The sequence below is a fragment of the Miniopterus schreibersii genome, assembly GCF_964146895.1.
Source record: "Miniopterus schreibersii genome assembly, chromosome: 10".
Taxonomy (NCBI): domain Eukaryota; kingdom Metazoa; phylum Chordata; class Mammalia; order Chiroptera; family Miniopteridae; genus Miniopterus; species Miniopterus schreibersii.
The window spans coordinates 13407132-13551310 of NC_138110.1; the positions used below are offsets into that span (position 1 = coordinate 13407132).

General features: G+C 40.4%; 1 pseudogene across 1 annotated transcript; it reads left to right on the forward strand.

The window, feature by feature from the left end:
- Positions 1–7990: 7990 nt before the first annotated feature.
- Positions 7991–112156, forward strand: LOC308562836 (riboflavin kinase pseudogene; annotated as a pseudogene). Its single transcript has 2 exons — positions 7991–8052; positions 111554–112156. The product of its transcript is annotated as a riboflavin kinase pseudogene (transcript).
- Positions 112157–144179: the final 32023 nt, after the last annotated feature.

The following is a 144179-nucleotide window of genomic DNA, read 5'->3' on the forward strand; positions in this document are numbered from 1 at the left end:
TAGAATTAGATTCTTTTCAATAAAGCTCATGGAAGAAATTGTAACAAACACCAAAGTTTTATGTTTAAAATAAATACATACACCTTGGCTAACATGTATTTTTAGAAATGTCCATTGGTCTCAGCTGGCCAAGGACACTGCTCTCGTTGGACTAAATTTTAGATGGGTTTCTTCTTGACTATAGGCCCCTGCCCTCTCTTTTCTTAGAGCATTTATTTAAGTAATTTGTAGTCCCAAATTCTTTCTCTGCTCCCTTTTAAATGAATAAATCTTAAAAACCTCTTGCCAATGGATGTCTTTCTCAGGGATCTGGGAACCATTATTTTGAAATGTAATCTTGCCATGCTCCTAAGAGTAGTAAAAATAAGTGAACTAGACATACGTGTATCAACATGGACATATCTCCCTAAACTAATATTCAGTAGGAAATAATTAGCATAAGAGTAAATGAAATATCATATTATTTACAGAAAGTTTAAAAACATGCAAATCTGGGCTGCGTGTATCACTTAGGAATGCAAACATATATAGTAAAAGTATATTTAAGAAAGAATACATGGCATAATAAACTTCAAATTTTGGGTAGTGAAAACGGAGGAGAACAGGATGGAGAAAAAGAATTCTTGGAGCTTCAACTAATTGTTAATGTTTTATATCTTGAGCTGTAGAGTGCAAATAAGGATACTCACTGTATTGTACTTTAAACCTTTTTTATATGTATTGAACTTGTCAGGATACTTCTTTAAAAGATTCTTACCCTCACTCACAATTACAGAAATGCAAATATTATAGAGGTTTAATTACCTAGCAAAGTATTTATGAGGCTCTCCTTCTCTGAGGCATTTCTTCTCCAGCCTGCTGAAGTAAATCAATGTTTGTACTTCACAAAGCTTGTGACACACAGTACCTTAATTTGCAAAAATTAATTTAGCATAAATGAAAAAAGAACAATTAATTCTGTTCATGAAGGTAATTATTCAAATACAATGGGCTTTGCTCGCCTAGGTTGAGCACACAGCATGAATGTGAACAAATTTCCCAGGAAATTTGCAAGTGTATTTTTAATGTAATAATGATACATTCAACTGAGACACTAAAACGTAGTTTTGGATATGCTAAAATGCAGTAAACTTTTCACAAATCAGTATTTCAGTACTTACATTGTAGCCTACGTATTTGAGTTCAACCTTACCAGATATTATGCACCATGTATTTTTTAAAAGATTATTCTAATGGAATATTTTAAAACAACAACAACAAAAAACTTAGGCTAAACCAAGAGAACAAAGTAGACTTATTCATATGAGTAAATCATTTGTTTTCCAGTAGTTAAAGGATAGCAAAAGGAAGGTAAACCAACATTTCTGGGTACAGAGTAGGCATAAGAAATAGGTCTTAATTTTCCCACTTTATAAATAAGGTGGGGGATTAAAGAGATCAGATAATTTACAGACTGCCAAACAGGCAGAATGTAGAAAAAACTAGTATGTGAATTACATTCTTCATTCTAAATCACATCCCATCCTGCCTGGGAAACAGTTAGCTAACAAGCAGAAAATTATGTAAATAATAGTTTCTTTTGCCCACATTCATGGCCTTTTCCAGACTAGATACTAGAGAAGACTGTTTTTTCGCGCATGTCTACTCAAGACTATACAATTATAAAACTGATTGAAACAAAGATGATAATATCCGTCTTAAAAGGTTATTGGTGGAGCAGTAAATGTATGCAAGACTTTTAAAGGTGGGCACTTCCAAGCACACATTTGAGAAAGCATTGGCTTGAGTTAGAGAAGACCCATCCATTCTGAACTCCGCTGAGAGTCCCACAGTCCTGTCTGAGTCTCAGATTACTAGAAGTTTCTTGGGCCAGGGGGAGAAGGAGAAGTGGGAAGGGGCCAACAGCCACTACTCAGAATATTTATGAAACGTGAAACAAATCAGTGCATGTATATTGAAGTACTCTGTAGGTGCAATCACTATCTCTAAATGAAATGATGTCCCTTTACATAGCATTTTAGAGTTTACCAAAAATTCTACTGTTGTAGATACAGTAGGCTAGTTCCTTTTGGAACTCAGACATCAGCTATTTGGAGGTCTGTTTGTTTTAGGATTACATATAGACGCTGAACTTGAAAATGCTTGTGTTTACAAGCAATTTATTATCTCTGAATTTCAGTTCTACTTTGTCTTTGGTACTGCTATGCTTCCCTGTTATTTTGCCAAGAGGCTGGAAACGAGGGCTGAATGCAAGAGACATTAAATATGTAATTAAAACCTTTAGGACCTTATCCACTGATGAAGAAACAAAAATGGAAAAGAAAATACCCAGCACGATCTCCAGGGTTGTAGCTTGTCTGCCCGACTGAACGCTTCTGCCATTAACCAGGATGGGGAGTGGGCGATAGAATCAGATGTTATGGAAAACAGGACAAATTAAGTTTTGGAAGTGTTGAATTGGAAGCACCTCTGGATAAAATTGAGGTCCCTTGGATGTTCATTTCTCTAGACCTCAGTAGAGGTTGGAGGCTGGACACCGAAGAGCCTCCATCGTTCATAAGCCAACATCTGCCTTATCTGTCAGGCACAGAGTTAGATTCTTGTGACTCCAAGATAAATAAAACAGAGCTCTACCCTCGCAGGCTGGCGTACAGGAGAAGTTGTAAAGACCAGTGATAATACTTTGATACGTGCCATCATATGGGCACATCCAAGGCATGTGGAAGCTAAGAGAAGCTTAAATCTTCCTGGGCACATCAAGGGACTTTCACAAATATAATGGCTGATCTCTGTCTCGAAATGAGTGTTAAAACTTTCAAACCACAGATTTTAAAGGTTTCTTCTTGGACTGGTAACATTATTTATAGGCTTGCCAGGTTTAGCAAATAAAAATGCTGTACTTCCAGTTTGATTTTAGTTTCAGATAAATAATGAATAATTTTATAGTATAGGTATGATTATTTATTGTTAATCTGAATTCAAACCGAATGGGCATCTGTTTTTTTTCTGGTGACCCTAATTAGTCATCACTATCATCCAAAAGGTAGTGTGGAGAGAGACACAGTTAGTTAAAAAGCAAATGAAACAGTATTGTTAGAAACTAGACAATTAAAAAGAATTTTAAAAGAAAGACAACACATATCATAAATATTCTCTTTTAAAATGTTTCTTATAACAGAAAATATGACCACTTATTAATGCTTTCCAAAATAACTCTAAAGTGTTTTAAGGGGGGGAAAAAACATAAATTGGGCTTTTGACATTCGCTCTACTGACACTAACAGATAAGAATCTCCTTGACCTTAGTAACATTTTCAAACAATACTACTGTTACACTCTCAAACGACTTCAGCACCTTAACAATGACAACAGCTGGTTCTCCAGCATCAGGAAGACTTGCTGTGACTTCTTAACTAGAAAATGTCGTTGCTAATTTCATGTGAGTCATGTTGGTAAATCTGCTTATAAAACTATGTAGAGCCCAACAGTATTGGTGGTAATGAGCAACAGAGGTTACAGAAATCCTGACATCCACCATGGTAGCGTTTATCAATTTTTTAAATCCTCACCCACGGACATGCTTAGAGAGAAGAAGGGAGAGAGAGAAAAACATTGACTGGGGATCAGACCTACGTGCCCTGACCAGGAATGGAACCCGCAACCATTTGGTGCATGGGATGACCCTCAACCAACTGAGCCACTCTGGCAGGGCTACCCTGGTAATGTTTAAAGTCACATTTTAACCATTAATTTTAACACCTTTCACCTTCAGATATTTCCAGAGTGGGCAACAAGTCAATTAATCACCTCGTTACCCTAACTATGAAATGTAATTTTTGAAAGAAGTTATCTCTAAATTCTGAAAACTTACACTTTTCTGAATTTTTTTTAATATAAGCTTGAAGTCATTTAGCAACAAAAATAGTAAATAAAATAAACAAATAAAGAACAGTACTAAAATAACAATGAAAGTAAAATTATTTCCATAAAACCTTCTTAGTTCAGTTAATAACTTTTATTGCTAAGACATATCAAACACATGATTACCCATAATCTAGTCAGTAGTTTGTTTTAATATTATCTGTCATCTCATTATTGAAAAATTAGTAAAAATTTCTCAAAGATCTTGGAAGTTTATGTCTAATTCAATCAGTACAAAGTAGATTCTATAGAAGTAAATAAGCAAATATATTTGATTTTAACAAATATTCATAGAGTACTTAGTACGTGTCAGGAACTACTATATTCTTAATGTTATATTTTTAACACTAACTCGTTTACTCTTTTTATTTATTTATTTACTCTTCATTTATAATACCGATGGGGAAGCAGTGGCCCAGAGAGATCCCTCGTGATCAAATAAACTAGAGTATGGGAGGACCAGAATTAGAACCAAGGCAGGCTGACTCGGGAACAGGGCCCTTGAGCATACTGGTAGGCTGGCTCTCCCACACCAGCACGTTGATGGTAGCGATTTACAGTTGTATGCAAACAGGTCTAGGCAACTATGAAGTGCCTACCACATACCAGCCACTTTACCTAAGTTATCATAAATCATTGGCACATCACAGGAAGGCAATTTTTATTATACCCAAGAAGCTGAGACTTGAAGGTCACCCCCCCTCCCCAGCACACAAAATCAGGTACAGTTTGGTCTGTAAGAGGTTTTTTGACAGGAGGAATTATAGCAGGCTCACCCTTGTGTTCTCAGAGCGTGAGACAGTGTTTGGAATAAAGCTGGTGCTCAGTAAATGCTGGATAAAATAATAAATGAAGACATCCCCGCATTCCTTCATTTTAGGACACTTTAGTAGAGCTAAAATTCAGGAAACACATGAATAGAATCTGCTACATAGCTGTTCCCAGAACTAGGGAACTGCTGATAACTTAGTTACTAAATTCAGGTTCTGATAAATAAAAACTACAGCTCCCACCACAACCTTCTCCCAACCCCCAAAATCAAGCTATATCTGTTCAAATCTATCAGTTAATAAATCCATCTTTGAACAACAGCAAACTAAGTTATCATTAGAAAAGGCTGCTACCTATATGAGACTTACTCTTAACTCTGAGCTAACGATCCTCTTATCACTGCTCTAAAGTTTACCCTTTTCATGTTGTTGCAGATGATAGAATAAATGCATTTCCTAAAGGAACCCAAGAAAATTAAAAATATGAGTGGTAAAGTAAAAAAATCAAAAAAATATTTTAATTTGGGTAGACCCAGTTACTAAGCACTAAGTGTTTTGCTTCATATCTTTGCCAAGATGAATACATGAATATAGACAGTTTATGAATAATACATTTTATTTGTAAAAATAGAATACAAATATGCTTGTATTTATATATTTATATAGAATGCATGTTGGCCACATTGTGGCATGCCATGCATGTGTGTGCAAGTGTGTGTCTGTGTGCACGTGTGTGTGCATGTGTGCATGTGCATGTGTGTATATACACATATGCTAAGAGGCCCTTAGCTTAAAAATGGTTTGTTCTATACACTTGTTTTCAGGTCAACTTTTAGAGTTTGGATGATAAATTTCTTTGAAATTAAATTAATAAGTCAGTATTGTAGGGATGAAAATAGATGAGGCAGTTTCTGTCCTTATATGGTGGAAAAGACAAATGTATATCCACATTATTTGGAGGAATTCAGAGAGGGAAAGGAAGGCAGCTTCTTAATGTGTGCTGGACATGGAATAATACAGAACCCTTTTAAATTGGTTACTGCTCTTATAGTTCAATGGATCAGTTTAAAGCCCCATTGCAGTGCTGCAATCAATATCCCAGACTCCTCTGAGAGATGGAAAATGAGAGAAATTCACACAGCAGCGCCTCTCAAACCCAGCTCAGGGCAGCTGTGCATTAAGCAGACATCTCACCAAAGCACATTCCCCTTCTCTTTCAAAAAAAAAAACCCCAAACCGCCAGAATTTAAATAATCAAAGTAACCTAACCATTCTAAAAGTAAATAATGAAGCACTTGAAATTCCTATACCATCTTATCTTACTAAGCACAGCACTGTTTATCTTCCTTCTAAACAAGGTCAGTTTGTGGCACGTGCTTAACAGAGTAGTCTTCAGTTCAAGTTCATCTTCCCAAAAGCCACATCATGTCACCAGTTTGAAAGAAGCATGGTGGGAAAATGTGTGCGTCTGTGGGGTGGACGCATGTGCGTACACCAGGCAGGTATGTGATCTTTGAGAAGAATCAAAGCTGAAATGTCTTTAAGTTACATTTTCATAGAGATGATTCATTTTCTGCACCTTTTCATCAAAATTGCCTACCCACAGCAATTGGTAGCAAAAAAGCAATTTGTGCACTTTTAAGGCTGGCTTTAAAGGATTTCCGTTTGTATAAAGTATTTATAATCTATTTCAAGGAGTTACATGCAACATCTCTGTTTTCCATTTGGATCTCTTCCACAATATGCAGTATGGTTAATATTATGATAGCAGGTCATCAATACCATTAACAGAATCACAATGTGTCCAACTGTTGTCTGCAGGTGGGGTTCTCTTGGAGGCTACGCAGAAGGGGAAAACATTACTTCTGAGAATCATCTAAAATAGGTAACATTATAATTGCAACTTGGGTGTGATGCGCAGAAGTGAGGGAATAGAAATTAAGAAATTTATATTTTAGTATCAACCTTGTAACTAAGTTTGAACCACGGAAAATGCCCCTTTTTCTCTGCCTTGGTTTCTCTGAGGAAGGGAAGATTGATCCGGGGGGGTGGACATCATATATCATGGCATGGGAAAAACAATCCCCGTACTTCTGTGCCAAAAGCATCAATCCTTTGCCTCAACGTATCATATAGATCTTGCAGGCGGCGGTGCAAGCACTTCATGTAATTGTTCGGCAGCGAGCCAACTTAAAAGCCGGCGCGTCTCATCTGTCACCCCTTTAGGCACTTAATGTTCCAGTTGTGAGCAGCACAGTGTACAGCAAATCGCCTCCCTTCCTATAGAGACCTTTCACTCCCAACGCTCAAATAATCTTTTGAAAGGAATTATCCGGCTTCCAGTGACCCTGCGATTCCCTTGAATGCCTCAGCCTCCTGACCTACTTTGAGCGCTGTCTGCGCCGCGCTGATCCCGGTGCCCGGCAGGCCGTTGGCGTTTCCCTCGCTTAGTGATTTAGTTATTTCCCTTCACCCTTCAGGTCTCAGCTCCAGCGTTACTTTCTCGGGGAAACTGCCGGCACCGTCTGTCTCCGCCGGTACCCACAGCCTGGCACAGTGGGCGTGAGCGCCTCTCCCGGGTGACAGGTGTCACAAACACCGTGTTAAAGGAATGCTGCTCCTCTCCAGAGGCCGTCAGCACTAGAAAGCAGAGACTGGGCCTGGTTATGATTATCAGCACCTCCTACGGTGGCTGTCAAAGAGCAGACCCTCAATAAGCATTTTTTTGAATGGACGAATTATTATCTTTCTTATTACTATTGTAATAACACAATAACAAATCTCATATTATAATCCTATTGTTGTTTGTTTTCTCTCTCCCCACAAAATCTTCCTAAAGCTTAGAAATAGACTAAAACAAAGTCTTAAAACTTACTTTTAGGAACTATATGAACCCATGAATTGGCTAAGGCTACCACTTGTACGGATACACTAAAGATTCAATGGTACAAGAAAGCATCTGAACCTCGGGGAGGCGGTCCTTGCCCTTCGCTCCTACGGGAAGGGTAAAGAGCAGATGCACGGGCCTGGCCAGCGTGCGCTGGTCACCAGCTGAACACGGCATCGCTAGACGTTGTTTCAAAAATACTCGTGAAAGACAAAATGTCAGGTGCAAGTATGAAAGATCTTCTGCAGGGCTGTTTTGAAAGAGGCAATGAGAAGAAGTACTTCCTCTGGACCTAAAATAAAATGCTTCTTACAAACTACCAAGTCCAGCCTATAGCTTTTTATCTACTTGTCATGTTTCCTGCCACCGCAGACTAGATGTCAGGGCGCCCAGGCCTGTCGCCCCACACGCGATGCGCACACCTGGGACCTGGCCCCTGGCCACAGTGCCCGTGGTCCGCGATGAGGGACAGAGGTGAATGTCAGTGACCTGAAGGGCACAAACATCTTCTGTGTCCCTGCTTTTTTCATTATAAAGAATAGCTTTGTTTTCCTTTCTAAAAAGCTGTTTCCCCTTGAAAGACTGAGAAAATGCCAGGAAGGGGTGACTAAGGAGACAGGAAAACCAGATGCGACCGAATGCCTGGCATCTCGGCTCGGATCCTGGAATGGAAAAGGGCCTTCACGGAATCCTGCAGAGAGCTGTGGTTTACAGCACAAGGTTTAATTTCGTAGTTTTGACCAGTTTACAGCGCCTGCCCAAGATGGGAACATTAGGGGCCGCTGGGTGACAGTAGGCAGGAATCCTCGGTACTATTTCTGCTCTCTTCTGTAAATGTAGAATTCCTGCAAAAGTGAAAGTTGTCATAATGTGAAAACAATAAAGTGTAGAACTCAAGAAAAGAAAAGGAAAGCTGTTTCCCTTTTTATTTTCTTTCTCGGAAGTTTAATGAGGTAAAGAGGCTTCAGAGGCCGTAGTCTAGGTTACGGAACGTTTTCTTCATCTAAAAACACAGCATTGCTTTGTGAAAACAAGAGACCGGAATTGCAGAGGGATGGGTAATTTATTTTACCATATCTTCCCTCACCTCTAAGTCTTGGTCTCAAGTACAACATTTATAATGTAACCTAAATAATGAGGCTGCCCATTACCTCAGGGTGCTTATTGTTAATAACTCCATAAAAATGAAACTAAAACAAATATAAAACTGTTTTTATACACTGAAGAGAGAAAATATATAAAAGATTTACTTTAGGAAACAATCTTTGAGGAGTAGGAAACTTTCTGCAATTGGAATTTTATTATTTTTCTAATAAGATTTTTCACATTTCTGTAGAAAATTGTTCTGTAGGCCATATAGTTCAGATGAAGGTTGCTAATCATAATAACCAACTCCTGAGCCACAGAGGAAAATACATGATTAAAGGTGAACCAATCACACACTGCCAACCCTGTCACAGAGATTAGGCCAGATATCACAGTAATACAATAGTAATAAAAATTCTCAAATGCTATGATGGGTCCAGCACTGTTTTAACATGTATTAACTGATATTAACCTTAACACTTTGGAGTCTCAGGCAAGAATAAAAATGGAGGCTACATTTTTTATATCGAATTTTAAGGTTATAAATAAAGCCTATGCCCAAGGTGTAAGGACTCACCCAAACCCAAGTTAGTGACAGAGCAGGTCTCCAGGGAACAGGGTACACAGGTTCTCCTCTCCTATACTCACATTTCCAGGTGATTCTGTCAGCCTCTCATAACCATATGACCTTAGCAGAAGGGGAGGGAGAGGCAACCCTTTCATCTGGGGAGCCCCATCAGTCCAGCCACCCCCTTTGGGGCACCCAATGCTAAGCAAAAGCAGCCACTCTGACTGCTTTGCCACATCCCCTGGTGTTGAGGGTCTTCTCCCAGAATTCCCAATTGTCCAGTTGGTTATTGATGTTTCAAAAACTTTTGTATGAGACGAAAGAAGGGAAAAAAAACTTGAAGTATTTTCAAGTTTGCACATGCAAAGCCCTTGTATTAGTTTGCTAGGACTGCCATCACAAAATATCACAGACTGAGGGACTTTAGACTAGATCTGGAGGCCAGAAGTCTGAGATCAAGGTGTCAACAGGTTGAGTATTTTTCTGAGGCTTCTCTCCTTGGCTTATAGATGGTCTCCTCCTTGCTGTGTCCTCATATGATCTTTCCTCTGCATGCTTGAACCTCTGGTATCTCTTTGTATGTCCAAATGTCCTCCTCTTATAGTCAGATTGGATTAGGGCCCATCTTATTGGCCTCATTTCAACTCAAGCATCTCCTTAAGACCCTATCACCAAATACAGTCACATTCTGAATAGGGGGGTTAGAGCTTCAACATATGGATTTGAAGGGCATACGATTCAGCTTATAACAGCCCTTTTCAGTATGAGATCCAGCCAAGGACTTCTCTTACCCAGGCCTATAGATGATACACATCTCATTTTAAAAGCTTATGATTATCCCCATTTTACAGATGAGGAAATTGAGGTGCAGAGTAGTTAAGTACCATTTCCCAGATCACAGAGGGAGTAGGCAGGCGGGCCAGCTCCAGAGCCTGTGCCTTAGGCACAACCCTCCAAGATCTCTCTATAAAAGAGCATCACATGACCCCAGCTAAGCCAGCGTTTCTTCCCAGGAGTCTTTGACTCTGAGATAAGAAAGTCCTTTCCTTTCTGATCCCAGAGTCCTACACTAATGAGCCTGCTCTTGACTGTTTCCACTACCCCCTGAAAAAACTTGCTTAAAAGAACCAAATCCTCATACACAGACAGAAGACATGGCAAATCACGAAGGTGTTGGAGGCATGGTCTTGGCTGGTCCTGCCCCTTTCGAAGCTTGACCAGTCCTCCTTTTGAATGCACATGCTAACCAACATTCTTCTGGCAAATCTTTTTGTTTGTCTGTTTATGCTTTTGTTTTTTTAGGCAGAGTCAGTATTTGTTGCCTAGAACCAAAATAATCTTGACTAACACCCAGGCAACTCAAAGAACCAGTATATCAACTTCAATTTCCTTTGGTGATGACCCCTCTTCATTCTTAGATCCAACAGACATACTTAAAACAAATCAGCTTTAAAAATGTCTCATTTAAATTAGTTGTTTTATTGTAAAAACCCTGTTTTCCTGGTCTCCCCTTAGGATTTTCAGTTAAAGAAGAGGAAGCCTATTTTAATGACTAGTGTGGAGCATTTTGGAAATCAGCTCTGTTCAAATGCTCACTTTTACTATTATTTTCTTTTGTCGTTACAGTGTGACACTTGGAGGCTTTAAGGAGGGATCATTAAGCTGTAATATGTCACTTGGCAAGAAAGAGTGAAAAACGTTCTATGAAATTCAGCGGTGCTACAAATGACTTGTAACACATACTGAGCAAAGCAAACGGCAGACTGCAGGTAGTTTACTTTTAAGATCCCCATGATCTGCTGGGGAAGAAGACATGATAGCAGTAAAAAGCAATAAGTAATTGGAATATGTCTTGGCGAGACATCATTCAAATTCTAGAAAATAATTCTAAATTAAAATGCCACCAACTGTGGCTACACATTATTAACTAGAATCAGTTGATTTAGGCGGAATGATCCACCTGGCTGGAGTGAGGACACGGCTTTAATGAAAATGCTTCAATGTGGCTGAAAACTCATTTTCATAGTCACAGATGGCTGGAAACTTAAAAAGCTAATCGTTTGATTTCTGTTTATTTTAGCTCTTTGTTAGAATCAATGTATTACTGTATGTGCAGTGTATTTCCGACACTGTGTTCTCCATCCGCAGAAGACACTATTCCTGCTCTCAGAGAGGGAGGGAAACTGTGTGGGCAAAAGACAAGCAGAGAAAAATTTTTGCAGCTCCCACCAAAACTGAGAATCTTTTACCCTCCTCAGTATCTTGAGTAGTTATAAATACATATTAGGTTCCCAATAAATGAAGGTTGATTGATCAATGTGTGAGAATATATGTAACAGAGCAAAATTTCCTGAAATCATTTGTCTGTAGTACCTGGTAAAAATCTCAGTATGCTGAACCAAAAACAGTTCATGAGAGTAGATGGGGGGAAGCTTAATTTTAAAAAGCACTAACTTAATTTACAGGACAATATACCTAACATTAATAAGCATTATCAAATATAGGAATAAAGCATCTCAAAGGTTATACACTCAACACAGTCTCTGCATCGATTCCCAGCTTCAAACCTAACATCATTCATTCATACTTGGCCAGTTGATTTCACAAACTGCTTGCTGGGATTTGGGGGTCGGGGGAGACTTGCCACTTCTTAAAGGAAGGTGGATAATCGTGATGCTACAACAGTAATCAAGAAAACTAATTTTTAAAATACATTTTAGAAGAATATCTCTGCGGTCACGAATTTTTCTCCAGCAACCCCCTATGAACACTTCATAGACACATAATGGCTACCTGAGCTTGGACAAGTGAGGTGATACCTCTGGGCTTAAACAGCTTCCGATAGTGATAATAATGGTGATAAATGGTAATAAAGCCAATACTGATACCTACCTCACGGGGTTCTTTCAGGGATTAGGTGAAATAATCTACTAGTGCTGGAACAATGCCCAGCCTACTGTAAGAGCTCAACAAATGAAACACCGTTTTGAGGGTGGAAATATAAAGAGTAACTACAGTGATATAACTCAGAGGGTGGAACTATAGTTGTGAGCTGATGTGGGGGCTTAAGCTCAGCCTTGAAGGAGATGGGTGGGTCCTGCCATGTGACCTCAGCTTCTATTTAAACTGTGCCTATCATGCCTTGTGCATAGTAAACATTTAACAAGTGTAGAATTAATGACAAAAGGATGCAGTATTGACCAAATTTGGAGCATTAAAATTACCTCAAAACAGAAGATGGGCAAGTTCTGGAGATTCTAGGCCAGTGGGCAGACTCCCCAGCAGCAGACCAACGCCCTCTCTCAGTACCCCGCTCTGACAAAAAGGCAGGTTATCAAGAAAGTCCCGATTGCCCTCTGTTGTAACCTGATAGATTGAAACCCTGATTTCTTCCCATCTACACTCATTTGATTCTGATCTTTCTACAGTAAATCCCCAAAGCAGCCTGTGTGGCCTCCGCCTCCACGGCCTCCGCCTCCACAATTCTGCTGCCACCCAGCCGCCCCGGCCACACAGACAGGTAGATGCACAGCTACGCTGACCTTCCTGAAAGCCACTCCTTGAAGGAAAGCGATGTTCCTTTCTGTTAGCGCATTTTTCTGTTCATCTGAAGCATTTGGGAAAGGCTTATGTTGCTGTTTCTGGTGAGGTTTGCGCATTTCTCTTGCTTTAAAGTATCAAGCCTCTTTCTGAACCGGTGCAGGAAAAAATCACCCAGGGTCCTGGCCAGTCTGGAAGTTTCTCACAAGGAGGATGGCCCCCCAGACAGAATATGCCCCAAGGTTTGCTTTCTAGAAGCCGCAAATTCACATAACACGGGCCTTGTCTATGCCACTCCCATGGAAAATTAGAGACCTCTAGAGTGAAAGCTGCTCCAGGAAAGGGCCAAATAGGTTCACTCACCCTAAGGAACAGCAGCTAACAAAGCCCATCTTACCGTCAGGCCAAGGGTGTCATAGGCTTGACAGGTATCAGGGAAGGAAAGTACATGAGTCCTATGCATGTTCAAGGCTGGAGAGTGAGAGAATAGTCCTTCTTATGGTAATTATAAACTTATATATGCTTATATGTATGATATATAAATAATATATAGCATATGATATAAAATGTTATATAAGATAATATATTATAAATAATATATAACTATTATAAGTGACACATTCACAGGCTAATCTTAGGGATAAAGGTGCTAATATTAATCATAATATTCAAGTAACCTCTGTCTAAGGACCATGTAGACAAGTCCTTCCCAACCAGATGTCAAAACATGCCAGGCCATTAAAACGAGCTGCTCATAATTAGACTTTGCCCTACAGCTTAGGATATAATTCTTCACCTTTCTGCTGCCCCTATGACATTTCCTCCTATGTTCTCAGTCCTTCAACACATCCTCCGTCTTTCATTAGTGAGACATTCTCAGCCTTACCTCATTTCAAGTTATAAAAGGATATTCCTGCTGCTACCTAGCTTTGTATTACTTCGGCAGCCAAATCAAAACAAATCACACATCTAATATTACAAAATTTACATGACTTGCCTTGGGAAGAAAAAAAAAAGATGCATAATTTAGGAATTCTATCTGCAAGAAAACTTACAGAGTCAAAATTGGGGTGGGGACACAAGACTATAAACATGATATAAAACCTAGAGCTAATTCATCAGATGACAAGCATGAAAATTCAAAAGCACATTGATGAGTTGATGGTTAGAAACACAAACAAACAAGTAAAAAACAAACACACAAAAAAACTATAGGGTTCTATTCCTTCTAAAGGTCAGAATCTCAAATCAATGATAAGGGATACCTCTTAGCACAGATGCTTGCCAAATTTCTTAAAATAGAGGCAATGGGCATGACTGGTGGACTAAAGCATTGAGTGATCATCAAATTCTATTTGTTGCAAAAAGTGATTGTATTTCTAGTCTACATTAATAGTGGTACAAGATTCAAATAAGGGACCTAAGAAAATAACTTTATGTTGCACCAAAACACTTGGAGTATTTTTGGTAGTTGTTTTGTGTGTATTTCACCTGTATTTTATAGTTTAGAAAAAAACAGCAAAGTAAACCATAAGATGCTGGAAGGAATTTAGCAGTGTGTTGATGATTCTTAGCCACGTTTGTTACAACTTCCACCTCTGAGGCATTTGTGGAAATGATTTATGCCTTCGATAGGAGTTACATTAGATATATTCTAAGTGCCTTATGTGTCTTTGGAATTTAATAACTGTAGTGCTGAAGATAAATATTTGAAAAATCCCAATGGAAAGGAGACTTGAACTAAATAGAGTGGCGGAAAGCCACAACTGGAAAAGCACAGAGCATCCAAGTATGAATCCAGCCAAATAACTGGTACCCTTTTTTCTCTCCCTCTTCTGTATTATGATGAAGTGATTCATCTGAGCACTTCTCAATCCAACATACTATGCTTACACTAGATAAAACTCTCTGGGTCAAAACTGTTTAAGTGTATTTCTATTTAGAAACAAAAAAAAAGTGTGTAAATTAAATATGCCACTTGCACAAAGGCAGCCCAAATAGCTCTTTTTCTGGAGTACTAATTCACTTGCCATAAGTATCTATCCGAGGCCCCCAAAGTGGCATGCATGTATTCACAGCAGGATTTGCCAAGATGATCCATCCGGGTAGTGAGAGAACTAGTGCTTTATTAGTATACTTTTCTAAAATTAAGAAAACATCATGGATAGGCATATGTCATATAGTCCAGCTTCAAAACAGAATCTAAGACAGAGTGGGAGTTTTACCAAAAGGGGGCACTAGAGGTGAGGCCTTAACTCCCTGTTTGTCATCAGTATTATAGGTGGGCTTCTGGTTAAATGTGTCTATAAAATGCCTTATTTCAACTATTTTAACTCAACCAATACAATATGGGAACATAGCTTAAAAATATGCCTACAAAGGAGCCACGGGTGACCTATAATATTTTTAATGAAAGTGCATGAGAACAATAAATGTCAGAACTGACTCTTTTCCTGCTGCTAAAACAAGCTCTTTCTTACCTACATTTGAGGCAAAAATATAATGAGATCAGACAAGATCACAACATGGCTCTTTAAAGTATGGATTTGCATCCACTGTAACTAATAATACACCTCACACAAGTGCATATTCTGCCTTCAAATAATGGCCTATGGTAGTTTAAGGTCATTACTATGAGCAAGAAATTTAAAAAGGAAGCCACGAGAGCAGCATGAATAAGGTTTAGTGGGAGACAAATAATGTTATACCACAAATGAAGAAAAAAGAAGTTAAATATTAGTTTTTTATTTTAGCCTAAATTTTTGAAATATCTACATTTATATTGTATAAAAACATACACATTAAAATATACACATTATAGATAATATAATATATATTGTATATACATACTAAAGATAGATCGAAATTGAAATAGTTATGTTAGGGGTTCAAAACATCAGCTGATAATATATATCACATACATACATATAAAATATATATTTGTGTGTGTGTGTGTGATAAACATTTACTTAGAAACTTGTGGTTTATCTACAAATGCTCGGTCATTACAGGGCTCTGAAACCCTAGTTAGCTTTGGAGCATTTAGATTTTTTCTTATTTATTTATGCAAGAGTCAGGTTTTCAGTTTATCATTTCAAATTTCATGGTGACGCTGCCTGGGTTTTATAAAATAGTAAAAAAAGAAACACATTTTTTCCACAAACTCGCTTTTTAAATAATGCCTTTTTTCTGCCATAGCTGATATTTACAAATATTTGAAAAGTAAACCAGACAATTTGTATTCTCAACTCTCAATGATTATGCTGCTATCAATCAAGTCTGAAACGCCCCAATGGCATTTTCTACCATATAAATACATCTAGGCCAAAGCGACAATCTCCTCTGTATTCATTATTGTTCTAAATTACAGATATTAAAGATACATAAACCATGAAGCCACATGGTGATGCTTCTATGTAGCACACTTCCCAACTGACTCAAATAAGTTGTGTTTATACATCTGATTAGAGAATTGGAAAAATAAACTAGCAGCTGATGCCAAAAAAGAGATGATACAATTGTATGCTTATGTATCATTATTTACTCATATTTCAAGTTTAGACAGGTACAAGTAGGTCAAACTTGAAAATAAAAGCTGTCAGTGTCTTTGGGGGGGGTGGGGTAAAGTAATCAATGAAACAACTTTTGTTAATTCCTGCACAGCTGAGTTGAAAGCATTTTCCAAATAATTAGACAACATTTAGTTGGCCTTGATGTTTTTGTTTTGAGTATTGTATTTGTTTGATTTTTTACTATATCACATTCCGTACCTATACTATGTACTTTTTAAATAGACTTGATTTTTTAAAGCAGTTTTAGGTTCACAACAAAATGGAGCAGAAAGTAGAGAGATTTCCTGTTTCTTTTTTTTAATCCAGAAATTTATTATGTATAACTGTCAGAAAAATTATTTCAAATTGAAATAGCCAAGAAAAATTATTGGTATTTTTTCAGTGCAGTGCTGGTCTTGACTACCCATTGACTAGGCAATTTTCAGTTCTGGAAGGACAAGAGGTTACCTTGTCTTTTGTCAAGACAAGAAGCAACTAACATCTGTCCAGAAGAACAAATAACACTAAAGATTATCATCTCTGGACCTGTTAGATATAAGCACTTTTACATGTAACACAGAAATCTTTTCCTAACCTTTATACTCCTAGCTTCTTTTTTAAAAAAAAATTATCTTTATTATTGAAAGTATTAGAGATCCCTAGGGCAAGGGAAGCAATGGAGAAATAAACAAATGGGACTGCATCAAAATAAAAAGCTTCTGTGCAGCAAAAGAAACCATCAACAAAATGGAAAGGGAGCCCACTGTATGGGAGAACATATATGCCAATGACACATCAGATAAAGGGTTAATATCCAAAATATACGACTTAACAAAAGGAAGACAAACAATCCAATTTAAAAATGGGCAGAATAGATCCAGAAATATAGAAGCATGGAACAGATTGACGAATCTCAGAGGGAAGGTGGGGGTCGGGGAGTGGGTGGGATGAGATTGGTCAAAGAACTTCTACCCATAAATGCAGAACTGGGGACACAGACAATAGTGTGGCAAAGGCGGGGGTGGGGGGATGCGGGTGGAGGAGGTCAATGGGGGGGGAAGGGGACATCTGCAGCACTTCCAACAATAACAATTTCCTGTTTCTTACCTCCCCTTACCTTCCACACACATAATCTCCCCCATTATCAACCTCCTCCGCCAGAGTGGTACATTTGTTACAACTGACGAACCTACGTTGACGAATCATAATCATCCAAGTCCATAGCTGACTTTATGGTTTACTCTTTGGGTTGTACATTTTATGGGTTTGAACAAATGTATAATGACATGGGCCCCCTTCACCTATGCGGGTGTCCTTGTTTGTGCCAGCGACTTCTGGGCATCGGTGCCATTCCCAGCTCCTCACACTCCCCATTCCAAGAGCTTGACTTCTCACGCCTTTGAATCCCTCGAGCTGAACGGCGGGTCCGAAAAGGTCTATGAGGCCTTCAAGCGTTCATCATCTCACATCAAGGTTCCCTGGGAGACAGAAAACTAGCACCTGTTGAGCGAGGATTTTCTACCTCCCCACTTTCCCTTGTTCCAAGCCAAGTCAAACTTATTTCCTAGATGTAGGTCATGCCCTTTGCCCCTCAGCTGCAGCTTTGAGGGAGGGAAGGAGAGAAAGGGAGAGAGAGAAAGGGAGAGAGAAAGGGAGAGAAAGGGAGAGAGAGAAACATCAAAGTGAGAGAGACACATTGGTTGGTTGCCTGCTGCAGGGATTGAACCTACAACCCAAATACGTGCCCTTGACTGGGCATCAAACCCTCCACCCTTTGGTGTGCAGGCCAACGCTCTAACCACTGAGCAACACTAGCTGGGGGAGGGTGCTGCTTTCTTTACTAAACCTGAAGAACTGTTTTATGTTGATTGCATAGTGCATTGGAGGACCCTAGAGTTGGCCACACCCTGTTCTGTGTTGTGCTTTAATGAGGATTCTGGCTCCATCTCCAGTTTCTGCATCCAAAAAGCAAGAGAAATTGCAGTTTTGATTTATCTCTAGCCCTGTTTTCTTGCTGACTAAAGCCCGTTTTTTTATTGTTGACATGAAGCCACTTTTGAAAACGGTGTTGGTGTTTCTGACTATAAAAACATAAAAAATGTGCAATATGCTGGGAAACTTATGGTGAACATTAAAAGCATTAAAGATAACCACTGCTAAAGTTTGATGCATGTCTTTTCAGTTTTTATCTAAGTAAAAATGCACAAGACTGTGCATGTGTGTGGATAGGGTGGTTTAGTTTGGAATCAGACTGAACACACTATTTTACATACCTGATTTATTGTCACTTAACAATATGTCTCCAGAAGCTACTTTTTATGACTTTTAACTAATAGAGCTGCAGTTATATAAGACAAAGCTATAGAACTTTCTGTAGAAGGAAGGTATGTTAAATTACTAAAGTATATTTTCTCTTGAAAAGCAGTCCCAGATTACTTTGGAGTTACAACTGGCCTCAGGAAGAGGAGTGGCTGATACAGACCTAAGAAAGGCAAAGTAAGCTGTGAGTCTCTCTCTTATTTGGCATGCGGCCTTGCGGAAGAAATGCCTGGCTGTGTGTTTATTCAAGGTCAACAAAGAGAAGCTGCACAAATTATGGAAATCATGGAAAGATAATTGGGGGCCCTTTTAGTTATCTTATGCCCATTGGCACAACATCTGTTCATCTATTAAACATTAGTGGAAAATTCTCTCTTAAGCCTTGTGCTGTGCTTTAGGGATGTAGAGGTGAACAAAAGAGACAAAGTACCTGCTTGAAGGAGCTTGTGTTCTGTAAAATTCTCTTTTACATATGCTTACTGTTCATGATCAGTCAGTGCAATTCACCTTTTGCCCTGAATAATGAGATTTTTGTTGCTCCTCCGGGGTATTTGATCAATAGTTTATGTTCAATAAATCATATTTGCTGACCCGATAGTAGCAAACCTGCTGAAGATGACTTCTGACTGCTACTGTTGTAGTGAGCCCAGTTATTAAGAACTAGAAAGGAGCAAGGGCAAGCCAAAGAGTCTATAAGATTGTTGTTAGTGCAGCTTTGCCAGGAAGCTGCAGTTTAACACTCCCCAGGTCTGTTGCCCACAGATCCCTGAGGGAAGGGACTAAATAGGGTGGAGAATAGATACATGCCTAGTAAAGTCTGGGTGACACAGGGAAGGCACTTGCCTGTCAATCACACCCGGGAACAGGTCACTGGCCAGATTAGGGGTGGCCACTGCAAACTTGGGAAGATTTGAGATGCTTAATCTCCTAAACAAAGGCATTAGTTCTCTTGCTGGTTCCTGCTCTTGGCTCTCTCCTGCCTCTTGGTTTGTGCTCCTGGTTTGCAGGCCTCTCAGTCTCCTGCATTTGCCACCAGCCTAATGCTAACCCGGACCCAGCTCCACCGTGGAACGGAAACCTTGGATACTGGCTTTGGGACTGGCTTTAGAAACTGAGGGATGTAATTTCATGAAAATAAAGCTTTCTACCACATCTCACCTTCCCGTGGGGGCCTCCAGAAATGCTTATGCCAACAGCACCCCATGAACCCCACTCCCACTAGCAACAGAGAAAGGCCATCCACACATTTCTCCAATAACATGATGTCTAAAAATAATTGTATAAATATATTTTTCTAATAAAATGTTTTTCCTCTCATCATTCCCTCTGACCAAGATAGAATTAACAAAGCTCATTATTTTTGTTCAACTCATTTTTTTAAAATATGTTTGTTATTAATCATTTTCCTCAGGATATTTCATCCAGCTTCTGGTCACCACCAACCAGTCTATTGCCTCTCAATACATCTTCCAACTCCAAGACCTTTGAACTTTGGGAGCACTAACAGACTTCCTAAATATTTTCAAAGAAATACTTTAAGAAATAGAACCTGAGACAGCTCACTATCAATCAGCAGACAATATAACATGTTAAAAAAAACACCAAGCTGAGAAGACAATTAATGGAATCAGGCAATCGCCCATGACATGCATCAACCAAACACATGCTCTGGGCAAGTTCACCTTCTGAATCCCTGTCTGTCTTCCAGTCACCTTATAAATATTTCAAATAAAGGACTGCCCACTCCTTCTAAGATAACCTAGTTTTTCTCAATTGCCTTTTATTCTTTTTTTTTTTTTTAATTATTAAGCCTAAATTATTTAGTGCAACACTCCTAGTGAGGAGCCTGGTGTAACATCTCTCAGCCGCTTTTATGTAAGTAATAGATTAATAACACAGGCCTCCTTGGGAAGCCCAGAGAGAGAAACGCTCTGCCCCAAAGTGGCCAAGAGAATGGTCCATAGAGAAGGGCAGGCATGTGTGCAGACAGATCAGGCTGGCACCCCCATGAAAACTAACTTGAAAACCGCTGGGACTACAGATAGTGGTGTGAGTTTCTGAGGTGTTAGTGGCAAATTTAAGCCATTAGTAGCAAGTAAGAGAAGAAAAGTAAGCTTTTGATTTTTCTTACTGGGGGACCTTGTCTATCCCTGTCTTCTGCCAGCGTGTGTTGGAAAGAGGGGAGGAGACGGGTTGGAATTAGAAATGTCAATGCGTACTTCACAGGTCCGATTGCTAGGGTAGGTCAGGCCTTGAGATCACAGTGGAGACAGGAGTCTTGTCCAGCACTCAAGGCTTTTCTGTTTGGGGTTCCCTTCAGCCCAGAACTGGTACTGAAGTTTAGTTCAGTGTCTACTGCCTAGTGTCATTCTGAGAAAGACATGGTCTCCATTTTCATAAACAAAATCTGGTAAGAAGGACATATTTGTAAACAAATAAAATGATGCTGCGTAATGCACACAAAAAGCAAAGTCTGTATAAGATATACAAGTGACACATTGGAGAAAGCAATGAACACAGTCTGGGGATGGGAGGGGAGCACTTCCTACAAAAAGCAATGCTGAAACAGGGTTTTACAACCAACAAGGTTTTCCAAGAAGACAAGAAGGAGCTCTGCATTCTAGGAAGAGGTCAGAATGTGTGCGACTGCATGGTGCATGGTGAGAATCACAAAGATTGTGGAGATGGCTCCAACATTGGCATGGAAGAGAGAGCGAGGCTCCAGGCAGGGCCCAGGGCCCAGAGGGCTTGAGAAGCACATGAAAGAACTTTGGCTTCATCTTGCAGGCAAGAGGAATCTGCAAGATGAATTACTTAGAAATTGTACTTAGAAATTTAAACTTGAGAAAAATTAATCATAGTATGAAATATAGATTTGAAGGAATAAGACTGGGAATTATGAAATGAATAAAGCGGTTATTAAAATAAAAAAGCAAGGGAAGCAGGGGGTTGAGAACTGCAGGAGCTAATCAGTGAGAGCATAAGATAGGAATTCAGAAGCAAATGTGCTATCAGAGAGGTAAAATCCACAGCAGACCAACAGAGTGGCCAAGAGCATGTCGGTAAAAACTGGTTTCAGGTTCAGTGTGCAGTAAGGACGCCTGTGTCCCTTCCCTGATGTATGATTAAGTGATTTCCATTTACCTTGGGGTCATTTCTTAAGGAATATAACTGCCCATGGCTCTGGCAGCCACCAGGCTCTACAGGCAAGTCCAGGACAGCAGCTGAGGCAGTGACAAGGACACTCTGCATGTATACGTGAGCGAAAAACACTTGGAGAGCGCCTCACATCATTGCAAAGTACATAAAGACATACGTATTAACATTTGTTATGAATTAATAAAAAGAATGGGAAGGGATAGGTAAGATACAAACACATGGTTCTTTCAAGCCACGGAACCAAACGTTCTGGCACAGCCTGGGACTGAAGCCTTGCTCTGTGCTTAGCCGGCACATCTGTCACTTGATCACAGGCCCCTCTTGCTCAACATCACGGCCACCACGTGTTCCCTTCTCTTCTCCTGGGGCTATGGTGCAGGGGTCTCGCACTCCTTACCAGGCAAACCTGATGGGATCTGTATCACGGGGGATTTATTTATTTCTGCTGGCTTTCCCTCTCTTCTGTATTTGGGTAGAAGCATCAGTTTAATGCACCAAAAGATGCTTCCTCTTGTTTGAGAATCAGTTCAGGTTCGTATGGCCAGGCATGTTGCGGAAAAGAAAAGCCTGAGGCCAAAAGAGAGACATGAAAAGTGTTAAAAAACAAAATCACAAAATTCACTCTGCACATTTTTACATACAGATAAAAAATATGTATCTTTTGCCAGGGTAATTTGCTTTATTGATTCATTGACATACAGTATTAATATTGAAATGGCAATTTACTTAATGTTAATTAATTAATCATTTTTCCCTTGCATTCCCATTCGTTTCAAGGTTTTTCATTTCTTGTGTCTAGTCTCTAGAAACGCTTGGATTGTTTTTTTTAAGTCTAAGTCCTTTGGAGAGGAGAGGGGTCGCCTGTGAAGCACTGGGAGAAGTAAATTGATGCTCCTGAGGGCTCCAAAGGAACCCAAGCCCGAGGCTCCAAAGGGCGTCCGCAGAGCAGTGCAGGCCTGTCCTGTCTCCCACTGCGTCTCCCCTGGGTGCTCAAACCTCAGTGGGGGCTTCTCTGGAGCACCTATGGAGAGTCAGCCCTGGGCACCTAGGTTCCTAGACATGCCAAAGATGACAGTGTGTCCCAAAACAGGCAGGGCCACAAAACTTAAAGAATAAAACTCAACAGGCGGGAAAATGGGGTGAATCATCAATGATCAGTAGGGCCCCAAGACCCCTCCCTGGAGCTGTGGCCCTTCCCAAGCCCCAGGACCTCAGGGTGGCCTTGCAAAAAGGAACCTTTGCCAGTGGGGCCCAACATCAGAATTAGGCTTATTTCAAGAACATTTTTTTTTTTAATAAAAATATATCTTTATTGACTTCAGAGAGAGGAAAGGAGGGGGAGAGAGAGATAGAAACATCAATGATGAGAGAGTCATTGATCGGCTGCAGCCCGCAACCCGGGCATGTGCCCTGACCGGGAATCGAACCCTGATCACCTGGATCCTAGGCCGACGCTTAACAGCTGAGCCACACCCGGCCGGGCTCAAGAACATTTTAATGTGCGCTTTGCTAACTGAGCTTGTGGATTGAGATTTATATCCACTAGAACTCTATTAGTATGGATTCCAAATTGCTTTTCTAGAGTTTCATCTTATAGTAATAAAAATATTTTTAACTCTTAGCTAAAAAAAAAAAAATCTTAGAAGCTGAAGCAAAACTTCAATTTTAAAAAATAATAATAAAGTATATATACTTGTCAAGAGAAAGTCAAAACTCTCTTTTATATGACTCCTATCTCTTTTCTTCCTAATCTCATTAATTTTTATTTTAATAAAATTTAGCTTAAATATGTGGTTGAGTTCTTCAAAATAATAAAGGGTTAAGAAATGTAAACACTATCACTTGATACAAGACATAAACAAACTGTGAGTGTTTTATACAGTTAAGGGCACCATGAACTAAAATAATAATAAACAGTCCACAGCTGCTACATGGTCAGTGCCTAGAAAAAGAATTTATTGCTCAGAATTATTCATTCTAAAAAATTTATTGCAACTGCTCAAGGAAAAAGTTTATGTTGGATCATTCCAGATCACATGGAAAATAACGAATGTTTGCTAATCCTATGATTTGAAAACAGTTTACATCAATAAATATCAGACCTCTGCAAACATTCCTGGTTATACCATCCCCAGGTGTCAGATCAATGGTGTCAGTGCCCTTTAGTATGGAAAAAATGGGCAAAATAAGAACACTTGCCATATAAGAATTTATTCTTATTAACATTTTCTCTTTATTAAGACACTCCCTTTACCAAGGAGCTAAACATTAAAGGGAGGGCAGAAATTAATTATTACATTACTTTATCACAGCAGCAGCTTTTTTTAAAAGGAAAAGCGATGAATTAAATAGCATCTTGCCAGGTCAATAGTTACCCTACCCTGATAATTGTTTTGAAGAATTCTGCTTTTCCTTTGTCTTTTTACCCTGTTTTATTTCTTCCCCAGTTTTAAATTAGGGGAGTGCCAGCCCATATTCTAATTGCCATGTTGCTATGCAAAAGCACAGTCAAGTTTGGGCTTGGCTTTTCCACTTGACCTTAACAACACTTAAATAAGTCAATCACCTTTGCAGCTCCCAACAGCCCTGCAGGTCCTCATTCCTGCCCTTGCAAATTAACCCCTTAGGAAGACACCAACATTTGGACTTGGAAATGGTAGTGGAAAACTACTCAGACTCTTAGAGGTAAGTCAAACAAGGTTTCTAGAGGGAGAATTATATTCATGCACTCATTTGAAAATGAATTCCCTTACGTGTAGGGCCTATGGGTTTATGAACCCACTGGTAGGTCTTTGAGGGCTCAAGGAAAGCTAGGATAGCAACATATAAATGAAATGTATGTCTGCTGTTAAATTGGTTCAAGCATATTTAGTTTTGTTTCAGTAACCCTCTCATACATATGAGTACAGACTGAAAACAAATCCAGGGTGAATTAATGATTTGCATATGAATATGTACTGTTTAAACAGTTGAGTAAATGTGTGTGTACCTATGCACAGGCATGTTTACTCACACACACCGAAAAATCTCTCTCGGGCTGAAAGTGAATGGTGGTTCAGATCAATCACGTACAAACTAATGCTGATCCGGGACAACCTATTACATCCTGCAATCAATCCCTGAAACAGCAAAAGGCAGGGAGCAGAGAGAGGTAACATCCAATTGGATGATTTCATTGCAAGAATTCCTACCAAGGGGACAGCAGCGAGCCCCCCAGGACAGATGTGGTGTCACACTTACATGTGCATCCTTATATCTTGCCAGTGCCTAGTACACCATCGTCACTTAACATCTGTTACAGTGAGTAAATCCAGAGACATTTGGGGAGGAGGGGGGAGAAAACAAGAGCATTCAATGGCTTATTTAACATAAAGTCTTAAATGAAGGATTCTCAAATTTTTGAAATGTAAAAATTGAAAAGTAGAGTTGGTTCCAGGAGAAAATGTGTTGATATCTGCAATGGTCATTTTTATGTGTCAACCTGGCTAGTCCATAGTACCCACTGACTCAAACAGGAATCTAGGTTTTGCTGTAAAAGTCTTTTGTAGAGGTGGTTAACTTCACTGTTTTTTTTTTTAAATATTGCTACTATGATAAAATAATGTAACAATGAATTACTGCCCTCCCTTTAAGTATGTAGCTCCTTGGTAATATAGACTGCCTTCATCAAGAGAAAATGTTAATAAAAAATAAAGTTTTACAAGGCAGATGTTGTTAATATAGATATTAGCATAGTCGCTCAGGCATAAGTAACCCAAAAATCTTTTAAAATGGTAATATGGCTAATTTTAATTTTCAAATGTAGCCTAGACTCAAGCCACTGAAGTATTTATAACCAAGTCGCAGCGGTCAGCTTTATATATTTAAGGCATTCACACTTCCACTGCTTTATGGAACAGTCTGAAGACCAAAGAAAGACCACCTCATTATAAAGTGATGTTTGCTTGAAAATGTCAACTTCCAAAAGGACATTGTCACAGGAATTCTCACTATGACACTGCATCAGTCAAGTCTTCCAGAACCTCCTTAATCTGACCAGCTTGGGGCGTGTTGATTTTGGCACCATCTGTTGGAGGTTGCTGTAGGCTTTGCATGTTCCAGGACTGAGCTGAGAGTTAGACAGCAGGGCTAATGACATCTAGGAATAGGTCTGGGAATTATTAACAGGATGATGATATTTGAAACGAGGAAAAGAGAATGCATTTCTGAAAGTGAAAGTGGCAGTGATCAAGCCAGTGTGGAATCAGTCTGACCCAGAGTGGCATCTGTCTGGGGAAAACTGGGATGTGTTTAGTGAGCGGGAGGCAGGGGACATTCTGAAAGTAGCTTCAATGTTTTCTGAGCTACTGAGAGAGAAAGAGAGAGAATAAGAGGAATTTTAAGTTTTTCTATATGTATTTTGAAAGGAATCTCTCATTCTTGTGCTACACAAAGACCAATATTTTTTCGACATAGGACTAATGATTCTTCTTATTTTAATGCCATGCCGAAATAGGTCACAAAAAGAGGTGACTGCTTTCAAGTACCACTGTTTTCAAATTTTGGGTTGTTTCCCAAGATATGTGATTTTCACAAAGCTATTTCAATCTCAGACACTAAAATTCTACTCATCAGTAATGATCTAACTTAAATGTCACCTCCTCCACCAAGCACCCCCCATATTCCTATTAAGATACAATTCTCCTTTCTTTGTTGTAGTCATTAGAGATAATCACAAATATTCTGGTTCTTTGTTTATAGGCACATGATACAATCACACTGGCTCATCCCCTTGAAGTCAGGCCGGTCACGTAACTGATTTTGACCCAACAAAATGCAGGCCGAAGGCATGATTTTCTCATGCTCAATCTTTAACCTGCCACACACCAGTAACTTTCCTGATGGTAGAACCTCCCTAAGACTGGGTCCAACAGTGAGAGCACATGGAGCAGAGAGTTCAGTAGACACATGAGGAGCACATTAATGTGTATGAAAAATAAACATGTCATTATAGGCCATTAAGATATGGGGCGTGTTTGTTACCCTAGCATAACCTAGCATTTCCTGACAGATAGACCATTCCTGTGAAGCTCTCTAACAGAACTCGTCATTTTCTGCTTTATAGCTAAACTTATTGGAAAACATTTCTTATACTCAAGTGTATAAGAACTTTGAGGGCTGTAGTATTTCATATATGTCTTATTATTTCTCATTGTGGTGAGCACATCATATGGGTAAAAATTAGTGAATGGAGAAATACATAGTAAAGATATTATTTATAATACTTATTATAGCTATTTATTATTACTCTGACAACAAAATTACAGTGAGTTAAAACTCTACATAAAGTGTTTTCTTAATGTCTTGAGTCTTTCTAACTGAGGCTCTGTAACTATGAACCCCCATGATCTTTATTTAAAAGTAGTTGCTGAAGTTACCCACTGAGGCAACCTTGCAGAGATGATTATATGACTGTCCTAGCACCCATGCAAGCAATCAAGGAAAAGCCATTTGAAAGTAAATCTCAATAAACGTGAGAAATGCTTACTAAAGGAGGGATCTGTAAGAATCTCCAAAGAGTACCTAAAAAGCAAGCTTTAAAAGAAAACATGAATGTAATAAAGTTCACCCAATATTTCACTGGTTTTGAGCTTATGACTCAAACATCAGATTTACAAATTAAGACTGAGCTTTTGGTAAATAAAATAAAATTGGTAAATTGAAACCTATCTTGATCATTTTATTACAAAAATAAATGTTTGGTGATGAATGCCATGCATCAGCTAAATAAGTTTTCCTTTTCTTTTCTTTTTTTTAATCCTCAACTGAGTGTACGTTTTTATTGATTTTGGAGGAGAGAGGGAGAGAAACATCAATGTGAGAGAGCAACCTCAGTCCGTTGCCTCTTGTACTCCCCCGAACCGGGGATCGAACCTGCAACCTGGGCATGTGCCCTGACGGGGAATCAAATCTGCAATCTTTCTGTGTACGTTCGATGCTCCAACCAACTGAGCCAATTGAGTTGCTGAACAACTCAGTTAATACCAAACTTGTAGAAAATCACAAAATAGCTTCAAGTCAAAAGGTAAAACTTCTACTTTAATTTAGTCTGTTTCATCAACAACGCTCATAAAGACAAAAGTTCCTCAGATTAAAGGCGAAACCTAGAGGACAGACAAAAACAATGTGGGAAACAATCACTTGTTATCTATAATTAAATAGTCCCAGAGCCACTCTTTCCTTTTCTGAAACAGAAATAGATTAATATTGCCACCAACAGTCTGTACTTTGAAAATTTTTCCTTCAATTATTAAAGTCAAGTTTTTAGTGTTTTATAACTTATAATAAATAGGAGAAATTATCTTGTTACTGAAATATTTTTTTAAAAACTGACCAGCCCTGGCTGGTGTGGCTTAGTTGGTTGAATCACTGTCCTGTACACTGAAAAGTTTTGGGTTCGATTGCTGGCCTGGTCACATAGCCAGGCTTCAGGTTCGATCCCTAGTTGGGGCAAGTGCATCAGAGGCAAATGACTGATGTTTCACTCTCACATCAATATTTCTCTCTCTCTCTCCCTCTCCTTTCCCTCTCTCTAAAATTCATAAAATCATGTCCTCAAGTGAGGAATAAAAAGTAAATAAATAAATAAATAAATAAATAAATAAATAAATAAATAAAAAGATGACCAGACACCATTCTCTAAAAATATGCCTTGTTCTAAATTAGATTTCTCTTGAAGTCCGCACATGTTTGTATTAGGTCTCACTGCATCTAGCAACCCGTTTTTGTACCTGGCAGATGCCATGCCAGAAATGATCCTCTCCAACCACACACCTGTCGGCATCTCTTGGGTTTCATTTGGTAAACTGATGAAGTGACGATCCTGGGAGATGACCCGACAGCATTCACTGGAGCCGGCCTCAACTCTTCCATCAAGACGCTGGCCAGGCCCACAAGCCGGGTGTTTCCACCAAAACCTCCCCAGCAGCAGGCCGTTCCTCTGCCGTCCAGACTATTCAGCAGGAAAAAGAAAGCAAAGTAAATTAGGAAGAAAACAAAGAGTCGGGGAATGACATGGGCCTGGAGTTTGGGCCACGTGTTTTACCCAGGATGTTCAGTAGAGCTGGCTCTGCTAAATCGTTGATGTTGGGTGCCTGACGATTGAATACTTGGTTACCCAAAACTGCATGGAGCAAAAAAAGGAGATGTCCTGATGCAGGTGGTGTGTGTGGACTCAAACCCAAAACAGCACCAGCTATAGATTTTCATTATTTCCTAATCCCAAGACATTGCTCATGAGCAATTCTTAAACCTTGAATAACTTATGGAACTGGGGAAGAATGCCAGGGATAGCAGCAGTTTTTTTTAAAGGCAGAATTTCAAAAGAAATGGAATTAGCACAATAATATCTCAATTGTGCTCAGTGACTTTTTTTAAACCCTTTATAGATTTTTTACAATATGGAGAAATACGTAAGAGTAATCATTCCCCGTGCGCTGCAGTAAATAACCGGCTCTGTGAATACCTCTGGGCTGTTTTCTTAGCAAAAGGTTCAAGTACACACACATACACATATACACACACACTTTTTTTTTTAAAACCAGAGTGTGGGTGTGCTGTTTATGTTGTTAGGCAGGTAGGTGAATCTTTTATTCTAAGATAACATTTAATGAATATCTTCCCAAGTCAAAGAAAAAAAGTCAAGGTAAAAAAGATATCTTTTTTTTTTTTTTAGTTTCAATTTTCTTATGAGTCATGGGCAGCCCAAATGCTTCCTGTTTTTCTTCCATTACCCTTGATTAATTTCAAGCAGCCCCCTCAGAACTATGAGTTAAAAAACACTTTTTCTTATTCTTTCTTAAAGCTCCAAACAAAAAAGGCTTGAAAACAGTGGTCATTCCTAGCAGAATGAATTGAGGTTCATTAGTATCTTTTCTAGTTGTCCCTCTTTTTCTGTAGCAGCCAAACCTAGTCCCTCGTGGCAGGATCCTTCCACCACAGGTCAGAGGCCCAGTCATGCTGGGCCTGCTGTGGCGTCGCTGGCCCCCTTTACTCAGGAAGGGCTCTGGTAATCAGGTTTCCTTGTGTCCAGTAATGAAGTTAAAAACATATGGCTGTTTTGACTTTGTAAGCAACAAATAAATCTCTAAAGACATCTATTCACCGCGAAGGAAAAAACTATAAATTCAGTAGCGCAAATTACTTTTTATTTCTTTAAAATCAAATTTCTAAATGCCCTATAGTGATTTTTATCCTCAGCACTTGTGCTCTGAGAAATTTTTCTTTAAATCCCAAAGTTAAAAGATTGTTTGAGGTGCGGAGGTTATATCAAAATTTCTTTTCATTTTTAATGGGAAATCTTTCTCGTAAAATACATATTGTAAAAAGAGTGAATAGTTTCCTAGGTACATATTGTTACAATAGATGGCCCCTTTTCTTTCTTCTGCAAAATCAAAGATGATATATAAAGCTGAAAGCTCTAAGCAACAAATCTGGAACAACCATGAATCTAAATTGTATGAATCAAAACAGTTACTACCATCAGAATATATTTCAAATCAGTGTGTTACACATTAGGAATAAAATCTTAAACCCTAGAAAATTCCCCTCTGTAGACTTGAAAGTTATACTAGAAGACTGATAGAAGACACTTCTTTCTATACATCAGTGCTTATAGTACTCACAGTATATAAATACTTATGCATATAAAACAGGACAACAATGCATCTGGGCTGCCTGTCACCACTTGAGCCAATTAAGCAGAGACAGGGTTGACTCCTATATGAGAGTTTATTACAATATTGGCAACATGGGAGAGCAGTAAGGGTCATCCATGAAAATCTGCTCTGCCACCCCCATAAGCCAGCTACTTCTATGGGGTAGAAAGACAAAGATCACATGGGAAAGTAGGAATTACAGGCCTGGGGAAGTAGGCAAGGTATGGTGGTTACAGGTTACAAGCAAGGTGGGCTGGGGGTCGCAAAGGGCGGGTGCCTCCAGGATTCCATTGTTTCGGGAACAAGATTGTTAATCTTTCCATGATGACTGGCAGTTCTCAGAAAAGGAGAATGGACCACATTCCAAGGGTAATTCCCACGTCCCAGGGCGCACAACTCCCAGCCAGGTTAGAAAGTGCTTCTTCTAATTAGAACAGAACAATCACACTTAACAGAATATGATTCATATTTCTTATAACGATAGCTAACAATCATGGTCAACAGAGCACGATCAATATCTCTGCCCCTAACACATATAAGTACTTCTTTATAGAAATACTCCAGCCAATAAATGAAGAAAGAATGATAGAATTGGAATATCGTTATTTTGCAATATCTAATGATTGATAGATCTAGTTAATAATCATCAACGACTGCTAACATCACATTAAGATTCAACCAGATATCATGTACCACCAATTTAAGAAAACACTGGAAAAAGAACTATGCTGAGTAACGCTGTAGAGATAGTATCAGAAAAACCCAGAATATAAAAAATTCTACATCAAATAACATTTTCAATAAAGAAATTGAGAGAAAAGAAATGGAAGCTTTTATAGGTTAAAAACAATTAAGGTATAGCCACCAAATTACAAACCTAATCCACCTAATTACAAACCCTAAGTCAAACAAATAAACAGGAAAAAAGTCACAGAAAAACACTTTAATGTGGCAGCTCAAGCAAAGTAATACAAGGATTGAAGTAGTCATTACGTATAAAACACTTAGAACAGTATCTTGCACATCGCAAGTATTTATTAAATGTTAACTACTGTTATTATACAGGGTGTCCCAAAAAATGTATACACAATTTAACAGCTGATAGCTCAATTTTGAAAACAAAATGTATTTTTACAAACACTCCCTTTATAATTACTCAAAGTGTGTATACATTTTGGGGGGACACCCTATATTAAATTGAAATATTTCATTTGTGTTATTTGCATGACTCCACATAGCACCAATAACCATAATAAATGGGAAAAATGAAACTATAATTAGGAAGTTGGTACATTTTACCAAGATTAAATGATTTCTCTAGTTTTAAGGAGCTATCATAAAATTATGATATAAATTATGATAAAACATTTCATAAAATGATTACTTAGTTATAAAATATGCCATTTGCTTGCATGTATTTTTAAATGAAAGCATGATAAACTGAATTGCATTCAGTTACCAAAAGATTAATGTGTAAATTAACAGAAGAGCCTCAAGATAACTCTCAGAGTCTTATTTATAGTAGTTGATTTATGCCCTGAAGAACTTCAGTCTCTTATAAACTAACTTACATCACCTCATTATATTTAGCTCTGGCATTCGGTTATTTTATTTATTTTTTACAAAATTATAATTCTGATCCTCTTTTCTCTATACTTGAAAATAAAACCACAGAGTGTGTTAGGAGCTTTACGAGGAACTGAAGTTACCCTTGACTTACACCATTATTTCTCTAGAGTAAAAGGACTTTGAATATTTTACCACTTTTTCCATTTCACCTGTTTTTGGCTATTAGCTAATATTTTAAACATTAAAATTAGGCACATGGAACAAAGTGAAAATTTTAGCACTCTATGAAATCTTGCCATTTATAATGAGATTTTCAAAAGTGAATATTAGTTTAGGACAGAATAATGTTTACTTACGAGAATGAAAGCCCTAGAAAAGGTGTTACAATCATAAGCATTTTTTATTTTTTTTATTTTTTAAATATGTCTTTATTGATTTCAGAGAGAGGAAAAGAGAGGGAGAGAGATAGAAACAGTGATGAGAGAATCATTGATCAGCAGCTTCCTGCATGCCCTCTACTGCCCCCAACTGGGGATGGAGCCCGCAACCCGGGCATGTGCCCTGACCGGGAATCGAACCATGATCTCCTGGAACCTAGGTCGATGCTCAACCACTGAGCCATACCGATCAGGTGTCATATACACTTTTTTAAAAGATTTTTCTAACATTGTTTTAAAAGCTGACTATAAAAGCTTTTACTTTTCTGTCTTTCTTTTTCTTTTCCTCCTTCCTTCTTTCCTTCCTTCCTTCCTTCCTTCCTTCCTTCCTTCCTTCCTTCCTTCCTTCCTTCCTTCCTTCCCTTTTTCCCTCTCTCTGTTGCTATCTCATTTCAGTGGCTTCAAATACATATATAACAAAACTAGAGCTGCAAATGCCAAAAAGCCCATCATTTAAGAGTTGGTTTGGCCACCCACAATGGCCTGATATAGCTCATAAACATTTTCCGATCAGGAATAAAATTTAATCTAGTAAAATGCAAAAAAAAAAGAGTTGGTTTGCCTGCACCATAGAAACAAAAGAACTTGTTAAGTGAGTGCTTATTTTGACCTTGTAAAGACAGAACCCGAATCTCAAACCACAATCTCACAATCATTATGCAAAGAATACCTCAATGAGTTGGAAGAGCAGCTGTTATAATTTTACACTAAATTATTCAAAACTCAAATGTTTAATCCAAGAACAAAAGGTCCCCCCAAATGTCAGCTAACACTACAGGCAGAGCACAGTGATATTCATCTTTGACAAATCAGGGACAAAAAATTACCTTGAAACCAATTCAAATGTGTTAAGATTTAAATAAATATTCAGGCACAGTGCGGCTCTTCCTCCCTTTTTTAATGAGGAAGACCCATAAAGTCAGGTCTGTGAGAACCTATAACAATATCAGAAGAGTGCTGTATAATAGATGCCATTTGTGTAAAGGTCGCGTATTTGCTCTAATGTACACTGACACCTACAGAGGGTTGCCCAAGACTCTGAGGACGGGAATTGAATGACCAAGAGCCAGTGTGAGGCCAGAGAATACCTCCTGGAAGACACCTTCCTGTAATTTTTATATTTTTACAATGTGCCTGATTATCTAATCAAAGGATATATGAGGTAAAATAATTTTAAAGTTACTTTCAGGGCAGCATGGTTATCTTGATAACTCAAACATAAGAAACAGCCTCACACTTCCCAGCGCTGAATCTGCAAATGGTGTAGCAAAGTTTCAGGTTCCTCCCATAGACCAGGGAAAATTCTCCTAAAACAAACATAAATTTCCCTCCCACCACATAGCTTCTGAAAATATTTTTTTCATGAAATTCACAAGAAAGAGCAGTGGAGATCCTGACTATAATTTAGCAAGAGGGGATTTTTACAAAGTGGAACATCAGATCTGAATCTCCTACATTCAATTAATGAAGATCTAATAATTTCTTCATTTGCAGGTCAATGGATCCCGGATCCTCTTAAAATTTGGACTACCAATAAATGAAATAAGCAGAACTTGAATAAATGAGATTTATGCACAAATTTTGCACAAAAATGAAATCAGAGGGTTTTTTTAAATATGTTTTTATTGATTTCAGAGAGAGGAAGGGAGAGAGAGAGAGAGAAACATCAAGAATGAGAGACTCATTGATCGGCTGCCTCCTACACACCCCCTACTGGGGATCGAGCCTGAAACCCGGGCATGTGCCCTAACCAGGAATCAAACCTCCATCTAGATCATATGTCAATGCTCAACTGCTGAGCCATGCTGGCTGGACTCATTTTATTTTTTTAATTTTTATTCACATAACATAAAACTCACCATTTTAACCATCGTAAAGTGTTAAATTGTGTGGCATTCACTACATTCATAATCTTGTGCAACTATCACTACTGTCCATTTCCAGGACATTTTTATCCCCGAAAGGAAAAGCATTAAGCAATTGCCCCCATTCCTTCTTTCCCTTCAGCTCCTGACAACCACCAATCTGCTTTCCATCTTTATGTATTCACCTACTCTCAATATTTCATATACCATTTTAAAGTATGCAGTTCAGTAGCTTTGCGGTACATTCACAATGTTGCACCATCACCTCCTGACAATTTTATCACCTCCAAAAGAAACCCTTACATCTATAGCAGTCACCATATATACCCCTCCTCCCAACCCCCGGTCAACTACTAATCTGCTTTTTGTACCTATGGATTTACTTTTCATGCCTATTTCATATAAACAGATTCAGACAGCATGTGGCCTTTGTGTCTGGGTTCTTTCACTTAGCATAATGTTGTCAAGGTTCATCCATGTTGTAACATGTATCAGTATTTCATTCCCTTTATGGCTGATAAGCATTCCATTGAAGGAATATACCACATTTTGCTTATCCATTCACTGCCTGATGGTTTTCCACCTTTTAGCTATTGTGAATTAGAGCTGCTATAAACATTCATGTATAAATTTTTGGTTGAACAGAACATCTCTTTTTAATTCTTTGGGGTATATACCTAGAAGAGGAATTGCTGGGTCTTTGGTAATTCTGTTTAGCATTTTGAAGAACTACTAATCTGTTTTCCATGCTGGCTGAACCATTTACATTCCCACCATTAACATACAAGGTTCCGATTTCCCCACATCCTCGCTAACCCTCATTTTCCCATTTTCGGTTATCGACACCCGAGAGGCATGGTTTTGATGTGCATTTCCCTAATGACTAATGATGTTGAGTGTCTTTTCATGTCATTTGTACATGTTCTTCGCAGAAATGTCTATTCAAGCACTTGGCCATTTTTGAATTAGGTTTTCTTTTTGTTATTGAGTTGTAGTTCTTTATATCATCTAGATACCAGAGCCTTATCAGATATATTACTTGAAAATATTTTCTCCACTTCCGTGGATTGTTTTTATTTTTTACTTTTGTGATCATGTCCTTCGATGCACAGATGTTTTTAATTTTGATGAAGTCTAGTTGGTAAGCCATGTTTGCCCTACTCAACGGGAAATTTTTTTGACACTATCATTGAGAAAGTGATCTGCATGGAATTGGTGCCTTTGGGAATCTTCTCTCCACTCTTGATATATGAGCCGACTGCTGAGAGACAGTCGAATCCTGGTGAAAAAGAAGCCTTGCATCCCATCCTTTCCTAGCCAAAGATGACAGTTTGCAAGGCATGAAAAAAGAAGACGGCTAGAATCCTTCTCTCTAGTATGGATGAGTTTTCCAAGAAATGGGAATGAATTGGTACTTCTTAGGCAGAGAAGAAGAGAGAAAAATTGAAGCTTTAATGTTGGGGAGTGAAGGTGCATCCACGCAGAGCACCTCAGAAGGCCTAACCATATACCACACGTCTTCACATTTATTGATCCTTCAGGTGCTTAAATCATCATCCATACTCATTCACCACGAGTTCAGTTGGCAGCGATTCTAGATGGTTCTTAGGAAAATCAGTAATCACTTCCTGATCACCTAGCAGCTCATCCAGTTGAGATAGGGCTGCTAGGGCCCCACTGATCACTAGTAGAAGACACTACAGATCTGCATGCTTGAATTCACCAGCGCTAAGACCCTCGGGCTCTTATCTTTGATGGCTCCCCTCCCCCACCAGGTAGCAAGAGTACCTTCCCTTTAATGGGACAGAGAGAAAGGGTGTAGCCATACCTAGATAAACATTTTCTCTCTCCTTCGGGATTATTTGGAATAATAACTTATGTGACTGCATTATTTTGGAAACCCTTGTTTCTCTTGGTGCATCTGGGATCTCACAAAAGCTAACAGGGACCAGGTCAGGGGTTCGGCTCAAAACAGATAACTGGCAGCTCAGGGCTGGCTCTAGGTCTATATTTTCCAGGAGTGAGGTCAAGGGAAATGAATGTTTTCCTCTTATCCTGCCAACAGAGTGGAAATTCAGGCTGGGACTAAGATGTACGCCTGCTTAAGAGAAGGTTCACCAACCGCAGCATTCCCCATGAGGTCCCAGGACCCAAGCATGGCACTCTAAGATGTGACAGAGTAGGATACAACAAGCACAATATTTACAGATTATAGTTGAAAATCAGTCCTCCTCAGGCCCATCTGCCAGGATATCAAACTCCTGTATCACTGTGTTACATAAGACTCTACTTCCTAATTTTTTTCTTTTTATTGAATTTATTGGGATGACACTGGTTAACAAAATTATACAGGTTTCAATTCTACGGCACAATTCTACAATATATCATCTGCTTCCTATTTTTAATAATGAAGAAATGTATCCTTCTCATCATTAAAAAAAATTAAATTTATTTTCGTTGTGTTTATTGTGCCAATTTTTAAAATACAGATCATCACATAGTATTAATGATTCAATTTCCTGTGATATCATGTCTTTCCCTTTATTGCTTCTGGGACCGTTTGAGTCTTTTCACTTTCTTATAACAAACTAGTCTTTAGGTATCTCGATCTACTGATTATTATAGATAATGTTCTCCTGAAACAAATGAGGATATCAGGCAGGTATTTTAAATGTGGGTTTTTTTTCTTGTCAGGTAGTAATCCTTTTTGGTGAGGAGGGTGCTCTACTGGGCACTTAGAAGAAATGCGCTCTTGGGCTGCAAACAGTTTTTATGAGCTTTGATCTAGTTTTCTCAGTTGACTCATCCTTGAGCAGAATGCAATTTCAGCAGGCCAGTATTAGGTCCAGCAAGAGTTCACAAATTTCCCTGCTTGCAGACAAGCTTACCTCCCAGATCAGATGCTAGAGAATGTACTGTAACTTCAAATGCCTACCACATTCCCTGCAAAACAGACCTTAGAAAAAAATCAGTTTTCTTCTGGTTGTGTGGTCTCATCCTTACACTCTAAGTAGAAAAGGAGTCCCACCGAAGTCCCATATGGTGAAAAAATCTTTCATTGCTCTCCAATTTGGAGAACACAGGTGTGTGTGTCAGAGACCCCAATTTTTCAGTTTTGCTTTGAGAGGGTGGCTCACTAACTCTCCTCTCCTGCCCTCCAGAAATTTGTCCAGGCATTACGAATTCTGTGCATTTGGGATAGGTGATCATCCTTGACATCTAATTAGAAAATGACAAAGGTCCAAACCCTGTATGCACATTGGAAACACCTAAGGAGCTTTAAAAATATATCGATGGCCCAGTTCCACCTCAAAGGTTCTGACATCAGTATTTTTAAATGCTCCCCAAGTGACTCTAACAAGCAAACAAAGCTGAGAACAACTGCCCTTGGGTTGCTCCCTAATGTCCCTTCATTTCAGCTCAGCTGCCACCCAGAAATACAGTTGTTCTCAAAACTTAGCCCCTACTCCAGTAGCATCAGCATCAGCTGGGAACTTGTTAGGTGCCAGTTCTCAGGCCTTCCCCCACTGAATCAGAAACTCTGGGAGGACCCAGAAATCTGTGTTGTAACGTGCCCCCAGGTGACTCCGATGCATGCAATGATTCAGTAACCACTACTGTCGTGTATCGAGGCTTCATCACACTTTTAAAGTCCCACAGCACAAAGTGACACATGACATCAGAGCTGTGCCACCTCATTCTGGTTCAGGAGCTTCAGGAAACAGGCTGATGCTGTTTCTTAATACTCTGATTTCTAGACTGTTGCCCTTAAAATCTCCGATCTGAGTCTCACATCTGCTCCATTTTAAATGTACGTTTCTGGTGCTGCTGTGAGGTTACTTTCCCCCATTCAGGTATTTTAATGGGCAACATAGTAGGAAGTTGAACCAAGGGGTTTGGGCCCTCAAACTCACGCACCCTCTTCCCCAGAATTTTTTAAGACTTATTCTTTACTCATTTACTAAACTAGTAAAAATGGCTCCGAATGGAACAGTTCTTTCTCTAAAAGTTTAAAGCTTAGATTGGCAGCCCAGACATGACTTGGCGGTTGGGAACTCAATAAAACGGCACTAGGGCAGGCTAACTGTGAATCAATCATCCTGGGGTTTCTTTTTCTTTTCTTTTTTTTTCAAAAAGGAAGGAAAAGAAGCTGATAGAAAGCTTTTCTTTTAAATGTATGCCTGATTCCTTTGATTACTTTTTCTCCTCTCCCTCCCTGCTCTCAAGGTAATCAACTAATGGCAGAAAGGCTTTTTAAGGGTCAGTAGGAGGTGGGTGGTTCATTCTCAATTTCTTTTAAATGGCAAAAAAAAAAAAAAAAAAATAGGTCTAAAAAATAACTTCTTGAAATGGTTTTGAATCAAGAGGAAAAGTGAGTAGATGCCATGGACTGAATCATGTCCCCTCCCACACACACGCATATGTGGGAGCCCTAACCCCACCCCACCCACGTGACTGTACCTGGAGGTGGGGTCTTTAGGATACAATCAAGGTTAAATGAGGTCGTAAGGCTGGGGCCCTAGTCTATCAGATTCTAGCCTCATCAGAAAAGAAAGAGATCTCGCTCTCTTCCTCTCCCCACCCTCTTTTCCTCTCTGCACCACAAGAAAGCAAGAAGGCAGACATCTGCAAGCCAAAAACTGACCCTACTGACTCCTGAATTTGTGACTTCTAGCCACCGGCACTGAGAGAAAGTAAGTTTCTGTTGTCTAAGCCTCCCAGTCCGTGGTGTCTTTTTATGGCAGTCTAAGCTGACGAACACATCAGAAAACTACAAAAGCATACCTACAATGCACATTTACGGAACACCGATCTCATGTTTTCACAAAAGAGGTGGACAACTGAAAGGCTTCCCAGTTTTACAGTTGCTTTTTTATGCAATAATTTTATATCGTATGTGCAAGCTGCCTTCCTTAAAATAATCTCAACATACAAAATGTCTTGAACAAGCATGTGGGCATTGAGAGAAGGTATAAAAAGGATCCAAAAGGCAGTAGAAAAAATAGGAGCTGTGTAACTTACATTTAAAAAAATAGAAATCAAAGATGATATTCATAAAAGGAAGCCAGTAAAAATTCACCCCAAGTAAACCTCATGACAAACTTGGCTGCACTCTGTGTGACGGCTGCTTCTGAAGACCTGCCTGCGATTCCAATTTGCTTTTATCAAAATTGGGAGCTGATGGGTTGACAAGCATCTCATCTCTTCTATGTGAGACCACACGTAAGGAGTAGACCAGGCATTATGGTCCACTGTCGGGTCAGGAGGCCACACCAAGTCCACTCAGGAAGCTGTCCTGGGGTAGAGCACGGCCTGGACTGCTTCTCTGAGCAGGAAACTCTTCTAGGGACATTCGCACCAGGAAGGAAAGTGGGGAAGGCAGGGAAGTTTATCCACGTGACCCTTAGAATAACTTTGCTGACCCCTGGCAGAGCCGTGCTTGGAATTCAGACCACCTTCAACCAAGACATTTTCCAAAATTACATCCAAAAATGTAATTTCCGTTCAACTATAAGGTAAGATGATATCGTAAAGACAAGAAAACAGCATAAACATAATTGCCTGTTTTTTTACATTAGCATAGTTCAGGGTGTGTTTCATGAAACACAGGTATTTTGAGAGGGGCTAATAGAAATTTCTTGAAAAAATTAATGCTGGGAATATTTATAAATATAATTTAAATACTTATATCTATTTATTAGTACATGTGATGTATGTGTTAAAAATACTGGACATGTATGTATGGGTAGGGCAATTACTAGACACATGTATTCAATGGTTCTTTTTGTTATATGCCAGTCTGCCTTCAGGAAGTGGCCAGGCATGTAACCAAGCACCTGAAAATTACAGCGGCTCACGATGTTTGATCTAAGTAATGACTCATCAGCACTCACCAAACAAAACAGAAACAGGGATATGAAGTAGAGCACAGGGAATATAGTCAATAATATTGTAATAACTATGTATGGGGCCAGGTGGGTGCTAGGCTTATGGGAAGAGGGGTGACTTTATAAATTATATGTGTCTAAACACTATGCTGCACCCCTGAAACTAGTATAAAATATTATTGAATATCAACTGTAATTGAAAAATAAAATTAAAGCTTTAAAAAAACAAGAGTCCTTCATTTTGCAAGGCATTCATATAATTACATTTGGCAAATGTGTTCTTTATTTCGCATTTTATATAGAGCTGTAACATTATTTGCTATTTCTTGCACTGGACCTCTCTGCCAGTGTGCATTTACAGCTCAGCAGCTTCTTCTGAGGGTCTCTTGATCCGTTATAGCTTACCAAGTGCTCCCAGGTCAGAGGTCCTGGGGAAATGTCACCCTCCGTGATACTTCTAGCTCGGAGGGAGAGGAATACAGGGAGCTTGTTACAACCATCAAGCTAAGTAAGTAATCTGATAAATAATGTAAAGAGAGCAAGAGCTCCCTGACGTTTCTGTGTGTGCTTCACCTCCGGGAGGCAGGGCTCAGCTATCCTGCCAGCTCCACGGGCCTGTGCTCTTGTCCCTGGGGAGACACTCAGTCAGTCCCGCTCTCCCAAGAACTTGACTGCTATCTGCTTCCGGTCACCTACCCCCCCCCCCCCCCCCCGTCACCACTCAGCTAACACTGCTTCCCCACCCCCTCCTCATTACGAGGGGAGCTTGCCGAAAGGTTCACTATTTAAAAAACATAGATATTTAAAACCTGCTATACTTTGGATAAATGCTCTACTTAAAAAAAAATTTTTATTAAATTTTTTACTGATTTTAGAGAGAGAGGAAGGGATAGAGAGAGAGAAACACTGATTTGTTGTTCTACCTATTTATGCATTCACCTGTTGATTCTTGCATGTTCCCTGACCGGGTATCAAACCCACAACCTTGGGGCACCACAATCTTGGGGCTCCAGCCAACTGAGCTACCAGGCCAGGACATAAATATGCTATTTTAAAATGAATTTAATAGCATCTATAAAATAAGAAAAATTCCAAAGGTATTTTGTTTTTAGTCCAAACATTTGGACAAATTTCTAAACATAAATACAGGCACCCAGTCTTAAATGAAATTTCTTACCAATGACACTTAAAACTAATTTCACCCAACAGGGAGGGTTCGAAATGGTGTTATACTTGGCAGTGTCGTGGATTCATAGCTTGTTCAAACTGGAGGAAAACCACAGGGTTAGCCCAATCCTCTCACGTCACACATTTCTATACTTTTTGGCTTTATGTAACATTACTAAAAATAACAATTTAAGGCAATTGTTAATTATTGTTTATTTAAGATAATTATTAAGATGATTTTATAGTACATTTAGAAGAGTCAATTTTATTGTTTTAAAATGATTCCTAGTCTATTAATTTCCCTTCACTCACATCAAAATTATTCTCCAACATTGAAGGAAATTTTTAAATTATTGAAGTGTCAGTCTAGAGACCAATACAGATAAACACAGATGTAAACACAAATTATAGACACAGATCATTTCCAGGCAGCAACTCTGCAAGCTCCTCTCGGCAGGTTTCAAGGCCGCAACTGCCGAGGAGCTTTTGGTTACTTCTTTCCTCCCTCCTTGTGCCAGCCCCTCAGGAAGGTGCCGAGAACACCCCAACACCCCGAGGGATGAGCTCTGACTTCAGGTTTCTTTGCAACTAACCCACAAAGTGTGTGCTGCAGTCATATGACAGTTTGAACCTGTTTCTTCTTACAGCTAACCTTTATGTCAAGAAATAAATTCTTGCCTCCAAGAATTTTCTTCTCTGAGGAAATAATGATAATTCTAGTCCCAGGATTGGTTTGTTTTGTTCTATTGTTTAAAAAAGAAAAGAATTAGCAATGTTTATTTTAAATGCTGGTGAATTAATAGGTTTCCTGAGTTCTTTAACTAGTAGGTAACTAATAGACTTCACTGACCAAGGTCATTACAGCCTGAGAGGATGGTAAATGAGTCCCTTGGAGTTGGCTTATTGCTATCCCTCTCATGCACCAAGACTGTTACGAAAGCCTGTATGTGTTGGTTATTAATTTTTGCAAATATATATATACATATATATGCTACAGGAATAATATTTTGAAACACATCAATGTAATTATTTTCCCCTATCTGGTGAGAGCCACCTGGAGAAGAATTGGAACCTTTTTTAAAAATTTTTATTATGTTTATTGGGGTGACATTCGTTAATAAAATTATATAGGTTTCAAGTGTACAACTCTGTGATACATCATCTGTATATTGCGTTGTGTGCTTACCACCCAAAGCCATCTCCTTCCGTCACCATGTATTTGACCCCCTCAACCCTTCTCTACCCCACCCCCCTTCCCTCTGGGAACCACCATACCTGCTGTCTGTGTCTATGAGTTTTTGTTTGTTTGTTTTGTTTTATCATTTGTTGCTTTCAGCTTTATATCTCACATATGAGTGAAATCATGTGGTTCTTCACTGTTTCTGTCGGACTTATTTCGCTTAGCATCATATTCTCAAGGTCCATCCATGTTGTAGCAAATGGCAGCATTTCATCCCCTTTTCATCATGAATCTTAACTCCTGATTCACACAAGGAAGTTTTTATCATTTAAAAACCTCTTTTTCCTTATAGCAAAGTCTATTTTTCAAGACTGTGGCGTGACTTTGTGCCTAAGGGTATTACATTGTAAGTGGAGAGCTGTAAATGACTCATCCTATGGGCATTATTTCAACAGCATGGTGGTTGGGGGTAAAGGGGGGGTGGGGGCAGTAAAGGGTAGAGAGGGTTGAGTGTATGGTGGCCAAAGGGGATTTGACTTTGGTTGTGGGCACATAATGCAACACACAGATGATGTATCATAGAATTGTACTCTTGAAACCTATATGATTTTATTAACCAATGTCACCCCAATAAATTTAATTTAAAAATATGTAAATTTTTTAAAAAATTAATGAGTGAACCAGGAGGTCCATTTCCCATTTAGATCTTCTGGTGAGACTCCTGGGGTGCTGGTGCCAACCCAGGGAAGTCACTCGTGGTAGACTGGAAATGATGATGATGTGGCATCTTTAGGCAAGGAGGCAACTCGAGACAGCACTGTCTAGCTCCTCACAGCCTGTGTGAATGGTGTAGAAGGGATCATGGACATCTCTAGTGTCTCTCCCCATGTTAAACTCAAGAAAAAGTTGAAGGTCCTGGCTATGTGCTTGTCAAAGGGTTGTTAAGAACTGAGAAAGTTCTGAGAGTCTGAGTCTGAGGCTTTACCTTACTTACAAGCTAATAAATCAGACTCCTACTGTTTCATAGATCCTGGAAGAAAACACCAGACTCCTGGGACAGAGCTGACGACCAGTTTATGAATCACAGTAATAGCAGCAACCTGAGTTTCAGTATTCCTTGTGCCAGTTCTCTAAGCCCCAGTCCCATAGGACAACACAAAGGATACCTAATGATAACTGCACAAAGCTGAAGGAAGTCACCTTTTTCATAGTGGAAAGTCAACAGGCCTGCTCTTTGCTCCAGAAGGAGATAGTAGCTCTATCTTCCAAGGCCATTCAGTATACAAATACCCTTGAATGAAAGTCCAGAACAAAGGACTATCAGCACCTTGTCCACAAGATGTGCAGAAATGCCAGAGATCCATGGAGACCTGTCCCCCAACAGAGTGAAGTGAGCCACTAACTGGGTAATGTAGTGAAGGTCAGCCAACCTGGGAGCCACAGTCAGACTTAGATGGGTCTGGAAATTGCTCAGAGCTGAGGGGGTCAGAGGAGCTGATTTAAATCCCCGGAACAATCCCCATGAATTAACTATGTTCTGAGAATATAACACAAGACACAGCCACCTCCGTGGTGAGGTCACAGGCCTCTCTCTGTACAGAGACAAGCAGGAAAGACAATGCCACTGGAATAGACCACTCATTCTCAGGAATGCTGTGAGGACACTTGTCATCTCTTTGCACTGGGATGCCATCTCGAGAAGTATGAGGAAATAGAGAGGGGAGAAACTTACCTGGCAGAGAATTAAACTCTGACTTGCCTATTTACTCAAATGGTACTGAAGTTATCTGAAAGGGACTGTCAGAACTGGAAGAAGAATTGGGTTACCTTTAACTGACATGTTAATTCCACTGCTGGACACCCCCATTCTTGCTTCAATATAAATTGAGACTCCTGAGCAAGGTGAGATGAGTCATAAGTAGACAGAAAAATTTTTGCTTGACTATAGTGTATATATTTTGACCCAACACTTCTGTGTGAAGCTTGTACTTTATAATCTAGCATGCCACAATGATAATTTTTTTTTATCCAATCATTAAACTTTTAAAAGATATTTTAGGAGATATAAAAATAATACTTATATAGTATATTTATGAAATTCAAAGATACTGCAGACCCAAAAATGACAAAAAGTAGGTCTTTTGAAGTTTAGTTAAATTCACAGATGATTCCACAAATCAACTAACGGAAGCTGGAATTTTTTTTCCAGCTACAGCCATAACCTTTTGAAGTTAATGTCATGGAACACAAACATGTCCTTTCACAAAATGTGCCTCAGAGCCACTGTCAGAGGTGGAATCATAGCTCAGCAGACTATTAATCTGACCCCATCTTCTAGTCTCCACGGATTCCAATATCCAATAGTTACAAGCTCATCTGACCTTTCTGTAAAATATCCTTAATTGAAGCCAACTCCTCAGACTCTGCAATGAGTCTACAATTTCCAATTATCACCTTGGGGTTCTTATATGCAGCTTTCTTGTTTATGTACATCAACATCAATTAGTGGATTGAACATATTCTGGTATAGAAATCCAAAGACCTGTCACTAAAGCCTGGTTCTGCCGCTGAGAGCTTTGTGATTTTATTTAATGACAATTTTCATGTCCTTCAACTTTCTCATCTATAAAATCCAGACAATATATCGTTAAAACTTCAACAATAAGGAGAATTTAGAGCTTCTTCCAACAGCTTGAGAGAGAGAGAGAGATGAGGGGATTGGAGAAAAAAGGAGGAGACCAGCAAGATGGCCAGAAACTGGGGCTCTACATAGCAAGGTGGTCAGGGGAAATGGCCAAGAGGCTTCTTTATGTGGGCTTCTATCATTCAGTTTTAACTTATTTGTTGCATGATGCTCTGAGTGATACATCACCTACCTTAGCCTTAAATTTAATTAAAAACCACTACAGAGTCTAGTGCTTGTGTGATCTTTTGGATGACAAAAGACCCTGGGTGACGGTCAATGTTGGGTGATGGCCAAGGTTGGGTGATGGCCAAGGTTGGGTGATGGTCAATGCTGGATGGTACCAAGGAGGAAATGCCTGTGACAGGCAAGGCCTCAGGCAAAGGAAAAGCATGGCCAGTGGCGAGAAAGGAAAAGTAACACTTCCAAAGCCCCCAGCTCCTTTGGAGGAGATCTTATGTTTCTGCTTTTTGTAGAATAAGAGTGGAGTCATTTTATTTAAGTAAAAAAAGACACAGAGACTTGGGACATCCTGGCTGTTAACACCTGACTTTCCTCCTATTACCACAAAAACAGCATGAAAATACTTAAGAAAAAGTAGGAAAAAATAATACACTGGCCACCAGATACTTTACCAGCATTTCTAATCTACATTCCCCAAGTTCACATTTATAAAAATTGACTTTTATAGATGTTCCAATTTCCATAATTATTGTTATGAATAATTTCCCAAGAGGCTCATTTCACCCAAATTGGAAAGTTGTTGACTTCTAAGGCTTGGGAACATGCCATCATAAAAACTTTTAACTTTTTTCCCATGGAAATTGCTGAAGCCTAGAAAAATAACGCATATTCATTCATTGTCATTGATTGTCTATTTTCCTTTTATTTTGCAGAGTAATCACTCGCCAAGTGGCAGTAATAAAGCTGTGCTCCTGGGACGTGGATTTGCTGCATGCCTGTGAGGAGACAGGCAGTGGAGGACTTCTGATGACCCTGCTTGGTGAGTCTGTGATTTATTTTTCCCAGACTGTTGCTATAGTAACTAAGGAAGATGAAGTGAGTTACAAAATCTCCAGTGCTTTTTTGCAAAGCATTTCTTAAACTTCTTATTTGTGATAATGTGTACCAAAGCTTACCTTAACTTTAATGTTGAGATTTTATAATCCCTGCTTCTTTGTATTTCTATGAACATTCCATCTACAAGAGGGACAATTGCTCACATGATCCGAAAAACTTAGTGTATTCAAAAGTTCCAAAGAAAGGAGGGAATCATTACCATTTAGAAGAAAAAGAAAAAGAGGAGGGGAAAAGGTAAGAAAAGGTGGTATTATTCAGAATTCACAGTTCTAATTAGAGCCCAATTCAAGGCAAATTCTCTATAGTTTACAAAATCAAAAGCATTAGCATTTTTCACCCTCCTGAACTACACTTCAAGATTGGGTCAGTTGTAAACAGTGAAGATGCATGACTTTCCCACACGCCTAAGTGTTTCTGTAGAGCTCTGCTCACGCTATGGCCATTGCAATCTCTGTGCTTATTCATTGGCTTTCAGAAATTCCACTTTAGCTCTTTTCTTCACATCCCTAGATGATAATAAGAAGGTTAACACTTTGATAGGATTCAATATGTGCTAATATTTATTCTAAGCTATTTACATATATTAACGCATTTAATCCTTGTAACAATCAGGAAGGAATTCTATAAAATGGAATACCTGCGTACCAGGCTGGATCTCTAACTTGAAGACAAATTTGAGGTGAGCAAGACCAACCTCCCAAGTAATATTGTAATACATTTTATATATTAGGAAACTAAGGCAACGAGGGTCTGTGTGATTTGACAACGTGTTTTAGTCAAGGTAACATTAGCCACTATAAAAACTAATTGCAGCCCAGCCGAGCATGGCTCAGCGGTTGAGCATCAACCTAAGATCCAGGCAATCGGGGTTCTATTCTTGGTCAGGGCACATGCTCGGATTGCAGGTTCAATCCCCAGCAAGGGGGGTGTGCAGGAGGCAGCCGATCAATGACTCTCTCGTTGATGTTTCTATCTCTCTCTCCCTCTCCCTTCCTCTCTCTGAAATCAATAAAGATATATTAAAAAAAAAAAAAAAAAAGAACCTGGATATAAACTTTAAAAAATAAAAAAATAAAAAAATAATTGCAAAAAGTGTCAAGGCTCAAACAATAGAAGTTTCTTGTTCATGTAAGATCCAAAGCAACTGTTTGGCTGGCTGGGGCTCTCTTCCAAGAGCTCTGCAAGGACCCAGACTCCCTCCACCTGGTGTCTCTGCCTTCTTCAACATGTGGCTTTCAGTGATAGGTGTGTGTTAATTTCCTATTACTGTTTTACCAAATTACCACAGATTTAGTGGCTTAGAACAACATAAATATATTATCTTACAGGTCTGTACATCAGATATCAGACACAGGTCTCTCTGGGCTATGATGAAAGTATTGGCAGGTCTGCATTGCTTTCTAGGTTCTAAGGAAGAACTTATTTCTTTGCCTTTTGCAGCTTTTAGAAGCCACCTCCTTTCCTTGGCTAACGGCCTCCTCACATCTTCAGAGCTAACAACTTCAGGCCAACCTCTTGACGTGCTGCCATCTCTCTGGTTCTCTGTCTTCTGTCTCACTCCTCTGCTTGCAAAGACCCTGTAGTTGTGCCTGGCTGGCCTGGCTCATCAGTTGAGCATTGACCCAAGATCCAGGAGATTGAGGTTTGATTCCCGGTTAGGGCACATGCCTGGGTTGCAGGCTCAATTCCCAACAGGAATCATGCAGGAGGCAGCCGATCAGTGGCTCTCCCATCACTGATATTTCTCTCTCTCTCTCTCTCTCCCTCTCCCTTCCTCTCTCTGAAATCAATAAAGACATAAAAAAATTTTTTTAAAAAGACCCTGTGATTGCATTGGGCCCACTCAGGTAATTCAGGTCAGCTGATTAACAACCTAATTCCATCTGCCACCCTTTGCCAAGTAACCTAACATACTTGCTCACAGGTTCTGGGGAACAGGACATGGACATCTTTGGAGGGGCCATTATTCTGCTTACCATACAGTGCTTATCTTCCTAAACTGGCATATGGGGAAAGAACATGGGGGCTCAGACAGGTGTTTATAAACCAGGTCTGGAAGTCATCACTCCTGTTCATAGTCTATTGGCTGGAACTCAGATATTTGGCCACATTTACGTAGTTGGCTTATGTGCCCAGGAAGAAGAGGAAACGGGCTTAGGGAACAGTCAGTCAGGGAGTGAGAGTTAGGGTTTAATCCTGGCCATCTGGCTCCAGAATTCCAACTCTTGTTCAGTTTATACAAAATTCCACTTCTACTCTTCCTGGTCCCCTTCCAAATCTAGAATTTCCTCCTTAAGTAAATACCATTTCCATCCAGTTAACACCAAGAAACTTACTCATATCTACCCAACCTCAAACTAAGAATAGTGTTTTCTCTTTTTCCCCTAGCTTTATTGAGGTATGATTGATTGACAAATAAAAATTATGTAATTTAGTATATAGTATTTAGCACTGTAACTCCATTTAAAAAGTGACCTCAGAAAGAAGTAGGCCAAATTGGTAGGTGTCCAGGTGTTTTGTTGTTTCCCTAAGAAGAACGCTCTAATATTTTTTTAAAAATCTGTCAAATCCATGTTTCATAACCTTTGGTACTGGGAATATGTTAAGAAGAAATTCAGCCCTGCCTTTTAAAAATTTACAAATGTGCACAGACCAATCACTTGACAGTTTCAGGTGTGTCATAGCTCATTCTCACCTCCTGCATTGAGATCCATGATGCCTTGTTAAGAGCCTCTGATTAATAGGAAATATTAGATGTTGCGGAAGAGAGCCTGGCAGATCATTATGCCATGGTCCAGAGTATAGATTTTTATCTCACAGCAGTAAAGAATTTCATCTCCCAGGACTCACACTCCTCTCTTCCAGGCACAATTTTCCTTTTTACTTTTTGCACCTATACTCTGGTTCTGTTATCCTATCCTAATTTTTCTCTTACTATATCCTGGACTCTACTGCGCAAACTAAGCTTAATGACAGTCCCCAGACCCAGCATTTTAATTTGCAACGTTCTCTGAATAGACATTGCTGATTCATTCAGTCACTTATGCAGCTATGAGCTCAGGTATAGAATACAGTCAGGCAATAAAATAAAATTTTAATCTTGTACTTTGAATTTTTAGAAGAAAAACTTATTTGTGAAAAATAATTTGGACAGAACACTTTGAATGTCTTTCCTCTGGATTTACATAGTTAATTTGCTTCCCTGCCTATTCAGATAACTGAGCCCTAAAGAATTTGGGGGAACATTTAATTGACATACAACCTCCTAGGTCATACCTCTTATCCTCCAATGTCCATGCCGCAATGTGTAAGAGACCAAGTTCACTTTCTTCAAGCAGTTAATTGGCAGCATAACAGGGCTTGAAATCCACCCCTAATCACTATGCCTGGGAATTATGTTATTCTTGAGTCGCAGACTTCTGGTCAAGGGTTTAAACATGCTGTTCCATACAAAGCAATCCATTAATTAAAAAGAACTGTTTTCTCTGTCATCTGAGTCCCAAAAGTGCTATATAAATGCTTTGGGTGAGACAATAGGAAAATAATTTTAGTTATGCTTTTAAGCACTAATTTAAAACCCTGCCTTATCTGCCCACAGTCAATCTTCTTAATTTTTCCGTAGTGAAGGCTACACACTCTCCTTTATCGATCTGACTCAAACCAAGCACTTCACGGTGTGATGAATGGCTTCCATGAGCATCAAGAGTCTTCTAAAGACAGTTACATGCAGGGAAAGAAAAATGCTCATGTCCCTGTGCTATAATGAAGATCAGATATCCCCTTGGGTATTAGAAAGTAGTTTTGAGGAAACCAAAATCTTCTGAAACTCCCCAGTAGAAAGTAAAAAAAAAAAAAAAGTAATTGAAGCAAGAAGATTGATTTTTGTTTCTGTGCTTCTGTTTGGTTAGCAGGAGAACACAGAATTTTAGAAGGAAGGTTGGAAATGCTCAAGAAGCAATGTTATCAATGGTCACAAGGACCAGCAGCTGCTCAAATAATAAATAATAATAATAATTTCAAGTGGGCAGTTATAAAATGATACATATTCACCTTGAATATTTTATTTCGACAAAGAATATTTAAATATGCATTCATTTGCTGATCTTCTAACTGAAGAGTAGGTCTTATCCTGGGTTTGGGTCCATTAGCTGAAATTCTGTTTCATCCTTACACTTATGGTGCAGCCGTTTCAGTTTCTTTAAAAACAGCTGAAAATCAAAACTATAATGAGATGCCACCTCACACCTGTTAGAGTGGCTATGATCAACAAGTTAAGCAATAACAGGTGTTGGAGAGGTTCACTCATTCACTGCTGGTGGGAATGTAGACTGGTACAGCCACTATGGAAAGCAGTCTGGTGATTCCTCAAAAATTTAAGAATTGAGTTATCTTATGAACCAGCAATCCCTCTCCTGGGTTTATACTCGAAAACTCAAAAACATGTATTCGCAAAGCTATATGCACCCCCATGTTCACTGCAGCATTACTTACAGTGGCCAAGACATGGAAACAATCAAAGTGTCCTGTGATAGAGGACTGGATAAAGAAGATGTGGGACATGTACACAATGGAACACTACTCAGCAGTAAGAAAACATGAAGTACTGCCATTTGTGACAACATTGATGGACCTTGAGGATATTATGCTAAGTGAAATAAATCAATTGGAAAAAGCTAAGAACCATATGATTTCACTCATATGTGGGATACAAAACTGAAACTCATGCACACAAATAGCAGTGTGATGGTTGCCAGAGGGAAGGGGGTGGGAAGATAGGGGGTGAAAAGGATCTTAATATATGGTGATGGGAAATGACATGACTTTGGGTGGTGGGAACACATAGCAATATACAGGTCTTGTAACATAGAAACCCACACCTGAAACTTACATGTTCATATTAACCATTGTAATTCCAATAAATTTACTAAAAATTTTAAAAAAGAAAAAAAAAAATGTTTTTAATTACAACAGCCAACACACACACACAAACAAACAAAAAAACAGAGCTGAAACCTAAAAGTACATTTCACATTATATGAGTACCTAGTCTCCCCAGCCTTTTACATGGGCCATGCCCAAAGCTAACTTGAGTGCAATTTGTTAGCAACTCTCTAGCATCATATCAAAGAAATCAATTTTATTTTCCCAGAAACAATCATCTTCTTACTTCTGACACTTAGGTTAGGTAAATTTACATAACCTTAACTAAATGACATAATTTCTATTATGAATATAGTTACATAGTTATGTTTTCCAGTTATTCTGTAATCAAAGCTGGTATAAGCAGGTTTCAGAACAAATGGACCTGACTCAGCAAGCATGCAACTCAACCAAGGAGAGCAGAAGTGTGTAGGCATGTTAAAGAGATACCCACAAATTGTGGGCATTGACTTCACATTCACTTCCCCAAAAGGATCTTCGAACTACCTCTAAATTATTTGTTAATCAAATAAAAAGGACTATCTTTCAGCAGCCAAGAGACTGTCTGCCATCAAACATTTGGAGTCTACCTACTAAGTCAAGAGTGAAATAGCAATAGTCATTCATTTATTCACTTATTTTTTGAAAAATGTTTTATTAGTTCCTTAATATAGGACAGAGCTGCAGTTATAAAAATGAGAAAGATAAGCTCCTTCTCACAAGAAACCCACCAATGACAGGAGAGGTGCACAATTAAATAGTTATAAAACAGGGTACAATAGGCTATAATTAAAGTATAACCCATGAAAACTAGGATTTATGTAGCGTGAATGATGCTGAGAAAATCACAGAGAATAGGGAATCCCCAGTGTTCTCTCCAGAACTAAAGTAATGTACAGGATTTGTAGAAATTTCAAAGACTTCCATCTTAATGGAGATTGAGAATGATGACCTCAGAACTAAAGAGAAATTGAGATGCATCTCAGACATGAGAAGTAAATGAGGGCACAGAGTCAGAAGAGGATAGTTCTGACAATTTATAAAACAGCAATTTTACAGTCTATAAAGTACATAATTAAGAGCTTTGTAAGAGAAAACTCAGATGAGTTGTGCGCCATTAAGAGTGTTGTACTCTCATAAATCTGTTAGTACTTTACAAAAAAAATAATAAAAAACAAAACAAGTTCTAATAGGATTCAACTTTTATTTTTAATATTTTAATTCCCTGGTGCCTACACAAGGCCAACACAAGATAAGTGCATGAACAAAGTTTGAGGACCAGGTGAATAAATAAATAAATGGAATCTTAGGGTAAAGAGTAAAATACTGGAAGGTCAGATGCGTTCACCTTCCTTGTAACCTTGAGATCAGTCTTAAAGTAGCCCAAGAGCAGATGAATGAGTGCAAAGATCCGCAGACATCTAGGAGCATGGGATATGTTGAGAAAGATGGAATATTTGGTACAATTATTGTATAGGTATACATTGAATTGGTTTGGTTAGCAGGTGATAAAGCTAGAGACATACTGGGATAATATGATAGTCTTATAAATCAGCCTGCCATACTTGTAGGTAATTGGTATCAAAGTTTTTAAATAAAGAAGACAAAATTAGATATGATCTCAGAAAAGAGAATCCCTGGTGGTAGTTTAGAGAATGACCTGGAATAGAAAGAGACTGGAACAAAGATACAAATTAGAATTAGTCATATAATGAACTACAGAAGAGCCAAAAAGAAAAAATTGGTAAATTAAGTACACACAACTCTGATCTCCATTTAATTAAAGGTTAGAGTGAGAGAAATAAGGAATGATATTTATTTCTCAGTTGAATAAATGGATGCATAGTTGAAGGTAAGAAAATCAAGAGGAGAAATAATGAACTAATTTTTAACATGGACAGCGTAGGTTGTTCATAAATCATCCATAGAATGAGACATATCAGGGAGTAGTTGGTTAATTCAGTAAATATTTACTAAGCATATACTATGTCATCTCACAGGGCAGATAACTAGGGACAGAAGACAGAATAGAGGCTCTTATTTCAATGAATTCATAGTCTGATGTGGAAACAAATATGAACATAAACAATGATAATATATCACAGATAAGTTCAAGATACATTAGGGCCTCAGGAAGTGTAGCCTCTAAGTCTCATGAAGAGTGTAGGGTCAAATGTCCAAGGAGAAGGTATTGAAGCTCAGACTTGAAAAATACATATTTCCTTGGTGGGGAAGTGGTAAGAGAGCCTCGTGATTGAAACCTGAGGTGTTCTGTTTAGCTGGGGACAGAGCAGAGCACAGGAAGAAGTTGCTGAGGAGAGAAGGACCTGACCAGGATGTCCCTCGCAATTCAAGAAAAGTTTACATTCTATCAGATGATAGAGGGCATTTGAGGAAGTTTGAGTAGGAAAATTACTTGAATCAGATTTGCACATTGAAAGAATACTTCACTGGTGATTCAAAGATTTGATTGATAGCTAGGAAGTCAATGAAGAGGCTGTCCATATATATCCATACCTAGATAGCAATATAAATATAGATATATAAAGATAACTTGTAAAGAGATCGTGACAGAGGAGAGTAGAGGTAAGGACTGGAGGATGCTCAGGGTAACTGATCGGTCTTAGTGATGACTGGATAAAGGAAGGTAAGCAAGAATGAGAAACTTACTATGATCTTTGTTTTCAGATTTAGGCATCTGGGTGGATACTGGTGCTATTTCACCAAGAGAGATCTTGAGAATAAAGCACTTAATAGACTTCTCTTCCTGTCAAAACTGGGTCACAAATACAAAATCTACTGTAAACACAGTATCCTCTGAAGGATGCTGAATCAACAGTGTCCAAAGCCATGACTGAGATCAATGCCAAAAGCCATGTTAGGATGCACCAGAATTTAAAATGTATTTTGAATAGTGAGAGTAAACATTATTCTATTTCTGATGAGTCTGTGTTGGAACAACTGTTGCGAAAATAGAAAGCCAAGATTTGGATGCCATTAGCAGGCTTGCCCCATCTGCTTCCTTGCTGCTCTGCCTGCTAGCTTTTCTCCATGAAATTTCTCTGCCCATTAGCAGATTTTTGTGAAATCTGCTCCACTGTTGTGATGCCATCTATCAACTTGCCCCTATTTGCAAATGATCTATATTCTTGGCCAGAAAAGCTGTCTAGAATATCTACATATACCAGAGATACTGGGGACAGCCAATTTCTTTAGACTGCTAGGATGATAGAGGGTTGGCAGTGACAGTCACAGCACCATAAAGCTTTAAGCACTGCTTTTGAAAGAGAGAAGACAGTAAGGGAGAATCTCACACAAGTTCCAATCCTAAGGTTTTGATTTTTCAACAACTCACAGCATAAATGACTAAGAAGTGGTAGATTTTTAAATGATGCTTATGGCTGTTTCTAAATCATCTTTAATGAGACCCGGGATAATTTTCCACAGAATATTTAATAGTTCTCACTCACATGCCACTCTCCTTGATGTATTTTCAGTCTTTCAATAACTAGTACATGAAAGACACATATTGGATATTATTTTGAAGAAGAAATGAATGAAAGAGAAAAAGAAAGAAAGGAAGAAAGGAAGAAAGGAAGAAAGGAAGAAAGGAAGAAAGGAAGAAAGGAAGAAAGGAAGAAAGAAAGAAAGAAAGAAAGAAAGAAAGAAAGAAAGAAAGAAAGAAAGAAAGAAAGAAAGAAAGAAAGAAAGAAAGAAAGAAAGAAAGAAAGAAAGAAAGGATACTATAGATTTAATCTTTATACTTTTGCACAGATTTCTTCATAAAAGAGTAAGATATGTAAAGTACATGATTGTCTAACCACTCTGCTGTACATCTGAAACTAATACCGAATAATATTGAAAGTAAACTGTGATTGAAAAAATAAAATAAATAAATAAAAGAGTAATATATAAATATTAAATAAGTGGAACCTATCATTTTTCTTGATTACAAATTATAATCTCTGCAATAGATATGACTGTTTTATAAAGATTTCTTCCATCAAAAATCAATTTTAAATGACATTTTATAAAAGGGAACTAAACAAATACTCTGTCTTTCAAAGTTCTAACTCTAAATTGGTACCTGTCATCCATGAATGCCTACCTATGTTTATTCATTCATTCATTCATTCATTCAACAGTCATTTTCAGGTACAGCTTGGCTCCACCTGATAAGGGATTATTAGACTTTCTCGTAGGAAGAAGCTTGTTGCCACATAGTCAGATAACAATGGGCTTTGTACTCATGCCTTTTGTCTTGGAATTTCAGCTCAATCCTATGCGATCTGCAACACCTTGGAATCTCATCTAGGGGGTTGTATCCATCCTTGTAGGGAGCATTTAGAAAAAACACAGAAGTGGTTTTGATTAAATTTGGGCATTAGTGCTAAGAAACCAGAGATTCCCCCTGGCTGCAATATCCTCAAAATGAAAGCTTGTTCTGCCTAAAATATCAATCATCTCCCTCAAGAGATGAAGAAATACACCATCTTCATCAGTAACATGATGATAAAAATAATATCTACTTTATTGTAGTGATTATTGAGAGAAGAGTTGATGTATGGGAATGAATTTAAAAATCATTTAAAAATTACAAAGTTTGAGATATTAAACTTGTTTAAGTGATGCGATTTCATTATTACTAAGCGTTGAGCACACTGAGTTACAAGGAAAGATGGCTAGCCCTGCACGAGTGGGGTGGAGTAGAGCATGTGGGTATGGGTTTGGGGGGGATGAAGCAAGGGGGCATTATAAATAAATAATGATATATGTAATATATAATTATAATCATATATAACTATTAAAAGGTTAAGTAAGGTCTGTGATATGTGAGCAGGTTAAATAGCCATCTCAGACTGTGAATAAAGAAAAATGAAATTTATGTAATTAAAAGGGGATGGGGATCCAAGGGAAGGGCTATGCAGCACTGAGCCAAAGGGTATTGGGTCCATAATGGCAGCAAAATATACTTGGGACAGTGAAACAAGGAAGAGCACAGGAGAGGTAACAGGAGAGCCTGGCTGGGCTGCTCTGGCTCCCTGAGAAGTCAGAGAAAAGGGGGCCTTGGAACAGATTCAGGGGGTAAGTCCAGGATGAGCTGCTGCTGCCCGTTGCTCCCCTGGTTGCAAGTCTTTTGTGGGGAGGTATGGGGGGTCCCCTCGGAGGGATGGAGATGGTGCTGGCATGCTCTCCTGGTGGGAGCCCACACTGGGTCCTTTGTCCTGAGCATATTTATCTCTTTCTTGCCGGGTGGGAATCTTAGGGGAGGTCTCAGGGGAGGGTCTCAATAGAACACTCGTCAGGTTTCCAGGGGTGCTCTTTGGGGATCGTGGTCTCCACTGATTGGTCGGTGCCAGGGCAGGGGGTCATTAGTCAATGTATCTGGTCCTCAGGCAGCCACAGCCCCACTTGCCTGGTTTTGCTGCTTTTCTGGGCCTGGAGCTGAAATACAGCCGAGGCCTAGATATTATCTTTAGGGAGGAAATATTTCAGGGGTCTAAACCGCATGACCAGCTATATGCTGGGGGGGGATAGGTTACCCTGGGACAAGGTTCATGTTTTCCCAGTTTCACCCCTTGCTAGGCGTCCGGGGCTTCCTGCCCTGGTGAGTTTCTGTACCCGGGTTTCTGTACCTAACCCATCTAACAACTCTAGTGCTCGGACATTAATATGCCACTTCTTTTTCTTTCCCTCTACCAGAGACTTCACCATCTCTTCTCTATGTGTGCTTTAGTGTGTTCTGGAGAATTTCAGCCTGAAGAGCCACTCTAGCAAAAAAAATAAACAGGAATCAAAACATTTTAGGACATTGTGAAGGCTTTGAGAGGTCCTAATAGAGAAAACATATCTATTAATCCCACAAGCATAATTCAAGCTTACTTAACCCTTTTCTGAGCAAGACCTGTTAACATCTTATGTAACTAACATAAGAGCCCGGCTGGGCGTGGCTCAGCGGTTGAGCGTCGACCTAGGATCCAGGAGATCGGGGTTTGATTCCCAGTCAGGGCACATGCCCGGGTTGTGGGCTTGATCAATGACTCTCTCACATTGATGTTTCTATCTCTCTCTCTCCCTCTCCTTTCCTCTCTCTGAAATCAATAAAGATATATTTTTAAAAAAAAGAAAGAAAAGAAACTAACATAAGAAATTAACTTTTGGAGATGTTCTCTTATCCCATGACTTCTCCTCACTAGATCTTTATCTAATTTATCTTTTGAAAGCAAGCCTTGAATATTTATTATTAAATACTGTACTTAATATCACAGAGGCACAATTATTCTACCAAAGTTCACCTTCACCTGGATTTTATAAGTTTCTTTGTAATAGTGTTATATAACTTATGTATGTGCTCCAATTTCAGAAACTACCCATTTTCCACTGGGCTTCTAGTAGTGGGGTAAGCCTATTCAAATCAAAGTCTTTAAGATCATTCAAAATAAGCCAAATGTTAAGCATACTTCAAAAAAAAAGGCTTCAAACTATAGCTGACCCTGATTAAGTTAATCCTGGTTAATGGAATAATTACTACATGTAAAGGTAGGTGCTAGATCACCTATTTCAAAGGAGTTGCTTTGAAAGTTAAATAAAGTGCAAAACCTGACTCCAGCCACTAAGAGGAAAGAGAAAATGCAGGGATCACGTTCCTACATTCACGCAAGTCAAAGTCAGGAAGAGATAGAAGAAAGCACCAAGTTTGGACCTTGAATGTTTGAACAGGAAAGTACTGGGAAGGCAATAACCAGGAAACATTTCAAGTTCTGTCAAGAAATCCTTAACCTGGATTTGACTTCCCTCCATCTAATACTGGCCTAGGAGGTTCTGTTCCCCACCTCCCCAGGGCTCAGTTCTGAGAAGTGCGTTCACACACCCCCAAGCTGTGTCTAAGGACCCTGAATCTGAATGGTCCCAGTGTTTGTCCTGACTGGACCAGCTATGCCAGCTTCTCCTGGGCGGTCTCTCCTTGTGGTCTGCAGTCTGCTTGGTTTCTTCAACGTGATGGTAGGCCCAGGACTAACTCTGCTTGTTTCCATTCTAAGTGTGAGATTTTACTCTTTGCATCACTCCTAAATGATTGAAGAAAGCTCAAATGACTTTCCCGTTTTTTAAACTCCCGGACCAAGTATAATAGTGCTCATTATGCCCGATTGGTGCCCAGTGAATGTTGATAAATGGACTGTTCTCTTACTCCAAATATAACAGTGAAAGAAATATATAATTTGAAGCAGTAGCACGATACCTTGTATAGTTGGAAGAACTTCATTAGGAAAAAAGTAAGTAACCAGAACTACCTGTGCATGGATAATGACTTAGCTGAAACACTAGAGAATTGGAAAATGCTTTTTGGGAAAGAAAAAATATTAATTGATTGAATTCACACTTGAAATCATTTGTCTAACACTGTATTCTCATGCTATACACTTTAATAGCCTCTAAGTAAAAAACTGTTGCTTCCAAACTCTATACTCCCAGGCTACAAGGCCCAGTGGGAATGCCTTTAAAACTCGGGGATCAGAATATGCCTTCCCTGCAGGGCAAAAAGATAGTGGAAAACTAGTACTTTATACCAAAGATAAGATGATCCTCAAGAAGCTTAAAGACTGAAGAGTTGGGGATTGAGAGCCTCACCACGAGAACTAGGAGAACACCCATTTCCCAGGCAAAGGCCATGCCCCTCTGCAAAGACAAGTGTTGAAGAGTTTAAGTTTGAGTTTAAATGGAGCAAAACCAGAAGGTACTGTTCTCCACAGGTTTCAGAACAGGGCAAGTGGAGAGTTTTAGCCCAAGCTCCAAACAGTGGCTTTAGAGAAGGAACTGGCCCTGAAAGCCACACCACAGTGCAGATTCAGTGGCACGTGAGAGCATCCCAAACTCCACGGCGCTGTGGTGGGAGCTGAAAGTGATACTGTAGGGCCAGAAGCTTGGTTAGAAGCTTGTTTCTTAAGGGGAAGTCTTTTATTTCTTGGTATAAGTTACCAGATGAGAGAGAGAGAGAGAGGCCTGGAGAAGTTTGAAAGTTAAAGCTACCTAGTCTCTGTATCTCTGAAGGGCAAGAATCACATATCCACACCACCACCACCCCCCCCCACACACACACACACAATTGTTAGAAAGGAACGAGGTGAAGTTCTTGGAGATCCCCTGAGCAGTGGGAAATTCCAAGAAGCAAGTGTGGTGCATAGAGTGGGAGGAAGGAATCTTCACCACCTAAAAGATGGGGGGGGGGGGGGATGTTAGGCTTCCCTGAAGAAGAAAAAAAGAGAAGAAATGGCAATATTAACTCCCAAAGATGTTTTGTCCCATATCCTTGAAGGAAAGACATGAGAACAACTCCTTTTTACCTTTCTGGCCAATATGACTTGACCTTGACCTTGGTTTGCTCAGACTGATGGGGATTGGGGAAAACGCACTAAAATCAGGAATGACCAGCCAGTGGCAAAGGGAAGATAAAAGAAGGGACACCTTGGTTGGACTCGGCATCGCCACCTTTCAGCACCTATCAGAACCCCCATCAGCCACCTCCTACCTGACCTCGGCCTTCATCTCACTCCCACTTCTGCAGACTCTACCCTGTCTTATTACAGGAGCTTTACCTTCCACCTAGAGTTTCTGTTTAAAACTCAGTTTTCTTTAAGACATGGAAGCCCACACAAAAAGAAGGGCTTTTCCTCCCCTGAAGATGAGAAAATGAAAGAAATAATACAAGCAAAAGGAACCCAAAGGAATTCAACAATGTTATAAAGAAAATTACAAACATTTTTATTCATCTCTTCCCTGCTCTAGAATTTAATTTCTGTGCTCCATTCTTGTCATTGAGAGTGTGACCTCTCTAAACATCAGTTTCTTCACCCATAAAAACAGAAAAACAATACCAATACTTATATAAAAATATTTTCTAAGTTTTTAAAACTGTACAGTTACTGTTAAGACTCAGAGAAATTAGTAAAAGCAATTAGCTCAGTTCTCATTAAACATTAGGACTTTTTTTCCTCTATCCTCAGATAGGGTTACCAGATAAAATACAAGATTCTCAGTTAAATTTGAACTTCAGTTAAACAACCAATAATTTTCTAATATAAATAGACCCCAAATGCTGAGTGTCTGACTTCCCCTCTGTGTGGCCCTTCACCACTCACCCTGAGTTACCTCATTATTTATCGTCACCAGAGGATATTTTTTCCATTGATTTCTATAGAGAGTGGAGGCGGGGGAGGGGGGGAGAAACATTGACATGAGAGAGACACATCGATTGGTTGCCTCTGGCACACACCCCAACCAGAGACAGGGAACCTGCAACCAAAGTACATGTCCTTGATCGGCGATGGAACCCAAGACCCTTCTGTCCATGGACCAACTCTCAAGCCAGTGAGCCAAACCGGCCAGGGCACATCATTCATTTCTTTTTCTTCACTAAAGTTCATAGACACTTTAAAACTAGCACTGCTTTTATAAGGGCAATCAAAAACAAATATTCTTTTTGTGCAATCATGACATAATTTGTATCTGTGTAGAAGGAATTGTGGAATGAGTACCTAAGAGATTAGTTATGGGGAAATAAAGCCATATTTATAGCTTTATTCTAATTATATTCAACATATTATTCAATATTCTGTAAGTGTATAACTGACCCCAACATGAGAGTGCATTGATATGCAGTGTGTAGCATATTAACTTTCATATGTCAACACTGATAGCAAAATAGCATGATATTCTCTCTCCAGCTCTTGCCTACTTTCCTTGCATATTGTTGGGTTAAAAAGAAGACTTCCTTTCAAAAAAGAGTGATTTTTTGCCCAGCCAATGTGGCTTCCTGTTTGAGTGTCAACCTAGGAACCCAAGAGGTCAGAATTCGATTCCAGGTCAGGGCACATGTCGGGGTTGTGGGCTCGATCCCCAGTGGGGGGCTTGCAGGAGGCAGCTGATTGATGTCTCTCTCTCACATCGATGTTTCTGTCTCTCCCTCTCCTTTCTTCTCTCTAAAAATCAATAAAAACATATTTTTTTAAAAAAAAAGAGTAATTTTTTTTTTACTTGAAGCATAATCCAAACCAAAGAATTCTTTTTCAAGAAAGTTTGTGTGAAAATGCTAAATATTATTATATTGATCCACACTGTTATCACCATCACATTTGTTCTATGCTGCAAAATCTACTTTTTCTTAATAAATAGCTTCTTCTTTTGACCTCTCCCCTGCTTAGTTCTTGAGAGTTGAGCTTTCCAAAAAAAACTTAATCTTGAGCAAAGTATTAACTCTGGAAGAAATTGTGTCTCTTCTAATTCACTTAGGCAATTATTTTCCATTAGCTTAACAAATGATGATCTCAGCTAAGAAAATAGAATAGCTTGAGAAATCACAGCTCAGAGCTATGCTGTCTTTATTTAATTTGCCATGCAGAAGAATTAAGCCATAAGCTCTAAATCAAACTATCAAAAGGGAGTTAAGCTTCAAAACCTATTAGCAAAAGCTTCATAAATTAACTCAGGTATTTTTAAGGAAGGCAGATGAATATAATTCTTTCAACCATCTCTCCTAACTTACAGAAAAATATGTTTTTCCATGGTTCACTGGGGCGTAGTTTTCATATCACATCAATCCTCCAGCAAATCATCACCAAAGTACCCAGTGATTGGGTGAAAACTAGCATCCTGCCCTCTCCAGTCCTACTCATCTCATCTCACAATTCTGCAATCTCCACGCTCTCTTAGTCATATCTTCTTTGCCTAGTTACTGATTAAAACACAGATTTTTTTTTCCTCCCAAGTAACAGCCATGCGAAAAGTAATGCTGTCATAAGGAACCCAAAGGAACCTAGAGGTAAATAAGAAAACCACCCATCAATCCCAGCAGCTCTGGACCACTGCAGCTCTTTCCACACACCCAAATCTCACCCTCAGAATCAGAGCAGGACCTTTGCTTTGCTTCCTGTAAGAAATTCAGTACCAAGAGGCAGAGGGTTACATGCCCACTTTCTGCTCCCAAAGTCATCAGTTGAGTAACGAGGGGGTGGAGAGAGGACAGGAGAGGTACAGTAATTGACTTGGAAAGAAACATCAGGAATGGACAAAAAAGTGTCCCACACTCCTCATTACTTTTTTGGGTGTTTATTTACTTGATTACTTTCCTCATGTCCCCTGTCAAGTCCCCCATATATCTATATCTTGTCTTTGTACCTAGTTATCTTACCTATACAGAGTTAGACTTGACTAAGTTCAATAACTGCAAACATACCAGGGGGGAGATCAGATACTTTATTGAGTGGTAATTCACTCATTAAACATTCATCTAATGCCAAGTAATAGTAATGATAATGATAATAATGTCTATTATTTATTCAGCACATACTCTGTCTGAGACTATGCCAATTGCTTTACATGAATTATTTCATTTAATACTGGCAATCACAATTTATAGTTTACTATTTCTTTTGGTGTCCTGAGCACCACATTCCAATGTGAGGGGAGCTCCCCATACCAACAAGCAATTCTCAGAACACCAGCTTGGGTGTCCTACAATTCAATTCAGTTCTAACATTACCAGAATAACATTAGATTCCAAGAGTTAAGGGTTCAGTCTTACAAGACTACGCTCCACTTTAGACACCAGTCCCCAGCTCAGGTTGTTACCTGTGCTTCAGACCAAGAAGCTATAAATTGGAGGTTCTCATGACCTCCATCTTCCTTGGGTTCAATTAATTTGCTGGAGTAGCTCACAGAACTCAGAGAAACATTTTACTTACCAAATTAGTAGTTTATTTAAACAGGACATAATTCAGGAACAGCCAGATGGAAGAGATGCACATGGAGCTTCCATCCTCTGTCCCCTCTCCCAAAATCTCCACGTGTTCACCAGCCTGGAAGCTCTAGGGTTTTTATGGAAGCTTCATTACATCAGGATGATTGATTAAACCTTTGACAATTGATGATTGAATCAATCTTCAGTCCGTCTCCTCTCCCCAGATATCAGGGAGAGAGATTGGAAGTTCCAACCCTCTAATCATAGGATGACCCCATTGGCAACCAACCCCATCCTTAGGTACTTTCCAAAAGTCAACTCATTAACATTACAAAAGATATAGCTCTCAACACTTAGGAAATCCCAAAGTTTTGGGGAGCTATGAGCCAGGTACCATGGACAAAGACCAAATACACAGGAGAAATATATTTTGGTCATCTGGATAACCAAATATATGTTTTTTCTTATAAATCACAATATTGCACTATTACTATTTACAATTTACAAATTACTTTGTATAATTACAGTACTATTTACAGGTCAGGAAACTTGTCTGATTCCCAAACTTAGTCTTGCATTAGTTGAAATTATTTGGTTGCAAGCAAGAGAAAGCAACTTTGAATAATGTAAGTAGAAAAAGAATTATCATAAGGAATAGAGTAGCTCACAGAACTGGAGAAAACACTGAAGGGCCAGAAATCACAGTAGATGTCTAGGTGGCAAGAACTGGTGAAATAGCAGGGAGTCGGTACTTAATGGATACAGGGTTACCTTCCTGAGAGAAGAAAAACCTCAAAACTAGAGAGAGGTGGGACACACAGCACTGTGAATGTACTGAATGCCAAACTTTTAAATGGCTAATTGTATATTTTGTAAATTTTATCTTTGTGACCAATCACTGCCACTGAATTTTAGTAATTTTTTAACCTTTGAAATGATGGAGCAGAGTATTGATTGACATCACTTGGGACATATATCTACACCTTGGGCACCATCCTGCCAGATTATATCCAATTTTGGCAATAGTAAATCCCATTAAGAACTATTGGGTGTTGTTTTAGAAAAGGGAAAACAGATATTGAGTGACAAAACAAAAACAAGGTTCGTCTCCAACAGCTCTTAATCACTGCGATGTACAGATTTCCTCCTCATACGTGCCAGGCCCCAGAAATCATGAAGAAATAAGATCCCATCACTATTCTCAGTGACAGCAGAAGATCTGGAAGCAAAATGAAATAAAGGGCAAAGAAACTGAGTAATGCTGAAGGTAGGTAACAGCACTGAAATTAAACGTAAGAGAAGGTATTCATTTTCTTACCCCCTGTGAATGAACAGTTTTAATCCTTTTATCTAGAAAGTTGTTTTCTCCCATAAAATTCCGAGATACAATTCTAGCACTTTCCTAACTGAATGAAAATGGAATGGAGAAAGGGCAGAAACGGTGGCATCTGTAAGTGAGGAAACCAGGACTTTGAAAGCAGTCGAACGGAGACCGCATACTTAAAAATGACAAGAGGAGTGTCGCAGTCTTAGCAAGAAGCTGACCTGAGAGAGAGATGCCAGGAGAGACTAAAACTACAGCACAATATCAAAGGGTTTTGCCTGCTGCTGAGGAAACAGCAGAAACACTGGTTTGACTCAGAGCCAAGATTCCCATAGATTGACTCATCCCGAAGAACTAATAAAAATTTTTAAAAATGCTTCCCTAAGTCTAGACAGAGGTACATGCGTGGATTGAGTTCCGACTGTGCTTGGCCATGATACACACAGACAGAGTGAAGGAGATAATCCAGCCCAGGGCAGGGTGACCTGACACCTGTGAGAGGACTCTTTTAGACATTGTGGACAAAAGCCTTGATCATCCAGAAGATAAAGCAACAGGATACAGTAAAAGGCCCCAATTTGATAGAGTCTGTGAGAAACACAGCCAAGGAACAGAGAGTACCACCCAGGGCCCATACCTTAACGCTTGGTCTTAAGGAAACCAGAATTCTACTACGCTCACCCTGCCAGCAGGGGCCAACCTGTATGTTCTCCTGGGCTTCAGTTACCCCAGCTGTAAGGTGAGGAGGGTTGGGGAATCTGAGAAAGTCCAATAAATAGCCTTCCTCTTTCACGCCCAGGTGCCGAAACAAAAACAAGACAAAATTAAGTAGTAACAGGTAGAAGATCAAAATGTTTTCTTTATTATCTAGAAAGGTTAAATTGGGGAGCGCAGCCTGGTGTGAGAACCGAATGGGCCCAGATTAAATAAACTTAACTATCCAATCCCAGGCAACATCAGTGGGAGGTCCCCTCCCCTTGCTGCAAGAGAAGAGCGTGCTCCTGGGGCAGCTTTGGATGGATGCTGCCTCGGAGCAGCTAGATCCCATAGTAAGAGGGCAAAGGGAAGTGAGCTACCTGCAGTGAGCAAATATTAACCTTGCTGCAATGGTAGCTCCACGTATAATACCAGGCAAGCTATCTCAGAAGTAACAGAATCAAAATCTTACAGATCTCATTAAGATGCTCAAATCTCACAAGTTATTCAATCAATTTTAAAACACATAGCAAGAAGCAGAGAAAAGAAATGGGGTAGGATATGGTGCAGCTGGAAGGCCCACACTGCTGAATCCTAGGCTATGCATTGTTTACGTGTTCCTTTTGTCTGTGCTGCATCAGCCTTCCCTGCTGGTGGTGTGATTGCAAAGAATAGAGCTGAGATTGAACAAAGGCCCAACGGGTAGCTGATTTAGGAGTGATATTGTTAATGTGGATGTGGCACCATCTGTGCTTTATTAATATTTCATGTTTACTCGGTCCTTCCATGCCTGTCCTCCCTATCAGTAGTACTCTCCTTTCCATTTCTTTATCTCTGCTCAACCCACATATGTTCCATTTGTTTTGTCTGGCTTGGACACATCATAGAGATCAGTGACTTCATTATTTGTACTAACACAGCCTGAGTTTCTTCTATCCAATGTTTTACTTGTTTTCTATATGATAGAATTGAATATTCTCAAATATTACAGTAAACACATAATATATATATCTCCAATAATTCTTCCTCCAAATTTACTAAATCAAATAAATGATTCTGGAATGAGTAAAGAGAATCCAGGAGTTATATTAAGTGAGTTCCCTTGAAAGAAAAGGAAACTTGAGATTCTGGGAGTTTGAACCACACGATCTCTAGATCTTCTGTGGCAATCACATTGTATGTACATGTGAGGTATTATCCAATTTATACAGTAGAATAAAAATATATGTCATAAATCCATCAGTGAAGCCTTATGGAATAATATGACTAATGTTTATTCAAGCTTGTTCAACTTTCAAAAGAATAAGAAAAGATTAAAGAAAGAAATTCTGGAAGCTATGACTCCATTTTTGTTTATCAGCGTAGGTGGGAGGTGCCTTCTCCATCACTAAGACATGTTGGAGTCACATAATCACTCTTCAAACATTATAAAGCACTCTAATGTCTCAGAAATAATTTATTTCCATAGCAAAAAATTAAACTATCTTTTTGATAGTTCATGCACTAATTTTAAATAGTTTCTTTTGCTGGTGGACATTTTAATAAATGTATAGTACTTTATGGGATTATGTGGTTGCCTTTTTGCAATATTATTTTGAAAGTTTGATCAAATGCTTCAATAGGCATGTAGTTATTAAATACAAAAGTATTTAACACTTTGTACTTCTGAAGTGTTTATACTTCTAAAAATTTGCTTAGCATTTAATTAAATGTGTATGTAATTAATCAACAGCTACTTAAACACCACAACTGCAACACCACTACCAAATATGGTCCTTGACATTATCAAATAAAGCCCTAGACTTAAACTCAGGGCTGCTTCTTATCAGATTTCAGATAATTTTGCAAGCACTTTCTAATTGACATTTCAGCAAGCTGTCTAAACTCCCCTAAATGCTTCCTCTCTATAATCTCCATTTCTTCCAACTTTTGCCTTCCTTCGTCTTCCCTTCCCAAAGGTGCTTTTCTCATGTCCCATCCTGTTGGGCTTCTGCTAAATGTCTGATCATATCGTGAGGTAAAATTTGGACTCAAGTTGAAGGTAATTCAAGCCAAGGTGTTGAAGCTGGTGACAAGTTAATGTTTCATATGTCTCTCACTCCTGAAATCTTATTTTGACATTAACCCTCAGTAGAGTAAACCAAAGGAGTGAGTAATGTCAAGAATAAAACATGCTAGAAGAGACAATACCAATTTCTTTTAAGGTAAAATGGCTTTTGACACTTGTCAAGTCAGCTACTGGGAGCAGGCCTCTTGCTCAGCCTCTGAATGGGGACATTGGCTCGAGAGCGCAGACCCAGGAACCAGCTGACTAGGGCTCTCTCTACCCCCCAATCAGCTGTGCATTTGGTCTACTTGCTAGAGCCCAATTTTAATCAGACTGTCCTTTGTGGCTTCTTGTTGGATTTTTTTATTAACCTCACTCTTTATTGTCCTCAGACAGCTTCCCAATCTGGGTCAGTCATCAAAAGCCAAAACCAGACAAAGGATCCTAGGTCCACAGCAGTACCTACCAAAACAACTGAAAGCAGTCTAGACTCTATTCACTCCTTTGAAGAATGGGAATGATGATGATTGCATCATACTTCACACTGTTGTTAATGGGAGAAAGTAACAAAATATTTTAATTCAAAATACCAGTTAACATATGCAAAAATTATCAATTTAATTTTAAATTAAATCTTGCTATTAAAGCTGCTGCTAACGAGCAAAATAGATGGATAAAATACTGAACTTAAACTAAGCTTTACAAAATTAAATGACTCCCCTCTACTGGATTTATGCTTATTTGAGATTGTGTGATTACTTTGGCTTTGCGTTTACACAGCTCAAGTACCTGACAAACTGAAAATCTGTTCTATTTTTCCTTTAAGGCAGCTTTATTCTAAAACACAAAATCCCTGAGTTTCTCATATATCTACTCATTAGATTCATTCCATAACCAAGTCACCATTTGTATATTCCATTCTCATTACTCAAAATGGTAAGTCCTTTGAGAACAGAGCTCTGTCCCCTTTTGTGCACCTACTCCACCTTGTGGACAGGTCGGACCTTTCTGTCCTGCTCTACGACGACGTTACTCACTTGGCTGTAAATGGCCTATTGGTGATGTCTTGTGTTCTGTGTGCTGACACAGGTAAGCTAGTAGGGATTGTAACAGTTTCATAACATCATCATGGTTTTGCTATTAACACATGACATTTGATAATGGGAGTCTTTTGAAAGGCAAGAAAGATTTTAAGCATAGAATTTAAACCATATATACATAAAACATCTCAGCCTGATTCTGGAAATATTGCAAATCTAAAACAGGTCATTCTGGATAAAGGATCATTGATTATAGATGTTGAATAAGCATTTTAAGCATTTTCTGAAATCTTGATATCATAATTCCACAGAGCCCAGCATAATACCCTATTATACTCACTTTACACTAAGCTTGTGGTCATCAATTCAAACTCTCTTCTGTGTTTCTAACATGCATTACCAACCTCTCTCTACTTGTTACTTTGGTATCATGGAAAGAATTCAGCACCTAGGAGGGCAAGGTTGGAGCTCTACTTCCACCATGTACTAACTCATGGCCTAACGTCTTCTCAAGGCAATATTAAAGATCACTATAACTATCTTATCACAAAGTATTGGTGAGGATAAGTAAGATAATGCATATAAAATAGAAAAGCTCAATACCAATTACTTATTAGCTACATCTCCAGGTTTTTCTTGCATTCCAAAATCTCAATGGGACGGTCCTGAACTACATCAGTCCACACGTATCTCACATGTGTCTTGTCTTATGTGAAGAAATCTATTAATCATAGTGATTATTTTATCTTACAGCCACCTGCCTTCTTATAGTTTCCTCTGATCCTTACTCGGGAGCATGTAATATAGGCTACCAGAGAAAGGGATACTTAGACTCTCTCTGTAACTACTCTGTAACTACAGTCCTAAACAAAGAGCAAGCATTGAAATACTCAACAGAAGAGCAAAGAAATATAGAAGTCTACATTTGAGGTTAATGATAATAAAAGAGATGCAAAAAAATTCAAATAGATAAAAATGACATAAATAAAGGAGCAATTACAATATACTATTTTTAATGGCTGGTTTACATGTTCCAGGTACTCTTTGCTGAAGTGAAAAAAAGGGGCAGAAAGACTTGGACAAATATGTGCAAAGGGCTGGCGCTTTCTTTCAGGACAACTTTGAAATCACCAAAACAGGAGACATAGCCATGATTCATGGCTTAATGTGATTTTGTCATCTGTGTTGACTGGGAATATATTTTTAATTAAACAATTTTGCTACAAAAATGGGAAATTTTATGGGAAGAGGAATCCTTTTAGAAACTGTTCCAGGATTCTCTAAGAGCTTTATCTAGACCTGAGCTGATGCCTTCTGGGGCTTTCAACAGATTTGATTGTGGAGAAAAAATTTCCAGCCTGTGTTCCTGAACCTCAGTGTAGATGGAGTCATGCTTCCTGTGTGATAGGGCTGCCTGGTTCTCGCTTAAAGTCACTCACACTATAGCTCACGGGGAATGGGGCTGCCTGGAGTGTCCGATGTCACTCAGAGGAACCAACATCTCCTCTCCTGGCTACACCCTCTCCTCAGATTTCTAGAAGATTAGCCATTACCTTTATGTGTTACTTTCTAGTGATCAACCTTCTGAGGACGGCTTTACTGAGCTCGCAAGGTAAAATATTCAACATTTTCTGCTCTACTAGCATTTATAACAGCCAGACGGAAAGAAGGATAGCACTATTAGGAGGAGATAACGTAGCCCAAAGGAAGAAACGTACTATTGTGTACTGAGAAAAATAAGTACTGTACTAACAGAAACTAGTGAAACCATGCCAAAATAATATTTTAATAAATTTGGCACTACATTTTCTATCCAAACAGAAAATTATTATATGAATTTTTAAAAATCAATTGAAGGATTCAGAATAAAACTGAAGTACCATATCCAGTCTTTACGGAATTTTTCATTAGTTTCATTTGCTTTCCATTAATTTTCTCAATGATTAGCTTAGCCTGTTGTGGGGAAAGCCTAGGATAATTTACTATTAAAATATGGGCAATGGAACTCGGTATCTCCAGAATCAACAACACTCTCTCCTCCTGTTTGTAAGCTCCTCAACAACAGGTTTCTGCCATTACTTACTTTCCCGCCATCACCAGGTGACTAATACTGACTAATTCTATATAGGCCAGGGTAGGAGATAGATACTGAGGGCAGAGAGTCGCAGGATAGAACTTTTAGGAGTGGAGTCTCTGAGAAGGTGGCCTCTCAGGGAAGATCCGACTGAATTTAGGTAGAAACCATGCAGCTATCTGTGAGATTCCCCCCAGGAGGAAGAGAAAGGGGTAGAAGGAGGGAACCACCAAACAAAATGCCTCGGCACTAAGAAAATGTTTGGTACTTGGAAGCACTGCCGAAGGCTGGCAGAGTTGGAACACGAGGAGCGAGAGAGAGACTGGTGGGGAAGGAGACCTGAGAGAGCAGGAGGGGCCAGAGCACAGGAAGGACTTTGGAGTTTACTTTTGGTGTGATGGGAAGCCACTGGACCACTGAGACGGGAAAATGGTGCGGCTGACATCATCTGACCTCATCTGGAGCGGAGCATGGTGGCTGCAGTTTTGAGAAGACTGCTGGGGACCACAGAAGGTTAGGGATGCAATGTGATGACACAGGATGGAAACTTGGGCCACGCGTAGGCACAGAGAGGGTCGACAGTGGTCTGACCTGGGTACATTGTCTGAAAGGAATCCACAGGGTTTGGTGACGGATTAGGCGTGGGATGTGAGATGGAGTGAGGATGGGAGTCTAAGCGTCTTGGCCTAAGCATCTGGGTGAATGATGAGACCATTCACTTCACTTTTCTCACTTTAGTTTGCCACTCTGTCTTTGAGCAAGAGACTAGATCTGCCTATCCAACAGGATAGGAATTAATCTGAACCACAGAATTTAAGAATATAGAATCTTTCTCCTTAGACACTCTCACACTAACCATTTCTTCTACACGGCTCCAATCATTACTCTTTTTTATTACTTTTCCCAGAAGCCTTCAATCCATCATCTAGAGATCAGTCTGGGTCAACTTGTTTTGCCGCTGCCTTTATTTAAAATGCAAACACACCTATGAGATTTGGCAGGCTATTAATCATACATATTCTAGTGTGAACTGATTTAATGAGCTTGTGTTCCTCTCAACACCAACCTGTACAATGGTGTGGAAGGGGATGGCGATCCCCAGGAGACAGACTAAAAGAAACATTCTGGAACATAGAGTACTGAAGTAATGAGCAGTTTCATGTCGAAAATGAAATGTGAGGCGCGAAAAGATAGAGGTGAGCATGGGGTCATAGCTCCTCTTGAAGGTCAGGGGAGGGAGAGAGCTGTAAGAAAACAGACATGCAATCAATATGCTCACAAATTTCACCAAGGGCGTGTGCCACTCTGTCCCAAGAGGGAAACGTCTGCTCGGCACCAGCAAACAATAGTTAAGTTCAGCACATCTTACAAATATTTATTTGTTATATTTGCTAATAAAGCCCTTTGATTTTTCTTTGCCCAGGGGAAAGCCTTTAACAATTTTGGATTATGAAATTAGAATAAGCTAAAAATGTGCAGAGATGCAATAAAAGGAATATAATTAGTAAGCCAGAGTTGCAGCAATGGCATTTCCCAAATCAAAAGGAGACAAATGCAGTCTGATAGGTTTATAAGTAAGGGAACGAAGGAGGAACCCAGCTCCTGGCTGAAAAGCTGTTTGATATTTCAGGCCTGACCACAAGCACGTACAAAGGCATTACGTGGCAGGACTCGCCAGGGGCTGCCCTCCCCACCACTCCCCGGGCGGTGAGCTCACGCCACGTCTGAGCTGGTCCACCTGACCCTCCACCTGCACAGGTACATGGAAAAGGAACAGGAGGGACTGACACCTTCTCTAGGTTAGCTTCTGCTTACACTGTGGCAGTCAGTGACGAAAGGCTTGACAGTTTCTCTCATTTTAGCTCATTGCCTTAACCGCTGCTCCTGGCAGCCCAGCTCTCTCCAGCTCAGCTGAGCTCCTGACACCAGGAAGAGAAATAGTCTGAACTCAGAATTAACCATGAAAATCCAAACCCTAAGCCTTATGACACAGCAACAGCCCTTGTTACTATGTTTGAGAGCGCTCATTTACCTTCCTAAGAGTTGTCTCAGGAAATCAGATACTTCGTGAGTATCAACCTGCACTCAGGGTTGAAAGTACATTTCTGTGTTTCTGTTACTGAACTGAACTTTCCCTTTCACTGATTTTCTTCTCTGACCTAACGATAGGTTAGGTGGGTTTTAGCTGGGAGTATATTTTAGCACGAAGTCAGGTCCTCTTTGGAATGAGGGTTTTATGGATTGTGGGCCTAATACAAAGCTAAAAAAGATATGCCCCAGTCCCGGCTGGGTGGCTCAGTTGGCTGGAGCGTTATCCCATACACCAAAGGGTTGTAGGTGCAATTTCGGTCAAGGCACATACCCAGGTTGTGGGTTCCATCCCCAGCTGGGGTACATGTGGGAGGTGGCTGATTGATGTTTCTCTCTCACATCAATGTCCCTCTCTCTCTCTCTCTCTCTCTCTCTCAAACAAAAACATATTCTCATTCTCTTTTTTAATGATAAAAAAAAATTTTAAAGATATGCCCCTTGCCAGGCTGGGTGTGGCTCAGCGGCTGAGCATTGAACTAGGATCCAGGAGATCACGGTTCGATTCCTGGTCAGGGCACATGCCTGGATTTCGGGCTCGATCCCCAGTCGGGGGCTTGCAGGAGGCAGCCGATCAATGATTCTCTCATCATTGATGTTTCTCTCTCTCTCCCTCTCCCTTCCTCTCTCTGAAATCAATGAAGATATGTTTTAATTAAAAATTTTAAAAAAATATATGCCCCTTAAACTCACCTGATTTTGCATTAACCTGGTTCGGTGATTGGAAGTAAGGTATTTAGGAAGTCAGTGGGGCAGGCTGTCTTGATGCCTTATTTTTAGCTTCATGTAGTCCCCACAAAACTCCCTTCCACCCCCACCCCAACCCACCTCCCCACACACATGAACAAACTTACCCTGTTGAGCTCTAGAAATTCTGACTCTGCCTGCTTCCTTCTCCTCTGTCTCCACTTCCTAAATCGATAGATATGATATTGACTGACTGTAATAAAGAATATAGCAGACGTAATGAAAGACATTGCAGCTTCTGCCGTGTTCTCCTCAACCCACTCTGGAATGCAACTGCGATGTCATATGGATGCTCAAGCAGACCTGTAGGGTCGTCCGTGGGGCAGAGAACTGAGGCCTCCTGCAAACAGCCAGCACCAGGGAGCAACTGGGGAGTCCTGTCCAGAGCCATGGGAGTGAGCTGTCTTGGTGATCCCCTAGGCCCACTGGAGCTTTCAGATGACTGCATGGAAATGACATTTAGTGAAAATTTTCAAGAAATAATCACCCAGCTAAGCCACCCAAATTCCTGACCCATAAGAACTATGTGAGATAATAAGTGTTTGTTATTGTTTTAAGCTGCTAAATGTTGAGGATAATCTGTTAAACAGCAACCTATCACTGGTACCCATATGTAAATATTTAGTTCCTCCTAGTCTGAATTTTAAACCTCTGAAGATTAATTAATCTACTTTCTTCCAATAGACCATTTAACTCACCCCCAGGAATGTTCTTATGACTGCTTCATTAGGAGGTATGAACTTAGGGCGAAGCCCACTGTGATTTTGACAAAAGCAGGAATCATTTCAGAATACCATGCCTTTAGTTTTCCTAAAGTTTTGTTTTTACATCTGTTGGGTTTTCTTTATGTGTGTGTGTAGCTTTCATTAAAAATTTATAGCTAGCAATTTGCTACTTCTGTGAGAAATGTTTGTTTCATTCAGAATTTCACACTTTTAAATATTGACCTCTATTTGCATACTTCATGATATAATTAATGTATTGTCATTGCATCTTTGTAAATTCTTTATAAGGTTGACATTTTCAAACAAGCGGCTATGAGCAAAATCAATTATTTTCTCACATTATTTTAAAAAAATTATTCTTACTTAGGAACAAAGAGGTAAACAAGTTGACCTTTATGCTTTAAATAAATTCTTTGTCCCATAAGATCCTTCTATTATCTCTTGTGTTAATTCAACCTTCCGATAACACTCTTTACATGATTTTTTTTCAAATTCTAGTATATAACCCATTGCCTAATTTAGCCAAAAGCTAAAACCTACCCAAAAACAATTATAACATTTTTTGATACTGCCTAAGTGCCAAGCACCATGCTATAAGCTTAAATATTTTAATTCATTTCATCTTCACAATAATCCTATGAGATATGTGCTGTTCTTGACACCCCCCATTTAAAGAGTGTTTTAAGAAGGGATGGTCCAGGAACTCTCTCCCCTGCAGACCAGTATTCGAACCCAGACTTAATCTAACCCCAGGTTCATGGCTCCTAGCCACTCCAAAGCACTGGGCCAGTATTGACTTGAGTGGAATTCAGTGTGTTACAGACTGTACTCTGTCACCCCAAAATTTATACATTGAAACCCTAACTTCTGATGTGACTATATATTTGCAGATAGGGCCTTTAGGGAGATCATTAAGGTTAAACAAGGTCATAAGGGTGAGGCCCTAATCCAGTTGGATTAGTGTCCTTATAAAAAGAGGAAGAGATGCCAGAGCTCTCTCCCTTTCCATGTGCAGAGAGAGAAGAGGCCATGTGAGGACACAGTGGGAAGGCAGCAGTCTTCAAGCCAAGAAGAGAGGTCTCACCGGGATCCAATCCTGATGGCACCTTGACAGTAGACTGTTGCTTAAACTATTTTGTTAGAGTAGCTCAAGCAGACTAATACACAGTGTTTCCTCTCACTGCATCCCTCAGACACTACTAGATAAACTTGAACAGTAAGCCATACTCTATTAATGCAGTTACATGTCCTACATAAAATCGATTATCATTAATTGCCTGTGTAATGTCCTTTCAGACTTGCTTATTGTAAAATGAATTAAAATCCACTACTCTCTTACACCAATATCAGTCTTGACACTGTAATTACCTAGCACATAGTAGTGCTATTGATCATGTCATCTATATAATTAAAATTAAAATGTTGTCAAACACAGCCTTCCTTCTCACTATAGAAAACGAACAGTTAAATATGGTATCAGGCTTACGGCATTGGAATGTTAATGTCCCTGATGTTTACTTAATTTTGAAATTAATTGGTTATGCCTCAAAGGGACCATCTACATATCGTTCCATGTTTTCTAGGGTTCTGATTATTTATAGGACTTAGGTTTGGTCCTGCTGAATCCTGGCTTCACAGAGCCGTCTTCAGTCTCTTCCTCAATCTTGGCCAGCATCCTGTATCCTAAATTGAATATTTTATAGCCTTCTGGTCTTGAAACACCTATCTGCCCCACCTTGCCTCCTGTCCAGGTTTTTCTCGCCACGCAGTTCATATAGCAAATGGTTATGGGCATGGGTTTTAGACTCAGATGACCTGAATTTTAATGATCTCCCAGCCATTTAGTACAGCCAGCAGAGGCTGGCCAAGTTGCTTAAATTCGTGTGCCTCAGTTTCCTCATTTGTTTAATATGGTGATAACTCCTCACTTATTATAAGAATAAGTGAAATGAAAAGCTAGCCAAGTGCATGTAGTACAGTAAATACTCAATAAGTCATAGCTACTATTAGAGTTACTGATTAGTCAGACTTGTCTGTTTAATTGTTTGTAAATGGTCTAATTTTATGACCATAGGTTAACATATTTTAAGAGAGTGTCTCTGGCTGAAATGACTGAAACTAAAGAAACGATCAAGGTTGTGAACTTTAGGAATTGGGTAAGCCTGAAAATAGGCTAAATGTTTAGAAGCAAATAGACTCCCCCCCACTCAAACTATACTAGAAAACAAGCATTTAGCTCACCTACACAGAGCAGCAGACAAGGGGCAGATTCGGATGGGTGTGACAAGTTCCATTTAAGATGCAATGATTTTTTTTTAATTTTCCATGAGACTTCCAAATGGAAATGTCTAGTAGGAACCAGGCAAGTGGATCTGGAGGTAGAGTGTAGACTTTCAGGAGAGAGGTTTGGGGAGGTGATTTATCTGAAGCCACCAGCATAGGTGCTAGTGAATGAGATGGTCTCAGAGAAAGTGCAGGCTGATGAGGGAAGGTGGTAGGACCAGAATCATGAAAACACCAATGAGTAAGAGGTGAGGTGCCCACGTTGGGAAATGAGAAGCTTCAGAGGAGTGAGAGAACTAGGAGAGCCAAGGAAGACCCGGGAAGCTGCGTGTTTCAGGAAGTGAGTCACATGCTACCCAGAGCACCAGGGAGGCTGACGTGGAAGAGGGTCTATTGCGCACGGAAACCAGAAGATAACCAGAGGCTTGGGTGAAACAGTTTCCAGAAGGTGCCGATGATGATTTCTCCATCTACTGGAGTCCTCCTGTCTTCCTTCATTTCCTGGAACCCATGCACAATTTACAATTCATATTACACAATTAGCACTGTCTAATAGTGACAATTATAATATCAATATCATAAAATCATAATTATTTTACGTTTCCCCCTAAATGGGTATTACATCCTTGATCACGAGAAATCTTCAGTGTGTTTCATGGTCCGAACCAACAGTAAGTGCTAAAGGAACACTTGCTAATGAAGTGATGGCTCAACTTTCCACTGGGAATGTTAGATTGTGAGAGTGGGCAAAGGTGAGATGGAGAATCATTCCCCATGACCTCCCTGCCATTCCCATCGCACTGCCACTCTGTGCCCCAGTGTGAGTCACGGTTCACATCCAGCCCCTCTCTAATAATAGGCGTCCTGTTATCTCAGGATCAACCCCTGGACAGGGCATGTTCTGAATGCAAACTCTAATGCTCCCGCTGCCTGGCCCCAGAACTTGAGTGTAAAGGGTGCCAGCTGTGGGTCATAGAGTTCACCCTGGCAATGGTGCTTGATTGGACCTTTGATAGGGATGTGGTCTTACTACTCAACCAGTTCCCTGCACTGATGGGGACACAATTGGATCCCTAGGACCTTGAGTAGGAGGAGTCATGTTTTCTACCCTTAAATTTATTTTTCCCCAATGGTAAAAATAACTCCTAAATTAATGTAGAATTACTCCATGGCAGTTGAGTCAGAGATGGCAGCAGAGGACAGGACAGAGCCAGCCTGGAGCAACCTATAAATGACTCTGCTACTGAGAGCTGCTTGGAGAAGTGATGAGACCACAACGGAGAGCGTCTTCTGCAACCTAAGGGGTCATTCTAAAGGGCCTGGCTGTGTAAGGAACCAGAAGTAAGAGATCCCCAGTGATGTCTGGTCTCTGAGAAACCCACAGAATGCCCCCAAGGGGGTCAGTTTCCACCATCTGACTGCCAAAAAAGAAACAACTCCAGTCTGAAAGAAGTTTTCAGTCCCCATGCCACTCCCCTCCCCTCCCCTCCCCATAGAGAAGGTAGAGGTCTTGGCAGCCTGACTGGGAAAGAGTGTTGTTAAATACAAAGGAGGCAGCCACATCCCCCTTTATCCCTGGAGACCTCTCACTTGCAGGCTTGAGCTCCAGGTGGTGTGGTGAGAAGTTTTCACTGGGTATATTAATTATGGAACTCAGACTATTTTGAGAGAAACAAAGTGCCCAAAGATATTGTTATTATCTGAAAGTAATCAGCTAAGCAGGAAAGTCTGCAGAATTTTATCCAAGGGCAAGAGAGGAACCCCACAGAGCTGGTTTGTAGTAGCAATAATGTGGTTTCCTTTTTACTTTGCCCAAAGAGTCTTGCCCATCCAATGTGTTGATTGTGGTAAAGCCAACTCCATAGAAAATGAGTATATTCTCTGAAGATCCAAAATAAATATGTTAGCTTTAACGTGATATATATATATTTATACACACACACACATATATATATATACACACACATATATATAATGGGTTCCTTGATAAGGGTAAACCTATCCCCAACTTATTTTTTTTATTTTATGCAACATACAAGCCATAATGCATAACGTGTTGCCAAACAATTTGTTTACATTTCAAAAGCTTCCTTTCACAAATTCATATTTATCACCTTGTTTAGTTAAATATATTCACCAATGGAACTCATTTCATCTCTTCCACATTTCGATCGGGTGTTATTTCAAGACTGATCCAAATTGACACCCATAGGGAGCTAATCTGGTCCGTCACATCTGTCTTCTTATTTCCAAGCTGTATCTTCCCCCCAGGCACTTAGTTTGTCCAAATGGACCCAATGTAGCCCTGACCAGCTGAAGATTTTTGCTGTTTCTCCCAAGGCCACTCCAGCGTCTGCCAGCAAATTTTGCATTTTATTTCAAAATCCCACACACAGGGAAGACTTCTTTTTTAAACTGACACATAATCTTACTATAGTATTTGCAGGCTGTCGAGAGACATATAAAAGTTCTGATGCATTTATACACCCAATTTTCTTTCATGGTTTAGCCATTAGTTAGAAACTTTAACTTTTGTATAGAAAGATTTAAAATTCCAGTGTGTATAAGGGGACATTAAGCAAATGTGACATCATGTTAGTGACTTTTGACTGGAGAAAATGCTATCAAGGGGCATACTTAAAATTATGAAATATTTCCAGATTGCTCATTCACTCTGTTAAGAAAATGTATCCAACTATTTAAATAAGGCAAATGGAGGGCGGCATGTCCTTATAACATCATTTTTTTGAAAAATATGTCTATTGATTTCAAAGATAGGAAGGGAGAGGGAGAGAGAGAGATAAAAACATCAGTGATGAGAGTCACTGATCCACTGCCTCTTGCACGCCCCCGACTGGGGATGGAGCCTGCAGCCCAGGCATGTGCCCCAACCAGGAACTGAACCACGTCTCCTGGATCCTAGGTCGATGCTCAACTGCTGAGCCACGCCAGCCAGGCTATAATATCATATTGGAGCATTGTTTAAAGGGAGAATCCCAGGATTATTACTCATCTATGAAAGTCTACTATTGTTTACTCATTATATGTGATTGATCAAAGGCCCAGACTCTATGAAGTTACATGCTTCTTTATAATTTTTTTCATTAGAGATGCAAATGATTATGTCCAACAGAAAACCCCAAACACTAAGTTTCCATTGCCTTCAGTACATGAACTATTCATATCTAATCCAGCAATTTATTTTAAATTTTAGTCAAATGCCTACATATACCCAGTTCTTAAAATTTACTTTCTTAGGTTTGTTTTTATTTTTAAACAGGCTTAGATTTTTTTTAATGATTTTTCAAATATATGTTTTTATTGATTTTTAGAGAGAGAGGAAGGGACAGGGAGAGAGAGAGAAACATCAATGTGAGAGAAACATCAATCAGCGACCTCTGATATGCACTCTGACCAGAGATCAAACCCAGAACCTGGGCATATGCCCGGACTGGGAATTGAACTGGCGACCTTTCGGTGCACAGGATGACACTCAACCAACTGAACCACATGAGCCAGGGCAGATTTCCTTTTTGAGCATTACAGAGTAAACATTTGTTTCAAACCACATTTTCACTTTTTTTCAGTTTTATTGAGATATGACATTAGCTAAGTTTAAGGTGTACAATGTGATGATTTGATATATGTATATATAGCAAAATAATTACCATACTAAGGTTAGTTCATCCATCCATCTGCTACCACAATTATGTGTGTGTGTGTGTGGCAAAACCTTTTAAGACCTACACTCTTAGCAGCTTTCAGATATACTACACAGTGTTATTAACTGTGGTCACCATGCTGCACATCACATCCCCAGAACTTATTCATCTTGTAACTGGAAGTTTGTACCTTTGATCACTTTCACCCATTTCCTCACCCCCAGCAACCCTGGAAATCACCAATCTACTCTCCATTTCTATGAGTTCTTTTTTTTTTTTTTTTTTTTAGATTCCACATATCACTAGGTCCTGAGCTATAAACACGGCCATCAAAAAAAGACAAATGGTATAAGAATATTGCAGAATGATCTGAATCTTAGGAGGAAATAAGAAAGAATAGAATCTGTCTTTCTGTCTATGCCCAAGAAAACCGCTGTATACCTGGAAGAAAAGTCTTTAAGGGCACAAAACAGTCATTAGCCGTGATTTTCTCTAAAGAATGAGAACCGAAAATGAGGCTTTTACTTTTTACTTTATGAGCTTCTGTAATTTTACTTTTGAAAGTCACGCAAATAATTTTGAGACTAAATTTGTCAAACTAAAATTACGGTCCATCTCTTTAAAACTTCAGAAAAAATTATTTGAGTGTAAGTACACACTTGCTCCAGTCTCTATAGATAATAGCATGCCCAAAACTGGTGAGACTTAAGAGTGTTTTGAAAGGGTGATTTGTATTAGCATAACATTGTATGAATTATACAATAAGCATGCTAGGAGAGTGAGTGAGGACCACTTATTCACTATTACGGTGAGAAGCACGTATTAGACCTATTGAGTTCTTACGTGCTAGTCACTGAGCCGAGCTCTGCTCATTGGCAGGTGGGAAAATCAAGTCTTAGTCCTAAGGACAATTTCAGTCTAAGGGGGATGTCCACACAGGATAGTTAAAATGTAAATGTAGTAACTATATAATAAGTATGTGTTAGGGGCTTTAACACCAAACGATGGCCAGGAGACTCTATGGCAAACCCTGGGACCAACAGAATGGGTATTGCCTGGAAGCTTGTTAGGGAAACCAAACCTCAGGCTTCATCCCACACCCACCGTCCAGGTAGTTTCACAAGATGCCCAGGTGATTCACATGCTTATTAAAGTGTGCAAATTGTTGTTCTACGTGAAATTAAAGTTTCTGATTTTTCTAAAAAAATCCTTCCTTCGCCTGGCACATGAGATTCGACCATCCATTTAATGATAAATATCCAAAAACTATGAACATGAACGGAACATGGGAGAGAGCAAGCAGCTGCTGAAGAGCCTGTATTGTTGGTTGTAGCGAATAAATGTTTAAAGTCATTGTCATGCTGGTGAGAGCAATATTCTTGTCAACCTTTGGAAATTTTCTTTTAAAATTAACATAAGCAAAAAACTTTCTTTTTGAATTTTAAGAAAGTTATTTGAGCCTCCTATGTCTCAGCGTTTGCTGATCAACATTCAAAGGATGTCTGCCAGCTTTACCCACTGCCTCCGAATCATTTTAACTACGATAAAGCAAACTACAAAGATTACAGTGCTTAGTGGAAATTTCCCTCTAGCAGGAATTATCAAAGAGCTTTGTGTCTTTGCAAGCTCCTCTGGCCAAAATCCCTTTATATCAAAGGAGTTTTACATCATAGTTCTTTGGCCACATGATATAACAAACGATATGTCCTTTGCATTTTTCCATTTGTGAGACAAAGGGGAAAATATCGAAAAACATTTATGTGCTTTGAGCTTTTGCTCTGGAAAATATGGCATCAATTCAACTTACACATCTAATGGCTCTTAATAAATAATTGTGAAATGTTCTTTTTATTTCAAAGGAAATACATTATTCAGGATATGTAATATGGAATTATATCTATATTGACAACTTTGTAAAAAACAAAGGCATGCTTACTTATATTTAGGTATAGTTAAGATGCTTTGACCAGTGGATTTCAAACAACAGAGTCTTAAATTCGTGCAAGTAACAACTGATCCCCTCATTCCACAAATATGCTATGTTTTATGAATATAATTGTGGGGCTTGGAGAAAGGGAGACGAACACCCCTGTGCTCTGGGCTCTTCAGATTATATCTCAAGGTTGGTGCTCAGGTTTTATACCACATTCCAAGAACTGGTCAATCTGATAACCACCAGAATGAAGAAGAATCTGGACATTTTTGTTACATAAGAAGCCGCTGCCGAAACTGGAGATGTTTAACTTGAAAAAGACTATATATTTGTATAATCAATTCCTTAAATAGTTGAAGGTCTAGTTTTGGGGAAAATTGGAACACATCTAATTCTGTTAAAAGCAAGGGACCAGAATTAGAATCTGAGTTAAAATGATAGAAACATAGATTTAATTTAATATAAAAGAGACTTCAAAGAAGAGAAAATTGTATAAACAAACTAGTTACAAAATAGAAAACATAAATTATTGCAATCTTCATGAGGCCTGAGATGTAAAGTGAGCCCCTGCGTGTAGAGGTGATACCAAAGGATCTGAATGTCCTCGGAGAGATGCTAGTGGTGACTGCAGGGTGTCCCCAGGGTGGAGCCTCTTTCAGCTCTGCTTCTCTCATTCCTAATCACACCTAATGCCTAGAACACACGGGCAAACAGGAGAGCTGAGGTTACTGAGTCAAGATAAGTACAGAGGCATGATTGTTACGTACAGAAACCCAACGTAGCCTGCACCAAAAGATGGAAAAACCATTTACCAGCAAGTCTAAGAAACACTGAATCTAAAATGCCACCTCTTAATGAAACTTTCCCCAACCTTTGAGATCCCCATGCAAGAAGTGTCTAAGTATGAATTCCCTTGAGAGAGAAAAGATGCCAAAGCTGGGCTGCTGAGCTAAACTTCTTCAGCTGAGCTTACAAGGCAGCCTTCTTACTGCATCAGCTGCATGGAGACATCCACACCCTTTCATTTCCACAGGGAGCCTTGCACCCCTTGAGTGGCACAAAGGAATTTCCAACTCCAGGGTCCAAGAAACCCATGGGAGCAAGAAATGTCTCATTACTCTAGTTCATTCTAAAAACTGAAATTCTTCCCAGTGTTCCAACTCATTTGGGTAGAAAGACACTCTATTTCAGTCTTTTTGAGGAGCCTCCCTGAGTGCCAACATGATGCAAAGTTCAGAGAATTCCTCCAGGGTGTAAAAAAGCCTGGGAGTATCTCCTACCTCCTTTCAATGGTGACACCAGATAACCCCAAATGCACATTATCCAAGCCCATACTACTTTTAAAACAATGTGAAAATCATCCCCTTGCCAAAAAAACACACATAGATTTTATAAACGGGTTATTATTAAGAAGAAAATGTTGAATAAATCAATGCATTGGGAATGTTTGCTTAATGCCCCAATTTGGATTTGTGAACACTTACTATGCATTAGAATTTTTAAATAAATATTTTAGGCTCCAAAAGAATGGCTTAGACATGAATTCTACCTTCAGAAACTTATACCTGAGTTATTCTAACATGAAGGAAGAAAGTTGCCAAGAGAAAAGTAGAGGGAAAAAATGAAGTATGTAATTAGAAAAGTGAACATGTATACCCAGTGGGAGAGAGGAATCGAATTGGAGAAGGTTTTTATCCCGGAAAACAGCAGTTGAGCTAAACTTTCAAAGATGGCTGTGACTGGTTAATTAATTACTGCTATTACCGCCATTATCATTATCACAGTTTTTCAAGTGAAAAAATGAAGACCTGAGGTGATTATACAAATCACCCAAGGTCACAAAGCTTATCAGTGATAGAACTTGAAATTCTATTTATTTACGCCTAAAGCTGAGTTCTTTCCACTCAGCCAGGCAAGCTCTATTTATGGATATTTATGTGGTAACCATACTAAATCTTGTAAAAGTACTTTTCATTGTCAGTGGAGCCTTCTTTTCCAATCTGATCAAAATGTTTGTCTTGAACAATTTGCCTCAGACTTCTCTATGCACATAAGAAACTTAAAGATTCAAGGAAATGGAAAGAAACTTCTCATGAAAAGTTGGGAGTACCAGATCAGGAAGACAAAGGCTGATTAATAATCCAGAAGAAACCAACCTTGGGTAAATCATTACCTTGACAAAGAACTTTTTAGTAGAATGGCTTAATAGTTTATTCCATTTCACTTTTCCAAGAAAGAGGGTTTAGGATGCCACACTTTCATGACGGACTGGATTAGTCAGGATTCTGCAAAGAAACAGATTGGGAGGCAGTAGAGAGAGAGAAAGAGATTTATGACAGGGGGTTGCTCACACGACATGCAGACTGAGAGGTCCCACGTTGTGCAGTCTGCAAACTAGGGACTCAGGAGAGCAGAGGTGTAGCTCAGTGTGAGGACAGGACCTGAGAAGGACAGGAGGGTTTGTTGGCGAACTGACCCCCGTAGGAAGTAAGAGGAGAAGGGAGGGTGAGGCAAACCACTCCCGATGGGTGGGGAGCAGGTTTAACCAGCAGAGAACCTACCTCGCTTGTCTTGGATCCCTTGCAGGATGGGTAGATCTCTGCTCCCACTTGCCAGAGATCTGATTATAGCGAGGCCTTAACTGGGTTCGGTCACATATTCGGTTCATGTGGTCTCAGCAACGCCTGACCCTCTCAAGGCTGCGTCCTTGAAAACGACTCCCGCTGTGGGAACAGTGGGCGCAACACACATTCCAAGGACGGGGAGAGAGTGAGGAGCCTCCGACGGCGAGGGCTCAGCTCTGGGGCCAAATGGCAGCTGCATCCTCTGGACAACCTCCTGCAACAGGCAGATGGTGTGTTTTCCAGTCTGAAAGCCAGCAGGCCCCCAACCCATGAAGAGCTGATGTTTCAGTTTGTGTCCAAGGGCAGGAAAAGTGAAACCCCAGCTCAAGTCAGTTGGCAAGAGGAGTTCCCCCTTACTCAGCTGTTTCGTTCAATTCGGGTTTTAACTAATTGGAGAGATTGGATGAAGCTCATCCATATTAGGGTGGTGCAACCCCAACATGTCAGAAACAGAGTCACTAAATCAGAGGGCCCTAAAGCAGAGTCAGGGAAATCAGGCTTACCCACGGCTCACACCCATTTGAGGTTTAGCTTTTGGTGCTTCCTCTAGAAGTCCATCATGGCACTTGCCCTCCTTGTTTCCATGCGGCCGTTCACCTGGGAGACTGAGCATCCAGATTTGACCAATTGTTCTTGCATTGGCCGTCACGCAATGCTAAGGAGCCAACGGGAAAGGTTTCCCTTGTTCCAGCCCTTGCTTTCTGCCTTTGTAAGCTCCTACTCTCTTTGTTCTCTTGGAGCACAATTTAGGTTAGGAGCTGAATCCCTGTTGCCCAGGCTCCAGCTCCTTTTGCTGAAATAAATGCTTTTCATTCTTTATTACAGCCTAAACTAATTTTGGTCAACAAGGGTCAATCTGCTTCTTTGGAGCTATGCATTCAAATGCTAATCTCTTCCAGAAACACCTTCATAGAGACACCCAGAATATTTTACTAAACCCATGGACCCTAAATTGAATCTTATTTATTTTATCAAAATACTTGATATTTCTTGTGATGGAGAACAGAGGACAAATGCAAGTGAGTAAGGTGGTTTGTTCATTTACATACAATTTCTTTTTTAATTTTAACATTAAAAGTAATGGGCTTTTCAAAGGTTAGGTTGGCAGCGACAATGGACACCAGTAGACTGAGGGGGGAAGTCATCACTCCTTCTTGAATCCCACAGCAGCTCCACGGTGCGTCCTTGGATTTGGGCTATGTGTGGAGGGAGGGCCCCGAGGAGCAGGTCCTCCAGGTCAGGCACTGTCCACCAGCTCACCTTGTCCTTGTCAAGGAATCCTGAGTGAAAAGTGGGAGGTATCCATGATGGGCGGCAGCCATGCTCGATAAACACACACCAAAAACAAAAGCAAAAAATGATTTCTATGTGAGCTCTTCCAAAGTTTAGCACATGTAACGGGACCAAATGTTCTCCAAGGAAGATGCATTCAGCTATGGAAACGACAACAAATTGTAGTCAAGGCCCCGAGAGCTCCCCTGGTATTTTAGCTTCCCTGTATAATATTTAATTCATAGTAAATCTTCCCTTTCTTAAAATAATTGGTGGCACTACAACAAAAAGTGTGCGCCAGAAATATTTAGAGATAAGCCAATAAAGCATATGTTTTTGTCAGCTTCTATTTTCATTTATAATTCTCTTGTGTTGTACTGTCTCTCTTATTAAAAAAGGGAATGTGACTTTCACTTCTTGTCAGGTGATGGGAAGAAAATGACTTACTTCCAATAAAGAAATATGAATACTGTACCAAGAAATCATCTGAAGATTTTAATAACTAAAATGACAAAAGACTGCCTTGGAAAATGCGTTCAGCTTTTACAAATAAACATGCTTGGACTTGACCTTGAGAAGACAACAAATGAGCTTCTTCCTCCTCATGGTGGGAGAGAGAAACTGCAAGTGCAAAACAAAAGAAGGAATTCTAATCGCTCTTGTTTTTCAGAGCCTCCTTCATGTGGGATACTGTGCTCGGCTCTCTCTCACTCTCTCTTTTTAATCTCCACCCAAGGATATGTGTGTTTTTTTATTGATTTTAGAGAAAGGAAAGGAGAGAGACAGAGAGAGAGAAACATAGATCTGTTGCCTGCCGCACATACCCCGACTGTGGATTGAACCTGAATCTGGGCATGTGCCCTAAATGGGAATCAAACCCGCCACCTTTCAGTGGCTGGAACGATGCTCCAACCAACTGAGCCACACTGGCCAGGGCCTGTGCTAGTCTCCTTAAATGGCCATGCAATCTTACCCCTGCAATGCCTTTATGTGTATTATCCCTACACGAATAAAGAAAATTAAGAGACATTAAGAAGATTTTTAGCTCCTAAAGCTAGTAAGAGGCAAAGCTAGTGTTGGTCCATTTGCTTTCAGACTCAGTGTTTATGTTGCCCCATTATATGAGTGTCCAAATTATATACTTATAAAATCTTTGGGATTTTTCTAAAACTGTATATAAAACCATAAAAATAAAATTACCAATTTATATGAGGAAAATCCAGTGTGAAGGGAACTTTGCCTCAGCAAATATTTGAAGAGAACCTATTATGGGTAAGGATGTTTTCTCTAGAAACTGTATAAAATATAAAGAGTTATAATAACAAAATAGAACCAGAGGCATAGATACCTGAAACAGACTGAGAGCTATCAGAGGGGAGGGGGTTGGGGGGGATTGGATGAAAGAAGGTGAAGGGATTAGCCAAAGAGGGCTGAGGGGAGAGGGCAAAGGGATGGGGGGCTGGGGACATCTGTGATAGTGTCAACAATAAAAATAAAGTTAAAATAAATAAGTAAGTTCCCAAAAAAAAGAGTTATAATAGAGTCCTTATTTTCAAGGAGAGAACCAAGGAAAACACATGATTTATAAGAAATGGGACAGACAATATGAGTAATAAGTCCTACAAAATGTAAGTGGCAAACATGAGGAGGAAGGATTCATATGGCCTGAACTGACCAAGACTGACTTCAGGGCAGAAGAGGGATCTATATGGATGGGAGTCAGATTCAGAGGCTCTTAACCCAGCATCCATGGGGACATGAACCAGCTTTAAGGAGCATGGGAAGGCCCTGCAATTGTATGTGAAAATTTGTGCATCTGAGCATTTTTCCAGGCAGGAGCCCATGGTCTTCAGCAGATTTTCAACTAGATTCATGACTCAAACAAGCTTAAGAAGCACTGAGCAAGCTCTGGCCAGCATGGGTCAGTGGTTAGAGCATCAGCCCTTGAACTGAAGGTTCAAGGGTTCGATTCCAGGTTAAGGGCACATACCTGGGTTGCAGATTCGATACCTGGTCCTGGTCGGGGCATGTGTGGGAGGCAACCAATCAATGTGTCTCTCTCACATCGATGTTTCTCTCTCTCTCTCTCTCTCTCTCTCTCTCTCTCTGTCTCTCTCTCTCTCCCCTCTCCCCACCCCCACACTCTCTAAAAAAAAATCAATGGAAAAAATATCCTCTGGCGAAGATTAACAAATTGATTAAATAAAATAAAAATAATAAAGAAGCACTGAGCTAGGGAAGGAGGCGTGACAAGAAGATTTTCAGCTGTAGCAAGATAAAAACGCACGAATGTGGACATACAAAAGGTGTGTTGTGAACGGGGGGCTTACAAGTCCCACCCACGTGGAGGGCTGCCTGCTTCCCGCAGAGACATAAGTAAAGGCAGATGGAGCCCAGATCTTAGAAAAATTCAAATTCCAGGTCAAGGACTTTGGAAATGCTACTTAGGTCAGGTTTTTGAGGAAGCCCATTCCATGAGGTCAGCACTCAGGAAGAGCTTTGTAGTGATTTGTAAGAAACACTAGAAGGGAGATTGTTGCATCCGTACTAATATAATAGGAAGGTTCCAAGCTTACTTTGTTTAAACGTTTCACAATGTTCAGCGTTTAAATAGCAACAGCAATGACAAATGTGTTTACATTTCTATTAGCTACTCTCATCTGGTCATTAAAGTGATGCTCTTTTAGCCCCAGCTGGTGTGGATCCTCGTTTCATGCAGCAGGAGGTTGCTGGTTCTATTCCCCGTCAGGGCACATGCCCAGGTTGTGGGGTCCATCCCCAGTAGGGGGCCTGCAGGAGGCAGCTGGTCGATGTGCTCTCATGTTAGTGTTTCTATCTCTTCTCCTTTCCTCTCTCTCTAAAAATCAATAAATTATTCTTTTTTTAAAAAAATGATTCTGTTTTACAAATAGAGAAGATATTCTGAATTTTTAGTGGGAGAAAGTAAAACGTGATATAATTTAAGGCATAGTATTGTGTTCTAAACATAGCCAAAGAGAAAAGTTTAGCATATAAAAGATGCAACAGTGTATAAACTGTATTTATTTGCTGTCAATGTTTTAAAAGTATATCTTTATTGATTTCATAGAGAGGAAGGGAGAGAGAGAGAGAGACAGAAACATCAATGATGAGTCATTGATCAGCTGCCCGAAACCCCGGGCATGTACCCTGACCAGGAATCGAACCTCAATCTCCTGGATCCTAGACCTATGTTCAACCACTGAGCCATCCCGGCCGGGCTTGCTGTCAATTTTTAAAATGCATTTGGGTCATAGGATAACTAAATGTTTTTTAAATGCATTATACAGCCCTGGCTGGATAACTCAGTTGGTTAGAGTGTCGTTTGGATACTCCAAGGTTGGTTGCAGGTTTGATCCCTGGTCAGGGCACATATAAGAATCAACCAATACCTGGCTGGGCGTGGCTCAGCGGTTGAGCATCGACCTAGGATACAGGCGATCAGGGTTCGATTCCCGGTCAGGGCACATACCTGGTTGTGGGCTTGATCAATGACTCTCTCATCATTGATGTTTCTATCTCTCTCTCTCTCCCTCTCCTTTCCTCTCTCTGAAATCAATAAAGATATTTTTTTTTAAAAAAAATGATCTCTATTTAAAAAATAAATAAATAAATAATAAATAATAAAATAATAAAAATCAACCAATAAATGCATAAATAAGTGGAACAACATATTGATATCCCTGTTCTCTCTCTTTCCCCCCTCTAAAAATCAATAAATTAAAAAATTAGAAAATTGATATTAGTAATTAAGAATATAAAAGTCACCCAGAATCTTATCACCCAGAGGCAATCACTATTTTCCTTTGACATACTCTGTTCCATACTTATTTTTATCTATCTTTGTGTTCATGAATATTTTAAAGTAAGAAATATGATCATATATATTGTTGGGTAACTTGCCTTTCCCACTCAAAAATACATAATTTGCATAATACGAAATATGTCTCTCCAGCTCACTTCACTGATTTCATAGTAAATACTGTGAGAGAGAAACTACGATCTCTTTAATCAGCCCACTACTCTGATTGTGCTGGCTGTCCCTGACCCCATCAATTCCACGGACAGTGATGATTTGAAGCAGTGCCCAAAAGAAGTAGGTGCTGGGGGGGGGGGGGGAATTGCAAAAAGCTCTTGAATGTTTTCCAAATCCATGTGCATTAGTGTTCTAAGTCAGCCAAAACGAATTGCCACAAACTGGGTGGTTTCAAACAACAGCAGTTTATTCCCTCACAGTCCTGGAAACTAGAAGTTGAGGATGAAGTCTGGAGAGTCCCTGCTCCCTCCGATGGCTCCAAGGAAGGACCCCTGCCCCTCTCCTCACTTCCAGGGGTTGCTGGCAATTCTTGGCTTGCAGCTCATCACTCCAATTTCTGCCTGTCTTCACATGGCATTGTCCCCGGGTGACTCTGTCTCTTTACACAGCATTTTCCTCTCTGTGTGTCTCTGTGTCCAAATTTCCTTCTAATAAGAATACCAGTCTTAAACTTAAGGCCCACCTTTATCTAGAATGTTCTCATTTTAACTTGATTCCATCTGCAAAGACCCTATTTCCAAATAAGGTCACAGTCACAGGTACCAGGGGTTAGGACTTCAACATATTTGGAAGAAAACCTGTGAATTTTAAAATAACCGAGTGCTCTAGTCATCACCAGGACATCATGGTCTGGACCTGCTCAGCCTCCAAGGGCATCTGAGAGCCTCACAGCAGGGGAAAGCTGAGAAATGCCCCACTCAGGGCACCTGGAAAACTGAGTCCACAGGAGGCAAGATCAGCGGGCTGGTCTGTGGGAAAATGAGGACAGGGTAGCTAGGGCTGGGGTTGGCCCAGCTGCCCTGTGTACCCATCCTCTGCTCCCACACAAATCCTAGTCACTCTGTAAAGTCTAGTCCCACAACCTTGTCCCTTAAAAGTCACCTAACACTGTTTTCTTTCTTGAAATTTCTGTGGTGTATTTCCATCCATCTTACATATTTAAATATTTTATTACAACCTGTCTTGTCATATTTTCAGTTATTTTATCTCTATGATAAGCCTGCAAGATGCTCAAGTTTAGGAGCTGCCCCTAATATTTCTTTGCTCTCCTGTGACAGCTCTCAACACAGTGCTGGGCACTTGGGAAAAATCTGTTGCTCATAAAATACTTTAAAGAAAATAATTTATTTGTCCTGAGACGAAGGTGACATAAGCCACAGCAAAAGAGGCAGAGCAGGTGACCCAGAGTTTGGCATGTGGAGTCCTCACACTTGAACTTAGAGGAAATACAAGTTGGCCCTCACTTATATCCATCCTCAGTCCACTGCCGCTCTTCACATTTGCTCTCTGCATGTCCCCTTTGTCTGACACATCCCCAAGCAGGATTTCAATCACATGCTCCACAGTGTTATGTAGGAGCTGGACCCAGAAAATGCAAACGGCTGCTTTGAGAACTGGCATCTTGTGATCCAAGCAGAGCCTGTGATTTTGCACTCAATCAGCACCCAGGGGGGAAAGCCCTGTGCACTTCAGATGCATCTCCCTAGATGCCCACGCACCTCCCCTTGAAGCCCAGCGTCCCTGTGAATGGGCAGGCCGGCCGAGACCCCGAGTCTCCCACACAGCCAGACAGCTAGCTGAGACCTGCCTAAACTAATTTGCAGTCACCACCTGACTCCATGCCCATACCTTGCAGCTAACAAGGACATTAGCTCACTGCTAAATTGCTTTCCTAGCAGCAATTATAAAAGTGCTAATAAAAAGCTGAAGATTTGGAGAATCGATGTACTTCCTTGAAATCATATCAAATTTTCCTCCTTATGTTTTAATTTTGTGCCACAAATGAAGACACTGCTTCCTTTCAGAGCACTAAGATGCATTTTTGTACGTCCTATGCCTTCTTTTAAGAAACGGCGCTTGCATCTTTCTATTGAATGGGCACAAAGAGGGAAATCATTATGAATAATTAGAAGAGTTTGCTATAGGTGGCATTTATGATTTTTTTAAAAATCACTACAATTAAGTAAACGTTGGAGGGGAAATCATCAATAGGGCCAGTGTGCTGATAAAGCACACACACCGTCTTCCATGTTCTTGTACAATTAGTAGGGCAAACTGTGGAGCAAAAGCCACGGGTTTTTATTTCATTTTAACTGAAAGCCTTAGTTCTTAGTGCCTCTGATTTTAGGATCTGTTGTCCAAATTACATGTGAAATAGATCCCTATTTAATAACATCTGTGAATATATCACATATTTTGTCAATTAGGGTTGTTCTCGTGCAATAAACATGACAAACCTAAAGAAGCCCCCTACACAGAGTATTTATCTGCAGTTAATAATGTATAAGGTAAACAGTGTTTCTGCTTGCGAGCTGTTGCCAGATGAAGTGAATGGGCTCTTTGCGAGGTGTCTGATAGACTTAGAAAAGAAACTGATTAATAGACACCTTAATTTTAGGGTAATTCTTTTCTAATATGGTGCACCTATTATTTAAGTGAAAATAGACTGACTCACTTTGAAAGCATCATCAGACATGAGCCAGCAGTAACATTCAAAATGTTATCATCCTGGAAAGCGTCCACCAGTATTGTTGAGGCCACATTTGCTACTCATGAGCCAGTGACCTTGAAAAGCACCCGTGTGCTGGTCTTACCATTTTTTTTGAAATGCTTTCTGGGGGTTTCAACTTTAGAAAAATTATGTATTTTTTATTTCATCAACTCCAATGTAAGTCAAATAGGTTATTCAATAATATTACTTCCACTATCAGATCCATAAGTCTAAGGAACATAACACACTAAACGTTAAATGAGTCCTAAATGAGTAGGCCTGGCTTCATCATGTGCTGGGACTTGAGTAGCAAACTAGAAGGAAACATGAAGACACTGGATCTGGAGGACTGCAAGCGGGGAACCTGGAAGAGTTTCCCGGACGATGCCCCATTGCGAGTTATTATTTGTACAGACTAGAACATCCACAGAGGAGCAGTGAACTTGGATTTAATTCAGCAGGATCCTGGGAGTCTAATCAACTACCCGAGATGTGGCTGCGAGCATTTCTAGGTGGTGACAAACTGTAAGGAAAGGAATTGTAAAAAATGTTGGTTCCAGGAGGACCTAGTTTGAACCAGATTCTAGTACACATCTAGGAAGAGAGAATTAGGGGACACATTCTGCCCTCGAGGAAGATGAATGGCAGAGCTAACCCTTTGGGTACTCACTGAGCTATTTAGCATGACCCTGATAACAATGATCCAATATTTACGGAGCCCTGACCGTGCACCACGCCCTGTGCTAAGGAGCTTCACGTGGATACCTCATTTACGCCTCACAACAACCTGTGAAATACATGTTGTTATGTTCAGTTCATAAACAAAAAACTCAGCAAGGTTAAATGAGCCATCCAAAATGACATTACTGGTAAGTGGCAGAGCCTAGATTTAAAGAAAAATATGAGACTCCTGAGCCTAAGTAACTGACTGCTAAGCACTACTGTGTTTTTTCTCTCCCAGACAAATAAAAATCACAATTGTAAAAAATTTTGCTTATATATGCAGAAGCTTCACAGACCCTAATTTAGAAATTTCCACCATAGAAAAATGGTCAGTCTAGCCCATCAGCTTCCATAAATAATAGCAGTACCAACGAGGTTTCAAATAGAGCTAAATAGTAGGTAATATGAAACTGAGAGTTCTACTGGGGTCTGTGGTAGGGAATCTCCAAAAATAGCCACCATCAATCCACCAATTCCTTCCTTCCTCGTAAATACCTGCTACCCCCACGTTGAGAGGTAGAGTTGATTTCCCCTCCCTGGTAAAGAGCTCTTCCTTGTAGTTGGCTACTGTGACCGATGAGATGCAGTGGAAGAGACCTGCTCAGCCCTGGCCTTTGGAAGATGGGCACTTCCCACGTACATCACCTTGGAATATAGCCCTCATGTTGCGACAAAACCAAGTCTCAAGGAAAAGCCACAGGAGAAGAGGAGAGGTGCTCCAGTCAATAGCCGGCACCAAAGAGCAGTCATGTGAGTGACCCACCCTAAGGGTGCAGCCCAGGAGAGTCCTGAGAGGACCCCAGTCAACATCATGTGGAGAGAAAGAGCAGTCCAGAGGAGCCCAGACAAGATAAAGTCCTGAGAAATAATTAAATGGTTGTTGTTTTAAACCACTAGCTGTTTATTTTGCGTTAAAAGATTCCTGAAATGGGGTTTAAAAGTTGGCCCTTTATCTTTCAGTGCTACTGATTACAAAGAAATCCATATGCATTAGGTTAGCTACCAGATATCAAAGTTGCAAAGTTCATATCCAAAAATCTGATTTGTTGTCTGACATAAATGAAAGGCCATTCATCTGTGAATTAAGATGAACTGCTGGAGAACATGTAAATCAGTCCTAAACATGGTGCTTGAAACTTTTCCAAGACTCAAAATACATACTTTATGGAAATTAGTATTTGCTGTAATATTGCAAGAGGCATACATTTAGTTTTTCTAAAAACTGCCCTGAGTTATGGAAACAAAATTTAAAAATAAGAAGATCTAAGACAAAACCCTGTTTATTATAACACTTTGTTCTATAATTTTATCTTCAAGGTCCTCTTCCTGTTTACTATGGTTGTCATAGGAGCTTCTTTGGAGCAAATACACCCTGGAATACAAATCAGGGACATCAAGACCGGCATGTAGAAGGGTTTTATCTAAGCAATTAAAGAGCAATAAATCCTAAAGAATTAAAGATAAGTTCTAAATTTGTTTCCGTTGCAAATGTCTAAGGAATCAACAAGAAATTCTAAAATTAATCTTAAACTGAACTTTTCCCAATTAAGTGAAACAAAGCAAGTAAAAACTTCAATAGCAAAATATCTGTGCCCAAAATCAGCTGTTGCTCGTCTAGGATATTAGACTGGGAGTCCCAGACCTGCCGTTTATTGAGAATGAAGCCAGACTGCAGATGGGAGAGGAGGTGTAGAAGACCGATGGGTCTGTAATTTAGAAGAGAGAACATCATTTTTTTTCTTTTAATTTTACCTTTAATATGCTTCTAGTAACGCATATTAAATTTCCATATTCAGAATTACTCTGCATTCCATGGCAACATAGAAGTCGATATCCAAAATCAAGTTAAATGGCAGAGAAAAGCAACCTTGGAAGTCAACATTTGTCATGGTTACTTACAATACTCAAGTTTGGATAATACTCAGGTTTGGATAATCAACCGTTAGTGCAAGTTCTTCCCTCACTACGCGTTTATAACTGAGCCCCGATACCTAGTGAGGTTTCAGAAACGAATGAGGCAGGTTCTCTACGAAAGCAGATCTTAATCCAGTACGACCAGGTATCTATAAAACAATACTCTCCAAATGTGGCAAAGGGGCAGAAGTGGGCAGGGGAGGTTGGCATGTCTTCCCAGGGGGTAATAGTTTTAGCTCAATCTTATCCTTAAAAGACAAGTTGTTTGGCCTTGAAAAACAAAGACATTCTGGGAAAAGAGAACAACATATACAAGGCAAACCACCTTGGAGCAGCGTGGAAGGTGGGTTTAAAATGGGGTGGGCTCGGGTAGGGAAGGAAGAGAGACAAAAAGAAAGAAGAGGGGAAGCGGAAGGGGGAGACAGACAGAGAGAGGGGGAGGGAAGGGAAGATGACTACGTGTTCCCAAAGCCTGACTCATGGGATCCCTGAAAGAACCGGCTCTTGACTGATGGATTGTGTACTCCAGGCCATCCCATTCAAGTTAATATTGTTTAATCACTTATTATTATTATCTAATCATTTGGAACTCATCGGTTATTTGATTCCCCTTAGGCACAGCTCATATAGGAAAGAAAAGGAAACGTTTAATTCTTACCCTTTACTTACTGGTTATAAAAATAATAGGTTGTTCTCTGTAACCCTCCAAAGGCGATTAGTGAAGGTGGTGTTGTTGTTGTTGTTGAAAAATAGTTGAAGTAGTTCATGTGTTTGTTTTCTTCCTTGTGCCATGGCAGATGGGCCAAATCTGGGCTCTAGCGTCTGGGTTCTAATCCCAACTCGGCCATTAGCTTGAAGTGTTGCCCTCAGGCAAATCAACATGAGTTCTATTTGTTTTTATTTTTTTTTAAATCCAGCCACTAAATGAAGAACATGGAACTGGGCCCAGCTCAACCATCTGGTGCATAAATAATACCCGTCTTTCCTCCTCAGAGCAGGGAACTCGTGTTTTTTATGAATGAAAAAATACAAAGTAGTTGTGTGATTAATAAAATAATCCTCTGGAGAATTTTTGGAGAGGTGTAAAGTCAGAAATAAGAGAGAAATTTAAGGAGCTAACAGTGTTGAGGGCAGTTCCACCTTTTATAATAAAAAAAAAAATAGAATTGGCCCTACAAAAGTCGTTTCATTTTAATGTACTTAGAAATGAATCAAAAAGAAGTAGTCAACAGTTGTATTTATTAAATGGAAATTTTTAAAAATTGAAGGATAGAGGCAAATCAATTATTTATTCAGTTAGTTGCTTACTTAAAAACTGAATGTAACTAACATAAACTCAAGGGAAATGTGAAGAAAAGGGTGACACGAGACAAGACTATTATTGGAGAAGGTGTGTGTGCCGGTAACCCCTGCATGTTTGCTTGGGGTAGGTCACATGCCCATTGAGTGATTCACATTATCCACAGATTTTAAAACAAAAAAATCAGTGACTCAATAGATATGTGACTACTCCTCCTAAGGCGACTAGAGAAATCTCTCCTGGGATCATCCTAAAAATCGCACATGAAAGGTAAGAGAATCTCACTGCCTTACACGCTCACCTTTCATGTGCTCAGAATCCATTTTGGATGTCACCCTGACTGGTGAGATCTGTGCCTTTAACATGCTCTCGACATGACTTATCTCAGCTGATGTTGACCAGTTACCTGGCTGAAGTAGTTATTGGTCAGGTTTCTCCACAATAAAGTAACTCTTTTCCCCTCTGCTATACATTGAATGTTTGTGTCCCCCAAAATTTAAATGTTGAAAACCCACCCCCCAAGATGTTAGTATTGAGAAGTGGGGTCTTTGCGAGGTGAGTAGGCCACATGGGCAGAGCCCTCGAGAATGGGATTAGTGCCCTTATACAAGGGACCCCAGAGAGCTCCATTGTCTCTTCCTCCATGTGAGAGGTTACAGAGAGAAAGCAGCTGTCTCTGAACCAAGCAGCTCTTACCAGACTCTGAATCTGCCATCAGCTGGTCCTTGACCTTGGACTTCCCAGGCTCCAGAATTGTAAGAAATAAATTGCTGTGGCTTATAAGCGGCCCAGTCTATGGGGATCTGTGATAGCAGCCTGAACTAAGACATCCTCTTTTCATACTGTGCCCTCTGGAAGGAAGTCGCTGTGTGGAGCCCACACTGAGGAGTGAGGGACATATTCCACCTCCTTGAAGCAGAACATCTACATAAATTATTTAAAAATCTGCACCCATTTTACAAGAGATACCAATGAGAATTCAGTGTCCTCCAGAGTGGCTCCAGCGTGCTTGCATCTCACCTGTCTCGACCTACTCATGATTGGCATCCTTGCATTTTCCTCCCAGCCTCCTGCATAATATGGCACCTTCTAGGTAGTAGGTCTCAAAGTGGGTAGCATCAGTATCCTTTTGTTAGAAACAATTTGTTGGAAATGCAAATTCTTAGTCCCCATTTTACCATAGAAGCAGAAACTTGGGATGGGCCCAACAATCTGCGTTTTAACAAACCCTCCAGGTCATTTATACGCTTCATGGTGTTAGAAGTAAGGATAGCTGCTCTCATTTTTTCTTGCCTAGGTTGGCCTGCTCTCATGCCCAAACCCCATTCCTTCATCCATCCTATGGCTCAGGGCAAGTCTCGGCATTTCCTTCCACACTGATATTGAACTGGCAGCTGATGCTGCGACCTTAATCTCAGGACTCTTTTCTTTTCTTTAATATTTTTATTGATTTTTAAAGAGAGAGGAAAGGAGAAGGAGAGAGAGAGAAACATCTTTGTGAGAGTGAAACACAGATCAGCTGCCTCTTGCACACCCCCAACCTGGGATCAAGCTTGCAACCCAGGCATGTGCCCTGAACGGGAATCAAACCAGCAACCTTGCAGTGCACAGGATGATGCCCAAGCAACTGAGCCACACCAGTCAGGGCTCAGGATGCTTTTCTGATTAAGTGGCCCCACAGACATCTCTTGAAAACTTGGAAAATTCATGTATTACATGTATTATATCCTTTTATTTCCTTACTAACACATTCCATCTAGCATCGTCCATCAATGGGTTATGTTCTCTTTGATATCAATTTCTGACTGAATTCCTAAAAGGAATTTTAGTATTTTGACTGAAAATCCTGTCCTCGCTCTGTTCTTAAGTCACACCAACAAATTTCCTTTTAGAAATGCCAAGGGATGAACTTTGCCACGCCCTCGTCGGAACTTGATCCCCAGTAGTCCCTTCTCTCCCTGGAACCCCTGCCAACATCTCTGATGGTTCCAGGTTTTCGTGTCCTTGCTGCTCCTCCTGTTTCCTGTGCTTCCATCTGGTACCGGAAAGCATGTCCCCCCTCCTGCCAGGAGCCAGCAATGACACTCTGGGCTTCCCTGATTGTCACTTGAGTCACGTTTCATTCTCACAGTATAGGAAATGATACGTGTCCTCAGATGTTTTAAGAGTCGTTCCGCAGCTGGGTAGCAGTTCTTGGAAATGCGGGGTTAAGGCAAAGTGGCACTAGTTCCCACACCATCCACTTTAACTTAGCTTTATCCCAAATTATTGTATACAAAAATCTCTGAGATACAAAATATTCATTTCCTCATTTATGAGCTATTTATATGCTTTATGGGGAGGCCTATTTATATCACAATGTTTTCGTGGAAACTGTTTATAGGAGAATAGGTATTAGAAGAAATACTGTGCTCATTTTCACTGAAATAGCATAAATGCAATCCATAGGAAGCTCACTGCAACCCCAGCCAGAAGCTATCCTGACCTCAACTGACTCACTCGTTGGCAAATGTTCCGTGGCCTCTGCACAGTACCTAGCCACCCTGGGAGTGCGCTTTGTCAACGCGCATTGGCACATCTTTCTGCTTTTATGACTTTATTGTAATTTTCCTCAATGGACATGTATTACTGCCACTAAAAGTGAGAAGAAAACCAAAAGAATTTAATCTACAAGGTTACGTCCCTCAAAATTTCACCACAAATTCAGCCAATAATATAGTGAAATGTAAACAGGCAATTTTTAAAAAATATATCTTTATTGATTTCAGAGAGAGGAAAGGAAAGGGAGAGAGTTGAAACATCAATGATGAGAGAGTCACTGATTGGCTGCCTCCTGCACACCCCCTGACTGGGGATCGAACCTGCAACCCGGGCATGTCCCCTGACCGGGAATTGAACCCCAATCGCCTGGATCCTAGGTGGATGCTCAAGAGCTGAGCCACGCCCAACAGGGCAAACAGGCAATTTTTAAACATTTAGTGTAACTTACATCTTCATTTAAAAAGATGAAATAAAGTTTTCTTCTATATTCTTTATCCATGCTTCAGGTGTAGCTTATAAAATAGAGTTTTAGAAGTAGAATTACTGGCTTAAAGAATACAAAAAATTTAACACTTGAGATAGCAATTCTCCACTTCTGCCTTTCCTTTCTGAACAGGAGTTGGCTTAGATGGGATTTGAAGGTTCAGAATATATTAAGTAAATAATCTAAATGTTATCTGTGGCCTTATAATACACGAGAAATAACTGTTCTAGAAATGTTAGCAGTCCTTTCACTTGAACCTCAATTTTGTGTCCATGCAGGGTTTGGGAAGACATTCACATTAGGTTAAGTGTTCCACCTCGTGGCCACTTCCAGCCTTGCATGTGTTCTCAGGATGCTCAGAAATACCTAAAAGATAAAGCAAGCTGGCAGGAGCTACCTCCTTTCTCCAAAAAAGAGTCATGTAGTATAATTGAGTAAACCAACCGCGGTCTGAGTCCTGGCTCTGCGGTCTACCGGCTGCCTCCTAGCATGACCTTCATCATGCTAATGAGCACCGGGAGGCCTGAGTGCTGGTCCCAGCTCTGAGAGGCTGCCCAGGAATGAAGAAGGTTCCTATAGATAGTGTCTAGGCTCCTGTCTACACCAGTGTATGACCCCAGGTCTGAAGCTGGTCATTTTCTATGTGACCGTGACAGTGTGAGCTTCATGGGTGTGAGAGGTGGGGAGGGTTGGGAAGGTGAAACAGGTGGGCGCATCCAGTTGACACCGACAATCACAGCAGCGACCAGTTCATCTCATAAAAACAGAAAACTTCCTCTTCTTAGGGGAGCTTCATGTAGGAGACCAACTCACTGCTGCAACCTTTCAGACCCTGTAGATGAAGGGCTGCCTCTCTCTTGCCAAAGGAAGATGCTCTGGCATCTCAGGGGAGTGCAAAGAGGAGCTTCTCCTCCCCTTTCTAGCTGGAGGCTGGGGCTCACCATGCAGACCAGGGATGCTGGAGAGCAGGCCCTCCCAATAGGATATTTCTTCTCTGCTCTACATCTTAGTGTCATGGGAAGCATCAGACAAAGGTAAGCGTCTGTGTTAACCCTAAATAGCATGCACTTATTATATGTACCTTCACTAACTTGAAGGCAAAGTGCCTGGAACGAATTTGTAAACAAATCTGTGACCTGAGTCACTTCCATCACTCACCATCAGTTAGTGGCAAAGCCTTAAACTCTTGGGCTCCCTGGGAAATCAATAGGGGCATTGTTGAGTGGAAGACTGGCTGGGCACGGCAAAATATATACATTTGACTGTAAACCTTCTGCAGTGTTGTTTCTTTAGTCAGACAAGGGTACTAGGTGATCTAGTTCCTTCCAACTCTCTTCCTCTATGTGCATAGAGATGCACTGCAGCTCCACCCATCACCTCTCAAAAGCCAACTGTTAAACTTTTAGAAATTTTTCAAGCCAGTGGCTAAAACATGAATAACATGAAATTGCTGTCTGAAATATTTACAGCACAGAAGTTGGCATAAGCTATGAATCAGGGCTTTTTTTTTTTTTTTTTTTTTTTTTTGAGAGCTAGTTTACCAGGATACCACTGAATCTGAGCTATTTAACCAAATACCATCCCTGTGCAGGGGACTGTGTTTGGTGTTATGACGCAATCAAACACATGGCCATTTTCCCAGGTGGCATCTGAAATGTGAGGATACATTTTTGTTTGTCAAAATAACATATGGGCACTATAGGCATTTAACAAACAGAGGCTTGTGGTGATAAATATTTTACAATGCATGTGATAGTTTCTCCAAAGGAAGAAACATTTCCAAAATGTCAAGAGCCACCCCATTGAGAAACAGAGCAAGTGGTACAAATATATTCTAATGCCAATCTGTGTGCCTGTGCCTCCTTTGAGCCCCTACAGGAAACCACGTTTGTATGAAAATTACCGTCCATGGGCCTAGCTAATAGAAGCAGATGGGGCGTTATCCCAAAGAGAAGACTGGTGACAAGTCATTTCCTAACTTCCTAAACTTGCTCTCCAAGTGTCACGTGTCCTTTCCTCTTGAATGTTTCTTTATCTCATTGCTTATGACAATTTCCTTTTAGCCTAGTTCTTCTATTGACACATTTTTACCTAAGTGATATAAAAATGTTAATGTTTTTGGCTATGAAATAAGCTGGAAAATTCAATTATATACCAAAGTAAATTTCCATATGATGTAAATGAGAATATGTCCTAAGAAACAAACAACTTACTATAAATGCCCTCGTGATGGCTCACCTGGCTCTATCGTTTGGACTAAAGGAACAGCGCAATAGCACAGGTACTTATCTAAAATAAATAAAGAACAGCTACTTGTAAAGCCAATATCCTAACAGATGTAAAAGAATCAAGTATCCGTCAAATGGCCACGTAGAAAAGCAAAATAATTTGTTATTTTGGTTATTTTAATGTTCCCTTAAATATAAATATACTTTTGGTGTGTATAAAGTCACACATTTTTAAAGATGCTCAGAATATCACTTTCCAAAGATATTCACACATAACCCAAACGCTGTTCATTATGTAAAAAATACTGAAAAACATTACCCACAATGAGATGCTAAAATGTTAACTTGAAGTAGTTCCTAGATTGGTTCCGTTCAATTGCCAAAGCCTGGCTTTACTTAGAGGCTCCGCATTCTGAGTTGTTGCTACAAAAAGAAACTATCACCTATGAAAGAAGTGATTGTGTTATTATGCCATCTGCATAAGACACGTACAGTATCGCACAATGACCCCCGAGTCAGAGTTCATGGGAAATCTATTAAACGATGAAAATTTTTTTTAAAGCTAATAAAATCCACAGCATCAACACGGATCACAGGCAATATTTTTTTACCATAATGCTTCAAAAAGTAACTTCAAACTCTATGTATGTTTTCCTTTAACACATAAATAAGTACCTCTAAGAGTACTTTTATTTACAGAGATTCCACAAGCATGATTAAGAACCTTAAAAAAGGCCCTCAGTAATACATCACATTTTTCAGAATGTGCAGTTTTAAAATATAAAGCTTTGGAATACAGGAAAGTTGAACAAAAATACACAAATTAAACTAGTTTGTTATTCCTCAAAGAAATGAGTAAGATGTTACCGCACTTATGAAATCCACTCAACTTTTTTACAAAATAAACACCTGTAAAAAGGAGCTGGCCGGTAGGCCGGTGTCTGGCGCCATCTACTGGAAAGCAGCCATAACTTGTCCCTACATGTTTCTTCAGCTACGTAGTGTGTAAATTATTGTTTAATTTACATAAGAAATATGTGTTTAGGTAAATATGACTGGAAAGTAATTTGTAAATGTAAAAAATGATTACTGTGTCGAGAGTGGTGCTTTGTTCTTTTTGAATGGCCAAATCTTTTTAAAGAAAATATGTTAATCTACATATTTATAGAACAGAAGTACAGAAACTTAAAAGACTTGAGCAAGATGGGAAAATAAATGGCATCAGGATTGAAAATCAATCTCTTAAAGTCACTTACCACAAGGAGGCTGGAATTATGGACTGTCATGGATCTGGTGCTGGTGACCAAAAGTCCTCTGGCCAGGCAAAATTAGACTGTTTCCCCCACTCTTTGTAATTAATGCTGGTTATCTAGCATAACATAAATCCAAGATCTCCTATGAATTACCATTATGGAAAATTGACTATAACAGATTTACCACCTGGTGGTAACAGGAAAAAACTTTCAAAGCATTCTTCGAATTATCAAACAAAAAATAAATACATGATGCCTATTTCACTGGACTAGAAGTTCCCAGGATCAACTGTGCTGGGAGCATGAGGCTCAGAGCTTTGGCTGAGCTATGGAGATGGCCACCTTGTGGGAGGCTGGGCACTGAGAATGTGATGTGCTAGTGGCTTTCTTGGTAGCCATTCTTATGAATGCTCCTTTCCCACACACTGTATACTGAGGGCCAAGGACATGCCTTAGGTATGCCTGTAGGTATCTTTTCCTCCATGGATCCTATGGAACTGCAATCATATATCCCTGTTTGTTTGTTTCACACCTGTTCCCATGAAAACTGACATTAAACTATCTCTATTCTGTTCCCCACTCTGTACACAGTTGCCAGCACAATGCCTGATACAGTGGCACCTGATATGCATGGTCCTCATACAGTAGTCACTCAATGAATATTTTAATTAATTAATTAATTAATTAATTATAGACCTGGGCAAAAAAGGGGGGCCCGAGAGGGGGGACTTAGGAAAACAGAAAGAGGACAATGAAGGAACAGGTGAAAGACCAATCCAGAGGCCTATTTATTGGCCTTTATATGAGGACCAGAAATTGTTCTATGCATTAATTTGCAGACCTGAGCAATATTTTAAAATTTCAACTGATATTCGATAGAAAACACAATGTTCTTTGCTAGGGGAGTCCTTACAAATGGCTGAAAGCTAACACACTACAACACCTGGTGTGTCAGCAAGATTCAACCAGAGAAACAGAACCAGTAGGAGGGATGTATATAGTATGGGATTTACTGACACAATTTGATCAAATGGGATTGTGGGAGCTGGCTGAACAGTCTATGTGAGGCTTTTGTTCCTTGTGCTGGGCCCGAGTGAGTGGGGCTGGCACTTGCGAAGTTCAGATGGGTGTGGGTGGGAAAGAGCAAGGAAAAACTGGAACCTGCTGGGACGAGATGGAACATATATGACAAGCCGGACCCCACCTCTCACTGCCCTCAACCTGAATGAAGAGAGTGGCCCATAGGTGAAGCTGGCACCCTTGTCCCAAAGCTAAACGCTCAGCCCTGGCACAGGAGCTGGAGGAGTTGTGGGCCTGGCTCCTGCCCACCAACCAGGTGAGCCAGCAAAGGAGCAAGACCATGCCTGTACAGAATGGCCCCTGGTGCCCCGCTCCCACTTTCTAAGCATGAAAGCAATTTGCTACAGCTTCGCCTCTCCCTTCCAAACCCTGCATGTAAGTGCTCTCGTAGGTGATGCCAGCTCGGTGGGGAATTCTGCAGGGCAGGGGAGTCTGGAAATTTTTAATAGAATTCATCTACCAGTGAAGCAGCTTTCTTTGCAGGAAGCTTTTCAACTGCAAAATCAATTTCTCTTCATAGATATAAGGCTCGAGATTATTCAGTTCTTCTTGCTTGTGCTTTGTGTTTTCTATCCCTTAAGAAGCATGTTCATTTCTTCTAACTAGTTGAATTTACTCGCTTAATGTTGTTTGTAACATTTCATTCTGTCCTTTTAATGGAGGTGGACCTTTAAGGATGTCTCCTCTTTTCAATGCTGGAATGAGCCCCTGCCACCTTGGATCCAATTACTCCCATTTCATGTAGGTCGCCCCACTCAGTGGCCATAGCTCCCGCCGAGGGGTCTTGCCTGCAGAGAAAAGCAATCACAGAGCTCATCATGGATGCCAGGGTTCTTCTCACAAATGAGCTTCTCTCAGTGTTGGTGAAAACTATGTCTCCTGGACCACCCTGTCGTAGGAGAATAAGTCTGAAATGATAAATCCACTGTAACAGTCCAACCGCCCTGAGCCGTGCTATGTGTGGAATGATTCTCACGCACCTAAGCCACCATGACCTTAGCTAATAAGATTGTTCTAAAATCATCACATCTTCATTCTTATAACTTTACATTGACATTGATACAAGTAGGCGTCTCGCTGTAGATGTTATTCTCTTTAATTATAAATATCATTTCAGTACTTGAATATGTTGGACTTTGTAAAGTTTGATTCCAGGTCAGGAGAAGATGAAGACTGTCCGACTGAGCAAGCAGATTCCATTCAAGGCAAAGTCTTAGTGAGATGCATTCGCTTGAATGAGATCCCTTGTCTTCCCTGGGGATATTCAATAGATTATTCACCTGTAGTTATAATAAAATAAAACAGAGTGAAAAGGCAACCTATGGGATAGGAGAAAATATTTGCAAACCATATATTGGAAAAGGGTTAATTTTCAGAGTATTTAAGAAATTCCTGCAATTCAATAACAAAGAAGACTAATAACCCAATTTTTAAAATAGGCTAGGGAGATGAAAGATGGCAGCGGACTGAATGGAAGCTACACTGACACTCTCCCGGGACCAAACTGGAATTACAACTAAAACATAGAAAAACCATCCTGCATAATCAACTGAAGACGAGCTGGAAAACACCCTCATAACCAAGGAGGAAAAGTGGAGACCACCTATAGACTGGTAGGAAGTGCAGAGGTGCCAGAGGGCTGGCTGGGCTCCCACAGGCAGCAGCTGAAGGCCGGGAGGGAGATCTCAACTGTGGGGCTTCCCACTGAGGACTCTGGGGCCTAAACCCCAGGCTGGGCTTCCCAGCCCAGAGCACTAGAACTGAGACAGGTGCCCACATAACATCTGGCTGTGAAAAGCAGCTAGGTTTCTGTCTGCCAGGGAGAGACAAATGGAAACACAGGCACCCTCTGAAAGGGCCAATGCACAGTTTTGTGTGCAGCCACTCACCATAGGCTCCAACGGAGGGAGGGCAGAGTGGACTAGGGCTGTGTGAAAGGAGTCCAGAGTCATGGGATCTGGAGATAGAGCTCAGAGGGCAGCCATCTGGATTCCGGTGCTGAATCCTTCCTCCAGACTGCAGAGGACATCTTTCTCAGGCAGACAATTTGCTGCTTTTGCCTAGAAGGGAAAGCAATTGCCCCACCCTGCTGGAAAACCTCTCGCCCTACCCAGAAGAGATTCTATAGCCTGAGGCTTGTTAACAGAATCAGATTAATTAGCCTGCAGGAGGCAGAGGCAGACCTCAGAGTGTTTTGAGTCTTTGCCTGATCTGCTTCTGGACCCAAGCCTTGCAAAAGCAGACTTTGGTGTGCATCTTGGTCCTGTCCAACTTTTCCCTGCCCCAACAGAGGAGACCTCAAGCTAAGGGTTGTTGATAGCTCCAAACAGGGTACTCAGGGCCAGTCACAAACTGCGTCTGACATTGGCCTGCACCACAGACCCTCCAAAAAGACTGAGAGTCCTAGCAGATCTACCTAATACATAGAAACAAACCCAAACAGGCAGCCAAAATGGGAAGATGAAAAAACAAACCCCAAATGAAAGAACAAGAGAAGCCTCCAGAAAAAGAGCTAAATGAAATAGAGATGAGCACTTTATCAGATATAGAGTTCAGAATACTGATTTTAAGGATGCTCAACAGCATGAAAAAAGATATGGAAACTATGAAGGAAATTAAGAATGACATAGCAGAAATAAAGAATACATTGGAAAGGATAAACAGCAGATTAGAGGAAGCTGAGGATCAGATCAGTGAATAAGAAGACGGTAGAAAAAATCACTCAATCAAAGATCCAAAAAGAAAAAACAATTTAAAAACAGGAGGACAATTTAAGGGAGCTGTGGAACAATAATTGTATTATAAGAATGCTAGAAGAGGTTGAAAATAAGCAAGGGTTAGAGAACCTGTTTGAAGAAATAATGGCAGAAAACTTCCCTAATCTGGTGAAGGAAAAAGTCACACAAGTTCAGGAAGCACAGAAAGTCCCAAGCACGAAGAATCCAAAGAGGCCCACGCCCAGACACATCATAATTAAAATGCCAAAAATTCAAGACAAAGGGAGAATCTTAAAGGCAGCAAGAGAAAAACAATGTGTTACCTACAAAGGAGCGCCTATAAAGTTGTCAGCTGACTTCTCATCAGAAACTCTACAGGCCAGAAGGAAATGGCATGAAGTATTTCCGTCAAGGCTGTCATTCAAAATAGATGGTGAAATAAAGAGCTTCCCAGACAAAAAAAAAGGCTAAAGGAGTTTATCACCCCCAAACCAGCATTGCAGGAAATGTTAAAGGGACTGCTGTAATAAGAAGAAGAAATAGAGAAACATAGGCATAAAGATTTAAAATGGTAATAAATAAGGACCTATTAATAAAAACCTTAAGGACTTTAAGGGAGAGATCAAAGCAATACAGTCATAATCATGGACTTTAACACCCCACTGACTTCACTGGATAGATCTTCCAGACAAAAAGTCAACACAGAAACAGCGACTAAATGGCACACTAGATGAGATAGATTTAATTTATATTTACAGAACATTTCACCCCAAAGCTGCAGAATATACATTTCTCTCAAGTGCACATGGGTCATTCTCAACCATAGACCACATGTTTAGGACAGAGAACAAGTCTCTACAAGTTCAAAAAGATTGAAACCATATCAAACATCTCAGATCACAATGGCATGAAATTAGAAATCAAGTACAGTAAAAACACTCAAAAACATTCAAACACATGGAGACTAAATAGCATGTTATTAAACAATGAATGGGTTACCAATAAGATCAAGAAAGATATCAAAAACTTCCTGGAAACAAATGAACACACAACAACCCAAAATCTATGGGACACAGCAAAAGCGGTCCTAAGAGGGAAGTTCATTGCACTGCAAGCCTACCTCAGAAAGCAAGAGAAATTTTTAGTAAACTATCTAACCCTACAACTTAAAAGTATTAGAAAACTCCCCTGTGAAGCCATCCAGACCATGGCTTTTGTTTGTCGAGAGTTTTTTTTATTACTGTTTCGATTTCATCAGTTGTTATTGGCCTATTCAGGTTTTCTGATTCCTCCTGATTCAGTTTTACATGATCTCACTCATATGTGGAATCTAATTAACAAAAAAGACTGAGGAACAAAATAGATCCAGAGACACAGAAGCATGGAACAGACTGATGAATCTCAGTAGGAAGGCAGGGTGGGGTAGTAGGTGGGGAGAGATTAATCAAAGAACTTATATGCATATATGCATAACCCATGGACACAGACAATAGTGTGGTGAAGGCCTGGGGGGCAGATGTGGGGTGGAGGGGATCAATGGAGAAAAGAAGGGGGGACATCTGTAATACTTTCAACAATAATGATAAATTTTAAATAAATAAATAAATAAATCGACAGATAAATAAATATAAAAAATGGGCTAAAGACATGAATAGACATTTCTCCAAAGAAGACACACAGATGGCCAACAGGTATATCAAAAGATGCTCAATATCAGTAATCGTAAGGGAAATGTAAATCAAAACCACAATGAGATATCATCTTACACTCGTTAGAATGGCTGTTACAGTAAACCATCGATATTGTGGACCTCGATTTAACGGACTTTGGACTTAACTGACAAAATTCCAGGTCCCTATGTCATATGTGAAAATTAACACCCTGTTAATTTTTAAATGCTTTTAACCAAAATTTGTTTATAATTAAATTAACAGGGTTTTTTGTTGTTATTAATTCACTGTTATTTTTAACACATCTTAGCGAATAAGCCATATGTTGGAGAAAACACTGTAGTAATTTCACCTACATAAATCAATATTACATACCTACAACTATAGTTTACATATTGAAATCCAAGAGTCACCACTTGTAAACATTGTTCTGAGAATGATTAGCACTTGATCACACCGCATCTCCAGTGGTAATTAGTTCTGTTGCCACATGGTGTGACTTTCTGCAGCAGTTTTCATTCTTGCAGGATGATGTTCCCTGGTGCTCTAAGCCAGGCCCCAGCCACGTGCGTTTGTTTACTGGAGGTCACTGGTGAATGCACACATTCACTAGACCTATTCAGTATAAATTTAAAAGTACAGTCATACATAGAGAAAACTTTTCTGTGAAATTAAACTTTTCATACATACTTAATTTTAATTACACAAACGTGTCTACATAAGTAAATACAGGTGGGGGCACCTGCACAGGTTGCAGGCTCAATCCCCAGTAGGGGGAGTGCAGAAAGAAGTAGATCAAAGTTTTGTCTCACATTGATGTTCTTTCTCCCTCTCCCCTCCTCTCTCTCTAAAATCAATTTAAAAATCTTAAAAAAAAAAAAAAAAGGCACTCCCAATGGCCGAATCTGGAACAATTTGAGGAACAACATAAAGATTGTAGAGGGTTATAGCCCTCAGAATAAATCACTACCCAAGAGTCAAAAAAAAAGTTGACATTGAGAAAAACAAAGGGCAAGAGAAAGAATGGTCAACATGCACAGAAGATTGTATTCTTCCTGTTTTGGAGGTTAGAATAACTTCAGAGTAAAAAAAAAAAAAAAGAAAGCTGCTGCATTTACAGTCACAGGAGTACATGTGCTGTACATCTCGGTGTTTGCATCCTGATGGCATGCAGCTTTCGCTTCCTCTTAGCTCAGAAACTCATTAAGACTTCCCAGAACAGAGACCATAATGAGTCATCAGAACAAAAGCCAAATGGAAACACAGAAAACGATTGTGTGTTTTTTCTTTTTTAAAATATGTATTTCAGAAAGACGAAGGGAGAGAGGGAGAGAGAGAGAGAAACACCAGTGATGAGAGAGTCGTTGATCAGCTGCCTCCTGCAAGCCCCCTGCTGGGGATGGAGCCCACAACCTGGGCATGTGCCCTGACCAGGGAATCGAACAGCGAGCTCCTGAATCCTAGGTCAATGCTAACCGCTGAGCCACACCAGCCAGGCAGAAAAAGATTTTTATAAAATGTGCATCTTCTATATCTGAATGCAAAACAGTCATCATTCTAAAGTGTGTCATATCTACCTGCTATATCAACCCTGTACAAGTGTGACTTCATTCTGGGGGGGAAAAAAGGTTTTTTACACCACTCTCCCTTTTTAAATCATAGCAGTAGAAAACGATACAGTGTATTTATGAAGTGTGATTAGGAATATCTTTATAGGGTGTGCTGCTGTTCATGAGAAGGCTCTCAAATGGACACTCTCGGGCTTCCAATCATTTTGTGACTTTTTAATTTTTTTAAATATATCTTTATTGATTTCAGAGAGAGGAAAGGAGAGGGAGAGAAAGAGTTAGAAACATCAATGGTGAGAGAGTCATTGATCAAGCCCGCATCTGGGCATGTGCCCTGACCAGGAACCAAACCCCGATCACCTGGATCCCAGGTCAACGCTCAACCACTGAGCCACGCCAGGCTGGGCTCATTTTGTGACTTTTTAAGTTAAGAGATGAAAAGCTGTTGTGAGAGCTGAAGTTAGCCCTCCTAAGGATGAAAAATGGTTTTCATCAGTTTTATTGTTATCAGCAGAGAATCAACATGCCTTGTACACGTTAAGGTGAGAAGAACAAGATTGTGCTTTCAAAATATTAAAAAGCCATAGGACGCTTTTGTTGAGGTGTAATTTAAAGCAGGAACAATTTTATCTCCATGTTGTCCATGTTCTTTCAGGAACAAGAAAATAGGAGCAAAATCTGAGTAAGGTGACAGTTTTAACTTGTATGTTATTTAGTGGGGGTGGGAATCTTTATAAACTTTGCTAAGTTGGTTAAATCAACATATATTGAATATCCAGATGAGGTATTGTTCTAAGCAAAATAGAAGAATTAGCTTCTTTCTCCGGGGGAGGGGGGGCCTGGGGGGGAATTGCCATTAATCTCCAAAAAAAAAAAAAAAAAAGAAAGAAAGAAAGGAAATGATTGTCCTGTGGGTCCTGGCTTTCCAACCTCTTTGCTATCTCAGGGAACAAAACCGAACGCTGTACCTTTTTTCATGGCACGTTTCCTTCACGCTTTGGGCCCCCTGTTCAGATTGCTGTGTCCGAGTTTCTGCCTGTAGCATTGTCCCTTTAGTCTTCCCTTCCTGTGAGAGTCCCCTTCCAAACCTGGCCTCCACTCCATCATCACCACACAGCCCTCTGAATTCTGGTTCTCGTTTGGCCCATTCAGTATCAGTTGTGCCCACGGGGGTTCTCCCCCAGGCCATGCCTGAATGGAGTTCCATTCCGTGTGGAGTCCTGAATAAATGGGAAAGGAGTTAAGGGGTATAGACTGAGTTCTTCCATACTTTTCTACTCCAGCAGATACACTAGAGGTAAGTGACATAAAAAAATCTATTTAGCTCAAAATATTTCTCAGAAACAAGCCATCAATCAGAGGTTGATTTATGTCGACAGCTCCATTGAATATTGCAAATACACAGAGGAGGGTTGATCGTATTGGCTATTTACATTTTAAGTCAATATCCAGTTTAGTTTAAAATGTAGTTTTGTTTGAAAAGAGAAGACAAGCCCTGGCTGATGTGATTCAGTTGGCTGGGTGGCATCCCATGCACCAAGAGGTCTCCAGTTTGATTCCTGGTCAAGGCACATGCCCAGGTTTCGGGCTCAATCCCCAGAAGGGGGGCATGAGGGAGGCAGCCAATCCGTGCTTCATTCTCATCCGTGTTTCTCTCTCCCTGCCTCTCTCTAAAATCAATGAAAACAAAATTTTTTTTAAATTAAATGTAAATTAAAAGTGAAGACAAGGTCAATTGGAATTGCCAGGCAGGTCTGCATGAACATTCATAAAGTGGACTTCAGAGTGCCTAATGAGACTGGCAGGCAGGGGGCACTCAATAAACGTTTCAGAAAGAAAAACAGAAATAACTAAAAGACAAATGGCCTTGTTTGCAAACTCATCATCGCAAGTTAGAACCAGGGGCAAAATTAGGGAAGCTGCCAGTATAGACCATGCTCATGGTGGGGGATACTGACCATAATCAAGATGCCAGTTCTCTCTAAATTTATCTAGAGGCAGCTTCTGTTGGGTCGGCAGCATTGGGAGCTTGCCCCGGTGTGTCCCCGGAGCCTGCCGGGCCCGTTGTCCTCCGGCCCGGCCCGCGGGCCGAGCTCCTGCAGCCTGCGCGGCAAGCGGACTGGGCCCCGTGAAGCACCTGCCCTTCCTCTGCCGCAGCCAAGTGGTGCGGGCCTTTGGCCGCGGCTCCAAGCAGCTGGGCATCCCCACAGCTAACTTTCCTGAACAAGCGGTAGATAATCTTGCAGCTGATGTGTCCACTGGCATCTATGACGGATGGGCCAGTGTTGGGAGTGGAGATGTCCATTAGATGGTGTGAGCATAGGATGGAACCCACACTACAAGAATACAAAAAAGTCGGTGGAAACTCACATCATGCAGACCTTCAAGGAGGACTTTCGTGGGGAAATCCTCAATGTGGCCCTCGCTGGCTACCTCAGACCAGAAAAGAACTTTGATTCTCTAGAGTCACTTATTTCAGCAATTCAAGGTGATATCGAGGAAGCTAAGAGACGACTAGATTTACCAGAACATTTGAAACTCAAAGAAGACAATTTCTTCCAGATTCCTAAAAGCGAAATAATGAATGGCCACTGGTGAAAAATCATCGTCCTCACTGACTCATTTGCTGTTCTCTAGTGTTTTACTGCTCATGACTATGTAGTTTCATCTTGATTGTATTTTAAGAACCAAAAATTTTTCTGTAGCAGTGAATTAGTTTAAACAGTACAATGTAATTATTGTGCTTCATGTTCAATTAAACCCACCATGCTGTAATACTAAAAAGATTCGTTTTAAAAATCAAGATTCTTTTTATGTAATATGTTGACTAAAATTTACCACTAGAAAGGTCTTAACTGTCTTAAAAGGAAATGAAGTGAATAAAGCTATGGGTAAAAAGGCAAGTCACTAGTTTGAGACGAAAATGAATTCTCATGGTAAAATACTAGCACGCATGTGCTTATATAGCGTGTGCTGCTACACAGAAGGTTGTAAAAGTAAATGTATTAAACAGGTTTGATAGTTTATTATAAACCTAAGGGGGAAAATTCATACTTGATATTTTTGATATTTGGTGCATTAATATATTACTACAAACATGAAGACTCACTTGATATTTTTGATATTTGGTGCATTAATATATTACTACAAACATGAAGACTCACTTGATATTTTTGATATTTGGTGCATTAATATATTACTACAAACATGAAGACTCATGAAATTTAGTCATTTCCTTGATGAGGTCAAATTGTCATATTGTTGCCCTGCTGGCGTGGCTCCATCGGTTGGGTGTCGTCCTGTGCACTGAACGGTTGCATCAGGCAGCTGATCCATGCTTCACTCTCTCACATCAATGTTTCTCTTCCTCTAAAAATCAATGCAAAATATCCTGTGGGATTTTTTTTGTTGTTTTTTTACAGCTGCCTCAGTTCTGATTGTCTGGATTCCCTCTACCTGTCAGGGTTTTTTTGGTTTGTCTTTTAAAATATTACAATGAGTGTGTTTTTTTGAAAAAAATAAAATAAATTAAAATAAATAAATAAGTTTATCTATAAACGCAATAAGATTAACTTGAAATTTCATTAAGGCTTTGTGTGAAACTTACCATGCCAAAGTTCAATTTCACTTGGAAGAGCAAAGAACCAAGAAATCAAAAAATTCTTATAAAAAAAATAGAGGCTGTTTTTACTGTAAAAAATATTACTATAAATTCTAATGACTAAGAAAGATATTGTGATTTTGACACAATAAAGACAAAAGATAGTTCAATCATATTAGAAAATAAATATGGAAACACAATGTATCACCGGAGCTATCACTACCAATCAGTATGAAAGAAAGAACTATTCAATAAATGCTTTGGGGTCAATTAGCTATCCATATAAAAAATGATCATTTAGATTCCTAAATTCACACTATACATAAAAGTCTATTTTAGGTGAACTAGGCGGTCACCTCTGGGGACACTGGAGCGGAAATCAATCAGAAAGAAGAGACATAGAGCCTCAGCTCTACCTGTAAAATGTTTTATGTTGTATGTCCAAAATCTAAGACAAACATAACAATGTTATTTGTAAGATCTAGCTAGCGGTAATTAAGTATTCATCTTATTTTCAGGTTTTGTATATTTGGAATAATTTCATGGGAAGTAAAATACCTTTGGCGTTTAATAAACATGCATGGTTCTGAAATTATAATAAATAAAACTTTTGGTATGAGACAATGGGTTCTATCCACACACTTCATTAAAAATGTTAAAAACAAAGGCACGGGAGTCTATACTTTCCGTTTCAGATGAATAAATTCTAGAAATCTGCTGCGCAACACTGTTCCTATAGTTGACAAGACTGTATTGTGGATTTAAAAATTCATCAAGAGGATAGATTTCACATTAAGTGTTCCTACAATATAAATAATAAATTAAATAATAAATAAATAATAAATAAACAGGAATTGTAGCAGAAATTACTAAATGCCCTTGAAACAGCTCCCGTTAAATGAAAAAATTGTTCTCTGCATTCTTACTAAAATGCACATGTAAGGGTGACATGCAGAATCCTTATAATTTAATCCAATCTATTGCTCCCCCTTTTATATGAAACTCATGAATTATCTACTGATAAAATATTGCTGACAGATATTCCTTTTATCCTTAGACCAAACCATGCTCCTTCTCTGACTTGCTTAATTTATCATAATAAGGTGATAGTCCCAGTGATGAGACTTTTTTTTTACTAGCCCCTCAATTTGCTGTTTTAGATAAGGTCCGGTTATTAGCATCCTGAGAGCCCCCCAAACAGGAAACCATCAGTGGGGTTGCAGGCCCACCAGTACCCACTGGGCTCTTTCCCGGCGCATTCTTTAGGTGACTCCCGCTGTGCTCTCCCTCCCCGGTGGGAAGGTGGGAGCCAACGAGCAAATGGGCAAATGGGCAAAAGGGGCGCTAGGACTGAAGAGAGATGCAGACTGCGAGGTGGCAAGTGAGAAATGGCTGGCTCCCTCCCAGCCTCCACGAGGAGAGCAGAGCCGGAGGACACACGGGTAATGTCCCAGAAAGACCATCTGGACCCTTCTGAACAGCCTGGAACTTTGGCCAAATTTTACACTGAACACATTAATAAGGGTAAACACAAAAGTCTGGAATTGGATGCAAACATCCCAGTGCCACACGTACAGGGTAAGGACTACATGAATTAGCAGCCTGGTATGACATTTTTCAAATTTGTTTAATTGGCCAGGGACTCATTATCAGCAAACGGTCACTTATGGCTGAAAAAAATTAAAATGCTACTGCAGTTTTAGAGAGACTCTAAGAGGAAGAGAGTCTTCCTGGGGCACAGTACCTGGGGTGTTATATCTAATTCTGGACACCATGTTTTAAGAGTTGCTTGGACACATTTAAAGAACAGTAGAAATGATTAGGAGACCAATAACCACTTTATGAAGATCCTATGGACGTAAGCCAGGAGCGCCATCAAAGGCATCTGAATCCTTCTGGATGCTGAAAACATCTGTGGTCACGTTAAACAGCTGTGGGCTGTTCGAGTCATGGAGGGCCCACAGTAAAAAGGATTTCTTATACTGGTATTATAGAGAGTGACTGCTAATCTTCCTAAAATATAAACCTTTTTTTCCTAAGATTCACCCAATTGATATAGATCAAGTACCTAAGAATAAATAAAAATAGAATTTACTTTTAAAAGATTAAATATACCAAGGGGCAGCATGGCAGAACTCGGGGGAGGGAGAGTGATGGAAATGTTCTGCATAAATTTTACTGTTTGTAAATTATAAAATAAAGCATTAGTCAAAATATTCTAAGTTTCAAATCAAACAAAGCTACTTTTGTCCCAAGAGAGCTTCTGGTTTATACCATTCAATACACTAATTCCAGAGCGGAATTCCAGAAGCAATTCATGAGAACCCAAGCACTGAGCCTTTCCGATGTCCTTTGGGTGGTTGAAGCTCATGCTGGAGGTATTGTGAAAGATAATGCCCATTGAGGTCTTTCCAGGTTCACTCCTGAAGGGGGTGCTGATTCTCACACTTACGTTCTGGGCTGGAGAAGAGAGGCCAGCTTCTCCACGCCCGCACGGCCCAGGACCTGGTGGGACCCCACTGCACAGGGACCAGAATATGCTAAGACGTATGGACTACCCAGGCTGGCCTCTCGGTTTCTAAACTGCCTAACCTATCTAAACTGGAAAAGTAAAAGAAATAAAAAAGAAAGAAACATACACTTACCCTTTTCTTCCTTTTGCTTCTTCCCCTCCGACCCTAGAAATTATTTATGATTGAGTTTCTAGGATCTTAGCCTGACCTGGAAGTCTGGACACAAGACCATTTATTTGCCTAGAAAAAGAAAGAAACCTGTTTCTGCATTCATAGGAGCTTAGACCTACATTTTCAATGTGAAACAATTCCCATTTTATATCTTTGTCTTATATGATGTTTCGACAGAGAAGAAAGAATAATAAAACATAAGAATCAACGTGAAACTATCCTAACTAGTTTGTGCAATTTAACGACACTGAGAGTGTTCAGTTATGAAGCCTACAGATGGGATGTTTCACATTCAGCCTGTGATTTCCAAATTGTAGATCTGGCCAGAGCACCTCACAATCTTAATGCCATTGCTACCTGACACGTGAGCAGAAGAGGCTGCCTGCCGTGGAAGGGGCTTTTGTAAACAAGAGCCTCAATGTGTCACCATGTCACTAGGAAGAGGTGCCACCTAGCCCCTGCTCCAGGTAGGCCAGCCCTCTGCCAGCTGCCAAGGAGCCTAGAGCTCCTCGCCTCCTAAACAAGGCGTCTGGGAGGCTCTTGCTTGACTTGGCTCCTGCCTGCTCCACCATGCTCTCTGGAAGCTGCAAGATAGAACTGCCCAGCTACCTGAAACCAGACACCGGCCACTATGAGATTATCAAACAAACCTCTTCAGGCTTTGCAAACACTTTACCACTGTCATGGGCAGAAGCCTAAGCCCCACAAGTCAGCCATCGTCACCCAAACCACTAACCACATGCACCAAAGTGGCCCCATTTCCCTTCCACGGCACCCTTCCAAGCCCTGCCAGGGTGCTCCATGGAACTCACGTGCATCCTCAGAACCTCCCTTCATTCTCCAGCTCCTCTGTAAGCCTGCTCTCTTCTTCCATGCCCCAGCCCGAAACTGGTTGTTCCATGAAGACATCTCTTTCTCTTTCCCCTCTGCCCTCTGGAGTGACGGCTATCTCTTCTCCCTTACCCCAGGTCGCTTGAGGTCTGGAACTGGGGTACCGTGCTTCCATCTTCCCATTGCAGAGATAAAGCTCAATTTTCATCCCTAAACCTTTTGCTCCCCCAGGTTTTCTCAGCCCTGGAAATAGCCAAAATATCTACCAGATATTTCAAGTCAAAACTCTGCCACCACCTGGCTTTCGTGGCTCAGCTGGTGAGCATCGACCTGTGATTAGGAGATCGCAGTTCGAGAAATTTTTTTTTTTTTTAAATACTGCCACTGACCTTTGACACCCTTCCTTTATCATATCTGCTTTCAATTCTGCCTCCACAACATGTCCCAACTCTGGCCTATTCTCTCCACTCTTAACCACCTCCTGTCTGTTTCCCCTCTGTGGCAATCTTTCTTTTCAATGGCTGTGACATCACATCTCTCTGCTCCTTAGAACTCACCAAGAGTTATATTCCTTACCTTACCTTGCAAATCCTTGTGTGATCTGGGCCCTGCCTGCCTCTCTGGCTACTTCCAGCCCTGTCCACTGTAGTGGGTTGAATTGTGTCCCCCAAAAATATGTTGAATCATTTACCAACCTTTCCCATACCTGTAAATCTGAACTTATTTGGAAACAGGATCTTTACAGATGTAATCAAGTTGAGATTACATCATTACAGTATGCCCTAATCCAAAGACTGACTCCTTCCAAGAAAAAGAAAGCCACATAAGGACAGGAAAAACACCATGTGAACATGGAGACAGAGATCGGAGTGCTAAATCTACCAGCCGAGGAAGACCAAAGATTTCCAGTAACCACCAGAAGCTAGAAAGAGGCAGGGCAGAACCCTCCCCTGGAGCCTTCAGAGGAAGCATGGCCTGCTGACACTCCCTTCAGCCCTCTGGCCTCCAGAACTGGGAGACGATACATTCCCATTGTTTTAAGCTACTCAGTTTGTGGTCATCGGTTACAGAAGCCCAAGGAACCCGACACACCCACTATGCTCGAGTCGCATGGATTCCTTCTGGTTCCTTAAACACACCGGGCTTATTCCTGACCTAGGGGCTCTAGTGTAAATGTTCTCTTTGCCCAGACTGTTCTTCTCCCTTTCTCCCTATTTTCATGACACCCCCTGCTTGTCATTCAGCTCTCAGCTTAAATGTCACCTCCTCTGTTACCAATCACTCAACCCCAAAGAGCCACCTCATCTCTTCTTGTTACATTAACCTCTTTTAGTTTTCTGCATAACGTGTAGCTATCTGATATTTTACATGGTTATATTTCACCTGTGTCTCCCCACAGTAACACTTACTCCATGAGAACAGTGACCTTGCCTATCTTATTTATTCCTGGTGCCTCCACAATGCTTTGTATCTAGTAGAGAAGCTGACCAACTGGTCCTCGTTTGCCCAGGAGTGTCCTGGTTTTACACCTCAAGACTCATGTCCCAGGACCCCCCTGTGTCCTGGGAAAACTGGGGTGTCTGCCTTATTAGAAGATACTGTCAACCCAATTACCATTAAACATTGGAAACTGAATGAATGAACGAACCTTTTAAAGAACTAAAGTTCTTACTTTCTAAAATCTAACATAAAGGGAAAGAGGTTTCGCCACAAGAATTCTTGTTTGTAGTCGAGATTTACTGCTCTGATTATTACAGAAATTGAAACTTGCTTCGGGAAACAGTTTTGAAAGCAGAGGTTATGATTTTTTAAAATGTTATCCTCTCTTATCCCCAGAGATCAAGGTAGTTCAATCTGATCTTGGCAAGACATCATACTATGCCCGTAACCTTGGAAGCATATCCAGCCAACATTTAGAGAGAGAAAAAGGGGATGGAGAGAAAGGAAAAGACATGGGTGGGTCAGAAAATGAGTCGATGTGTCATACAGCGCACCGAGAGGTAGCCAATTTGATTCCCGGCCAAGGCACATGCCCAGGTTGCCGGCTCTATCCCCAGTCGGGGGTGTGCAGGAGGCAGCCATTTGATGTTTCTATCTCTCGCTCCCTCTAAAAATCAATAAAAACATTTTTTCTTAAAGAGTTGATGCAACCAGAGACCATGTACCATAAACCAGTTGAAGGTGACAGACTGTCAGGCACGTTTAAAGTACTCTCATGGTAGATCATTTGTCTTAGGCTAATGCAGCTGACTGCAGGAGAGGAACTCAAGGTTACAAGTGGGACATATATGTGAAAAACTTGAAATTTTTGCCTGCTTTCAGTATTTTTCAAGAGACTTTCAATAGCTTTGAAGTTATTCAAAAGGTTCTGGGTTCCTATGCCCATGACTCATAACAGTTTCAGACTAGCAGGCTGCTTTCTCTTGAATATACTCTGTTTCTTTCTTTGACTTGATAGGCTCTGGTTGCAGGAAAGTCAAATGAAAAGTAGCTACTTTTTAGGGGGGGAAAAATGTTTCTTAAAGTATCTTTACACAGTGGGAGTTTTTCTGATATTTTTCTATACATTCATCCAATATCTCATGAAAGGTAAACAAAGGCAAGTAGAGGAAGCTTCCATATAATTAAATGTATTACAGATATGCCATAACTGTATTTATTTTTGAACACTTTGAATAAAATGCTTTCTAAAATTCGTTTTATGCTTTACTCATTTTTATAGTACAAAATCCAATTTAATCTTTCCTTCACATTCAAAAACATTAGTTGTTTTCTTGAGCAATGAATGAGTAGGGAGGCATTCTCGGGAGCCACGCTGAAAGCTGTCCGTTCGCTTAGGATCTTATCTGCTTTTCCAGGAGGCTGTTTGGTTATTTGAATGCGAAGGAGTGGTGAAACTTGTTGACTTGTTTATTTAAGGGATGCATTTTTGTACATGTGTTTGTTTCTCAGATGTGTTTCTGAATCGGCATGAGTCAAGGGCCTGCAGAACGTGTACAACAATTAGGACAGGGCCACACGAGGGCAGGCTGGGTTGCGGGAAAGTGGAGGTCCGGCGTCTGTGGAGTTCTCTACAAACACCTGCAATGAATTCAGTCCTCTCTCCTTTAGGATCAAAAAAAGCAAGAGACCCTTCGAAACTGTCCTTCTTCACAGTGTGTTGGTGCAGAGTCACGAAGTAAAGTAAGTAGTCTATTTTTCATTTCAGAGAGGCACTGTACATAGTGTTAGAAGCACAGACTCAGCCAGCCTGGCTAAGTTCTGCAGAATTGGGGGCAATTGAATCCCCATATGCTCACTCCCTCATCTATGAAATGGCTCATAATAGTACTAACCTCGTAGAGTTTTCAGGAAGAAAAGCATGAGTCAGTAGGTGCAAAGCACTTAGAACCGTGTCTGGCACAGAGAAAGTGCATTTATTATACAAGCTACATTATAGTAAAAAACATTTGAAGGCAGTGTGGCTTTGGTCCATAGTCCTTAATGGAATATGTCATTATTGTTTCCTGTTTCCAAATGCGTCTCTTGGTGTGTAAGTCTGCCCAGGGCCAGCTTCAGGGATGTGCAACCTGGGCAGGTCCCCATGCCCCTCTCAGAAAGGCCCCGAGCTGGACCTGATCTCAGCTGTCACTCGAAATTCTTAATGTCTTCTGAAAAAGGGGTCCCCATTTTCATTTTACAAAGGACCCTGCAAATGATGTCACACATCCTGATGCTGACTTCCTAAACTCCCTCTTCAGTTCTCTTGGTTCTTTTAAGCCCAGAGGCCCTGAAGTGGTGGTGCCCCTCCCCCCCCAGCCCTCAGGTTTCGAGGTCGGAAACCTCACTGAAACTCCCCCAGGCACTCTGTGCGTCTCTGAGCACAGCCCCCAGCAGGCCACAGCGGGGACACAGAGACACGGACTTCGCTCTCTTTCTTGCCTCTTGTAAAGGGGCTGCATCTGTGAATCTTCATGTACAGAGAGAAAAAGAGTTCCTCTTTTTTGCAAACACCACCTCACCCAAAACTGTGCTTCGGTCAGTACCACATCCCCCAGGGGTTAAACCTCAGGCGTTCAAGTCCAGAGTTGCTCTTCTTCCCTTCGGACCTCTTTCTTCCTTAGCAGATGGCAGCGTAAAGCAGTAGCAGGGTCTTTCATTCGAGCTGCGCGACCTCAGACCCGCAAGTCGTTTAAGCTTCCTTCGTGTCACTTCCAAATTGTTTTCAAATGAGGATGTCACTAGTTGCCAGATACAGGGACTTATGTAAGAGCTTGTTATCATCTGGCCGGTGGGAGCCGTGGGCAGTCACAGCCTGAAATAATTCCCCTGAGGATGGGTCATAAAGCAGCTGGCTTCATTATCCCAGTGGAAAAATTGGGTGCCAGGCACACTGAGTTACTCCGTGAACGTTTCCAAGTAAAGGTTAAACACAGGTACACATACAAATTAAATCATTACTTATTGGGCATCTTCTTTGAGTCAGCTGCAGAAAAGGCACTAAGAAGTGGAATAAGAAACATGCATCTTCCTCACAGGGCTCACGCGGTATGTAGGGGCGACAATTAAGGGGTAAATAACTACCACACAGAATCGGATGTGTTTTAGTTAAGGAAAATGCAGAAAATTCCGAGGCATCATCTGTTCTCCCGCGGGGCCTTGAAGGAAGCTTCGAAGAGAAGGGTAGTGGGAGTTGAGTGTTTGGAGAGGGAGGAGGGTATTCTAGTTAGAGCAGGGGCCCAAAAGGGGGTTTGTCCACATAGGGACCTGTGGAAATAAATAAGGGATGAGCTCAGTGAGACCCATTGAGAAGATGAAGCTGCAATGACACCTCGACAGGGAGACTAAACTGGAGGATAGGATGCGGCCTGCATTCTGCAGGTGAGCCATTGGGGGACCTTACGGGTTCTTGAATGCAGGGTGCTATGATCGAAATTGTTTAAGAAGATAATCTTGGACGTAGTATAGATTATACATTGGTGTGAGGAGATCAAGGAGGCAAGAGAACTGATTAATATTCCCAAGTATCCATCAACTGTGGAATGGATGCACAGACGTGGCCCATCCACACATTGGAGTATTATTCGGCCATCAAAAGGAATGAAGGACTGACACATGCCACAGTGTGGATGAACCTTGAAAACGTTATGCGAAGTGAAAGAAGCCTCTCACAAAAGACTACATGCCGTATGGTTACATTAATCAGAATGCCCAGAATAGGCAAATCTGTAGAAACAGAGAATAGATTATCGGTTTCCAGGGGCTGGAGGAAGAGAGGGATGTGGAATGACTGTCAGTGGGTATGGGGTTTCTTTTTGAGTGCTGAAAATGTTCTGAAACTAGATAGTGGTGATGGTGCACAACTGTGTGAATGTGCTAAAAACCACTGGATTGTACAATTTAAATTATTTAAAAAAAAACAAAAACTACTGCTATTGTCTAGAAGAGAATTAAAGAACTGAACAGAATTTGAACTAGAGGAAATAAAGAAACAGGATGGGTTCCAAACTATTTAGAAGATGCATTTACAAGAAGATTCCTTTAGAAAATATGGCAGTGAAAAAAAAATAGAGCTTTCCTCGAGTCTTCTGACCAGAGGCAATAGCCAGATTGAGCTGAGACCCAGGATAGACAAAAAAAGAAATGCTCTTGCAGACAGAGAGCTGGGTTTCAGACGCAGCCCGGAAGGGGGGAGCAATGTTATACAAGATTGCATGCATCTCCGCAGCATGCGGAGATGGAGGTCAGTGACAGTCAGAAACAAGCCATTTTTGTAGACCTTTTTGAAGGCCATATGTAGCCAGAATATGTATTTTTAATTGTAACCTCCTTTCAGTTTTATTTCAAAGGGAATTTGAAACCATTAATAAAATGCATAACATACAAATGCTATAGGATAAAAATAGAGACTGTGATTAAGGCAAAGGGATATTAATAATAATAATAATAGTTAACTAATAATGGTTTAATGATAACAATGGTTAAATGAAACTGAGAGATGAATACTAAACAGCAAAGTATATCAAAAGATCTCTGATATTTGGGGGGCTGGCTGAAAAGGGGGAAGGGATTAAGAACTACAAATTTACAGTCACAAAATAGTCACGGGGATGTAAAGCACAGCATATGGAATATAATCAAGAATATTGTAATAACTATGTATGATGTCAGATGGGTACTAGACTTATTAGGGGGTCACCTTGTAAGTGATACAGATGTCAGCCATTACGCTGTACACCTGAAAGTGATGTAATATTGAATGTTAATTGTAATTTAATTTTTTTTTTTCAATTTTTTGTTTGAAAAAAAGATCTCTGTACTTTCCGAAAGTGAGTGAAAATTGAGCTCTGAGGTTTTTTGTATCTCGGAGCAGGGACATGAAGTACGATTATTAGAGAAGCTGACCTACTGGTTACAAGAATGACTGCTTAGTCACAGGGCTGGATTCATTGCCTTCCTGTTCATTGAGGTTTTGCTATGTTAGGCTTTCCTGTTTTGCTAATGAAACCACCGCCGCTGCAAGTGCCTGTGTACTCGCTGTGTACTTCTCAGTGAACAGTGCTCAGAGGAACAGGTCTGCTGGAACACAACTCACAGAACTGTGAGCTGCCAGATCTAGTAGGTTCCTGCTGCTGTGCTGAGAAGGAAAGGCCTGGGAGGCCTCCTGTAGTTGGCTTCCAGCAGCAGCATTCGGCTACCCGCCTGTGATGTTGGGTTCCAGTGCGTCTTCTTAGCAGAGCTGGGCCTCTGGATATGTCTGTGAATTAACAGAAGTGCCTTCACTCCCAGGGTCTGAACATGAACTTCAATTAGATCTAAGGAGACACCTAGTGTCTTATCCTTTCCCATCGCACCCACCCTCAATGCCCTAAAATACATCAGCAGCTAATCGGACAGCTGAAGATACAGAAGACAACGAAGCCAGCTGGCAACGAAAAATACATTTAAAATACATTGGACAGTAATATTAAATATGGGACAAATAACCTGCCAGGCCGGGCATGGCTCAGGGGTTGAGCATCGACCTAGGATCCAGGAGATCGAGGTTCGATTCCCAGTCGGGGCACATGCCCGGGTTGCAGGCTGCAGACGATCAATGACTCTCTCATCATTGATGTTTCTCTCTCTCTCCCTCTCCTTTCCTCTCTCTGAAATCAATAAAGATATATATTTAAAAAAATAAAAATAAATAAATAAATATGGGACAAATAACCAAGGACACCTGGATACTCACTCTTGAGCTCAAACACGAATAACTGTTGATTTCTTACATCCACTCATAGGACTAAGGATTATTACCAACGCAGGGCTATTCTTGGTTTGAGATTCTACTTTAATTTGTCGCTAGCAGGTCCAAGGAGCTTTCTGTTTTTTATTGTTGACACGAGTACAGATGTCCCCCATTTCCCCCACCTTTGCCCACCTCCCTCCAGCCCCACCCCCCTCAGGCCATCACCACACTATTGTGTGTCTATGGGTCATACATATATGTTCTTTGGCTAATCCCTGCACCTTCTTTCATCCAGCCCCCCCTCACACACCCGCCCCTCTGACAGCTGTCAGTCTGTTCCATGCATCTACTCCTCTGGTTCTATTTGGTTCATCAGTTTGTTCTGTTCATTAGATTCCACATGTATGTGAGATTGTGGTATTTGTCTTACTCTGTCTGGCTTGAAGCTTTCTTTTAATCAGATGACACCATCCTTTAACTGCAGGCAGTGCCTCTTGGGTGAAACGTTTCTGTTTTAAAGGGCATCCTGAGGAAGTGGAAGAGGGTGAGAGGAAGGGGGAAGAGAAGTCAAATGGGGTTGAACCAAAAAGAAATACCTTCTAACTGGATGTGGCTGCTCAGTTCGCAAATGCCTTGAAATCCCGAACGGTTTCATCACTCTCTAGAACAACCTCACTACCTCGTGCCCACTTCACCCTTCCCTGACTTATTCTCTGTGTTTTAGTATTTACAAGAGTTTTCTTTTTAAGCTGCTGCATGTAAAGCAGTTTACAAGTAAACCTCAGCAAACTTGTATGAAAGCGCACGGGCCGTCGGGCATTGGGAAGGCACCGGATTCAGATCCTACCCTGCACTTAACCAGCGCAGCGCTGCCGAGGGCTGAGCTGCCCTTGCTCCTGCTCTCAGCCTCCTGAGGCGTAAGGGGAGCTGTTGGAACAGATGGCTTCCAGCCCCCGTTTAACTTGAACTTCCTCTGATAACCTAACGTAGAGTTGTGACTAAGAGTAAGGTTGCTGGGCCTGGCCGGCATGGCTCAATGGTTGAGCATCGACCTATGAACCAGGAGGTCAAGGTTCAATTCCCGGTAAGGGCGTGTGCCAGGGTTGCGGGCTCGATCCCCAGCAGGGGTCCTGTAGGAGGCGGCCGATCAATGACTCTCTCATCATCGATGTTTCTGTCTCTCTCTTCCTCTCTCTAAAATCAATTTTTTAAATTTTTAAAATAAATAAATAATCAGTATGGTTTATAGGGGGTGCTTCTGTAACAGCTCAGGACGTACTAATGGAGAGCGACTGTGCTAGGGACCACGGGAGGCCCTGAAGGGGCAGAGGGAAGGCATTGTCACGCTACTGACCCTTAGCACCCCTCCACCCACGGGATGGCTGCTGCGCTAAGCTTGTGTGATACTCAAAGCCTGCGAAAAATATTAGCCAGCCATGAAAAGGAATGAAATTCTGGTATATGCTACAGCATGAATGCAAAACAGTGAAACAATAGGAAAACACTGAAACATTCAAACTTGAGAACATTAGGCTGAGTGAAATAAGCCAGCCACAAAAGGACAAATATTTACGTGATTCCATTCTATGAGGTACCTAGAATAGTCAAATTCATAGACACAGAAAGTAGGACAGGAGTTATCACAGGTTGAGGGAGGAAGGAAGGGGAGTTAGTGTCTAACGGGTGCAGAGTTGATTATGTTGGGGATTAAGAAAAAGTTTTGGAAATTGACAGGGGTGATTGTTACACAACGTTATACATGGACATCGTGTCACTGAATTGCTCACCTACAAACGGTTAAGATGGTAAATATTATTTTATTTTACCATGATTGAAAAAAAACAAAGCCATAAAGCAGTAGCCGGGGGACTAAAATTCAGTTTCTCAGAGAAATGAGTAGCTTCAAATCCAACTTAAACAATAATTAAACAACAGGCTTGGGTACCACTCACATCAGCTTCTAGGGAGCGGTGATCTTTGGGATGATGGAAAGAATAAAATGATCAGTGGAGAGCAACTTCCACTACCTCTGCAACTCTATTTTTTTGTTTTCAATCTTCACTTGAGGATATTTTTTCCATTGCTTTTCAGAGACAGTAAAAGGGGGAGAGAGAGAGAAAGAGAGAAACATCTATGTGAGAGAGACACATCGATTGGTTGCCTCCCACATATGCCCCAACCCGGGGCCGAAGTATGTGCCTTTGGCCGGAGTTGAACCCTGGACCTTTCAGTCCACGGGCTAACACTCTAACCACTCTAGCCAAACCAGCTAGGATTATAACTCTATTTTTTATTTTTTTTTGTAACTCTATTTTTTAATAAAATCTGAACAAAATATGGCAAAGTGTTATGTTTAACCTCTGGGGTTGTTTTAAGTGTGTTACATCATTTCCTGCACTAAATAAATATTTCACCCCTCAGCTTCTCTCCGCCAATCTCCAGCACCCTCATTTCCTGCTGATGATCTTGCTTCATCTTCCCAGAGAACACTGTCTCAACCAGAACTTTCTGGGCCTCCCTGGACCACAGCCACCCACCCGCCAGCATCTAGACCCAAGCACTCTGCTTTCCTGCCCATTACCATAGAGGGACTTCCTCACTCGATTCCTAGTCTGTCGCTAGGTCCCATTGCCTGATGTTTTTTCAGGGCTCTCCCTGCAGGGATTTTCTATTATCTGTCTCCTCTGCTCGAACATACTCTCCATAAAGGCGGGGGTCTCGTCTAGTTCATTCTCTGCTGTCTGCCAAGCACGGAGATCACCGGGTGGCATGTAGTAGACTCTTAACAGACGTTTATTAAACGAATGGATATATTCCTTTTGCACAGGTTTGAAATAGTTCAGTATTTTTTAAAATATTTAAATAAAAAAATAACTTCAATGCACAAAATATTCAGAAGAGAGGTTTACCTCTGTTATCCCATAAACCACTTGAATGTCCCAGAAGGGCCAGCATTTCACCATCCAAGCCACATCTCCCAGAAGTCACACACAAAATACTTTGTTTTCCATATCCCCCATCGCTCTTTCAGAAATAGGCCTATCTCCCTTCCCATAGCACAATGTCTCTGGACCTCCAGACACCAATGAATTTATGCAGGAGGTCACCTTTCAACTCTCAAGAAATCTGAAAGTCAGAGACAAAATTGGAGCCATCAAAATACAATGGGTTAAAATCTGAATGCTCCTCGTTAGACTCCAGAAAGTGCCAAGGTAACTTCCCTATGGCTAATTATAATAGGAAACACCTTTCATCTGAATGATGACATATGCCTTGTTTCTCAAAACACTGAACAAAACATAGGCTGAAAGCACAGGAGCAATTATTCTTCGCTTGGCCTCTGTACTTCCTGCCGCCAAAGCGGAGCCTAAAGATCATCATTAAAGGCTGCTTTTGCTTCTGACCCACAGTCTGCAATGATCAGTCGTAAAACTTGTAGGGAACTTGGCTATGCTGGTGTTGACAGTGACAGAAAGGTGAACAAGCGTGTGTCCCAGGGCAGGTCTCATTCAGCCGCATTGCACAGATGCGCTTTTATGTTAAAATCTCCCACTCTAATAAGTGGCTTGATTAAAGATTGAGACTTGGAACAGTGTTTTATAATACATTCTAAATTACTATTAAGAGCCTTTTTAGCTTGAATGTGAGCTAACAAGAATTAAATTTTACTTTTAAATACCACATTTCAGCTCAGGGGCTAGTGATTCCATTGTCTCATAAACTTAGTATTGGGGGAAGAGTCTAAGGAGGCTTTTGTTCCCTTTGGCACATGGTGCTTTGATGTAGGAGCAGCCTGGTGTTCATTGGGGGGGAGGACAGATAAGCTTTACGGTTGAAGCACGAAATTTCTCATCTAGACAAAATTCTGTTCCATGACCTAATTTAGGGGAAATCCAGACCCAGGCATCAGGGCGGCTTATTAAGACTCAAGGATTCTCACCACTTCTCTAGGCTCGTCCTCAATCTAAGGTATTAATCACTGCTTTCGCTTCTCTGTAGCTCAGTTTCTACATCTACACCAGTGCCCCCGAGTTCTCCAGGGAGAGGATTCAGTGTCCCTCTGGAGTTCCTGCGGCAGCTCAATCCATGAACATTGGTCAGAAGTTGAAGCCTGTCATGGCTGGTGCCACAGAGTGATTTGTGTTCATGAACTTCCTTGTTCTTGGCGAAATTTTTCTATTTCTCTTTTATCAGAACAAGTATTTACAGCGGAGACCCAGGTGTGGTGCTCATTACAACAGGAAGGCATGCAAAGTGAAAATCAATTATCGCAAAGGATGTTAAGAAACGGGGCAAATTTCTCTTCAAACTACCTTACAGTTTAATCAAGTGCTCATTTTTATAAACCCAAGTCAAGTCAATGAGTCATAATAAGCCTTTTAAAGGTTAGTTATCTTTTTCAGTTACTATTAAAAAGGAAAAATATCTCATGTTTTCACTGATAAAGGTGAGCTCATTTTAATGTACAGTTGATATCGGAGTACTATAGATTAACAAATGAACATTAACTTCTATATTGGAGACATGTATGTGTATGTATATATACACATATGTGTGTGTATATATGTGTGTGTGTGTGTGTGTGTGTATGATTTGTCTTAATGTTTCATTATGAGGGTAATAAAGGCCTTCAAATTAACTCATATATATACTTTGTGTTCGCTCTACAAAGACATTTCCAATAGAATGCTTTTTAAGAAATCACTCAAATACCCTTTTGAGATTGCTAAGACCTTTATCAATTTGTGTCCCATCTTAGCAGAGATTATATCCTGCTCCTTTTTGTATTTTTGATAATTATCAGGATCCAGGGCATATATCTGACAACCATAAACATCTGCTGAGCAAAAATGCAAGAACATGTTGACATCAGCAAGCCACACTTAGAAATCTGCCTCCCTCTTTAGTACACAAATTTCGGACCTGCACAATTGAGCACCAATTTGATATAGAAAACTTGGCCCTTAATATACTTCCCTTAAGAGTGATTTGTAGTTTATCTCACTGCTTTTATGGCAGGTCACCAGTGGATTCGGGTTTTCCTATCTTTTCCCCCTTCCCCACAGGTCTTCCTCAGGGGCCATGTCCAAGGAGATGTCTTCCTGTCTACATTGGCTTAGTCCACCTACAGAGATGTCCTAAAAGACTTCTACTGGCAGCAAGTGCAAGAAGATTGTCAACGATGAAGGGAAAGATGGGCCCAGTCTTCTGCTAAACAGGAACTACCTTCCCACTACCAGGGGAAGGGCTGAGGCCCTAAGACTAGAAATCATCGGAAAACTGAAGACACACGAGCAGCTCCCTGCAGTGCAAGAACACGCAGCCCCTGAAGTCAGAGAAAGTGGATGTAAACTCCGATGCTCTCTGTCATCGCTGATGAGAATTAGGACTCAGAGCGTCATTAACAGCCAGCAGCTCAGGCTGCGCTACTTGGGATTAAAACTGACTGTTTAACGCTTCTCCAAATCTCTTTCAAAGTAGGGACCTTCGTGATTTACCATGTCTCACTATCCAGGGAACAATCTAGAGATGACTATTCTGGAAACAGTTTAATGAAAAGATTCAATAATGCAGAACATTTAAGCTTGGGAAAATGTCAGGTTTTTATTCACTCCTGTTCTAAAGGAACAGAAATACAAGAAAGAGACTTTTTGATTAAAAATGTAGGTCTGACCCTGGGTCAATTTACCAACTTCGTAGCTTACTAGGGGTCTCAGAGGCAGATTTTGTAGTTATCTTAGATGTTCAAAAAGCCATGTGCTACCTTCCTACCACTTCTGATTCTGAGGTTACACCCAAGTTTATTTTTAATATTATCTCACATGCAATTCTAGAAATTGCATCTCACATGATTCTAGAGTTCCCTCTCCCCCACCTTTGCCTAAAGAGCAAAATACACTGTGGGGTTCAGCAGGAGAGACATTGTGCTCTTCCCTTGGGATGTCCACCTAAGGTAGAACCTACAGCTGGATTCTCCCCTTGTCTTTTATAACTTAGCCATGGCCTTGAGATGTGCGGACTCTTTTTGCTCCAGCTGTTATTAATGGCTTTCCTGAAAGCCTTGTATGTGTTGAGACACTGAACTCTACTGCCGGGTTAAGACCTCAGTCTTAATAAAGAAAAAAAAGCAAGCATATTAAATTTTAAATACTCTGTTTGTAAACAGAGTATTTAGAACTAACATCCCAGGGAAACCAACAGAGCTTTTGGTTATCCAATTCCTTTCCACACATGGTTCAATGCACTGCTGGTGATTTCCATTTAAATAAGCAAATTCATTTAGAAAGAAAGAAGTTTTGTAACATATATAAGACTTAATGTTCTTATGAATACACCAGTTCTTTAGAAGCCTGAGTGATTCACTCTGAGAATTGCCAGCCGCAAGGTCTAAATGCAATTATTTAGGACTTTATTTTATTTGAAGATACACGTGCTAGTCATTGGTCCATAATGGGGGGTCACATACATGGAGCCTCAGTGACCTCTTTTACAATAGTTAAGGAGTAAGTGAGCACTGATAGTTTTGTGGGAATAACATCATTTTTTAAAATATGTTTTTATTGATTTCAGAGGGAGGAGGAAAGAGGGAGAGACAGATAGAAAGATCAATAATGAGAGTCATTGATGGGCTCCCTCCGGCACGCCCCCTGCTGGGGATCCAGCCCACACCCCGGGCATGTGCCCTGACCGGGAATCGAACTGTGACCTCCTAGTTCATGGGCCAACATTCAACCACTGAGCCACGCTGGCTGGGCAGAATAACATCATTTTTCAAAATATCTTCCCAAGAACAGTCTGCATATTCACATACATTGTCCATGTTCACAGGCCCTTCCACAGTAAATATCCTTCTATTTTACAAAGAACGAGCCCGCCTTCTATTCTGGTGCACTGCTCCAAGGACTAAAGATCTCCATTAAAATTATGGGTTTTGGGGAAGGTTTATTTAATGATAAATTAATTTGCTGTAAACTTGCCTCACTGCATATTTTTCAATTAAGACCCTAGTGTGACCCAAGTGTTAGCACCAGAGTATTTAGGCTAACGTCTGAATGATCTGAATTCAGATATATGATAGAGTGGTGGGAGTGACTTTCCCTTTTTCATAACCTATTTTCAAATAATGCATAACTCTACATACCAACACTATACTAATTAACTTACTACTTATTCCATACACACACACACATACTTTTGGGAGAGACCCTTGTGAACATAATCAAAGGAAGTTGCAAACTGAAAACACCTTTCCTGGTTATTTTAAATGCAATCTAATCAAAGATATACTTAAAAGGGTTATGAAATATGACTTCTGTTCATGAGCTTGAATACTTGATTTATCGAGGTGATCACTTTGTAAGTTGTATAATATCTAATGACTGGGCTGTACTCCTGAAACTAATATAATATTGGATGACAATTTTAATTAAAAAATTTAAATTATTTAAAAGAATAAAAAACATATACCTGATCTCTATTTGTGCTTTTGAGCCAATTTCTTTAGGTAGTTTGATACATTAATAATTAGATTACAAGCCAATGTAAAGTTTAAGGTTTTATGATATGTGAATTATATCTCAATAAAGCTCTCATATTAAAAAAAATAATAAAGTTTGAGGTTCTAGCAAGGTAATTATGCTTTGAAGTAACTGGGTAAACCATTAACAATTCAGAAGAGCCTATTTTAATTCTATCTCCTCAGGGGCCCATTTTACTTCTCTTTAAAAAGTAATACCACCTTACATTTACATTGCAATTTACAATTTTTAAAGATTTTTGACCTATGTAATCTCATTTGATGTTTATAACAATCCCACATTGTGAGCAGGGTGTTATAGTGTTGAGGGGACTGGGGCTCAGAGAGGAAAGCATGGAGCTTGGACCAAACTTGGGCCTCCCAACTCGTGGTCCAGTGTTCTGTTCATTCTATCAGATTGATTCTCAACAGTTAGATGAAACCCTCCACACAAAATCTTGTAAGTGTCTGGAGCCCGTGCCTTCATCCTTATATCAGGAACGATGGCAAAAGAAAACAAAAAACCCAGGCAGAATGCTAAGGACAAAATGTGTTAACACAAATGTAATTGATTACAGAAAACCTCAGGCCAATTGGGAATTTTTTAGAGCAGTTTTAGATTCATAGCAAAACTTAGAAGATGCAGAGATTTCCCATATATTTCCTGACTCCATACATGCATAAAGGCAATAGTTTTAACCCATTATTAAAATACAAACTTTAGTAATTTGAGAATGTAACAATTGGACTGTTATCCAATACTCCCATTAAATCATTGTGTTCTTTAAAACCTAGAACAGTACCATGCACTTGTAAAATTGCATTACAGAGATACCTGACTTCACTAAGACTCATTGAACTTAAAATGGGTAAAATTTATAGCACATGAGTTATACCTCAGTAAAGCAGTTAAAGTCACAGACCCACTGTTATGGACTGACTTGTGTCCCCATTCCCCCCCCCAAAATTTCATATGTCAAAATATTAACCTCCAGCACTTCAAAATGTAATGGTACTATACTTGGAGATGGGGTCTTTAAAGAGGTAATTAAGTAAATATGAAGTCATTAGGGTAGATGCTAATCCAACAGGACTGGTGTCCTTATAAGACGAGGAGATTTGGATGCAGATACACACCGAGGGAAGACCATGTGAAGACACAGAGAAAAGAAGGCCAACTATAAATCAGACAGAGAGGCCTCAGAAGAAATCAACCTACTTGATCTCAGACTTCTAGCCTCCAGAACTGTGAGAAAATGGATTTTTATTGTTTAAACCACCCAGCCTGTGGTACTTTGTTATGGCAGCCCTAGCAAACAAATATACCCACAATCACACACAAAAATACTGTTACCTAACACTATATACATCTAATACATCTTCTGTGTTAGCTGCCTGGTAAGTTTTAAAATTTATGTTTAAATTATCTTCATGAAAGCTACCTATATTTCCAAGGTTATGGCAACTATAGGTACTCACTTCCTGGGCACTCATCTCCTACGCCACTATTTTACTCATCAAAGTTTTTATGCTTAAATTTCAATTATTTATACATTAATGTTAATTATTATGGACTTTAATAATGAACTGCCAAAATCCAATATATAACATAAAGACGCTACCTAGCTTTTTTAGCTACCATAGCTCAATCTATGAAAACAGAACACACCATATGCTGTGATGAAGAATGATCTTTCCAACACGTCCACAGTTACCAGTGAATACTGAGAGCCAATATCTGGGCATAGTCCCCTCATTAAACACTTAAGGAGTCACGGTGTGGGCTAGAAGCAAGATAAAAGCTGAAATTCTGGCCATTCTGAATGTACAAACTTCTTGGAGAGTTGGTCTAATTAGAAAGCATAGATGAAGGGACGACTATTTCTTAACAGTAAAAATTCCCCTTGTTTCAGTTCCCTTCTTAATTTTGTACCAAGGTGACATTGCAGTACAGCGAGATCCTGAAATGACAGAAAAACACTGGGGTTAAGTATTGTTCTTAGTCAGATGAGCTGAGCTGCGATGAAGTTAGACATTAGCAGGCCATGGGACCTCTCATTCATGTGCAGTTGGGGGGTACAACGTATGTTGCTGGGTTCTACTTGGAACATTTTACAGGACCTTTTTGTAAAGTCACAATTGCAAACTAAAGTCTAATCTGACATGACGAGGGATAGAGTCTAAGAACCACCTTAAAAATACAACTACCACCCCTTACCCCATTCTAAGAAAATAATTTGTTTTCTATAGAAGTTAAGGGAGAAAAATTCCCCAACTTGCTACTTTATAGAAAAAGATGATAGCCAGGCCAATGACATGTTGGGTGGTGTTCTATAACCCAGAGATCTAAAGGGTCTACTTTGTTTCACTTTTTCTTTATACCTTTATTTAGACCACTCACCTCTATTCTCTTTCACAGAATCTACGTAACTGGTGATCTGTGGGGCCATCTGTCTCTCAAGACAATCACTAGTCAGTTCCCTGGTGTTTAAAGATACCACCCCACAGTAGTAGCTCCCAGACCTCAGCTCTCATTTTCTCTGGATTTATACTATTTAACAGCTACCAGCTGGGGCTGCCATTAAAGAAAAGCTGCCATAGACACAAGACCCCAAACATCTCAAATTCTGAAACCCTGAATGTGTAAATCTAATACATTTTCTGTGTTAGCTGCCTGCTAAGTTTTCAGATTTATGTTTAATTTATCTCCATGAAAACTAACTGCATTTCCAAGGTCATGGCAACCATAGGGACCCACTTCATAGGCAGAGCAAGGTTTCTGATGATCAAACCATGCAGCATAGCTTAGGTAATTCTCTCACCCTTCAAGTGCTTTCTCAAACCTTGTGACCATCTGGGTAAACAAGCGCCAACTCCATGCTTACAACAAGGTCAGACCACAGAAGAGCAAAATCAAAACATTAAATCAGATGTTAAAGCTAAACTTCACTGTGCTTCAGGGGAAACATCACCAAACACCCACGCTTTTACGATTATGTAAGTTAATGGCCAGAATCGGTCAATGGTCTTTCGCTACTATCTTGACTGTAAATCAGTGTAGATAAAGAGCAGGGCCTCTGATGTTCTGCCTTATTTCCCTATGTTGACATCAAGTTCCCCATGTTGGTTAACTATTTCAGGGAACACCCTTAAGGACATGGGATTCATTCCTGATGTAAAATGGAACTGAGAGTGCCAGAGGATGAGCTTTGGGCTGGAAGTAGAAAAAAGAACTGGCACGAATCTAACTAGCAGACCTACACACCGATAGGAAAAATGGGGTGCTGAGCAAGTCCCTCATTCCATTAGGTCCTTGTAAAGGGGGACATAACAACTCTTTTCTTATCAATGCTCAAAAGAAAGTTCATAAAATAGTACAGTGTATTAGGGCCAAAGGGGGAGTGGGGGCTGATAAATGTGCCGGAGAAGAACCATTAGCTAAATGATGAATTAAATTTCTGTTTACATTTCTATTTTAATGGATCATCACTTGTTTGTCTAAGTAATCTCTATGCTTTGGTTATGGCTATCAGCATATTAAAATATTGTCTAAGCCTCATTTTAAAAAATCACATTAAAAGATTCCTAGCCTTATAGTTTGGTAAACAAGCAGCAGAATAGTTTGCAGTGCACTCATAGAACAATGAAACATAACATTTGTAATTGTTGGCTAAAAGTAAAATTAAATTTTATTTTCTTTCTCTCTCTGTGTCTTCATAAGGACTATTTATAAGGAAACCAATCATTAGATTTAGGGCTCAAACTAATTCAATATAACCCCATCTTCACCTAACTAATTATACCTGCAAAGACCTTATTTCCAAATAAGGTTCCAGGTGGACATGAATTTATAGGGGGCATCATTCAAGCCAGAACACTCACCAATGATAAAAATATTTTTTAGAAATCAACTGTCCCTTGGGAGCCCACAGTTTCTAAACATGTGCATTGTGTTTGGAGACCACATACCATTGCTGTTGTTCTTCTTTATTTCAATTTTTTTTAATATTTTTCTTGTTTTTAACCAAAGACAGTTCCTTGTTTTTTAAAAAAAAAAAAAAAATGCTTCAGGCTGATGGGGAAATCCATCCCATCTGTTAATGCTTTGGGAACCTGACTCTTCAGGAGCATGCCCTCATCCTATGCCCTCCTTTGTAGTTACAAAACTGATTTCATTTTTTTCCCCATGTACTCTGTCATCTGACTTAGATAAACTCACAACACTTGTGGGCTTCAGTTAACAAACAACTACACTCTAGAAAACAGATGATAGTAATCACTATTCTAAGATAAGAGCGGAGCCATGTGGTTAAAATACAAATGTGAAAAAGTCTGCACTTGCCGATCTTCTGTAGGTAGAGCGGCAATTCAGTCACTTTATATTCAGAGGCTGGATTTACAACAGTGCTTATCTGAGAAGGAGAAGTAGTTGTATATTTTTGGAGATCTCTTTCACTTTTTTAATATCCCAAGTTTTGTATTTAGCTTGAAGAAAAATATTTTTATTTCCCCCAAAATGGAAATTTGTTAATTTTTAACATTGCTTTCATGAACCCTTTAATCTTTCATGCTTTGGGGCTCAGCTATGTTCCTTAAAACACACACACACATTTAATTCCTTAAATTGAAGGAAATATTCCAAGTCAGATCCCTACCTCTGATTTCTCATGTCACTCAAGTTCATGCAAGGGCAGAGCTGCCCTGCAGGTCTGGACAGGAAGTCTTGATTAGATCAGCTCCAAGTTCTCGCTGAGGACTAGCCATTCGTGCAGAGAAAGAAGCAAAGCTACCCACACCCACACTGTGGAGTTTGCATTAAACTTTCAGTATCAACTTATTGTATTCTATTTGCGGCCTAACTGATGAGAGATGTTGAGGTCAACACAGAGAAACATTTTTCGCATTTAATTTTAAAGTCATGTTGACATATAGAGAGCAAGAGCAGAGCGAAGTGTGTGGATATAGAGCCCTCTTGAGCAGTCTCTCCGAGATTCCCCAACGCTCACACCCGAGCGATACAGACCTTACCCAATAGGTGGCTTTCTTGCCTGCATAAGTCAAGATAATTACAATGGTTGTTTCTACCTGGAAGAGATCCCACCTGAACAGGCTCCCACTTGAAAAGGTTCCCTGACAGCTGATAGGCTTGATAGGAAAAAGGAAACTTGACTAGCTTTGGTTAAAATATGAAAGTATTTCTCAATCTTTAGAGTTTAAATCATTACTGGTATTTCTAATTAGGCCCCTTAAGACCTTTATTTCTGTTTCAGGACACGAATAATATTATCTAGTAATACAATGGAAGGTATCACGCATGAAAGCTGTCCTTAGTTTCCATTTACCAATCATTCACTTTAAACCAAGTGGGTGGGTTACAAGGACAACGAAACTGCACAAGGCTGAAGCAGGCTCCTTTCATTTCTATCCACGCCCCAGACAGGGTTTAATTTTACTTCTTGCTAAACTGAAACAGCACCTGCTGTCTGAGAGTATCCTCTACTTTTTTATTCATATAGAATAAATTACATATATGCAGGAAAGGGGTGGTAAACAAAATTATCTGGAAAAAGCTGTGCATTCTAACATCTTTTTCTCTGTTTAAAGTCCATATCACTAAAAATTTTTTTTGATATTTTTACAAACAAAATATACATAGTAATTATCTTTAAATGCTTCTGATTCAAGTCATTTAATGGATGGTATCTGGGGAAACAAAGAACTGGAAACATTCCCTTCACTGCATGTGCGTGCACACACACACACTCCTTTGGTCAAACATTGCATCTCAGCTCTATCTAGGGTTGTCCCAACCCCAAAATTGTAAATTCAAACACAGTGTCTTAGTCCCTCCTGGCTGCTATAGCAAATACCTTAGGCTTCTAAACAACGAAACCTATTTCTCACAGTTCCACTCCCTGGAGGTCGGGGAGCAGAGCGCCAGCGTGGGCGGGTCTGGTGAAAGGCCCTCTTCAGGGTCGCAGGGGGCAGCTTTCTCACTGTGTCTTCACGTAGCAGAGAGAGGCAAACTCTCTCAGGGCTCTTACAAGGGCACTAATCGCATTGATGAGGGCTCCACCCTCAAATCTAATCACCACCCGAAGGCCACACCTCCCGTTATGACCACATTGGATGATAAGGTTTCAAAACATGAATTTGGGGGAGACAAACATTCAGCCCGTAACACACCCCCTTCTTGCACGGCCACGTCTACCTCCCAGCTCTCACTCCGCTCCATCCACTATATCTCCCTTCAATTTCATCAGGCCCCAAAGAGCACGTAAGCCCTTCCTTTTCTGCCAATCAGCCATGCCCATTCTCTTTGTTACCCACGAAATACATGGTAGTTCCCCCCATCCTCAGCTCCCTTGTTCCCTTGACCTCCTCTCATGCCTACCCCCCAAAACCCCAACCTAGATATAACCGACTATTTGCCTTGTGGTTGTGAGCTGCTGGAGGAACCTCTTCACCCCACAAATGGAACTTGACGTTGATGCTGCCCATCAGGCTTATGTTTTCCTGGTCAGCTGTTCCTCTCGTCCTTCCATGGCTATTTTCAACCTCCTCAGTTTTCCTCAAACCTTTTACCCCAGGATAGCAGATTCAGCCAGTGTCCCCTTCCAGGACACCAGGAAAACTACGCTTCACAGACCCCCTGCATGTGGCATGGCCATGCTACTGAGATCCAGTCAAGGAATGTGAGCAGAGCGATGGCCCCCTTCTCCCAGGCATGGCCTAGCCGACCTCCCACAGATGCCCCTCTATCTTCCCTCCATCTGCAGAGGGATGCCAAGGCCCCGGGCAGACTCGGATGTCGCCAGTTAAAGAATCAGAGCCTCTCTCCATTATGGCCCTGAATGACTTTGTGAAGCAAATCACACACACACGCCCTCTCCACTGTGCCAAACGGATTTTACCTGATGGAGAAATAAACCGGTTAAACCACTGAGGCAGGGATGGGGTATCCGCTTCCGCTGCCAGGCTGTCCTCACTCACGCACCCTTCTCACCCTCACACTCAGCTTGAGGCCTTGCCTCCTGTTCTCCTGAAGAAGAAAAATCCAAGTGTATTTGGTTTTCTTCTAAGTGCTGGAGACCCACTTACCACAGCCCAAGTAATTAAGGTTCAGTCACAGCTGACGTCATGGGGGGGAACTCACGGAATTGAGGGGACGGCCTCCAGCCTCTAAACCTCAGCATGGAGGGGACCGCCTGAGGCTCTGTGCTCTGCCTTTCCACGTCTCCCACACAATTATATCCTAAGGTAGTATTTTTATGCCTGGAAGTCTTTTGTCAATGTTCCTTATTATGTTTTATGATAAAAAATAGGCATATACATTGAAATTGATTAATTATTTCCTTTGGCCATAAAGCTCTATGTTAAGACAATTTTCTTCTAAATTGAAATAGCTCTACAGTAAAGAGATTTGTAAACAACTGATCAAAGCACCTAAAATATTACCTATTTCAAGTCATTAGATATAAAGTTAAACATAAAGTAAAAAAATATAACATATAAAATAAAATGTATTGGGAATAAACCTCTCAAGAGAGAAACGGTAGTACTATTTTAACAGTTTGGGATTTTCCCCCCAATTATTTAATGTATCTGTGGATGATAGACTGAAACTAGTTTAACATCAGTTTTTTCCCTATTGCTGGGGGGAGGGGAGGCGGGCCTTTTTTACACAATTGTGAAAATTGTGTTCACGTAAGCAGAAGTGGAAGGAATTTGGGTGTGGAATTAATTATCTGGAAAACCTCTCAATTTTACTGATAACATAAAATTTTTTTGAAGATATACCACTAAAAATAAGTTCCTTTATTAGTTGCCTGTCACTAAAAACAAACCACTTGAATAACTGTCAGATTCAAAGGTAGCAACATGCTTATGCCCTCCTCCAACTGACTGATACGGAAAAAACCATGAGCCCATCATTAATCATTCACTTTCTCAACACCTCACTGACCTCCAACTGTCCTTCACTTGCATTTGCAGGGTGCTCACATCCAGCGACTGCACACCTCAGTGAGAGTCATAATGAATGGGTAAGGGGTGCTTATAAAAGAGGATCTGAAAGCCAACTCTCAAACAGATACATTTTTTTAAAATGTGAATGTGAAAGTTGAGAATCAGGACATTTATTCCTTAACACTATCCAGGTTCATGTACTCCTTGGAAGGCCCTTTCGTACTCTCCAAATATACAGAGGCCACAGATTGAAGACCACTAATCTAATGAATTGGCAGGGTCCCAAGAAGAATGTTCTTTGGGGGCGTGGACCCCAGAAAGCAAACATCATTTTGTAAAGAGACTCTCTTCCCTACAGGACTGCTCTCTTAAAGTCATGAAAACCTTCACGTGGAAACCAGGCTGTGATGTCCTGTGAGTACAGAGCAGCAAAAATTTTAGGTGCATATATTATGTTTGATGGACTCAGGGCTGGTTGTTTTTATCTTATTATTATTACTTTTTAATTCTCACTTGAGGATATTTTTTCCATTGCTTTTCAGAGAGAGCGGAAGGAAGGGAGAGAGAGAGAAAGAAACATCGATGTGCGAGAAACTCATTGACTGCTTGTCTCCTGCACTCCCCCCGACTGGGGCCAGGGATCGGTACGTGCCCTTGGCCAGAACCAAACCCGAGACCCTTCAGTCCCTAGGCTGGTGCTCTAACCACTGAGCAAAACCAGCTAAGGCTGGGCTGGTTGTTTTTATTTCTTTTTTATTTTTATTTTTTTGGGGGGGCTGGTTGTTTTTAAAAGACAGGTGTGTGACTCACGCCCTACTGGTTGGCCAGCCCTATAACAAGAAGAGCTCTGAGGCCATCTGTCCGGGGCAGTCTGCAGTAACAGACACCCACTCGGCCCTGGAGGCCGTTGGCCCCCTGAGACAGCCTGTGGGCCTGCTGCTGCCCCCTAATCTGATGAAGTGAGACCCGGGGTCCTCTAGGACCTGAGGCCTCGGGGGAAGCAGCAGCCCCTGTCCCTTTCTCCGCAGGCAGTGACAACTGCAGCCGGACCACAGTGGTAAGAAATTCCAGTCGTTGACTCAATTTTGGAAAGGGACACTGCTCTGCTTTATGCCTTCTGGGTGTCGGGAGGAAGAGAGGCAGCATTAAAATTCTGCTTTGTTCACTGCCATGGGTCCGTGTTTTCTATGTAAAGAGAATCTAGACCGAGAAAGTGACTGTTAAGCAAATCAACACACTGGAGTTTCTGGCTGAGCTGGACTCGCCTCTTCACACCACATCATCTCCCAGGTTTACAGTAGCTTTGAAATGGTTCCTTACTCGAGTCTTTCTGATTGCATCAGGGGTGATTGCGATGGATGTGGATTCACAGCACAAAACGTGGCTGCCCGAGGCTGCCCAGCGTCAGGAGCAGGGTGGACGGGCTGGGAGCCCCCTGCCGCCCTCCTGCCCCGCTCAGCCTCCTCACTGTCAGAGGCTTAGGGCCCCCTTTCCCCGCCTCCTCGAGGACCTTCCATCTAAACACCACCTTTGTCCCAGAGTGTCACTAACCTCTGTGCTCCCACCTCCCCTTCGCCATTTGAAAATGTGGAAGATCCTCTAGAAACTTGTTCTTCCAGATATTAAAACATAAAATGCAGACACGACCATTAAAATACCTGGAAACTGCAAAGGAAATAAACAGTAGTGTCGATTCTAGAAACAGACCAAACTGCATTCCAGAATGTCATTTGTAGCCAGGCCGGCATTTCAAACCAGCGGTGGGAAGGGCATTGCTTAATAAGTGGTGTCGGGATAACCATTTTGAAGATAAGTGAATCTGGACACCAAGTTCATCTCTCACGCCAAAGGATGAGTCAAGAGTTCAAACATAAAAACCGAAAAACTACTGGAAGAAACTGTAAGCGAATTTGTTCAGTCTTGAGTGGCGGAGGCATTTTTAACCAGAGATACAAAATCCTAAATTTTAAAGGAAAATATTATTAAATCTGTTGACGTCCACAAGTGCTGCATTACATCCCTGGTCAATTAGAAATCGCCTACTTATCTTTCTGTTTTTCTCACTAACCTGTGGGACCACGAGGACAGGGACTGAGTGTGTCTTAGTCACCTCCCAGCATTTAAGGTAGTAGGTGCTGTGTCTAGAAGGTAAGTATTTCACAGAAGTTATCCTCATGGTGACCTTGCAAGGTAGGTTTCTTGGGAAGACACCTGACATAAACTGCCTTCTACAGGGCTTTCTCTTCTGTCATCCACATGCCCTTAAATTAGTTGAAATCATAGGCCTTAAATATAAAACAGGCAAATGCACCTTGAGAATAATTTTGTTTAAATTGAATCTCAGTTGCTGAGTTAAAAACATCAGAGAAGTATGACTTTTATTATTTTATTCCTGTGGTAGGAATCCCAGGCCTGGATGCCTGGCCACTGCAATGAGTCAGGACCTCAGTGGCCCTCACATTTGAGGGCCCTGTCTATGCCCATGTCTACGGGCCACCCGCATGAGTCAGGACATTTCCCATTACCTCTGTCCCTGCTGAGATCGCTCTGCAGATAGATATGCTATTCCTCTTCTGATTAGATGAACTGAGTCAGTGTGCTACAATAAGAAATAACTATGTTTTCATTCCTTTTTCTGACACGGAGTTTCTAAAACCCTTGAAATCTTCGGAATGTTATAAGAGTGCCTTTTGTATGCTGATGATGGCTGGGGAATGGGGGCCCTAGATCACTTCAGGCTGGGGGCTGGTCTCCAACACTTGAGGGAGAGGAGAGGGGATGGAGATTGAGTTCAATCACCAATGGCCAATGATTTAATCAATCGTGCCTACAAAGTGGGTCCTCCATAAAAATCCTAAACAACTGGGTTCTGGACCTTCTGGGTTGGTAAACACATCGAGGTGCTGGGAGCATGACGTGTCTGGAGAGGACATGAAGGACCCAAGCCCCTTCCCCCCCCTTGCTTTATGCATCTCTTTTTCCATTTGGCTGTTCCTCCTGCGTTCTTTATAACAACCTGGTAAATGTAAGTAACGCGTCTTCCTGAGTTCTGCGAGCATTCTAGTAATTACGGAACCTGAGGAGGGGCTTGGGGGAACCCTCACTTTACAGCCAGGGAGTGCAGAAGTTCAAGTGTAAGGGCAGTCTTGTGGGACAGTCCTTAACCTGTGGTGTCTGCACTCAGTCTGGTGTCAGAACTGGAATGAATCTGGAGAAGATGAAAACTGCAGCGTGGAAAACTCCCCACGCATTTGGGGTGCCAGGGTGCAGGTTCAGAAGCTGAAGGTCAGGCACCAACCAGCAAGCTGCTGAGACGGCGGCCCCTCCACGCCCCCGGGCGCTTGGGCACTGCCCTGTCTGAAGTACAGAACGCTGGACCCGCTCTCTCCATCTCTCTTCGCAACCGCATAAGGAAAGGCCAGAGTGTGCTCTGTGTTTTTCCCCATGCAGCTGGCTTGTCTGCGTAAAGGCCCATTTCCCTGGAATAAAAAGAATTAGCTTCTACTGCCTCTCCTGGAGCTAGAAAACTTGCCTTGAGTCCAGGAGTTCAGTAGATTTTACAATACCTGTTTTTCAAATGAGAACAGCGAGACTTCAAAATTTAAAAAGAGTTTGCCCAAGTTCACATAGCAACAGCCTCAAGGCCTAACAGCTCCAGGTCTGTGTCCTCCGCTCAGTTTACCCCAAGATAGTTGGCTCGAACACAGGATTTCTGCTTCAGGACCACTGCTACATCACCCCATGTGTAAGGCCTTCGAGGACTTTCCCCACATGCATGCCTATTCCTAAACTCATGTTTGGAAAGTTCCTCTGGGTCACTATTTTGTTGAGAAGGTGGAGGTGGTTCACCCCATGAAGTAACGTTAGAGTTGGAAATAGGGAGAGAACCTTCGTCCTAGCATGAAATGACAACTAGCACCTCTGTCTCCTGGGGGAGTCCCATCAGACCCTCCGAGAATTCTTTATGTAAAGTCAAAGAGAAGGTCACGTGGTAAACAGTCGCGTCTTCCCCTTCCCCCCAATCTCATTCACCTACTTTCAGAAATGTTTTAGTCTGGCGCAACCCCAGAATCTGAGTCACGGGCACTCCCACACATACTTGGCAAACCTTGAACTAGCTGTTCTGTCTTCTCAAGCCTCCAGGCTTCTCTGACTGCTTAGAGATTAAGCTTGGTATTTCTCCCCATTTATACAGTTCCTTTCTCTGGTTAAAATAACAGTGCTTGCTCTCGCTCAGAATGGAGTTGCAACACCATGCCCAGTCTTTCCTGTTGGGCGGGTCTGGAGAACCAGGCAAGAAGATCGGGGGCTGCGATTGCGAACATGGGTTTGAGGTGTGGGTCTTGCCTACAGCAGTGGAACCCTGAGGCACCCATTAGGAAGCCTGCCTGGGCTTGTGAATCTCCAAGGCAGGTGCTCAGCTTCTCAGTTTGGCCTCTTGGGCAACTGTCTACATTTTTTATTTTGACATATTAGCTTTCTTCACATTGATACCTTCAATGCTAAAGCAGAAAAACACTGGCAACTTTATGTCGATAGAAGATGATGATAATACCTTACTAGGTATTAATAACAATAATAGCAAACACTTATGCAGCAATTATGGTATGCCAGGCACTGCTTTAAGTACTTTTCATATATTAACTCACTGCATCCATACAGCAATCCTCTGAGGTCAGGTCTGGTATTATCCCCAGTTTACAGATGGGAAAACTGAATCAGAGATTAAGTAACTTCCCCAGTGCCTTACAGCTATTAAGTGATGGACTACATCACTCACCACCACATAATTCTGCTTCCCATATGGTATA